General features: G+C 42.1%; 1 protein-coding gene across 1 annotated transcript; it reads right to left on the bottom strand.

Annotated features, from left to right (window-relative positions):
- Positions 1–24,014: 24,014 nt before the first annotated feature.
- On the bottom strand, positions 24,015–122,146 carry ZNF704 (zinc finger protein 704). The gene is made up of 9 exons (XM_030495266.1): positions 121,492–122,146; positions 104,864–105,111; positions 62,408–62,511; positions 57,914–58,146; positions 54,340–54,440; positions 52,040–52,301; positions 46,882–46,986; positions 41,668–41,762; positions 24,015–39,944 (listed from the first exon to the last, which is right to left on the bottom strand). Exons 1-9 carry the CDS (start codon positions 121,771–121,773, stop codon positions 39,833–39,835), a joined length of 1,542 nt encoding a protein of 513 aa, XP_030351126.1. The 5' UTR covers positions 121,774–122,146; the 3' UTR covers positions 24,015–39,832.
- Between the last annotated feature and the right edge of the window lie 397 nt (positions 122,147–122,543).

Genomic DNA, 122,543 nt, shown 5'->3' with positions numbered 1-122,543 from the left:
TTTTACATGGAGACACTTAATTTATTCCAGCTGCATAATTTCTCCTCTATTGCCACATCCTGTATTTTCCTAGTCAAACCACCTGTTGTTTCAGATAAACAACTAAAACTACTATCTGCCTGGTTTAAGTTTAGAATTCGAAGAGGATGTAATAACAAGACGGTCATTCAATCCGTATTCTCCAAACAGATAACTAAATTCAATATTCAAATGAAAGACAAATGTTCAGTTGGACAGAGAAGCAGCTGGAGCAGCTTGGTAGACTGCATTCCTAGTGGGAGGAAAGTCCTCTGCCTTTAAAATCTGGGCTGTTCTCACAGTTAGGAACACACCCTTAGGAAACAGCAAACAGATTCTCCAATACGGGGAACTGTGCACAGTTTCCAAATAAGGAATCCTCCATGGAGCCTTAAACAAAGGAAATCATCCTCTTTTCCTACTGTAAGTTAAATGAATCATTTTCCCCTAGAAAAGACTGAAGTATACTTTCCTAGATGAACACATTCCCTTCAGCATTTGGAAGTTCCTGTGCTTTCAGTTTTGTTTTTGCAAAGGATAGAGGAATGATGTCTCAAGTTCCAGAAGGCAGACTTGTTTCCCTAGCTTCTTTCTATTCTCTGCTCCAACTGAGCTGGGAGAGCCTGCCTGTCTGCAGAGACAAAATGAAAAGCATTTTTTTTAAACACAAACTATCTTTCTGAAGTCTGTAGAGAGTATGTTCATATGACAAATATTTGTTACTGCTCCCAGAACAAACGGACCAAGCCCAGATGTGTATAACTCATTTAGGAAAGGGGGAAAAAAAAAAGCCTCAACAACTGTGTAACCTGCTTTTGCTTCACTAGCCTTTTGCTGAGTGTCAGGCTGTAGGTACCTCTTGGAATCAAGGTCAAAGACTGCTACGCTCGCATGGATTTCAAACACCGCCTTTGAGCCTGTAGCTGACATGCCCTTGCCTTCCAGTTCCACCAAAGCCACCTCCACCTCTGTGTTACTTGTGAGCTCTTGGACAGATCTGACAATGTCAGTTACATGCAGACCTACAGCTCCTATCTGGATTTCAGATTTTTCTCCTATACTAGTGCTTTGTATCAAGTTCTTACTTGGAACTTTCTGAGAGCTGTTGTAGCCCACAGGCAGACCTCTCAATTACTGTTGCAAGATCTCCCAATAAAATCAGTACATAATTATTAGCAACTTTTTCCCTCCAAGAAGTTGGTAAGAAATCAGGTTTAGTGAGGGCATGGTCTCTGACCAGCCTACATCCTAAATATCTTCCTTATGCCCTTGTGGGCTGCTGGCTGCTCCAGCCAACTCAGTCCACAGAAGGTGTCAGCAGGCCTCCTAGTGATGCTGCCCCAGAGCTGGCTTCAAGAACAAATACAGCAGCGTTAGACCCTGTAAAGAAGGCAACGCTGCTGGAATTTCCATGCATGTCATCTAACACTCACTTTCCATCTCTAAGCTGAGGGCTCAGTTCACAACAACATTTTTCTGCTCCAGCAGAGACTGGAGTTCCTCAGCCTTCTTTGCTGGTAACAACAGTACAGTCAATAAACACTGTGAAAGGAATACTGGGAGGAGTGAAAAGGTTGCTTTGGCTTTAAGGAAATAATGCCCTCATTCCATAAAGTTTCCTTTTCTACTTAGAAAGAGAAGAAAGGTGGGGAGAAGAAAGAGAGGAGATTCACACATCTTCCATTTCACTTCTCTGCGACACAATGGAGGGAGTTGGTGTTCCACACGTGGCCTTAAGTTGAGCACCGGACAAACCTCACCCCAGGCACCGCTGCTCAGTTACCCTCTTTTCATCACTCAGCAGTGTTCCTCCCTGGGAAGGCTTGCTCCTGCCAGCCATGTTCTTGCCTCCTCCTTCCACCCACCCGAGTTTCCCTGGCAGCTGTGCCTTAGCCTTGCTCCAGCCCTTAGGATGTCTCCACCTACCACTTCCTGCTATGAAAACCCTTCAGATTTATACCACATCTGCTAACGTGGCTAATGAGGCACCGAGCGCTGAGCTGTATCACCTCTCAAAGGCACAGATGGAGGAAGGGATGCAGAAGTGACTTAACGTCACAAGAGCTCTTTTTCTGCTCAGATTCTAGGGGATCAGCACACTTCAAGAACTAAATCTACTTTAGCAGCCCTTGAGTTCCTTCAATCCATTCCAGCAGGCCCCATAGCAGAGTCACCACAGTGAACACTCCCTGTGCAGAAACTACCCTGTGGGAGTATTTATGGCTGTCCCATACAGCTCTCCAGATATGAGAGTTCTCCTGCTACAGTTGTGATCCTTCATGAACTCCTCAGCTGTAATAACCTGGCCTTGATGGAATCCCCAGTAACTGTTAGGGTCCTTATGCCATTCCTGTGAGTACAAATATGCAGCTCTAGTCTAGCCAGGTGTGGAAGTGTACAAAGGCTTTTAAGAGAGAAAGAAGTTGGGGGAAGGGCCAGGAAGGTGAGAGTTGTATAGCTGTGTGGAGATTGAGGACAGGAGCCGTGAAGAGCTAACGCTCCTTTGGGAGATATTCCACAGGAAGCTCAGAAAGGAAGAAGAGTGTGCTTCAGACTCCCTCTGACATCTTTTCTGTGAAAAAGGGAGTGAATCAGTTCAATGCATCATTATTCAAGAGACAGCTTGTTCTGTTTGCTCCATTGCAAGTTATCAAAAATCCAAAAAATGAAATCAATTTTCCATAATTTCACTCCATCAGTGACTTAAAAGAAACAAACATTTTAACATTTTATTTCTAGCACGTATGTCATTTAATGTTGCAAAACTGCAATGTGTGGGCTGTGAATGCTTCAGGGAACTTGAAAGAAAACTGTCCCCACTGAATCTTAAATCACAGCAACATTTCTATTACTAGGAATTTCTCCCACTTGTACAAAAATGAGCTTTGATGCTTTGAAATTTAGCTCTTCTTTATTTACCTCTTCACATTACAGCATGAAAGGGTTCATAAATATTGAGTATTATACCCCAAATAATGTCAAAACAATGAATGTCAAGATTCCTAAAACCTGTCATTTTACGACAGTAGGCAGCAGGGACAGAAGAGAGAGAGAGAGAGATAAAGAGAGCAGCTCATTTATTAAAAGCTGAACATTATAGAGAAGAAAATATGTGACTGTATTTCTGGTAACATAACTCTCAGAAAACGTATGCTATGAATCCTTCTGAACCCCTCCAGACTTGTGTGTGGAATGCAGTATGTGCTGGGGGCCCAAAACAAAGAACATACAAATCTTTCAAGGAATTAATTTAAAATACTATCTGATCCCTGCATGTAGTGTAAATTATTCTGATTGTAAGTTTAAGGCTCTTTATGCCTGAGAGGAATAAAAGCAAGTTTCTTCTATTCCCGGAATACAGGAATAGAACTGTAAAATGAGTGATGTCCATCAAAATAAGGGTCATGTGAGAATTTTGAGATTCAGCTCCACTACATGATAAATTAGGCCTTTCTCTCCTCACTTTTACTGGCTTTCTTATATTAGGAAAACCTCATTGCTGACCAAAAGCAAGTTGTTGTGGGGTTTTTTTTTCCCAAGAGACAAATGGTTATAACACTTCCTATCCACTCCACATTTCTATCTCATTTCCTGCAGACTATCAGGGTCCCCACCACGCCAGCCTAATTGCGATGTTAATAAAACTATGCCCTGCTTAGTTCCTGAAAGATAAAACAGGATCCAAATCCAGAAAAGGGTTCATGGCTGCAAATCAGTTAAGGAGACTTCCTCCAGTCCAGAGTTAGTCAAGTAAGATCCCAAGCCTCAAAGATTTAAATGTCTAACTTGTATGTAAAGGTACCTAACTACCTTTAAGAATCTGAGCCTAAGTCCCTTGGGGTTAACTTGTGGCTCCCTCCTTAGCATTTCCTACAGCTGTTTCAGAGAGAACCCTGTTCAGTTTGCTGACACTAGGCATCTCAGGAGGGAACTGGTCTCTCATTTCAAACCCGTGGATGCTATTAGGTATCAGGGCAGTTAAAAGCTAAGGCGCTTCAGAGGAACTGCTGGCACCTTTTAAATCCCCAGCGTGAATTTAGCTTCTTGTTCCCACTGACTTTGCACACACCCGAAACCCACCTACTGTCCCTTCTTCTTATGCTTTCCACCTTCTCTATGCTTAAAGACGGCAGCTTCTTCCACGAGCCCTACATAACAAGCTGCCTTCCTTTAAGAAGCAGCAGGCTTTTTCCTTCCTCTCCTGATTTGCAACATCCTTGCTTTGGAATCCATCCAGTAAGCTCCTTAAGCACACAGAGTCACAAGTACTTAGCACAGAAGGGTATTACATTAATAATAATAACAATAATTAATAGTCCATAAATGGAACCTTAAGGGGTTTCTAATCTTCACACGTGCTTGGAAAACAACTTTCTGAAACAATTTAATTTGGGTGAGAGTTCTTAGCAGCAACATAATAAGCAAAATATCAAACAAGTTTGTACAATTACACAGCCAAGTGGGCTCTAGCACAGGCAATATGTGTATATAGTTCAGCTGTGGCAGAACATTGCCCATCCCCAGATTCCTGAAGCTGATTTTTAAACAAAGTTTGCAGGGAATGTGTAGGATGTGTTACTCTTCTGCACTACTCACTTGAAACTGGGTGCCAGGTTGGACGAGTGGATCATTTTGGAAGCAGTGGGCTTCTTTACGTTTCCTGGAATAAGAAATGACATAATGTATGCAGTTACACACACTAGCATACACTGTTGATGCCTATTTTAAATGGTCTTGATTTTTTTAAGTTAAGTGATGTTATATATCATTTCAACAATGCTGGCGTTTGTGAGAACATTTTGTTCTGCATTTTCACGGAAGATTTCAGTATCAAAGTTGTGGGCACAATGCGCAGAATCAACTGTGCTGCTGGAGTTTCTGGTCTTATCTGTGACTGAAATGCTGCTTATGTATAAAAAAATAGAGATATGCTTGAATAATGATTTTTGCTTCAGACCAATTTGACTATGTTATCCCCCCACTGATCAGCAGTGGGACCTTTGAAGAGATACTAATAACTGAGTTTTCCATGAAAGACGTGTATTTTAGTAAAAACATGGATTGTTGGGAGTGGCGTACTGGCCTGTTCTCAGAGCTGTCCTGGAAACCTTAAATCCCAAAAGTGGCTAAGACACAGGGCACAAACCCTCTCGTTGACGCAGCAGTAGTTGGCTACCACTTTCCAGTTCCAGCACCTCACTCTGCAGCCAGTCCCGGGAATCTACCAGCATTTTTTCCACAGGGACATGGAAATCTGGGGAAAACCAGCTTCCCATTGAGAAAAACAAGCTATCATTTGTGAGGAATGGAGAAAACTGCTGGCTTGGAAACTGAGGCACTGAGGTAGCCCTTAGGGCTGCCCCCCTCTCACGGCCCATCCCCAGAGCTTGCGTGTGTTTAACAGAGGATCCTCTGCGGTGAAAAACAAAACATTTGCCCTTATCAGCCCTTCGTTTCCCTCACGTTTTCCCTCCTGGCTCCTCGGAAAGGCCTCTGGGAGGGATGACAGGGCCGGGCAGTCAGCGTTCCCCCCCTTCTCCAGCCCAGCGGCGGGAAGGAGGGCGGCCATTACCGCCATAGGAACGCCGTTCCCCTCAGCGGGACCGGGGGGCGGTGGGTGCGGCGGGGTCGGCGGCGGCGGCTTCGGCCGCCGCCGCCGACCCCGCCGCACCCACCGCCCCCTTCGTCCCGTCCCGCTGAGGGACTGAGAGAAGTCAGCCCAAAATGCACCGTCATGGGGTTCCATTCGCGCCGCCCTGCGCTGGTTGCGTGTGTGTGGACGGAAATTTGTCCAAATTTAGTCAGCGCACCACTAGTTGTATTTATTTCTTTTTAATAACCTAGGAAAGCGGCAGCGCGCCGAGCTGGTGGGGCGTTTTTCCTGGCTGAAAGAGGACGGATTGTACTTGAGAGAGGGAGAAGAGGCGCTGAGGGGAGGCTGGCGGGGCGGGAAGGCGGGCGGGAGCTGACGGGGATGGATGGAGGAGACGGTGGAACAGAAAAGAAGGAGAGGTCGGGCGGGATCTGGTGTGGATGGGGAAGCAGATAAAGAAGCCACAGCGTAAAACAAGCAAAGGCAAAGAGAAAGAAACACATTGGGTTGAAGCTGAGGAATGTGAGGTTTGCCCGGGAAGGGTAAAAGCAGCAAGGTTACTCTTGATCAGCTGCCATTCCCCTCGCAAACGTGCAGGAGGGCCCGTTGCCCCTCAGGGTGCCGGCAGCTGCACAGCCTTCCACCTCCACGTCGCTCCGCCTCTCCTCATCCCCTGCGCTGCCCTCTGCTCATCCTGCCCAAAACCAGAGCAAGGAAGCAGGATGGTGGAAGGGCTGGTCACTATGGCAGAGTTGAGGGGAATGGGATGTCCCCTGCTGATAGACCAGCTGGGCTGGAAATGCGGAGCTGTACCCACGATTTGGTGTTCCTCCGCTGTCAACAAATAACAGCAGGAAACCATCAAGTCCCTGCACCACTCATCTGTACACAAGATGGCAATTTGCCACTGGCAGAGGTTAATCCTCCAGCTCCAATGGCAGAAGGGCACATTGAAGAGTTACAGTGTTCACCAAGCCTGCTAATGGATTATGCAGTAACATACATGAATTCAGATGATGGGATGAGTGTCCTCTCTTTGCTTTTAATACAACCTGCAAAATTATGATGCTCAATTTAACCTCCTCACACATATATTCATCACACTGTAGGTTTAAATGGCATCATTGTGTGGGTTTTTTCCACAGGATGCCTTTTTTCCCCAGTGCGTGAGGTGGATGGTGCTCCAGGATGCATTGTAGCTGGGCACTTGAAAAGGGATGTTACCCAGCTGGCTCCTGTTTCAGTTTTTCAGAAACTGGAGCACATGCAGGGAGGGACATGAGGGAGGTCCAAGGGATGGTCTCGGGAGCAAGGTAATTAAACATCACTTAGCAGAACTGCAGTCTCTGCCTGCACAACAGAGCTACTACACAATGCTGGGCAGCAGCTTAAGCTCCAGCAGACTGGCTGCTGCAGACATGTGCTCCATTGCTCGGATATCCAATCTGCACTGCCACAGCTACAGCTGAGATCACCAGACTTCCAGTCCCATAAAGTGAGTGGAACAAAATGCTAAATACTCTGTAAAGGTAAGTGAAATGAAAGTTGGAGGTGCCCTGACTGAGAATTCAGAGTACCCTGTCCCTTGTTCATATTCTTTACCAGACTTAAGATTTATTTAGATGAACATTTTCTGTGATATCAAAGCTAGACTCTGTTTCCTCGTGTCACATCTGCTCATATGCTGCTCCCTGCCTCTGTGTGGCAGCTACCGGCTCCCCAAAGGCACTAATGAAACTGTTTGTGGGCCTGCAGTGCAGATGATGCACAGGCCAATCTCATAAACGATTGCATCTGCGCTGCTATGGAGGCAGTGAGCTGTGCTGCCAGAGTGGGACTGGGCAGCTGGAGATGGCATCGCTGGATTGTCTTCGGCTGCCTTTGCCATGGGAGGAAACTTTCCTATAACTACACTTTCAGTCCCTCATTGCTCGAGTAGTAATGATGGTGTGAAAACTTGCCCCTCACCTTCAAATGGCATGTAACAACATCAACATTAATGCTGGGGAGTAACTTTGCCATCTGAGCCCCTGAGCAACATCAATGAATAATTCTCTGCGCAGAGCAGAGTTGGGGCAACATCTGGTGTGTATGGATGCACAAGCACAGAGAAGAAATCAAATTATTGACCAGACTCTCACCAAGTGGTCACTGGTTGTTCTCCTTACCAAATGAAATGCCACCAAATGCCAGAATCCCATAGGAAAAAGTGCACCCTAGAACATCAGATGTAATTAAAGACTGCAGCCTCGCACAGTTGTGCAAGGGGCTAAGTGAAGGGCACAGCTCTTAATCCAGCATTTGACTAAAATGTTAATTTGTTTTGAAATACTCTTTTTATCCCAAAAATTACCTCTCTTCCCATTTAGATCTGTTCAGTACGGCTGTTTCTCCATTTGAACCTGCCTGTGATGCCTGGGAGGGTGCTGCAGGCTGCGAGCAGTATCCCGGTGCCCGAGGAGCAGTGATGAGCTGACAGGGGCCTGCTGCCGGGGCAGCCCAGTGTAGCCCTTGCCCAGACAGGGGCTGCTGCATTCATTTCCTCCCCCTGAAAGCAATGTGAGCCGAGAGCTGTGCGCGTGGAGAGAGGCAGCCCGAGTTCCTCAGGGAAAGGCAGGCTCTGTGGTACGTTACTGACTTGCTGGACGAGACTCTTGCCAGACGGCAGAGAGAACAGGGCAGCTGGGCCACGTGAGAGGATGGCTTGCCCCACCAGACATCAATACGCTTCAGCAAACTGAGGAGCCAGAAGTCAGAAGGGCAGAAGTTTCCTTTGTTCTGTTTGTCTTACAGGAAAAAGAGATGAGGAAATAGGTTTAAGGATTGTGGATATAGAGAAGGGAATAACCTCTTTATTTCCACAGTAGCGCAGCCCATTCGGCAGTGACAGTTTTTAAAGACGGTGTTAAGCTTGTCTGTAGCTGAGGAAACAGTGACTGGTAGGGGTGGGGAATCTAGAGAGTTTAGTGCATGTTTGTTGGGTTACTTTTGGTTTGAAATAAGGGCAGTTTCAAGGACAAGTGGCCAAGTTCCCAAGCCAGTATTTTGTGGTTTTACAATCACACTTTCAAAAATGTTTTCTCCTTCCTGTTGCTGTGCGGAAGATCCACCAAAATAGCCCTGCAGATTGCCAGCACACCAGGCAAAAGAAAAAAAGTATTTCTGATAGCATCTGTTTTGCAGTTTTGGTGACATACAACACCAGGAGACAAATAGGTTTGAAATGCAAGTGTGTTTTCTATTAGTTTTAATTTGACAGTGACTCTTTAAGAACATAACATTGCCTCCAGAGTTTATTTTGCAGTCCCCAGTAAGTAAGAGTTAGGCTGCCAGGCGTGGCTACTTCGGGGTTTTTTAAGTTGTTCCTAAAATCATGGTCTAAAAACTCCTAAAATGCAGATTGAGATGTTGCATGGTTTTGGAAGGACTTGTTAATTGTGTCCCCACAGCACTCCATACTCTGCTTTATGTAAGTCCGTACTCAAAGAAATCATTTTCATAACTTTATTCTCTTTAATTAGAAAATACGAAGAACACTTCCCTTTTTTTGGAAGAACTATGGTAGAAAAATAATGAGCTAAACAGGGCACAAGTGGTGACTGATGAGTGACTGTTCATGCTGATAGCATGCTGCTTGGGATGGCTTTGGTCCATGCAGCTGGTGCTCTTCAGGCAATGCCCAGGCACAAGCCAGAAACCGTTCCCAGTAGGGAGCATGGAGACTTGTTTCAGGAGAGAAGGAGAATGCTGCCACATGGATGCAAGCTGGGCAGCATCACTGGCCCTTGGAGTCAGAGGACAGGCGCTGAACCTGTTCAGGTTGCTAATATAGACATAACTGAATGATTTATGAAGGAGGCAATTCCCCATTTTCAAGTGGAAGGCTGAGGAGCAGTGAGGTGAAGCAGCTAGGGCAAGCAATAGGAGAGCTTGAGATGCAATACAAATCTTTTTATTAAGTTTCAGGGCCCTAAATTCACGATGTTGATGTTTCAGGTTTTGATAATCAGGTAACTAGTATGAAGCACTGCCACGAATCTCAGCTCCATTAAGTACTTAGCTGTCCTACACTTTTCCTGTGTGATGGTCCTGGTCCTCTGCACAATCCGTTAGGAGGGTCTCAAGCTGGTGGAACATGTGGGGTGCGTGGAGGTGCTTGCCTGATTTCTTTATAGAGTGGATTTAAGTAACAAAAAGCAGACTTCAGCTGCGCCAGATATATCTGAGTAGTGTTCTTTTTGTCAGGAAAATGCATGTTTCCTGTAGGATGTGAAATACGAACTAGAAGGTAAAGGGAGGAAGAAGCTGGATGAAATTTGTGTTTGCTTCTCCTTCTAGAAGTCTGTAACCTCTGGCAGTGAGTGTCGTGTCACCTGGGTGTGTTTATGTCTCGGACATTACTGCTAAGCATTTGTCTGTGAGAGACCAACATCAGTTTGAAGAAGAGAGATGTCAGGAACCTGTCTCCTTCAGCATGCTGCTTCAGCTCTTCAACCACTAAACTTAGGGATACAGCAGCAGTAAAACAACAAAATAAATTCCAGCTTTCCCTCTCCTCCCTCCCCAAACCCCCAGGGTTCTCCCTAAATGTCGTCTGTGGTCACCTATTTAGGTTACTTGCAAAGTTTCCACTTAACCACAGTAATTTTGTAGGAATGAGTGTGTTCCTTCAGTGCTAGAGAGTATGGCTTTGTGATAATAAGGGAAGAAATAGGGAATGGAAAAGAGACCAGAGGAAAGTAATGGCTTTGCCTGGTACTGCCCTTTTACCAAGCAGCCTGAGTAGGGAATCAGGGAAAGGCCACGCAGTACTTCATCCTGAGTTCTTGTGTCAGTGAAGACTGAAAGCAAGTTTTGACAGTTTCACGGGGTTAAGACCATGTTTTGGCTTGGATGATGTTTGTTCAGGCAGGAAGGCTGCCTATGCAGTTAACCCTAAGCGCTTTTATTTTGTCTGATTCACAGGTTGCCACGTCTGAAAAAAGGGAAGTCCAGTTAAGCTTGGAAACAGAACAAGGGGACCCATGTGCACCTTAAAACTGCCTTTGTTAAAAACAAGACAACTAATGTAAGTCCTCGCTTCTCAAGTAGCTCTGCTTTAAAATCCCTGAGGTTTTGCTCTTCTCTCCTCCTGTTACACTGTATAAATACACCTGAGGAGTTTAAGACACAGAGACTTTCACTAGAGTGCCTTGCTGACTTGGAGCTTCATCAGGGCAGTACCCGTATACCCCAAAACAGCAGTCTGTAGAAGAGCAAGTGGGCTATGCAGTTGATGAACCTTTAAAATCAAGTAACAAGCTCAAGACAGGACTTTTCAACACAGGAAAGATGCAGATGTTAAGGAAAAGGTTATGCACATGCATATGATAGAGGAGAGCTATTTCCAGCAGAAAGTTGGGTGTGTGTGGTATCAGGATGTGCTAATCAAGACTTGTGCAGGTAACATGCTGAATTCGTACACTCCTCTGGTTTATGAGTTTGAAATTCCCAAAGGTGCCTTTGGGATTTAGGCATTCAATTTTTAGTGGTACCAGGGTTCTTAAATGCAGTAATTGTAAGTACAGGCTTACTGTGAGGGCACAAAAAGAAGAGCAAAGTGACTGAGTAGTCAGTTTCTCACCAAACGCGATGCCAGTGTGTGCTCCCAGCTCCCATGAAGCAGCCATAGCTGTGCACCATTTCAGTGAGAGTGTCATCCTTGAACAACTCCAGCCATTCCACTTTTGTAAATTGGCTTCCAAAGGTTCTAGGTTTTCCTTATCAGTATGGAGGACAAGCCTCTTTTGCAATGCCTATTGATCCTACTCTTTACCTTACAGGAGGGGCATCCTGGCTTGACCCGAAGAAGTCTGCAGCGCTTCTGAAATGAGCTGTCACTGCTTTTGCATCACTCTTAAGTGGAAGGCTTTCTGTGCTTGATGTTGTAAGTGTTGAAAGTCTCTGACCTACACAGGTCTACAGCTACACAACTGTATATTTCCTTTTTTATTTCAGTCTTTCCCCAGAACTGTGGAGTACAGAAAAAAAGGTTACATTTCCCCAAACAATTTGACTAATTAAATAGGAGAACAGGAGAAAAGTCTGTATGTAAACTTAAATGAAATCTTACAGAAAATTCAAGTGGATTTTTGTATAGCATATTTTTAAAGCCAATAAGTAGCTAAAAATGCACTTCACCCTTGGAATTTCACATGAAAACCACTTCTAAAAGGAAACATCCCTGTTTCTCTTTTTTCTTAGTTCCTGGGGTACTTGCCACTGCTTGCATTTTGTGTGGTGAAATTAGTGTACTAGGCACTGAACTGGAAGAAGCGAAGTGATAGAACTTGTCCTTCATTTATCTTGTTTATTTGCTTGCTTCTTGCCTTCCAGGCCTGAGTTGATGCTTTCTGTCCTTTACAGAAATAGCACTCCTTTACATTGCATGCACATGCCACCAGCTCCTTGGAACAGACAGCACTTTAGACACTAGTAACCTCCCCCATCCCACTTTTAAAAGGCCGGTGAGCTGAACTTGTCAGACTCTTTCTGTGGACTTCTATGACATGTAAAGGGGAGAGGCAAGAAAAAGAGACATGAACATGGTAAAGGGATGAACTACAGTGCACAGCAGTGTAGCCAACAGGTAATAGGCAATGGCTAAGGGAGTACAGAAAGGCCGAAGAAGAGAAAAAAGAAGACACTTTTGGCAGAACACTTGTGTGTCTATTACGGTGCTGTGCTTTGTGGCAGTGCTTTACAGATTTACAAGCCAGACCTTTAAAAAGTCTTGGCCTGCACCCCACTCATTTGTTGCCAACTAAGCCAAACATTTCACTGGCTTTCCCTCCTTCCTGTCCCACTCCTTGGAAAGTTCCTCCTCTCCCTCCCTTTTCTCCACACAAAGTGCTCATTAGCTGTCCACTACTTTCTAGCCCTTTTCCCTTCCTTGCCACAGACTGTCTGATCATATCTCTCAGATAACTTTAAGGTACTTTAGAAAATAGCACATTAAAATTCCTCCAATTTTTAAACCTTTCTTGTTACAGTTCCCTCAACTGTATATTGGTAGATCAAAGAAGCAGAAATCATTGCCAGCTTGAGATAAAATCTCTCCACTCAGTGTAGACCCAGCTCTGTGGTGAACACAGACTGTCTTATGTCTTGTCTGCTCTTTTCTGGTGGCTGCTGTCCCTACAACCCCATTCTTCAATTTCCTACCTCAGCTTGTACCAAAAGTAGGATCCAGCTATCAAGGTATAATGAAGTGCACTAGAAGGGCTCAGAAGTTCATCCTTACAGCAGGCCAACAAGCACCAGCCTTTCAAAAAGTAGGATCAACAAAAGGGTGCCTCCTGTTTTACTTCCCTAAAGCAAACAGAGAATTGCACAAAGCTGTGAATTATACTCACATGGATGGCACAAGTAATGGAATAGAAGTGTTCTCAGGGTAATAACAACAAAGATAGGTACCTTGGACACCTAACCCAAATCCTCTTGATCTGGACCATCATTTGCACTTTAACAGCATACTTTGCCTTCCATGTAGATTTAATTAATCAATTTTTTTTTTTTGTAAGAACAAGTAGGGGAAGGATAAGGGGTAATGGCTTTAAAATGGTATATTTAGATTAGACATTAGGAAGTAATTCTTTACTGTGAGGGTGGTGAGGCACTGGCACAGGCTGCCCCATCCCTGGCAGTGTTCAAGGCCAGGTTGGATGGGGCTTTGAGCAACCTGGTCTAGTGGAAGGTATCCCTGCCCTTGGGAGAGGGGTTGGAACTAGATGAGCTTTAAGGTCCCTTCTAACCCAAACCATTCTAGTTATGTCCTGCACGTGGGTTGGGGCAATCCCAGGCACAGCTACAGCTTGGGTGGAGAAGAGATTCAGAGCAGCCCTGTGGAGAAGGACTTGGGGGGCTGGTCGATGAGAAACTAAACATGAGCCAGCAGTGTGCACTCACAGCCCAGAAAGCCAACCGCATCCTGGGCTGCATCAAAAGAAGCGTGACCAGCAGGTCAAAGGAGATGATCCTGCCCCCCTACTCTGCTCTCGTGAGACCTCACTTGGAGTATTGGGTACAGTTCTGGTGTCCTCAACATAAAAAGGACATGGAGCTGTTGGAGCGAGTCCAGAGGAGGGCCACGAGGATGATCAGGGGGCTCGAGCACCTCCTGTTTTTCTGGTATTTCAACACTATGTTTTTGTCTCAAGTTCAAGGTAAAGACTGAAAAATATGACCACCACCAGCCACTGAAATATTTAGAAATGTTCTCATGTGGAAAGTTTAAAACAATTTATTTTGGCTTTGTTTCAAATGGAGATGTACATTCACAGGTAGTTTCAGTGCATCTGCTTTAAAGGCCTCGGGATCTATATCCAGTTCAACAGAGTCACGGTTCCCCAAGGGCACTGTCCCATTCCAGCCAGAGAATAGAGCGTGTTAAGGGAAAAAGTTGTGATAAGGAGAACTATTCCACAGAGCAAAAAGGATTAAGTCTCTCGGATTACATCTCCCAGAAATGTCTTGTGTGGCTTAGGCACAAACAAATTCCAAGCAAACTGATTCAGTTTGTTGCCCGTGTGTTCCAGCAAGCTGTGTTTGAATTGGGATGATTGATTCACTGACCAATACTTTGTTTTCTAGGAAAAAAATTATTAAGTTCTTGATGGTTGCAATTTCATAGAAAAGTGTTTTAGAGCAAGTTTTAAAGCAACTGTAAAGCAATATATTTGACAATCATCCTCTTATTTACAGACCTCAATACAGACTGAGGGCACTAAGACTCAACTCTTCAAAGTTCTGGTCAGGAAAGAAAGTGTTCAAATGTTTACTGAACAGGACTACTATCAACTGGATTAATCTCTAACATAGTTTTCCTAGACAGAAATGTCTCTTCCAATTTGATTCCTCCCTGATGTTGATCTTCCCCTCCAGTAACCAACTTCTTGCTGTCTGCAGCACAACAGAAGGTCAGTTCTCTTGTGAAAGAAGGAAATCGGCGCGGCCACGAGCTCTGCATCAGCTCAGAATAAAGCTGAAGCCTCAGAAGAAATGCTGAGGTTGGGGAACACCGCTCAGCAGTTCCAAGAGGCCAGTTTAATTTGATGGCAAGGAAGCGTTACCATGAATTGAAGCAGAAGTCCTCAATACTGCAGCTTGCACAATATAAACTCGGTATTTTCATCTTCTGTCACAAGTCATTAGGAATGTCAGCTCCTGTTCAGACAGCCTCACTGTGGACTGTACCTCAGTTGGAGGTACTGCTTTTCTAATTTACTGTCTTTGTCTATGCCTTACGGCTGCTGCACTGAATTTCCTGGCGACACCTGCAGTTATGACCCCTGCAGTGAGAATTCAGTAATTCTTCCCGTCTGTGTGGATGAAGAGCTATGGCAGCCAAGTGTTTCCTCTGAACTCCGTGTGCATCCTTCTCCCCGATAGCCTTTGTATCTGTGCTCTTCTTTTTGAAGTCAGCAGGTGAACAATACACACTGCAGTCTCCTTTCTGAATTGAGGAATTGCAGTTGCCAGCACACTCCCCCCTTTCCCCAGAAGTAACATGGAGTAACAGGGAGGGGTCACAGCCCTATGCTCTGACCAGCTTCCACTTGGGATAATTACATCCTGCTTGTCTCTATCCCCTTTGCAGATTAAACGAGGCACAGGGCACAGTTCAATTCCCACCAGAGCTTGCCATGTGGTTTGCTGGGTGGGTAAGGTATAGTTCAGCAAGATGATGGTGGACAGCCTTTGTGTAACTGAAGTGTTCTGTAGTCATTCTAGATGAAATACAGGCTGTGGGCCTCTGACAGAAAACAGCATCTGAACAGACTGAGCATAGCCTCGAGTCTTTAAGCTAGGAAAAAAGAAAAGCCCTTACATATGCTGCTGAAACCTGATTCCTGATGAAACATGCATCACACAGACTCAATATCACACCTTAAGATCAGAAGAAAAAACATCAAAACCTGAAACAGACCTCAGTATCTAGTGATTCATTTCTCTCCCCTTATAATGGGGGACACCTCACACAGGGAATCAGACTCCAGCTTACTCTAGGAGACAGGCCACTGAAGGATTTCACTGCACACCACAACTCTGGGCTTCTGACAGCAGAAGGCTACCTACAGAGTTCTGACAGCCCAGGAAATCTGAGCTGCCAGAAGAGCCTGTAAGAACCCTTCTGCTTTGTACTGCTAAGACAGGAAAGGCTGAATGGAGAACCCAGAGCCCACATGTCATGAAAGCAACATCAAAAGTTACCCCTAGTGATGTAGCTCCCCTCTGTCAATGTCAGACACATCACCACACCAGACAAAGAGTACATTTACACACATATTTCATCAGTGATCTACATATTCTAGCTCCAGCCCCACAATTGTGTGTTGTGGACTAGCAGACGGACCAGCATCTTACCTCTTACCAGCCTACCAAGAGAACTGCTACCACTATTAAGTCAGCAGCAATATATACAAAATGTTATTTGTCTCCTAAAGCCTAGGAAATCAGAACACTGCAACCCAGCAAAACTAAACCAACAGACTCCAGTATTTGCTTATTTTCTTTCATCAAGTCCATCATAAGAAACTTGAATCACCAAGGCAAACAATCTTTGAAGTCTCTGAGCTGGGCATCCAGCCCTATGAGTCAATTCATGTCAGCTGTGCCCATCCACACTCCCTGGGGGGGCAGCTGCTCTTTGGAGGTCTTAAAGGGCCTCCACAGTCTTATATATCCCCTGTATGTAATGCTCTCCAACACTTAGTAGCTATTTGTTGGCTTGCTGATGGTAATGTTCTGTGAACTCTTATCAGATATATTTATTACCATGGTTGTTCATGTTCTGGGTAGGCACAGGCTGGCTTGTGTTCAAAGGGGGACCGCAAGAATGGAAAATAAGCCCTGAAGGTGCTTATTTCAGGAGCCTGACTAATGCACCTTACTAAAGAGAAGGTCGAAAAAGGCAACATGATGAGTGGGTGTTGATACTCGCAGCTGCAAAAGGTGTTTTAGCGCAGAGCTTTTCAGTTCTGCGAGTGAGATCCGGTTTCTTGCTCCTGAGCTATCAAGCGAAGTATTTTTCTTAGAGGGGAATGTAATTAATCACCAGGGCATGGGGCATGAATAAACTCACCATTGTTTGGGATTTTAAAAGGAGAGATAGAAGGCAGTACTGCATCATCTGAGGAGAGTAGGACATGTGAGGTAGCAAGATTTTGAGGACTCTTTTTTTAACTCAATAACATATGCAAATCCTTTGTGTTTCTGCAGTGTAGTCTGTGAAGGTGGCAGTGGAAAGATGCTCAAGGTCATGCTGTGGTCTGAGAATGCTAGAAAATGAGGTGCTGCATCTTGCATTATTACCAGTGAATTTATTTGAATGCAGAGCAGCATAAGAAACAGCCATGCTCCCATTTAATTCCGAGAGATAATCCTGCATGTGCAAGAGCTTAAAGCAAAAACATCTAAATACATTTTGCCGTTCTCATCTCTGCAGATCCTTTGTTCAGTGCTTGTCAGTACCAAACTCGTGTGGGAAAATGAAATGAAAGCACTTGTTGCCCTTAAAAAATCTCAGCTAGCTCTCATCTTCACAAGGAAGGTGACAGGGAAGACAGCATGGTGGTGGTGATGGATAGGAGGTTGTAACTATGGATGTGGAAGTCAACAAATGATGGAGAGTGAATCTGGAGGGGGAACTGATACTCTGGAGGACATGAAGAGCAGATCTTCTTTATAGCCAAGGAGAATAAAAGCTTGATTTTTCTGGAAGATGTGTTGCTTTGTGAAAAGATCTGTGTAGGCCAGGCTGAAAGTTACAGCTCAGGTGCTCTCCTGCCTCCTTTCTGTGGCTCTTTTCAGTGGCTCTTTTTTTTCTCTGAGCTATCAGGGTGCTTATTATAGCTGTTTGATGGAAATTCAGCCTGTGTGAGCAAGGTAAAGAAGAGATTTTCCATCGTGTTCTATGATTCTGTGTTCCTTGTAAAAGCATAAGGTTTAATTAACAATATTCATACTACAAACTGCTTAAATATTATGTGGGATTTGGTATTTTTTGGCATTCCTTATGGCATTCATAAATACAGTTGACTACTTCAGACCATCCAGACTCTTCCTTTGGTGTTCCCTTTGGAGAAGAATGAAGATGAGACTTTCTTGCCAGCCATGGTCAGTGTGTTTCATACACTCAAAAGGGTGGAGCATAGTTAAAAAGTTCGACGGCCCTAAAACCAGTGAGGAGGAGAGGAAACAGAATAGGGCTTTACCTGGTCTTGCCTTGTGTCAGCCCTGTGAGAGAGTGGCTGCCCCTGAGCGGGGAGCTGCCCTCCGCAGAGGGATGGATAGGGCCAGGCTGGACTAGGCAGCTCTGCTTTGACTCCTGTTTCCCACCAGAGAAGGAAGCACTGGCTTTTCCTTTGGAGAAGGAGTGTCTTCCCTATGGACTTTCTGCCAGACTCTGCCCTGTTCCTTATCATCTCAGGGCTCTTCTCTGGGCCCTCAGCTCCCAGCCTGCTTCAGCAGTATCATCAGCCCTGCCAGTCCTGGCATCAAGCCCAGTTTGCAGGGACACGGGACAGGGCAAGCTGTGGTCCCAGGGCAGGCGGGTAGGAGGGAGGGAGCAGCAGGAGAAGGCGCTTGTTTTGCGTGTTGGGTTTTTATTTTCAATAAATAGAAAAGAAGAGAAAGAATCAAGGGTCTGCCAGTAATAGGTTTGTCTCTTCCAATTGGACTCAGCTTAGCCTCTCAATGAAGGGCATAATTAGGTGTCCCTTTCTGTAGTTGTTGGTCTTTTATTGTATAAAATTATAACTGTAACTTAAGTGCAAAAATAAACCAAATATGTTAGAAGGAGCTTTTCATTTGTAACATTTTGATTGGGAGCTGAATCCACCCTAACTGAGGTAAGCAGAAAAGATTTTATGAAGGACACACAACTTTTCCTAGGTTATAGACTTAAACTGGAGACACAATGGGGAGATCAGATTGAAAAAAAGTATGTTTTTACATATATATGCAGCAGTCACACAATCAGTCATATGGCAGGGAGGCATGTACTGCACTGGATCAAAGGGGAAGAGTCTAGCATGAGATTAAAGGGGGGATAATTGCAAGCAACCAGAAAGTTTTATAATAGAGGTGATAATAATATACAGCAGAGGAAGGAAACTGCGAGGAACAGAAATGAAGATAATATGCAAATAAAAAGATCCTTTGATCCTTCTGGCTTTCTCTCTATATAACAGAATTATTTTATCACCCACTTACTTCATTTCCCTTCTACTTTCATCTTGCTTTCCTCTGATAGCTTTCTAGTTCCCCTGCCCTGACACTACAGTGGGTCTGCCTCCCTCCACATGTCGTGGAGCAGTGCAGGATACGTCTTTATCAAGTGCCGATTCTAAATATGAAACATCTTCAGTGAGAGACTGTACTTCTTGTTTTGCTGCTGACTCTGGGAAGCAGCAGAGCTGGCAGAGGGAGGAGCTCTGAGAACCACCCCCTGTAGTGAGCCACATGGTGCAAGTTCAGCCTGAAATGCCAGAACTCCTGAGCACCATTCTGGGAGGAAATGTAAACATTTAAAGGAAAGAGAACCCAGGGAAGAAGCAGCCTGGGAATGGGATTTTGCAGATGGTTTTGGAAATTCCTGATTTTTACAAAAGCTGAAGAAGTAAAAACCATTTTCCTTCCTCCTTCCTTCCTTCCCTTACTCTGTATCCTGTTTGGTTTTACAGGTCAAGAGGTCCGTGACCAGAAGGAAGGAACCAACCCTTTCTAAAGAGGACATTATGTGAGTCCCCTAACAGAAACCTCCACACCCCAGCACTTCAGAGAGCCTGGCCAGTCCTAGCTAAAAGCTCAGGCTAAACTTGGTTACGTGAGTCACCGCTTTACTAACTTCATACCTCAGGCATGATGGGAAGTAACAGTGGTCATCATACTAACATACACGAGAGCAAGGAACCTGCAAGGAACATAGAGGGAAAAATAGCCAGTTTCTGCTCTAAGATGGCTAGAAGGTGTGTTGATGGCCTAAAAAGGACTAAAAAGCATGTCTGATTTCTGGGGTGGCTGCTCTCGGCTCACTCTGAGGGGGTGAGACTATAAAGCCCAGGAGCTTCAGCTAGAAGGACTCTGGTGTTTGTGTTTGAGTAGCAGTTCCAGCTGTGTGGGAAGATGAAGGCAGCTTCCTCACTGCTCTCCCATTTCTGAGCGTGTACAAGGAAGGCCTGCTTTGTGAACAGTGCTTTTTCTGATGACACTAAAAGGGCAAGGCTGCAGGAACGGATTTGTTCCCTCTTCTGAGGTAGGACTCAAAGTGTCCTTTCTATTGAACACTTGTACACGAATGTTAGTGAAAGCTTTGCTGCTCTCAGGGTAGGGGATGCTCCGCATCGGCTGGAGAGTGGGCACCAGGTCTAATAGGACAGGTATAGGTGCAACAGTACGAAAGGGTGCCTCCTGCAGGCAGCTGGCCTTCGGAGTGGGGTCAAAAAGTGATTAATCCTGTCCTCATCACAGCCCTCAGGCTTTGACAGTTCACTCCTGGCAGAGCGGGTGGTGTCTGCTTCCTGTGGCCTTAAATGGGCTCACCGTTGTGGCATGTTGTTATTAAAAATATTCGGGTTTGCACTTCCTGACGTTTTCTGGTCCTCTAGAGCCTAAATAGAGTGGGTGAAGTGATTTGAGTGATAGGACAAGTGCTCAGGGGGTGAATAATGGAGATGTAGAGCATATAAGCCTCACTGCGACGGCTACATATATTGCGTTGTACCACGCTGATGGGAAACAGGGCAACAGGAATGGTATCAGCAGCGAGACATGGACTTCCACAGATTAATTAGTTGAGTTTGGATAACCACAAGTCATGAGAGAGGGATCTCCATGCCCTGTACACAATGAGATAATTCAGTATTGGTGGTAAAATGATACAAACACAGCTCTGATGTGCAAAGATCGATGCTGAGATTTCTGTTATTCTAGCACTTCCCAGGTAAAGCTGTTCCTAAAGCTTTGTGAAATATTTAGATAAATCCTTCTCAAATTTAAGAACTGCTTTTACCTTCTAGATTTGCAGTGTTTCAGTGTTGGGTAAGATGTAGAGGTTGTGCTCAAGAGTTAAAAGTGAAGATTTAAAGGGGGTGTGTGTGTGCTCTCTGGGGTGCGCTGTCTGTGTTCTCCGGGTTCCCAGCCTGGGTCTGGTGGGAATACCGATACCAGCTTATCGGTGTTTCTCCCACCTCGTCCTGGTGTTGACTTTCGCCAGCGATTTTTCGCCACTGCAGATTCACTGCGTGCCACAGGAGGTCAGCACTGGATAAGTTTGCACCCCAGTGAATGGTCTGAAGTTTTTTTTCAGATCCCGAGAATGTGCAGTTCCTGTTTCGGTGAGACTGGTGAGCACCGAGTTCCTTTCAGTAACAACACTTGTATGTAACACAGTTTTATTTTGCACCCCTTTTTTATCTCGTCTCCCCTAAAAAGGATGGTTTTCTAGTTATTTTCCTTTTGCTGCATGTTCTTATTTTGAAAATTAACTTTGTGAAAAGGGTCTCTGAACCATATGTGTACACACACACACATATTATTATACCAGTATTATATATGTTATAATATATATATGAAAAATGCTGCTTGTAGTATTATGAAGGAAAGCTAAAAAGCCTTGCAAGCTAACAGTGAACAAGCGTGGGCAGGAGGGGTGGGTCTGCTTCTAGCCAAAAGGAAATTTTCACATATTACTGAAAAATACTGAAGTTACTGTTTGGTGGGCTTAAACCACGATAACCAGTGACCTGAGGAGCCAGGTTAAGACACTTGGAGCTATGCCATAAGGTTGGGTAAAAACAAGCTTGCTTGTTTAAGCCAGTCCTTGGTAATGGTGCCTCCCTTTCTCCCCATCCTTAAGTTTTATTTTGTTTTTACAAGTTGGCAAAAAATCATAAGACTCATAGACTGGTTTGGGCTGGAAAGGACCTTAAGATCATCTCCTTCCAACTCCCCTGCCATGGGCAGGCACGCCTCACACTAGATCATGTCACCCAAGGCAATGAAGTCTTGTTTCAGAGCAAGCACTGTGCTAAGGTGACCACGAGGGAAAGCTGAGACAAAGAGTAAGGAGAAATTTGCTTGTTGTTTGCCTTGTATTGAAACAACAGTGTTTGAAAACTCTTCTCCCTCCCCCAGAATTGTAAAGAAAAAAATCCGGCATCTGTTCATGGTGGTATCATTTGGGGATAAAGCAGGAAAATATAATTCAGGAAGGTACAAGTTCTTTCTCTTCTCCAAAGCTAAATTTGGAACATAAATCTTAGTAAAATATTTGCTTTTTATTTTGTTTTAGCCAAAAAGAGAATTGTAGCACAGTCTTCAAACCAATGGGGCAATTTTTATAACCTAAGAATTTGTCTTGGCACAATAAAAAAGAGTGGGTGGGAGAGGGAGAAAAAAGTTGGCAGTTTGCGCAAATAAACTAGAAAATAATGTGTTCAATTAAAGACACCGACATAATGTTATTGTTCTCTAAGTGGTTTTTGCATTGCTAAAATATTGCTTTTGGTGCCACAGGTTTCTACTAGGCAGGACTTCGCAGAAGAAGTCAGATTGTAACATAATGATTCTTTAACCCCACACTTGGAGAACAGGTCTCAAAGGTGGTGGCATAAAACAAGACAATGGCAGCATCTGAAGTAAAAAATGCACAAGACATTTCAACAAAAACTCTTTTCTTGCAGCTAAGAGTATTTGAAGTCCAAATTTGAATTTAGTGAATTATTGTAGATAAATGAAATGAGGTAGAGGAAGTTATTGATGCAGGCAGACAAGGAATCATTCTGTCCCAACATTTTCTAAAGGAAGGACGTGAAGGTGTCAAATGTTTCTAAACCAAATGTGCCTGAGGTAGTCACTCTTCAAACTGTTTAGAACTGGCTCAGGAAGGCAAAGCCTGGAGAAGGGAGTGTAAGGGTTGAATGTTGGGCTAAAATGAAATCTCTTTTCTGTAACTTACAAAAGTAGAAAACATGTTTGCATAAAGGGAACTGTGGCAGCCCGTCTGCCTGTCTTCAGGAACATCAACTACAGCAGAGATTATCATCTCTTAAAGTGGCATTTCAGTAGTGGAGTTTAATCTGAAATACTGCAGAACACTTCCCTGCTAAATTATATGGCTTCAGATCCCTTCCTTTTCATATCTGGAGGAATTGGCCATAGGATTACCTAATCTAATGATACAAGTCATCAGCCATTGGAATAATGTCCCCAGGGAAGTGGTAGGTTCCCCAACACTGGACATTTTTGAGATTCGGCTGGACAGGGTGCTGGGACATCTAGTCTGGGTCATGCTTTGCCTAGAACGGTTGAACCACATGATTCTTGAGGTCCCCTTTTAACCCTGTATTCTATCACTCTATGAAGCCAGACAGCTTTGGGTACCTGCCTGGCAGGAGTGGGGCTATGAAGACAACAGATTCCTCTAAGAGAAGCTACAAGGAGTGTCGCTCACTCCAGCAGCACCTGGGATCTGCTGGATTCAGTGCATGTTCAGGAAGGGGCCATTTGGACAAGCCTGGCTGATGGTGACAATACATGTTGTGGGCAGCAGGGCAGGGTCTTTGCCTGAGCTGTTTTGCCTCTGGCTTAGAGAGCAGATTAGTTTAGAGATCTTCCTTACCGGAGATGGACGAGCGAGTATGCATGTGTGTGGTGAGGAGGTGTTGCTTGAAGGGAGGAAAATGCAAACGGCAGAGTGATTAAACCACTCATTAAATTTAATAGCCTTGCTATTTATATTGGAGTTGGCTTTGCAGCAGTGGGTAGGAACGCATTAGCCAAAGGAAAATCTAAATATGACCTAACAAAGCTAGCAGGGGAGTTGAGAACTTGGACAGAAATTATAGTAGTTTATACTTTTTATTCTTTTTTTAAGAAACTACTCCCTGTTTCAGGAATGTCTCTCCAACGTGCAAGTTTAAAGCAGTAGTTTCATTAGCTTTACCATGAGAAAGGTATATGCAGTTCAAATGAAGCTTTGCCTGTCAGGAGAGTTCCTTGTTGTGCACAAGAAGGCGGCTATTCCTCCACTGCCAGGCAGGAGCAGGACAGGAAAAGTGCTGCTAGCTTGATGCATCAGAAGATGCAGTTCTATAGCATGAACCTGGGAGTGGGAAACCACAGTCATGAGCTAAAGGCTGCACTTCAAATTCACAGGGCCAAAATTGAAAATCAAGGGCCACGTTCCTGGCTTGTGTGTCTCAGCTCATGTTATGGTGTCTAAATATCTGCCTTAGGAAAGGAGCTCAGTGCTGTTTGTAATGAAGACGATGCAAAGGCTAACACTGACTGGAGCTGGTCCTTGGTTGATGCGCTGACATTTGTGGTTGCAAAAGAACTAAGGTTCACATAAACAAGTAGAAAAAGTTATACACAAGGGTTTTATTACATGAATAATTTGACATACTCTGCGGTAGTCAGATACAAGTGCATTTAATTAATGTTTTGTGGACATCATAACAGTCGGAGTATTTCAGCTGAACAGTCAGTATTTGGCTGAATTCAAGCCAGTGCAATTTATGACATAACCATAAACAGGAAGTTACAGGTCTACAATGAGGTTAGACTAGATAGCAACAGCATATTTATTGTCACATCAAAGCATTACAAAGTATGAAAGCCCAATATTTCAACTATCTCTAAAATGGTATTCGTACAAACCTGTCGTAGATACCTAAATGTAAGGATTCATCGCATCAGTAATGGATCACGACTTTATTTTGGGGAGTTATTTCAATAACCAAAACTATTTGGGGCAACAAGAAGAAATGTAAACATCTGATGGTCCTTTGAAAGTCCCTTCTGAGAAAATACAATGCGTGCCACAGGAAAAGTGCATTCTAACTGGTGTGTCTGCTATGGCCAGTGTGACTCAAGTTCACATAGCACCAGGTATTTATCCATTTCTGCAGTAAAAAGTTAGAAAATCTTCGTATTAACTCAGAAAAAACAAAGTCAAAAGGTTTTTTTCTTCTTCTTCTTTCTTTAGAGGAACAAGAATTAAATTACACCCCCCCCCCCCCCCCAACATTTAAACAGTTACCTCTTATGTACAAAGGAACCAACAGCTAGCAAAGCGCATAGCCACTGAACAGTCTTTATTATCTTTTTTCTTCAGGTTCATGTACCTGCATATGAGAGTTTATTTACAGGTGGACAGGTATCCACAGAAGTAATAATCAGAATACTTCTATTTGGCTAAAAGTTGTATAAAAAAAGACAAAATGCTTTTTTCAAATACTTTCCAAATATATATATATATATTAAAAGTATTCAGTATTTCCATCAGTGCCAGAGTTGGAAGCTCTTTCTCAGTTTAGAAAGTTAACTTTGTGATAGGAAGGGACAGCAGAGGACTGACAGTTGCAGTCCAAGCTTTGATTTGAGGGACTGCAGCTGGAGCTACACCAGGCCCACGGGACAGTTGCAGGTTGCAGAGAAATGCAGAGCGTCTTTCTGTTGCTGTTATTTGTTCTGTTATTCGTTATATTGTTTCTGGTGCATCCCGGTACCAGAGATGTGCCAGCTCCAAGAGAGCCTCCCGGACCAGTCTGAGCATCCCTACAGCCACCTCTGCCCAACCCTCCTGGGCAGGTCCCCCCCTGACAGAAGTGGTCACTCCTATGGGAGATACAGCAGCTGACAACCCCAAAGACCTGCCCTCAAGCCTTGTTTTCAAGTCACTGGGTTCTTGGGTGGTGTGGTCAGGGCCCTGCAAGGAATATGTTTTTCTATTGAGCAACATACAAAAAGCACTGCATTTTTCAAAAAGGACAGTGTTTAAAAAAACCAACCCAAACCCCTCCGAAGTAGTGGAAATATTCTTTACACGAATGAACATCTAGCATGGGCAGGTAGCTCAATAAAGGGGAAAACATGATTTTCATACTAATTCCTGTAAAGAATATAAAATGGAAGGCCTTAGCCTATCAAATACAGATACATACTGCGAAAATAGTTTTCAATTAAACATAACCTAGAAGAGTGCACACCTCTGGATAGATAAGAATACTACTGCCTTCATACTGGTATCAAATGTTTAAATAGTTTGCATATAAACAGAATCTTTCTTTGTTGTTCACTCCAGGCTTGCTTTAATCTAAAGCAAGGATAGTCTTAATACTTCTATTTTTAATTTTCTTTTTTGCTGTAGGATAAACTGTAAGAAACACACTTCATCAGTTGACCAGGCTGGGCTGATGTACAGCAACAACCCAAAATTTAAGTAAGAATGTTGCATGCAATACCTTTTTCATTCATTTAATTGCACAGGCTACAAGAACAAGAAAGATACCCATTTTTCATCGTTCTTACTCCCTTCCAACAGATGTTACACTAAAACCAAGGTCTGATCCTTTGTCTCTTACACATCCCAGCCCTGGAGTCCGGTCAATGATTAGGATGAAGGATTGAGTGTTTTGAGCAATACATCATCTGAGGCAGCAGGTCTTGGCCATGAGACCACAATCCCTAAGGAGCCATCCATGCATCCTAAGTGGTGTGCTGGAGAGCACTGTGGAGAAGTGGTGGTAAGAACAAAAGTGGGCTGGTAGGGTGGCTGAAAAGGCTCTCCCGAGAGGGAGGATCATGGCTGCAAGCCCTGTTTGCAGTGGCCTCCTCCTTGGCATAGCTTGTCCTAGTATTGCTGCAGACTCCTACTGACCCTGTGTGAGAGAGCAGCTCCTGGTCCCACTCTGCTGCCTGAGCCTGAGAGATGCTGAGCAGAAGTGCAAGAGGTGCTGGGGCTGAATGAGCACAGGTACCCCATCCCTCTGCTTGGATATTCTGGGCCTGGGATTCCAAACTGGTCCCCCAGAGCATGTGAGACCCCTGTTTGGCCACAGGCCTTGGGCCACTCTGCTCCTGGTGAGCTGCAGCTCAGCACACCTCCATCCTGCACCTCGGGCTTTTGGAGAGCGGAAACAAGACAGGAGACAAACATTTGCTAAAAGAGATAGGAGCACCTTCAGCTCCCGAAGTTTGGGGGTTGCTAACCTAGGGGAAAAGGTTGGAGTTGAATTGGTTCAAGGTACAGTATGCAGCTGTATGGAAATGCATAGTTTGTATGTATACATTCATTTACAAAGATCAAAGGAAGGTTCTTTGCTTTATCAGCTATTGTTTTCAACAAAAATGCAACCTGAAAAAGCTACAGGAGACCAGTTAAGCACACAGCCGGGGAGTCAATGGTAGCTGAATGGCATTTCCCAAATAAAGCATTAGCTTCTTTTTCTTCTTGCCTTTTTTGAGATAATTTTAAGTAGTTTTTCCATTCAAAGACTGTTGTTTCTGTAATAATAATGTGTAATAGATTTGGGGATTTTGAGAGATTCCAATTTAACTGTGGTCATTTGTGTATTGGCATACCCTGTTCGGAGGTTTATTATCAAGAACAAGCCCTGTAAGACAAACAAGCAAACCAACAGGAATCTGCTTTTAACTATGGTGTGCGAGCTAGATTAAAGCACGATTCTTCTCAAATGCTGAATTGGAGTTTGGAGACAAGTAGTGCTTTTTGGCTTTTTTTTGGCAATCGCTGCGCTAGTATTTAGAAAATCCTACAAGTTTGCTCACTTTTGCTTTTATTTCAGTTAACACTTTGGAACCTAGCTGCTTCCCATGAGGAATGTCTATTGTCCTGAGCATCCCTGAATGTACAACAGTACCATACCAGGCAGGATGGGCTTAAAGTCAAGGAGAAAACCTAGGTTTAAATAATCTACCTTAATCTTGTTTTCCATTTGTGCTTTTTCTGAAGAAAAAAGCTTTCTGCTTTTTCACTTGCTATAATTACTAAAACACAGTGGTTTGCTCCTAAAGACAGCTCTCACACAGATCACTGGTTTTGTTAATCAGTATGTTCTATAAACATTTAATTCAGCAGTGAATTGACTTTGTTCATAATACTTCATGTTTCTTCATCTTCTTAACTTAGGAAAAAAAGTGGTTAAAACACTTACTAGATTACTTAGATTCTTCCTTGCAATTGTTATTCAACCATATCTGTGAAAATTGCACAAAGGCATTTTTGAAGCTAAAAAAATAATCAGATAATCAGGAAGTGCATGGAGGAGAGTACATTTATCAAAGCCTATTTTGCAATCTACATGAAGAAACATTGCCTGTAGCTAGTGACCTGATCATTCACTGGGAAATGAAACAGCAGAAAAGATTTTTTCCATACAAGCAATGAAGATTAGACGTGCAAGAGGATGAGATTTGCTCATTCTAAAACCCAGTGACCAGAAACAAACTATTCATTACCTGAGTGAATGAGCCTTGGGTGACATGGTCTAGTGTGAGGCGTCCCTGCCCGTGGCAGGGGGATTGGAACTAGGTGATCTTAAGGTCCTTTCCAACCCAAACCATTCTGTGATTCTATGAATTACTTGAATAACTCGAGGAAAAAAATACTCCTTCTCAGTTCTTATAAGAAGTAACTCTGACCAAAGCTGGTTTAGTGCATTAATCAAACTCAGGAGCAAGTGCTTAGCAAATTAGTAATTCAGTAGTCTTTCTTTAACGTCTCACGTGCAAGCACATTCTTCTTAGTATTTGCACTCAATTGGTTTCATAGACTTTTAGGCATTAACATTCACATTGCTCATTTTGCAAATGTTTTTAAGAAAAACATTCAGAATGTTTGGAGCATCATGACTTGTACTAAGAACGATTCCCTATGCGTCTGAAGTCTGTTGGAAGTGCTCTTGGTTCAGCAGGCAGAATCGACTCGGATGCAGACACAAAGATTTTAACATCATTTTCATAAAAAGGAACAGCAACAGGGAATTTTGGAGAGCCCAAGTCTGTATGTTCTTGATGTAGCACTAGAACATTTTCAGTAGCAATAGATTGCAGAGGCTTTTTGATGTGTTATGGCCCCGGTTCTCTGAATTCTGGAGTTCTCCCCAGCTGCTGGTGCTACAGGGAGACAGTGAGAGTTTAACAAAGGTCTGCAGAATGGCATTTTGCTGTGGTTTGTTATCTCAAGAAAAACAAAAGAAAAAGCACCTGCTTCTAAGAAGGTTTCTTCGCTATGTGCAAGTCACTGGCAGCAGAAGTACCTTATCTAAATCTGCTGTGCTGGCTCACAGACTGCCCCCAGAGGGCAGAATCAAATCAGATTGTGATCATCTACATGTAAAAGTCTTCTCTTTTAAGCTTTCCTTCAAACATACATGAAAACAGGGAAACTAGTTGGGCAAGAGATCTGTTATTTGTGCTGCCTGATGGGCTGCCACCTTGGAGTATGCCTGTCACTGCTCTTGCTCCTCTGCCAAACTCAAACTGAATTTTCAGAGACACTCCGTGCTTAGTGCAAAGCTTTCAAGCTTGATTTTTCCACAATTACAAGACCTGAGCAGTGTTGTGCAGCACCCAACTCTGTGGTAGGTTGGTATAGGTGACATTAATCTGTGATTTCTCTTCAGCACAGGTATCCCTGTGCCCACTAATGGCAAGCACAAAGCTTGCATGCCACTGGCGGCGCGCTTGCCATGCTCCAGAGCCTCCTGGTACTCCCTGTAAGGACACCACAGCTTTACAGCATGAAGAAATACCTGGATTTTGCCCATTTTTGTAGGCAAAACTGTAGCTTGATTAAACCCAGCAAGATGATCTACCTGCAGCTCAAGGTGAGACTGTAATCATGCTACTGGAGCTTTTAGTTTTACCTATGGATGTAGAAATGAAAAAGCAGAATGTCTGAAAGCCTCTTTAAAGGAACCAGGGGCTGTGGGATGTGGCTGACAAAACGCTTTTGAAGGGGTTTCACATCATGGTGTCGAGGACTTCAGAGCTGTTTGTGGTCTGTGCACACACACACACCAGCCTGGGAGAGGGGAGCCCAAGAAGAAAGTGAGAGTGTCACCATCTCTCTCTTTCTCCTCTTCACTGGCGTATGCTTTGTTTTCTGGTCACTGCAGACTTCCACTTCCCCAGGTATGATTTGGAATAAAGAGTTTGGACATAGTAAAAGTAAAAAAGGTCTTTATTTTTCAGTATACTCCACAAGATTTGAAGGGATTCTGTGCTGGGGTAGAGTAGCTGTTCTTTGTTTAAAGAGTTTTAACTGGCATCTAAAAATTCTTAAGCTAAACTGCATGCAGTTGTATTAGGGCTGTAAGTTTAACACCAAAACCAGAGGGAAGGTAAGTAAGCTCTTCATTAGCTCATTTAGGAACAAGAAGATTGTCTTTAGGACACTAGTTCCCATAATTAGAGGGGATGAAGGCAGGAAAGACCAAATGGAAATACTATTGTCACCCTGGAAGTGGGTCTGTAATCATAAGAGTTTGGGGAGCTACTGTTTATAGCAGGGAAATATATACTCGCGTACAACTTCGGGTAGTGTCCTGTACTCGTGTGAATTCAGCCTCTCCAGGGACAAGGGGCTTATCAGACTGCCCACTAAACAGCTCTGCATTAGCCTGGTGGAAAATACTATTTCTTCAGTAATTAGGTTAAACCAATTTCAACTTTTCTGTGACCTCTTTTCATTTGAACCTGGCTTATTAAATAGTTTTATATTTCTTTAACCTAGATTAGACTAATTTTGTTAAGACCCGTATCAATTAAACTAATGCAGGTTTTGCACATAAGCAGATCCAGTGTCTAGAACTTTGTCTCCTGCTTATTCATATTCTATTTTAAACCATGCTATCCATTAATGTATTAAATTTACCAAATGGTAAATAATTTCAGAAGCTATAGTATTTCAACATATCACTAAAAACATCTCTGACCTAAATAGTTCATTTGCTGTATTTTATGGGACTTGCATTTTTATAAAAAAATCTTAGTTTCATGGTTAATTTCTAGTTAAAACTAGATTAACAAAAGCCCAACAAGTGAAAAAAATACATAAAGTGCAATGCAGAGCAAATTAAATTCACTAATTTTACACAGAGTGAAAAAGGAAATGCTCTGCTTTGAAAAATAATAACTCAGAAAAAATGGTTTTTAAAAAAATACTTTGTATTCTCCAAACCCACATTTGATGGGAAACAAAGGAAGAACAATATATGTGGACAGTTATTTCCCTTTTGTGACTGAAGTGAGACAAAAGGGTGCATGGCTCCAAGTGCTGCAGTCTTATGCAAGCAGAGTGTATTAGAAATCCCGTATTCATAAAAACTGGGCAGTTTGGCTTTTGTTTTCCTGCAGCTGCTTAAGTGGTGCTAAATTCACCCCCTTCTGTGATGGAAATACTTTTCTTATATGAAATAATATGACTAGCAGAGGAGAAAAAAACATAATTACTTTTTTCGCAGAGTTTAACAAAACATAGTGCAACTGATGCTGGCAGTTACCTTCCTTCAATTAACTGAGGAACCTTTACCTTTTCCCAGCAGTCCCATCACCATTACAGTGATTCTGTAATAAAGAGAGGCTGAAAAACTGCACTAGCAAAGCAGCTGAGGATCTTTCCTACTTGCTGCCATGTCTGGGTAAGACGTACACCCTGATTTTCTGTGGCCCGGAGATCTCGCACAGCAACTTAATCTGCTGTGGAACTACAGTGTTAGGTGAAATGTAGAGATTAAATCTAAAACAATATGGCCCAAACCCCATGATTAACAAAGACGATGTCTGGTTCCTTGCAAATGCCGGGGTGGCTGGTGCTTCGTTAGCAATGCCATTGGAAAGTCCTGGGGCAATGCCCCCTTTATGCAAGTCTACTAATAAAACACACGCTTAGGAAGAGTTGGGAAAGAGCTGGAAATAGCCTCCTTTAGCTGGGGGTCAAACTCACACTGGCCTGGTGTGGGGCTCTTTGCTGGGTTCCAGCAAATCTTGGGGAAGAAGACTCAGCTACGGTTATGAGGCTCTGGAGAGCCCAGATGGGAGCGTGCTCCCACCGGCTGGTCCGGGAGCTGCAGCATGGCTCTGGAAGGAGGGAAACCACCACTTCTGGTTTCAGCTCTGGCAATACTGTAATTTATTCAGTGAAACTTCCATAACATAAAAGTTCTCCCAAAAGTTTTATTTTAAGCTCTGAAAGAAAGAGTATTCTTCAGAAGAGCATTCTGTACTGTGGGTCATGAATGAATGCAGGTAACCACTTCCCTCAGGCTGGACACAACACATGGAGCACTTGCTCCAGCTGACAACATGATGACCATGGTGGTGACACCCTTCACAACAGGTTTGCTATATTGGATCCCCTCCCAGGAATCCTCCCTCTCCCTGGGCCTGCTATCAGTAGGGTGGATTACAGGCTGAATACCATGGTACTTAACAGCTCTTAAATCTGTCACAAAGTGACACATCCAAAGTACTGCCACTTTGGTATTGCTAGAAACTGGGCCAGCATCTTCCAGCGGCCACGCCAATGTGCCTGGGTGCCTGTCCATCCCTCTCACAAAGCCTAACAGCAAAATCTGCTTCTCAAGCAATCACACTCCCAATTACAGCAGAAACAGTCACACGGAGGAAAACCCAAGTGCCTTTGTTCTACACCCCTTACCTGCTTGAGCAGCCCTAGTCAGTGCAGTTATTTATGGGAGTAATTGCAACTCTCCTGAGAAAATCCGTAATGCTTTGAGGGCCCATCTAGTTACAACACTATCTGCATTTTGCTCTTAACTGTGTAACAAGACTTCTTATCAGGCTTGTAATTTAAAAAAAAACCCAAAACAACAAGCCAAAAAACTTCTGTAATTGACTGCTTAAGACTAGTTTCCTCCTATTGGGATCTGATTCTGAGCAATTTTGTTTCAAGTCTTACCTGACTGGCTCAAGCCTCTTTCAACTAACGTCCCTGAATTTGAGCTTGTCCTTTGGCCCTTTCCTGTAAGTCAGTCAAACAGGGAAACAACCAAAGAGCTTTTGTGCAACAGATGGGATTATTCCTGTCTTTTAGTTAATTCTGGACTCTAAGACTGAACAGTAACAGCGATGGAAAAATGGCATGTCGTCACTGTAAGGTGTATGATAGCAAGACACACCATACTTGGCAACCTGTATTCTGTTGACCCCATGGTGCAGATGGAGAGAAAAAATATGTGAGTGGAGCTTTTAGTTTGATTGTTGAAACCCTTTTCATAACTGAACCACGAACCCTTAATGTAATCTTTTCCTATATAACCTCCTTGATGTTACATACCTCTGTGTAGGTATATAAGCTATATAAATTTGCATGAACTCTCCACATAAGATGGAGCAGGTCATGTTGTATGATCTCATTCAGACTGTACAGTGTGATGAAGGAATCTCTCTATTTTAAAAGTTATTTTCAAAAGAATACAATTTCAAGCCAAGCAATCCCAAATCCTGTTTCACGATGTACAAAATGGTTATAAAATTATACCAACATTATAATTTCAGAGAGGTAATAAGATCGCAGTGCTATAAAAGTCAGTTTTAACAGAGTGCACATTTCGCAGTGGTGTACAAACACACACCACTTGTTTCCATAATTTAGCCCTTTGTAAGTATTGCACTTTGTTAATAAGGCTACCATCTATTTCCTTTTAACACTACAAATTACACAGACAACATCATCTCTGGCTTAAAAGCACAGCATTCCTAAAGTTTTTAGGGAAACTTACTTGTATGTTTCCTTGCACACTAAGAGCTCCTATGCCTCCAGTTGCCTGGAGGAGTGTTGAGCGTACAGGGAATACAGATGGAACTACGTACATTTATATAACGTGACCTGCTTGTCATGTGTTGTTTTTCTGACGTGCTTCAATGAGTTCCTTTAAACTTGATGGCAAACGGACACCGTTTACAAACCTAGGCAATGCTTTCACGTGCTCAAGTGTATGGTTAAACCTGCCTTCTTTCTCACTTTCCCTCTGCGATGCAAAAAGTAATTAAAAAACTAAAATTCTCTTAAATTTGTCTGGTCTTCTAAACACAAGATAAGTTGCATAAAATCAGAGAAAGATAGATTGTCTTACAAAGTGCATATTTCAAACAAAGCTGTAAGAGTATGTGCTCTTGCCAAAGGCCTGGTTTCAGAAGAGCATACGAATGTGTGCCTAACTTTAGAAACACTGATAGTCTCATCAACAAACTCGCACACAAAGTTAAACCCCTACTTGAGTGCTCTGATCAATGTGAGCCTACGTTTTACTGCTGGAATACCAGCAGCTCTACCTCTGCACAGCCAAACCTGCTCATTTATAGGTTAGGTGCTCCCCTTCCCTGAAAGATTTGTTGGCTTCACTGCAAGAATTAATTACTACAGCTAAATACTGATACTGCAAATTCTGATGCCAGGTGCTATTTACACTTTTAGGTCCTAATATTGAAGAGCCTCATCTTCATTCGCTTCAGTATAAATATTTGGGAATTTGCAAAATGGAGTCCCTGGACACAGGAGAAAGAGTTGACAGGAAAAAATTATTATGGACCCAAAATAATTTCTTTGCATACAAATGAAGAAAAAAATTGAGAATTTGCATATTATTCCTTCAAAGTACCAATTAACAGGGCTCAATGAAATCTTGGGTTTCCTGAAGCTGATACCTTTGCAGATACAAAAAACCCCCTACCAAAACCATGGTCTCACAGTTTCTTTTAATTCCATGTAGAATTAGCGCTTTGCAAAGTGGGTACTCAGCACCTCCAGGATATCATGCTAAAATATTAGTTTTTTGCTTGCTGAAGTGATTTGGTAAGAAGTAATGCAATTATAGGCAAAGTATCCTTTGACCAAGCAGCTATATAAACAAGAAGCCTTCCTATTTACAGTAGATCTTAAAAGATTTATACAAATGTATAGATTTATACAATAATTAGGATATGGTTCAAGCTCATTTTCTGTATTTTCATATCATCTAACATGGTTTTTTTCCCTATTTGGAACGTCATAAGCTGTAGCGTTAAAACCTTGTTCAGTAATTAGTGCTTCCTTCCAATTTCAGTAATTCAAGTAGTGACATATTGCTCTTTAATTTTGCCTAGGAAAAAAAATATTTGTTAGCCATCATCCATTCAAATAAAGCTACACCCTGCCTTTACAGCCCTCTTACGTTCCCTGAGGAAATCTGCATGAACTCTGGTTTTCTTCCTGTCTTCCAAACACAGTTTTTACAAGCATTTCAGTAACATTTTTTATCCGAGCATTACACATCATACACTAAGTGCTGCACGGTATAACATACTGAGATAAGGACTCCAAAGTAAAACCTGATCTTTTAAAAAGGATTGGCAAATAGTAAACACTAACATTCAAACATTATAAAACATCTGAGTCCATCCTTAACACTGAACTACATCAAGAATTCAGATTTAATCTTGAAACCCATTAGTATAATACTGTGTAGATGCCCAAGTCATAGGAAAGCCAAAACAGAATTTGTATCACTGAATTAATTCCCCTCAAGGGTATACTGGAGATCTCACATTCGGATTCAAACACGGAAGGAAAATAATTCTTAGTGTTGTGTTAAGAAGCAGAACACTGGCTTGTTACTAAATTTATCTCTTCCCTTACGTGTCATCAGCTGGCTGGCCAAATGAATTCTTGCTGTGGGTATGAGCAGGCACAGGAGCAGCCCGTGTTTTATTTCACTTGGTGTCATCGGAAAGAGACTGATTTGTTTTCAGGGTTGTTCTGGCTTCTCCTCATAGATGCAGACGAGGGCTGCTCACATCTAGCAGATGCAGAATGTATTTAAACCCTCAGCCTGATTAATTTTTCTTGGGGATTACTTTCTAGCTATTTTGCTAAAGGTGCCATAAAACTCCCCTGAACTTAGACTAGAACAAAATCTACGCTATGATGCTTTGCAGCAGCCTGCAGTTATCATTGAGAAAACCCCTGATGAATGCAGATTAAATCCCCTACTCCACAGAGGTCTCAGTTCCAGTGCTACCTACCACCTTTCAAGAAGATTGAACAAAGTGTAAATATAAGACCAAGCTGAGACTTCACAAACGTTCCCTTATTGAAATATTTCTATGAAAAGGTGCAGCACAACTTTCTCCAACAGATGACCAGAGTTTGAACCAAGAGAAACAAGCCTCAGTGGTAACCTCTGAAGTCTCTGTCTATAGCTAGCAAGCTTCTGATTTCAGGTCCTATTTCTGAAATGGTGTTTCAACATATTTACAGGCAGGGGAAGAAAGAAACCACTTTGCATTGCCACACTTACAGTGATTGTCCTGAACTCTTGGCAGGGCCACTCTTGCTGGTCCCAGACCATAGCAAGAGAGAGGAAACCATCCTGACTCACCAGGTCAGAATGACTGAAAAATAAAAAGTGAGTGACAAGAACATCTGGGATATTGCATGGAGCTGGAATTGCTCTTACACGCAGGTTTTACAAGAACTTTTGGCCAAAGCTTTGACTCCTATTGTGTTGCCCACCTGGTCATTACCTTCAAAAAGGGAGAAGGAATGAACAAAGTGATGGTGGGGATAGCGAATGGGTGCGAGGAAACTGGGATCATTTGACAGCCGACGTTCATACCAGGCTAGTGATTTGGAAAAAGCAATTCAACAGACAGGCATTCTGCTCCACTTAATCACACTGGCAGGGCATACAGGTCTGGTTTACACAACAACAGATACCCACCAGCTGACAAGTGGCACTGGTTAAAAGTCAGTTAAACCTGCTAGTTGGAATGGAAGAGTTCTTGCTCCCTTTGCATCTTGTGTATCGTGTTACATTTGTGCAAGGCACTAGAGAATCAGGCACATTGTTTTGGGTGGAAATCGTTTTATGACGACGATGATTTGAGTTTGTAACGTCCAATAGCTTCATACAGGAGCAGTTGGAACACAGCGACATTTTAAAAACTGCCATTAAAATTTCTCACTTCTAAAATTATTTTTTCTAGATCTTTGGGGGGATGGGGTAAATGGGGAAGTGGGAAACAGCTTTGTTTAGCAAGACAGCTCCTGAAGAAAAATATTTGAGATCTATACAGTTGATCTCCACGGCAATTTCTGTTACAAGCATCAATACTAGTAAGTGGTTAAACCCAATAAAATAGATCCGTCCATTTTTGTATCTCAGGGGTAAGTTCTGGCTTTTGACATGAACAAACCCACATCCAAATCCCTGCAGCACACAGAGCCTGTGTGATGCATTCAGGTCACTCTTTCTGACTTCTCTGGGAGGTCAGAGACAATGACCTACCTCCTGCAGAGAAACCACAACAGGGGAAATTGCATGTACTGATGATGACAGATGCCCACAGCATACAGCTAGCCCTTCCTTGGGAAAACAGAGAAGCCTGACTCTTCCAAGAGGCCGGTGCAGAAGCGTGAGCTGAATGGACATGAGGAGGACAGCGACGCAGCTTAGAGCAACACAGAAGCAAGAGACTGAAAACCAGAAGAGGTTATTCCAGACGGTGCTGGTACTGCCAGCACATGAAAGGCTTTGCTGACGTTTCTGTTCGCTGCTGGGTGTGTCAGGAGGGCGAAGGGGATCTCGGTGGGAGCTGCAGTGCTCGTGCGACATGAAGTAATCTGAGTTCAAGGCATGAAGCGACTGGTGAGCGCTTCATGCGGGTCCGGGCGGCCGCGCTGCCTCGCTACCGCTATCCACGGCAACTGGAGAAGTGCCTGCTTTTGAATCAAAATGCCACAGCCATAAGATGCAAAACTGATTTAATATAAACTGCTGATTAAACGTTGTGTAAAAACACTGGTAACTGAGCTTTGTCCTGGCAGGATTTACCAAGTATCTTCTGTCCTCTGTTTTGTTAACGCCAACTTTCTATCCCGCTTTGACGATTTGTGGCTTTTGTGCCTCTGTGTAATCCGTATCAAATCTGTACCAGAGGGCAATCTGGTCTGGCAACAAAACCATTCTTCCATGCAGAAATTCATAAAGAATAATCTTATTACAATAATTCGTAAAGTGCCCTCAGGAAGGTGCTCATGATGCCATGACATTATAGAAACAATATACAATCTGATACATTAATTTCCAAAAAAATCTTCCAAAGCAAAAAGGGAAAAAATAAAAGGAGGGGAACAACAAATATAGAGGCAAATACTGTCAGTCTAACGATAGTCAAATTAATTATGGAACACTTCATAATTAGTCTCAGAGTGCTTGTAAAAATGGGGAGGGTGAAACTGGCAGGAGGATCTTGGAAAGATCCCACGTTTTCTAATTCTACCAAAGTAAATGCACCATCAGCAAGCTCCATGTTTGAAGATAAACGACTATGAATTACTATGAGGTATTTTACTAAGGGCATTGAAAAAAATACAACATCCAAAGAAATACCATGACCCACATTTTACTAAGAGGAAAGAAGATAATACAGTGGCTACGTATACCCACGGACCTTTAGTGTCTTGGGTTTTATATTTATAAAGAAAACAATCTTTCTCCTCCCTGCTGATCCCAGATTTTTTTTTTTATATATATATATATGTAACTACATAATATATAGTTTCATGTATATATAATCATACACACATATGTGTATATATTTCAGGGTCTTACTAGATTTCAGAGTCTTATTTTTCTTTTTTGCTTTCTTTAATGACTTAGAGAACACATAGGGCAAAAAATCAAGTAATTGGGTGCATGCAAGCGTGTCTTGCCACTTGTGCATGTAAATCACACCATTTGTAAACAACTGCAGCAATAGTGTGCTCAAATGAGGCATCTGATTGCCCAATTAACTTGTTCAAAGAAAATCAGATGATAACCTTCAGTAGCTCCTATTATAGATTTTACTTCTCAGTACTGCTTTACTGAATTCATAGTGTATATTCTAAATGACTGCATTGTTGGTTTGTGCTTTTACATAGGCATAAGCAGCAATGCACACTTCATAAAGCTATCACGTCAACTTTGGACCAGATTTGAGAGAGCATTTTAGATACTTTGAGTCCCCTTATTTTAGTGAGAACGAGCCACCTTAGACAATTGTCTATCCTCATGGACAGAGAAACTGAAGTACCCAAATCTATCCAAGTCCTGCAAGTAGAGAAACTTGTTAATTTGTGTATCAAAATGACTTAAGAAATGGACTTTTACCATAAATACGTTGCTCCTTTGTTGCTGAACTTCTTTTTCTGAGATGATGTTGTGGAAACAGGGTATTTTCTTTTCTCTACTAACTTTTTGCATCAAATAAATCTTAGCAACTATAATAAGGTGAAAAAAAAAAGCTGAGCAAACTTTATCTTAACAACATTCTCTCAAATAAGAGAAAAGGAAGCAAAGAGCAGAACTGCTGGGCTGGATCGTGTCCCTGAATAGGTATTACAGATAATCTTGGCTGCATTTACCAGTTCTTTATAGGCCTCCTGCAGCAACAGGCGCGCTGGTCCAACTCTTCATCCTCCCTCAGGAACAGGGGAGCAGCAAGACAAGCTACTGGCCCCCCATTATATTCTTACAGGTTTCAAGCAAGCATCCCTGGATTTCTTCTCTCAAGTTCTTGTTGTGACAGTATCTGCTGGTGACTTTCCATTGCTGCTTTTCTTCCTCTAGAGTATCAAAATCCAATTTGGTACTTAAATTACTTCGTTCCACTCCACTGGTCTGTGCCTGGTTTAAAAATCTTCCAGGAGCACTGCTTGTCCTTCTTGCGAATTCAGACTTTGCTTGGCTCCCATAAACAAACAAATGAAAATCCCAACTCCTCCCCACATACCCTTTCCAAAAATAGAATATAATCATGATCATTTGTATCAGGAGAATTATTTAGCAGTCTCCAGTCTTAGTACAGCTTTTGCTGAGAAAACTGTAGCTTATAGGACTCTGAAGTGTTTATTAGAAAGCTTTCAAAAAGAGATCTTTGTTTCATGAAAAGAAAAAGTGTTCAGTTTAGCAAATACAGACGTTCACAGCACAGAGACTGAAATGGTTAAAAATGATCCTAGAGAGCAAGCAGCTCACAGAGTTAGCAAAAAATTTAACTTTTTCCTTTCTTTTACAGAAAAACACTACTAGCTGCTCTGGTTTCCGTACTTAGTAAGACAGATTTCTGCTGTACGCTCTTGGTTTTGCTTGCCTTGGTTTTTTTTCTCTATTGCTCCACACAGGTTTTGATTAGTGCTTTTCCTTGGCTACAAGTGCTTCACTTTGAAATACAAAGCTCTTTTAAAAAAAAAAACCACCCCGAAAAAACAAAACCCGCAACACCACATCACTGGAGGGAAAATGGGAAGTGATACAGTGCAGCTGCAGCAATCTGGTTCTGCTGTTGTCCTCCCCCATCCCAAAATCCTCTGCATAATTTCAATCTTTAGTCGATGAACCTTTGGCAGGCCTTCTTCCATCGGCAGGCAGTACACCACATATCTCTGTTCTCCATCCCATAGACCTTCCGACACTTTTTCCCCTCCCCTCTAGGCTTCCTGTCAGAGAGAAAGGGAAGCTTGTTAACGAGATGCTTTTGTAGCTTTGCTTTATCACCCTAAGATCAGGACAACAATCTCAATGGAGCGCAGCAGGCAGAGAACCTCCCAGCTTCTCACAGGGATTTCGGTTTGAGTCAAGCGGGAGCTGACGAAGCAGACAGACATACAGCGGTGGCTCCTTCTGCTCACCTGGCTTCTACAGCCTCTGAGCCTGCTCCTCTGCTCCAGGGATGACCCCAGGAACATACAAGCCCTGACTTTAGCCAGAGACTAAACCCAGTCTGCACAAATGGTACTTTGGCCAGGGTAAGTGCCAAGCCATAATGTGCAGCCATAGCTATTCTACAGTACATCCTGGCCACGTCAGGCAGAAATCCCCTTCGCTGTAGAGCTGTGGTACCAGTACTCTGCTCAGCTCTGAGCAGCAGACCTTGGCTACCAGCAGGTAGCAGCTGTGCAGAAGAGGGGAAAAAGCTACCAGCTCCTGCGCTTGCCTGTCCTTCCTGCATGGTTTGCTCTGAGCTCACTGACCAAAAACCAACCAAGCGATCAAGAACTAGTTTTAACCCTTTCCCTCATTAGCAGCATATTCAGCAAGGCAAACAGAATGTGCTTTTTAAGCTGTAATGATTCTCCTGTTTTCCATCTTATAACTGCACTCAAAAATTGGTAAGTATAGAAAATCATCAAAGTAACTGTTAAAATGGAACTTTTTTTTACTCAATACTTAGCAAACCAGCAAACCTGAGGAGTGATGCTACATACAGCAAGTAACCCACCACTCACTACAGCAGTGCCATTGGTCCTGATGTCTTTAGATCAAGTGACTGTGCAGACAGAATTGTTTTACACCCGTACCACATGCTGCATGGCACACACAGGAATTGCCTGGTGATTCCTCTCTTGCATACCTACACATTTTTTGACTACTGAACATTCATTTAATAGGCACAATCCATGAATTGAGCAGATCCTAAGTTCGGTTTGTACCATATGCAATGATCTGAGTCACAAAGAAAATGAAAAGCATGAAGTCTTCCTTTTGTTTTAGAGTACAGTCACCTTCGAGACTGTGAGAAATAGTTTCTTTACTGTAAGAAATTTAGTGTCACAGCTTGATTTCTTAACATAACTTTTTGAATGCTTTTAAAGCAGACTCCGCTCATACATCAGTTAGCTTTAATAGAAGTGAATATAGCTTATGTCCAGGAAGACAAGGTCTAAGAAGCTTTGCTTTGATCTAATTTACTATAAGATATGGTTTCTTATCATTCAACTGAAGCCAAATACCAGACTGACTGAATGGTGATGAATACATATGACAGCCCAGCCTTTCAGGGGAAAAAAGCAAAGCCATGTAAGGCAGCCCAGGATGCTTCAGTTGGAGCAGTGAATCTGGGCAGCACTGCTTTGCAGAGCAATTTAGATCTGCAACTGCACTGCAGACATGCTGGCATAAAGGCCTGCAGTTGCGCTCCACAGTCTGCCTTTTTCATTTCACAACAACTCACTTTTCCCCTGAACTTTACCTTTGATGGTAATGAAAAGCAAAACAGCTCCAGAACGCTTCACTCTGACGCGTTCTAGTAAAAAACTGCCCCAACTGCAATCACAGTTGGTGGTGAGGTTTTTCTTTCTTTGACCATTGACATCTTATTTACTAAATGCCCTTTGGGTTCTGAGGCTGCTGGTCTGTCAGCAGGAGCTAATGGTCCCATACCTCAAGCCAAATGCTACTCTAGGCGGTGATGAAAGAACTGTGTGGGACTGTTTCTGCTCTCCACTCCCTGCAGGACGATTATGAGTTGGTGAGACCTGTCAATACAGACAAAAAAGCTGCTTATGAAGAACATACACATATGAATGCAGTATCAACACTTTTCCCAGAAAAGGCAATTCACGATGCATGGTGGCAAGGATACCCAGGAGAGGTCATTATAGAACATACACACATAACTTCTTGTTGTAGGTCTATTTAGAAAGATGTTCATTTAGCATTAGGTACATTACATTAGCTCCATTTTGTTTTCCTGTTCTACCAGTCATCCTAGCAGAGCAAACCAGAATACAGATCAGCACCACTGCAGGTTTTGGCAATAGGGAAAATAATATATTAATTCTTACTTAAGAACACTGAATAGCTCTTATGAAAACTTGCTCCCATTCAAGCAGAGAAAATAAATGGAAAAATAAACTCCGTCCTGTGCTGAGATCAATACCAGTAACCCCCTGTGACATAAAGGGATTTCACGTGTTGCTCCCGTCTGTGAGCTGGCACTCTTTGCGGAGACAGCCTTGGGGAGGGGGGTTTGCGGCAGGGCAGTTATGATGTGGCCCTCAAGGTTTTAATAGGAGCACAAGGCAGCCCTTCTGATCAAGGCTGCTGCTAGCAACACGTACTGCATTATTTCCTTTATTCTGCACTGTGAACCACCTCAGCAGGTGTCTGCCCTCCTTTGTCAGTGCTCCTGAGTGAAGGGCGTAGCTTGGTCCTCCGAGACTTTCCAAATAAGCCTCCTACATGAGCCTGGGGGTTGGCAGCATTATTTGGGTAATCACATGGCATAAAGCTTGGCCTTAAATAATTCCTAAATTATTTACTGCCAGGCCCTTATTTTGCTCCTGGGTAAAGGCCACATCTAAAGCACCAGAAAAAATTTATGAACACTCATTTTTTGTTGTGTACAGAACAAAAAGCTTCACTTGGGCATCTGGTGCGTGGAGTCACTGCCTCCTGCAGCCACAACTGCAGGTACTGTCAGAGCTCCCTGCGTTGCTGTGACTTCACTCCTGCCCTTTTGAAGTCTCACAGTACCTGGAAGAATGGGAACTGACCTGACTTGAAGAGAGTTACTGAATGTACTTTGATTCTTGATATAAAGCCTATTTTATAGCTACTCCACTGTAGCAAAAAGCTAGTACTTGTAAGGGAGTGCGGACACTCTTTCAACTTTTACTCTTGGCTGGTTAACTACGGAAATTTCTGCTGTAACTTCATGTGCAGCTCACACTGAACAAGTTTAGACCATTACTGATATATGAAATATATCTCCAAAATTTGAAAGAAATTTACTCTCTGCCTCTGCCTGCTTACCAAAAGTCATGTTTTGTACATGCAGAGACCACACCAGCTCCTTCTATCCTATCACTCCAGAATGTTGAGGGGACCTTGTTGTCAACTGCTTTTTTCCCTATCTGTTATCAACCACTTCTCTTGTTTTACTGAAGAATGATTGAAAGACTGAAGATAATATGCAAAGCAGTTACACTTTTCTAATCTTTGGCATTTACCACACATTGCACAGTTTTCCAGTCATTACCAGCAACCGGAGACCTCCAGTCAATTCTTCCAGGGTTCTTAAACATTTTAAACCCCAGGATTCTTTTATATCTACCACTACTAACTGATACCCAATGTATTCCTTGGTAATCATTGAACAAAACGTACTCTGATGGCCTCCTATGTTATAACCAATTACCCTGAAAGCTTCCAAACACAGAACAGGACTGAGCAGTAACTGCAGCGTGCAGACTGTGCCTCCTTTCTCATTCTCCAGAGAGGGTCTCTGCACAATGGTTTGCAGACTGGCACGCCAAGGCAGCTAAACTGCACTGAGGCTGAGCTGTAGTGTATTCTGATACGCTCTGCAGCAGGTCTAAACAATACCAGGTAGTTGTACTCCTTTGTAGGCGACAGCAACAGCAGATTAAGAGGAGGGTGTGAGAAGGCAATCTTTGCCCTCGGAGGCTTTTCACGTTTGAAGTGTTGTCTAGCACAGGGAATTAATGTGGAAAGAAAGTGTCTGTTTGAAGCGAGGACCTGGAGTTTCCAGTTACATCTCCTGGGGGAAACTCTGCTTACAGAGAAGCTTTGTGATCTGTAAACATCAGATTATCAAACTTAAAGGTCTTCTCTCCTGTTCAACCTTTTTGGGTCTTAGGAGCAGGCAGGTAAAACAGTATCACAGAGCAGAGATCACGCTGGCATTCAAGACAACTTTTATCCTACATGACATAAAAGTGGAACTATATGGTCGTTATGTTAACTCCTCCAGTACCAAGACATAGACTCCACCGCTGCTTATCCCACTCACACCATTTAATTCACCCTCCTTGTGCATCTCCATGCTGTGCTGTACTCTAGTTCGGTCTCAAGTGGTACAGCAAACACGAACTTGTCCTTACCGCTTCATGCAGAGAATTGCACCTAGCAACGACTCATAGATGTGCCAACATTCAACCTTCTCTTGCACTTGCAAAGTTGTCTTGGGAAAATGGTAGGAAAAAGTGTATTTCCCATTTGCCTTGGGAATCTAACACGCATGATTCAGAGCACAAAGCCTAAGGACTTTGGAGGTTCCCCTAAGACTCCTCATTTATGACTATAAGACTTCTAGATAAATGTTTACGGTTGGAGTGGTCAGTGTCATCGAAATGAATGGGAAGACACCTACAGTAGGTGTCAAAAAACCCCAAACCACAAAAGAAGACTGTTGAAATTTGTCTCTCTTGTGGACTCAGCTGCTGACATAGCAGCACAGGTCTAGAAAGAAGCCTGTTCAAAACCAGAATGCAACAGCCCTTTCAGGGGTCAAGGACAGAATGGCGCCATTCCCACATCACCAGTAACGTCAGGAAATGTACAGACCTCTGCACTTTTGCAAATCTGTGACTAATCCTTTAATCCTCAGTGGTTTGTCCAGGCCAAGAAAGTGTCCCAAAGCCACTGTAGGAAACTGCTTGAATAAATATTAAGGGTCAGGCAAAAAGTAATGGTTTGGACTTACTCTCTGAATTCCTTTGGGTGCTACAGACATGCATCTAATCTCAGGGACGTATGTACGTACATAACTGCATGAGTTTATAGTATGCTGGCTCTGTCACGTGGTCTGGGCTTAAATGAACCTTGTAAGAGAAGGAAAAAGTCCCCTGAACTATAGCTTTCCTAAAGCAGTTACATTCAGTGTAAGGGTGGGAATTGACAGAGCCCTTCTTTATAAAGCAATATCAAATTTACTCTGAAATAGGAAAAACGAAACTTTCATTTAATATACAGTCATTTAACATTACTTTGTATCTGCACCCTCACATACTGCATATAATTTTCCACTGCAGGCAAGCCTTAGTAATTCATAAATGATCTCACTGATGACAGAACAGTCAATGTGTGCAAACCTGGAAGGTTTTCTTCTTCTTCCCTTTTCTTTGCTAAACAGCCTCATAAATGTTGTTAGACAGAGATGTAAAGGCAGTTCATAGGTTCCTTGAGTGGTTTATAATACTGCCATCATCACTGCTTCCCCAGGCTTTTGTATTGAGATTATTTTGAAACTGTACTTAAATCATTGGCATCTCCACACAGTTCTCAGAGAGTGATTGGCATTTCTTAAATTCTTTTGAGAACTCTCAAGTCTACAGCCACAGATCAACATTGTTGCTGGAACAAGTAAACTCAACGCATACGTGTCTAATCCTGTCCTCTTAAGTGTCTGATTTACAATGTGGCTAATTGCGTTTTTAGATTCCCAACACTCCTGGTACCAATTTCTGCTACTCCGCAGGAGGAGCCAGTTTCATAATTGCTCTGTATCAACCCCATTGTTAGGAAATCAAATTCTCGAGGAACTTTACGGATAGCACGCTCTGTCAAGGCACCCTTGCTGAAATTGCTGCCAGCGTGATGTCTTTCACTGTTAGTTGCTCCTTGATGGAATTTAATAAATATTCATTGGCAGAGCGCAATGTAATTGATTCAGCCACTTTCATTTTTTATCAGCCCTGCAGGATGCCACAGCGTCTGTAGAAAATCTCCGAGGTTTGCCAAAAGTTGACAGTAAGAAGCTTTGGAGATTTACTTGGTGAAGAGAAGGGAGGGAAATAGTATCTCTTATCGCCACGTCTAATAGTCACTGTCAGGAGAAAAAAAAGCTATATGGTTCTCTGGATGAGCAATGTGCTTTATATATCACACTTTAAAAATTCATACATTCATGAAGTGTAATATTAAACGAGATGTTATGATAGCAAAAAGGTTTTTGATCACAGAGTATCAATTTATACTGAAAAATGCTTTCCAATAAGAATTAGGATACATTACATTAATATTTATTTCTACTCATTATACAGAAGATCTTCCACTACTCATAGTGATTTACATTTACTTTCAGCATTCCCCATGCTAGGCACTAGAAGGCCAATCCCTTTGAACTCTTCATAAAGGTTTCTAACTCCCCCTACAGTACCCACACTTATATTGCGTCACATTTGGGACTACTGAAATCAGTGTTTAAGCAAACATCTTATTTCTGCAGTCCTGGTTATGAAATGAGGCTTTGTACACCAACTTTTTTGAAGAAAAAAAATGGGTCAGAGCTGACTTTACCTCTAATACATACATCTAATACATCTTCATTAAAAAGTTGTCAAACTGCAATACATATTAATATAAAAATGCAGTATGTATTGAAGCTATTTTCTGTATAAAACAATAATTTTCTGCTATCAATAGGGGCTATATATATGTAGCCTCCTAGAATCAGACTTTGCATTTCATCTTACTGTTTCTTTCAGTTGCCTTTCAAATATGCTTCATCTTCAGAGTTCATTGAGATAACAGCTCTACTGCTTGAATCCAGTTAGCCTGTTAACATAACCATCACCTCGCTGATTTTTCGTCTAGTTTTGTAAGGAATCTTAGTGGCACAAAAAGGAACATATAGTGCCAGGCTCTGCACCTACCAGAATGTTTTTTTGTCAGCATATTGTTAAAAGAATATATACTATATATCCAATTCTCTGCTTGTAGACACCCAAACATATTTAATTGGTATCTGCTATGTCAAATTTACTTTCATCATGAGGCACTGTGAAACAAACCAAAAAGTTCTAAAAACTTATTATTTTTTCTTTCTTTCTTTTTCTGTCATTCACTTACTGGAATGCCGGTGAAGGTAACTGGAGGCGACTGCCAGGAGATGCTAAAGCTACTGCCATTGGGAGTGAATTTTGCTGACCCTGGAATGTTCACTGGAGGAGTGGCCTGTGTGGAAAGAAATATTATTCCAGTAAGAAGCAGCATTCCTCTCCCAAAGGATTTCAAGGGGTCTTTCACTCCTTGAAACTGTAAATCTACAAGAGACTTTCCAAGGTGGAAAAAACCTGCAAGGCGACAAGTATTCTACCCTTACGAGAGGGGAAAATCATGGATGAGCCAGTAAGGAAAGGACAAATTAGATCTTAAAACCTTGTTTAGAGAAAGGCAACAGCTCTCAGAAGAATCCATTCAAAACACTCAAAAGCTAGATCTGATGAAAACCCACTCAAAAATCAAACTTCATATACAAATACCTTAAAATAATGCCAGGTAGCAGCAAAAATACTATAAAGGATCACCTGTTCCACAGCAATAAACAAGGCAGTGTTTAAACTGATGGCAGCTGGTTTAAAAACCAGAAGACTGGATAGCAAGGCTTCCTGGACAACGAATGGGGTAATGATCAGCAGTAAGGGCTTGTTTATCAGATAAATGCTGTTAAGAATCATCTCAATTAAAACAGTCTTTCCTATTAAAAACAAGGAGCTGAAAATCATCCTTGGGATTCAGAAAACAGCTCTTACAAGACTAAGCTAAAGTAAATACTTGAAAGACCCCCGGGCCCCTTGAACTCTATTGCATCCCCACCTGGGATGCAATATCTGAATCTGCGCTCAGACTGCTGAGCATCTTTCATCTTGGGCCTTCCCCCAGGTTTTCTCACTGGGCTATGAGCCCTCAGGAATTCTTCCCTGACTATTTTTGAATCCCATTTAATCTACAGGGTCAGAAAATTCATACCTTTGCAGTTACCCTGGCTAGCAGTAGCATGAGCAGCCACCATGAACACAGCCTCCCTTTGACTCTTGAATTTCAAGTTGTCACCACAAAGGCGGCTCCTTGGTTTAAACTTACAAAGAACCTGCTATTAAAAATGAGTTTTACTTCTGCCTTTAAGTTGCCTGTGCTTGACAATAACGCAATACACTTAAGTAGTGTTTGTGTTTGCGGCTGCTGAAGCTCTCTCACCACTTCAGGGAAGAGTGCTTCCCTGAGCCACCACCAGGCAGAGAGGACTGATGACAAGCTACAAGCTCATAGTCCCCATTAAAGATAAGCTTCAGAGTAAACAAGTGCTGATGCAATCCCTGGAGTCTCTGCAAGGAAGAGAAACCAAGACCACTGGATGCCTCCATCTATGGCAGCAATGCTCTGCAGGCCAAGCCTGCTGACAGCTCCCAGAGAATCCACACAGACATTTGGAGCAAATGTCCACTGAGCTCCATAAAACATAAAAACCTTGCTGAAAGGCACCAAGAAAAATCTGGCAACTCCAGATGGTACCAGTAGTGCTTCATCACAACCCTGGTCAAACAGGAAGGTGTGAATGACCACAGTGCTCCTGCCAGAAAAAAACAGAGGCTGCTTGGTGGACAGTGAGGTGGCATTGCCTCCACTCAGCATCCCATGGGATATCAGCTCAAAGGTGGGATCAGCCGCGTGACTTTCTCTGCTATTCAAACAAGACCTACAAGGGAAATCCTAGATGCTGGAAGAGCCCAGCTGTAGCTCTTCTATAGCAAAATTTAACAGGTACAGGCACTAGTTTCATAATGACAAGTCAAGAAGTTTAAAACTGCTCTAATTTGTTTCCTAAAATACCATGGTACTCAAACCTTTTTCTCTGTGCCTAAAAATCTACCTCAGACATGACTGGATTTAGACAGTCAACCCTGTTCATTTGTTTCCTAAACATTCACCTTTGGTCACCAAGCAGAGTCATGTTTTTAAGGCTAAGATCTTTAACAGTCTCTTTTAAAAGGTAAGCAACCATACCATTACAATGAACTGAAGAGTTTCTACATCCTGATCTCTCTTTGCTTAGAGACCTCCATTTAATTTCCAATCAAAATATATTCATGGATAATTTATAATTATTTATTTGTGCCAACACTGCCCTTGTATCTGAAATAGCACGTGCTCCTCCTCTTCTCCTCTCATGTTTAACCTCCCACTTTCTTCCCAGGCAGCAATCCCATCCTGTCCTTCCCCCATTCTGTGCCTGAATTGTCAGCCCCGGGGCTAGAGAGGTCCTCCATGTCCTCCCTGACCTCATCTTCAGTCTGATCATCTTCTTTCTACCTCTTCTAATAGGAGTCTATCACCTTTCAGCTTGGTTGACCAGCACCCTACTCAGGATCTCAGCTGAAGTTATCTCAGGCGTCCTGTACAATGACATTAAACATCCTTGTTTCTCCCAGGTATTTCTGACCCAAGAAAGCTGACAACATTTTTTCCCCTGTCACAGCTCTATTGTTGTTGGCTCATGGTCATTCTGTGCTTGATTAATGAACATCAGTTTCCTCCTCACGTAATTTTCTAACCACCCCAGGTTATAGCAGAAAAATCTCATTATCAAAGAATCACAGAACAGTTTGGGTTGGAAGGGACCTTAAAGCTCATCTACTTCCAAACCCCCCTGCCATGGGGAGGGACGCCTTCCACCAGACCAGGTTGCTCAAAGCTTCATCCAACATGGCCAACAACTTCCAGAAATGGGGCATCCACAACCCCAGTGCCTCACCACCCTCAGAGTGAAGAATTTCTTCCTTGTATCTAATCTAGATCTACATTCCTCCAGTTTAAAGCCATTCCCCCTTGTCCTATCACTACATGCCCTTGTAAAAAGTCCCTCTCCAGATTTCTTGTAGACCCCATTCAGGTACTGGAAGGCTGCTATAAGGTCTCCCCGGAGCCTTTTCTTCTCCAGGCTGAACAAGCCCAACTCTCTCAGCCTGTCTCCAGAGCAGAGGTGCTCCAGCTCTCTGATCATCTTTGTGGCCTCCTCTGGACCCTCTCCAGCAGGTCCATATCCTTCTTATATTGGGGGCCCCACAGCTGAATGCAGTACTCCGGGTGGGGTTTCATGTTCTGCCATTAAATTGCATCAAAACCCTATTATTAAAATCACCCAGTCATGTAAGTATGATATATAAATCTTTGTACTGTTGACGTCTACCAGGTTTATTTTATACTATTTGTGTAGTACCCAAATGACTTTATGAAAATGAGATCAGGCCCCAAAACAGCTTTTCATTCAGCTCCACTAATAACATTCAATAGCCCCTTCAAAATAACTCACTGCTGTTCTCCCTGACTCCCCAGCTCTCTCCCCTACACTACATTTAATCTCTACCCTAAAAAATACTGCCTAGATGTTGTAAGATAAAACGCTCTCCTCAAATCCACAGGGATTTGTTCTTTTGTACTGCCTCTTTGTTGTTTACAAAGTTACCTCATCCAAGGAAGATGTTAAGACTGTTCTAGCATAATCTTTCTTTGGGGTTCCTCCATTGCAGTTCACCTCATTTGCTGTACTTTCCACATTTTCTTCATTTATTCTAAATCTTTCCTCCTCCTTAGGACTGGGTCAGAGAAGAGAGTCAGGATGTGCCTGCTCACTTCCCCTTTATACCTTTTCTTACTACAGGTATTACATTTGCCATTCTCATGTCATACAGGAAATGGCACTTAACAGATCTGGTTTGGATTCTTGTGACCCAGCTTTGGATTCTGCATTTTTTCCCCTTTTTTAACAGGAATACTGGCATTCCTGTTACCATTATTCAGCCTCCTTTACCTGAGTTCCTTGAGCTGTGAATTTTGCCGTTTCCCTCCTGATGAAGTCATTTCCACTTTCATGCTCTCATTCACATGAGATATTACCTTCATCACTACGTTCCCATTCAATATTTTCAGTTTTGATATGGATAACACAAGAAGTGAAAAAAAAGTTTTGAACTTCTGCACCCCAGCAAGCAAACTGCAGGAAACGTGGTGGTATGAAAGATGCTGTCGTCACCTTCTCTTCTATTCCATGAAGTTCTATTTGAACTACAATTTCCTTAGGCAAGTGCTTTACTCAAAGGCTGCTTATAAAAAAGGACTGAGTGAGCCTCCAAGTTGCAGGGGAGACTGTCACCACTGCAAATCCCAAATGAAGTAAGACTCTTCTCAGCAGCCTAGACTTGCAGGGCTTAAGCTAGACTTAAATCGAAGTCTTTCTCCTAGCTGGCTTGATCAGTCCCCACGTTGGTGTGCTACCTGATGTGGCTCCCACCTGAGATGCCAAGCTTCCACCCATGCTTTCCGCCATGCAAGAGAGCCTAAAACAACCCTGTGAGTTCTGTGTGGTTCCCTCTCTGTGGTGCCCTTTTTAGTGGGTCTGCTCCAGACACCCAACAAAAAGGTTTAATCTGTACAATGCTGTATATAAAAAGTTATTGCTTCTGATAAATTCAACAGAGTCCAGTTCTCCAGTGCATACACAGGTCACGGACCATACTACTTCAAAGCCTTTATTCTTCTTTTCTCATATGGTATCCAGACCAAACCATGTCAAATTTTAAGATTAATGTTTTCTGTCCAGACTTGGAAGTTTTGGGAACACAGGTTTTAGATCTGATCGGATTTTTGCCATTTGCAAAGCATTACCTCTAAGAGTACGAGGATACCATACATGCCTTTTCATTCTTCCTGCCCTGCTTCACATATGCAAACTGATGTCTCACACTGTACAAATAAAGGAAACGAATTGGTCCTGGCGTCCCTTGGGTACTTGCCAACAGTACAAGCAGAGCTGAAATGAAGACTCTGGGAGGGATTCAGCTGACTGAATGAGAGTTTTTACAATGCAGGAGACTGCATCTGAGCACATCACCTTGGGTTCTCCTTATGGTCAGTGAAGGATTAACTGATGTAGACAGTGGCATACACAGAGCAGCTCTTCCCAACTTCAAGTACGCCTCTAAGTGTGGCTGGATAAATAGCACCCCAATACCCACTGGCTATGGTGGGAGCACAACCAACTAGCTCAGAAGCAGACATCTAAATTTAAATGAGACAAACCCCTTGAGCTGCCCTGAAAACTTTTCAACCTTTCAACTTTTCGACCTAAAACTAGACTTGGCTTTTTAAATTCCAAACACTGTGATCTGACATTTCTTTATGCATTAATGACATTGGTGTAATTGGTGGAGTTCGCTCTCACTGGCGTTACCTGGTAAGCATGGTCCGTGTGTACGAGGTAGAGGTTGGTAGGAGCTGAGCGGCTCAGAGGTGTCATCAATTTAGTCTCGGTTTTGGCACAGGAAGTTTCAGGACGGATTGCATCTTGGGTGGGAAAGGCAGGAGGAGATGCTAAAGATGGAGAGACTGGGGAAAGACTGCTTAAGCCATCAGCTACTGAGTCCGTATTGAGCCTGATTTCTGTGTAGTAAAAATCCTCCTCTCCATCACTGTAGTCAGACTCTCCTACACGTCTGTATCAAGACAAAGAATGAAAGACTGATTAAATGAAAGCAAGAACCCCAAGGTAAATTTTAAAATCTAGATACATGAGGAAATATATTCATACTGTCAATAAATTACTATTCCCAGTTTCAACCCTACCTACTTTATCAGCAATCTGGCTGCAGGGAAGGGGAAAAGGAAGAGAAAATCATCTAGTCTGAAGGGAAGAGTTAGATTTTTTTTCTCTCTGTGTTCTTCTTGACTAATTCTTTGGCCTTGGAGTAGATGTTTAACTTCGATCAGCTTCTCATTCCTAACTATTGGAAGTTAACAAGAATCTCAATGCACTTTGACCTCAAAAATGACAGAGCAGTCACAGAAAGACGGGAAAAGATAAAAAACATCAGCAAGATATACTTCACTAATGTTACAGCAAACAGTAAGTAATCTTATCATAGGTTACTTAATTAAAACAAATATAGTCACAGCTGTGGTTGACTGTAACCTTCTTTGGCGTAAGAGAAGAACCTGCTAGCAGTCTCACCATGCAACTCATTCAGACCCAGGTAGAGAAGGGACATATACGGGCTGGCTTGCCACTGCAAGGCTTTCTGGTCCTGCTCTCTAGAAGCAGACTTACTGAAGGAGGAGATGTAAAAGGTTTAATTGTCCCTGCATCCCTGGCACTATCTGCTGCATGTTTGAGCACAAGCGGTAGGAGCAAAGCAGCCCAGTCAAGCAGTAGTTCCCAATAGGCCACATGTCATCTTGAAGTCCAAACCAAACCACTTTTAGCACATTAATAATCCACATGCTATACGGACATAACTCACAGCTCATACATTCGTATCTTCTCCTGAATCTTCCATATGGGAAATTTGAGAGCCCTAAACATCTTCCCGGCTGCATGTCCATATCAGGGCTGACTACTGGGCCTCTCCTTTTCCAGGCATGCACCCCAAAACCAACACCTGGCCAGTTCTTCAGCCTGCTTGCTTGGATACCTCTATCTGTGGTCCTCTCACCACCTTACCCAGTAGAACTTGTTGAGAGAGCATGTGTTCAACCGTTTGAAAGGCTCTAGCAGAAGTACCATACATCAAACTGCAGCCACACTCACCAGAACTCCTCTCTTAGGCAAAGTTACAAACTCCAAATTCCAGGGAAGTTCTGCTGCTTACTTCTCCCTCTACCTGTGCCCCAAAAATTATCTCCCCATAATACACAGGACAAAGCAACATTCATAACTGCATTTTGAGAGACATTTTCTCTGTTACTGATTGCTTCACTCTTCAGAGCCTAAGCCCAACAGCAATTACTATGCCCTTTGCAAGACCTTCCTGAGTTCCACACCAGACTACATCCTCACGGTCACTTTAATTTTTAAGCACTGGGTAACAGTGATGTATTTCCACATACCTAGCAGCTGAAGACCACGAGTCCCCACTGTAATTATATATGAGACACCTAGGTCACTCAGCAAATTGCACTGGAGATTTCAGTTGCAAACTAAAGCTCTGAAACAAGCTCGTGTCACGCAAGATTCATCTGCTTTTTGCTTCTAGTCCAAGTAAGATACACATGGAATTGCAGCTCAGTTTCTTTTTCTTGTGTTTCTTAGGTGGCTTGTTTGGAGGTTTTTCGGTGTTAATTTGACTCAGAACTAGCACAAGCACCTGATTTGATGTGAAGTAAGGCTGGAAAGTATTTGTGCAAGACCCTGAAACTTGCTGTCTTTCACACCATGTCAGCCTGGACGTGACGTGCAGAGAGCTGCACCTGATACGCTGTAAATGCCACTGAGTTGTGCAGCCATTATTAGGGCAGTGCAGTGACCTACGGCTGTATTTGATCTTCCAGCAAAGGTCACAAAAGTTCAGGAAAGAAAGTGCCTCACTGCTGGAGTAAGTTCTCATTCCCCTTGATGCACTACTCCAGAATTTCCTCGGGAACCTAGGGATCTGAGACAGAAAAGCCAAGGACAACCCAGATCATCTCCCCAGCCAAGCGCGACTGCTCCCCTTCTATACCAAATCCTTTGGACTTCTGAAGAGACTGCGTTCTTACCCAAGGTGAATGGTCCGTATGTGTTTCTGAATCCCCGCAGCTGTGCTCAGTACCTTCCCGCAGTTTTTCCACAGGCATTTGAACATCACCTTCATGGAGTTCTGAAAATTGTAAGTAAAGCAACATTAGTGGTATGGAAGATAGAAAAACCAAAACCAGCCCGAACAGATACACAGGTACAAAACACTGTGAAGGTTCAGAGCCCCTAACTCCAAATGCGTAATGATGTGATAGTCTCTGCCAACAGGGTCATCCCACTGAACTCAGCAGAATCCCAATGAAAAGCTGCAGGAGCAGCTTGTGACAAAACTTCACCTCTCTCCACTCTTTGGCACAGCTTTTCATTTGGAAGTTCCATTTTCTGTCTCCCCATTAAAGGAGGCAGATGATATAAAAACTTCCTACACTTCTTTGGAGCCTTTCAAAGAAGAACTGGTGAGGACTTCTCACTTCATGCAAGGCATCTTCTTAAACTAAGATCTTCCTAAAGCAAGCTCTTATGAATATTTCTGCTTGTGAATTCTGCAACACATAAAAAATACTGTGCTAGAAAACTGTAGCTTCTGCTATGACAATATTCACCCATGAGCTGGCAAAACCTGCTTTTATTTCATTCAGAAGCTGCTATGACCCTCACTTGGACAAGTGAAGGAGAAGCCATCTGGCGGTGTTCAACATTTTAAAAAGAATATGTATATAATATAGTTTTAATATTTTTCTTATATTATTTAATATAACTTCATTGGCCTAAACCGAGTTATCACTGATTTAGAGCACAGCCAACAAGGCTGTAAGCAGCCCAATCCTCAATATTTTGAGGATTCTGGAGAAAACCAGTCTTAATTTAAAGCCCAGTAGGTGGTTACAAACAACACAGATATGGCAGAACTGTACAGATTTTTTTAAAAGCTAATTTTACCACAAAATGAAACCTACTTTATGAATTTTAAGAAAATATATAATTTTTACTTCTCAAAAATCATTTTCTCTATTATTACAGAACACATTATTAAAGAAAACATGAGGAAGAGCTTTAAAATACTGTATTACTATCTTATAATTTTAGTTACATGTAAGATTAAGTAAGCATTTTCATATAAAGCTCAATTGAGAAAAACAAGGAGGGAACAAGCACATCCTTAAGAGTTAAACACATGCTTCACTGTGTCTTGAACACAAGTTTTTCAGTTTGGACCCTTTGGCCCTTTGGAACTGCAAGGCAGTAGATGGTAAGTTTCAGCATTTGCTAGAAAGACGATGATTAGAATACGATTTTAAAAAACCTCAGCTGATGGACTTTCAAAAATATAAGTTGATTGTAGCAGCATGTTCTCACAGTTCTTGGCAGTCTAACATCTGTTTGAAAGTATGGATGCTAAGGGCTGTAAGATTTGAGGCACCTGATCATAGTGCTTGTACGAAAACCTTCTACTTTGGAATAAGTTGCACATAAATTCCCTTTGTAATTTTTTAATCTAATAATACAAAAGTATGATTCAAATAGATACAGAACTCTTTTTTTCCTGAAATTAAATATAATCTATCTAGCAATCCTGATAGATACATTTCTTACTTTTATAATATAATTCTAAATACTATCTTCATCTCAAAACCTCACAACCAACCACCAGCCATAGTGACAAGAGGAAGACTATGCTTATCATTTACATCTTGGGAATTCCCATATCACTTTGTGAACACCATATGCATCTTTATGAACACAGAATGGTTTAACATCATCTCCGGTTTGAAGGCAAAACCTATCTTCCCAGCTCTACTGTGTTTCTGGTTTTATTGTCAGTGCTAAGAGTCTGCAAAACCCCATGCATTTTAAAGTAACCAAATAAAATCTTACTCCGTAGAAATACAGAACATAAACCATGCTTCCATTTCTGACTAGTCCAAAAATTGCCTAATAGGGCTTAACGTTTTGTTTCAGAAAATAATGGAACACAAATGTTTTGGTGAGGAACAACTACGTTAGTGGAAACTTCTAAGCAAACAAATTTCCTCAAGGGAAGTGCTTGCTAACATGACATTTTCCAAACATGAAATGGAAGAAACTTTAATGAGGAAAAGTGAGGTTATCAATCACTCTATTTCCAGCTTTATTCCTGATGATTTCTGCAGCCCTGAAGAAGAAATAACCTGAACATTTTTATTTCAACTTCTAAAGGTGCGAAGCTGTACTCGGATAAAGTACCATGCTGGGGCCAGAATAAAAAAACCTGCAGGAAACACACTTGATTTATAAAACAATGTTTGGCAGGTAAATGTTATTATTTATCTAATTCAAACACTTGCCATACAGAGCAAAATCCCTGCCAACCACAACAGATAGTGTAATAGATCTGTGGTGGGTACATAAATAGAAATATTATAAGACAACTTAGAAAACAATGAAGATGGCAGCTGCAAACCCATCTGTCTCATCACAGCCGAGCAGTAAGTGATGCTAGTAAGCTGAACTTTAACTGAGAAGTATAAGGCAAACTGGCACGCTTCTGCATTCCTACTCCTCCTGTCTCACACCCCCCAAAATCATCTCTTTAGTTTAACAATCCGCTCTTAACTTCTAATTTACTATAACAAAGTGTCCTCCAAAATAGTATTTTTTTTTTTCCTTTTTAGCCAGAAGCACAAACATTTCCCACCCCTCTCCCACAGACAAGGGCAGAACACCGTGGGTCAGCAAATAAGCAACTTCTGGGGCAGAAGGATAAATCTGAACAGGTTTAAACAATCATTAAAACTTCTTCCTGCTGGTGATGAAGCAATTAACTGTCTCAGACTGAGGCAGACACAAAGTCACTAAGGAGAATAAATTCTCTGCTTTTTCTCCTTACAAAAAGCCCTTTTTCATCTTGCTATGTAAAATCTGTCCTGTTGTGTTGGGAGGGAAGGAAACTTGGACTAGTGCCATCTCTTTGTTTTCTTTTTCTTTGAGAGGAGCTTGCTTGCTAGCAGAACAGTTCTTTTGGGGGGTTAGTTTTGGACTTTTTTTACACTATGTTTTATTTAGTCTGCTTTTGCACTCCTACTGAGGATAAATTTGACCACTGCTAATACAGTATGAAAAGCCATCAGGTTTGATCTCTCTCCTTTTTTCACTCCATATGTTTGTGCAGAGAAAGCTTCACAGTATTAAGGTATCTGACATGCTGTCAGACAAACAGCACTTCCAGGGAACAAGAAATATTAAGGCCATATCCAGTTTTTGTGATGACATGTTGCTGCCTGTTGCTTCCTGCAAAGGATTTGCCAAAGCAGGACAGAAATCCCTTGGACGGCCAAAGGCAACACCTTCTGGAAATCACTCTAGTGTTTTCTGAGCAGGAGGCTCTGTACAACCTCACCATCTGCCAGCAAATATGTGGTGCTTATGGCAGCATGTGTGTGCAGAAGGTGACAAGGTTGAACAAGACAGAGTGACTAGACTAAGTACCTACACTAACTGGATGCCATGAGGGACGCAAATACACAGCTGTTTGGGTGACTGGTTCCTTTCTCACAGCAAAGTAAGTCTACCAACATCCTATCTGCCCATGGGTATGGAATTTAACATGAGGCTGACCTTCCTCTTCCTAGGAATGGGTTCATCAAAGAGAAGGTTGCTTGTTTCGGCTTCGTCAATACCATCATCTGTCTGAGAAGGTGTCCGAAAAGCTTTGAAGCTATCAGCTGACAGAGGTGGAGATGGGGTGGACGGGTTGGACTGGTCACTGGGAGCATTCCAGCTCCAGTATCCACTGCTGCTGGTACTAGAAGGCACAAATCCTCCTTCTTTCCAAGATCCATTTAGGGATTCTGTCAAGGACAACAACAGCCATCATTACAACATTATCATGTGTTAGGGCTAAGGAACTCTTTTAACTAAGGCTTAGATGCCATATTGATAATTAACTGTATGTTCAATAAAGGAAAACAAAAATGTTGGAAGCAGAGAGGACAACCACATCTGTCCTACTGCATATAAATTATATATTCCACTTGATCTTTCATAAAAAACAAAACAACAAAACCAAAACCAAGCAACATTTTCCCAAAAAGAAATGCTATGTTTGGAAAAATAACCTATTCTGGAGCATAAACTGCAATAAGCAGTCAGATACAGCATGCACCATCAAGAGAAAACATTCAGATACATTCTCAACTTTCAACAGGAACACACGACTGTAGTGAGGCATCAGAGCAAGCTCTAAGCCACTTCATGGCCAACAGGAGATCCCCTGGGAAGGGGATATACACTCTGAGCCCCAAGGCACTAGGTAGATCTGCAAAAACATGATACAACACCCCAGTAGGCACCAAAGAAAACCATAATTAACACTCTGCTACCTCATAATCCCCCAGTGCACACACCTCTGCATAATTTGAACATCTAAATGAGGTGGAAAGTATCCTTGGAAGGATATCCCTTTGTCTTCATACAGATGTATCATTAAGCATCTGGTTTCAGAAGTAGGAGGCACAGATGATGGATCACCTCCACACCTACTTGCTGGAGGAAGCCCCTCCTCCCTGCAGCAGTTCCCGTGACATTAGCTGGTAAGCAGACACTCCAACTAACATGTTACTCTACAACATGGTGGGTGACAGTAACAGCACTGTTTTTGCAGTCTAAGGCACGGCTTGAGCTATGCTTCATGTGCTGAGATTCGCAGGTGGCAAGACATTTGCATGTCACTCTTCCCAATCCCTAAAGGGCTTTGGGCAGGAGAGGAGTATGTAGGTCATCAGCTCAGCAAACGCATGGCTCGAGTGTGTCCAGAGGTGCAACCATGGGTGGCTCTGCCTGAAGCTTCAGGTTCTTACAGGGCTCGGGCACATGTGCAGGGCTGGTTTAGGTGCAGCTTCTCCCTAACTCAGGCATTTGGAAACTTTTCCCAATGACACCATATTGTGCAATACCCGACTTTGGAGTTGGCAAGCAAATAACATCTTATCTGTTCGTGAAACATTATTTAAGTGTGAGACAGGAGTCTTTTCAAGCCAGCGCCTGCCTTGAAGAGTTCTGCAGAAGTCACTCCTGCATTCCTTCTCAGTTTTTACAGATAAATTTAACTCATGACATCAGCAAGAAAATAATTTCTACCACCTGCTACCAAAAGCTTAACCCAAAACCAATGTTTTTTTTTTTCTTTCTCCTAATTCAGTTGATTTTGGATGAAACCCTTAATCATTAACATCAGCAGCTCACAAAACAGAACGCAGTGCTCCAACATCTAAACACATGCATAAAAATGTCCCTGTACTTACTGATCAGGGCCGCAGACCATAAATAGGATCTCCCCCCACCCTCCCAAATTCCACTTTGGAAAAGGACATAAATATTTCTGGTACCTACTGAGTTAACACATGAAAATGTCATGTTTTGTTTCATGATTACAGACTTCATGTGACTGTAATGGAGGTGGTTTTTGTTTCTTGTAAGTATTTGTACTTGAGTCTTGTGCCAAAGCCAAGTAGTACATCTGGTATCAACTTGTGACCTTAGCATAGCTTAAAACGTCCATTTCTTCAGAAAAACAAAGGAAACAGCGCTCCTTCAACTACTACTTTCTGACACATTTACGGTGGTATTTCATATTCTCAGGGTTTACAGCTTCTCCTCACCTTGCTGAGAAAGAGATGTAAATCAAGAACATTTTTAAAGTAGTATGGAAAAGACTGAATGAGTTTGACAACAGGAAAAAACAAACACTGGTTCTCATTAATACTAAGAAATCTGTCAATGTAAATAAATTTAAAATATAAATAAATGCAACTTACTCTTATTTTGTGGCTCTTTTCACATTGCTGGAGTTGCGTGAAAGAGAACCAGACCAAATATTACTCAGCTGCAGGGATACAAGGGCCAAACTCTGATCCAGTTTACATGGGTGATCATCCCCAGTCATTCCAGCACAGATCAGCCTTTAATATTATATGCTAATGTTATTTCTTTATACTTTTAGGCAAAATTCCATTTGTTTAAACAAATGTTCCCTTAACTTCACTGCTACTTGCTGCCCCTTTTTAGAAAAGGATGTAGAGAGAATTAATCATTAGTACCTCTGTAGCTCATATTACTAAGATCAGAGCATAGCCCTGCAACACCACATGAGCTTTAAATTATCAAATCTTTACACTTTAAGTCTTTAGTATGTCTTCACTCAGGCAAAACTAGGATATTCAGGGAGAAGGTGCCCAACAACAGCTTCAAAATCTTGCCTGTGACTACTGAAAACATGTGTATTACTTTTCCAGACTAGTCTTCCCAGATTTGGGGAAACAAGCAGACAAGCTATGCAAAGAAATATCAAAGAGCACTCAGACTGCATGAAGAAATATCAAAGGCAGTTAACAGCTACCATTTACCTATTAGCAATTCAAAAGGGCTTGTTTGGAACATCTTTCCAACCGACAGCTGCTAGCTAATGTGCACTGCTGCTCCTGACAAGTGTCGTCTGCTCAAACTGTCTACTGCCCCACAGCGGAGCAGCTCTCTCTGAAGAGGGATGCCACATGGGACATGTGCGTGCCTCAGCCACTCCAAATCCCTGCCTGGCACATTAGCACAGATCCATCTTTGTCTGTGGTTCTGGCTGGGAGCTGAACAGCTGGAGAACGGGTTTGTTCTACCCTTCCACTGGCCTTCCCTGGGGGCTGGCAACGTCCAGCCCTGAGGCAGGCCGGTCACTGGGGATGTCACTGCTGGAAGGTTCCCAGGGCTCCTCTGAGCAGTGGTACTCCTTAAATACTTCTTGTTTTCAACACTGGAAAGCATGCAAACAGGAGCCATGGTGTTCATAGCTAGAATTCCAACTAAATGTTTTCTGGAAAGAAATGGAAAAACCACACAATTTGTTCAAAAACCTTTCAAACTGGGACATTTGATATGAATTTCTTTCAAAAACACCACTCGCTGGATTGCCCTTGCTTCCATGAAGAACTGTAACGACTACTTCCCTATTAATTTGCATCTGTAAGTATTCCTCAAAGTCCTCTGATTATTTACAGTTGGAAGGCATATAGCATCTATTTAACAGTTACAAGTGAGTAAGAAAAGCCAGAATCACACAAACAATGCTGAGGCATCCTAACAAGGGTGTCCTAATTTAAACTATTCCTTAAAATATAACACCTTTAAAAATTTCTTGTAACTCCAGCCAGGCTTGCATAGATTCATTATATTTAATTACATTATTACCACTAACTTTTTAGATTTATTTTTATTTGTGTGTCTTCTGCTATACCATGAGTGGAGTAGTCTTAAGAGATTACGGATTTGATGGTAGACCATCTGAGAGTTACAAAGGGCACAGGAATTGAGAGTCTAATCCTGCATCAGCAGAAACAGATCTATGGCTGTGCAGACCACGGGTGCACAGCTTCTCAGCTGAGGGCTGTGACCTGGAAGTGCTTTGCCTCATTGCAGTGTTGAGTAAAATCTCATCTGATTTCCATGGGGTGAGGCCAAGAATAACTCCTGTCATGTTTACTGCATATTAAATTAGACATTAGGAAGAAATTCTTTACTGTGAGGGTGGTGAGGCACTGGCACAGGTTGCCCAGAGAAGTTGTGGCTGCCCCATCCCTGGCAGTGTTCAAGGCCAGGCTGGACGGGGCTTTGAGCAACCTGGTCTAGCGGAAGGTGTCCCTGCCCACGGCAGGAGGTTGGAACTAGATGATCTTTATGGTCGCTTCCAATCCAAACCATTCTATGCTTCTATGATTTCCTATGTGCAACTGCGAATAAACTGTTTGGAAAATTAGCATTTCAGTGAGGTCAGAAGACCTTCTGCAGCACTCATCTCCCATGTATGAAATGGGGCATCTCCCATTTCATAAACTGGAGCCACTCTACAGTTACAGAAAAGGTTTCTTCCTATTTCTGCCCATGCCGCACCAAAGACCTTCCTAGGTTGGAGCACAGCTCAGTATGACCCCCCAGCATGCACAGGCATTGCCAGAAGACAGCCACTCACCCTTTGTCCTCCACCACGGCCACAACTGCTGGGAACAAACCCCCCCACACAGAGCCCTGGCACCCCCCCTGCAGCCCTGCCCAGCTCTGCAGGCTTACCGTTGGGTCGGACAGGAGGGCTGCGGACCAAGGGGCTGGTGGATAAACTGGTGAGTACCATGGCTGCTGTTACTTTATCCATGTCCAGTTCTTCTGAAGATTTTCTGAAACACAGTGAATGGGGGGCAGGAAACACATCAGCAAATATTTAACTTTTTTTTAGAGGTGATTTTTGTTTTTTCTTTTTAATATCAGCCCAAACCCTAAGCCAGAACAGTACAATAACGAAAGCAAGCCACCAAGCAGAGTTCTCAAAGCTTTTGTCTTCTGGCAACCCGAGCATAGCAGGTGGCTACGTTAAGCAAACCAGCTCAGTGTAAATAGGAAAAGCAGTGGCTAAAGAGAATACGTCTTCCCATAAGTTCAACTCTGTTCCCCCCCCTTTTTTTTTACTTCAGAATTCCAGCTATTCACATCCTTAGAGCTAAGTGTGTACTTAAGAGTTGGATTTTTTTTTCTTGGATGAAGACATAAAGATGCGAAATCAGGTAAGATTACTAGTAACGTTAACAACATACATTACTCTCTGTATGGTGAGGAAGAACTATGAACTGGAGCTAAGGGATGCATTTATTCTTTGTTGCTTCTGCTTAACACTAATAACCTTCCTGTACTCTCTGAAAAACTGATCCTAATTTTCCCTGGCCAGATTATAAACCAATTATTTAAAATAATTATCAAACTGGCAGAAAACCTGTGCAGGGGAATTAAAAGAAACAGAGACAGAGAGAAGGGTATTTTGCAGGTGTAATGGGCACCTAAGCCAGGAGGATGGTGGGAAGAGAGGGACCCATTGCTTCCTTAGCTTGGTCTCGTTGAGAACCAGCTCTAAGTCACAGCAGAAGGCATAGGGAATGTACAATTTCTGAAGAGGGAACATACCAAAGTAAAATTACTAAATCCACTAGTTTCAGCAAACTTTTGCTCTCCATCCTTGCAGGACACTGGAATCAAAGCAGACAGCTTCTTACAAACGTTTGCTTTCAAACATATGACTGATCATCCAAGATCATCTTCTCATTTACTAGAGATCGAGTTAAATTTGTTCTTACAAAAGGACATTCCCCCCCCCTTCTATTCTGCATTGAGGGGTTTCTAGAATTTCCTCTGTGGCTTGCCAGGAGCTCTACTTAACTGATCAGGTTCAGTCTTTACTTAAAGCCCAATATGAGAAGTGTTCAGCTACCTGATGTCTTCTATCAGCTATGAATGGGTAAGTCACCAAGAGGAATAAGATGTGCTGGTTGCAGTCCCCTTTCTAGAATCCCGTTTCACCCATCTGATGGAAGGCTCATTAACTGGAAACTTCAACATTGATATTTTACTTCAACTCTTGATATATTAGCAAGCAAATGTCAAACTTGTTCACGAAATGGTTCACAGCTGCCTTCTGGCTGCTTCAAGGACCCAGGCAGATGCCGGTGAATACTCCATGCTGCACAACAGCTTAGGTCTCATGACTGTCTTTTGCAACACATCAGTGCCTGGAACAGAAACACTGATGTTGGTTCCTGCGGCATTCTAATTATATCCATAGAAACCCTCCTTTCCTTCAGCCAAGTGTTTTGCAAAGAGCACAGCAGCCATATGGTCATCATCAAGTACTGGAAAGGTCTTGGATATCTGCTGTAATCAGCTAATACTTGAATGCATCACCTATCGGGTCCTCTCGCCTACAGGGTATTTCTCTCAGAATGCTAAATTCTTTTGGGCTCAGAAGACCTTTCCTCAGGGGTGACACAGAGATGCTACATTTCTTGGAGATCAATGCTGCCAGATGATTTTCCAATTACCTAATATCCCAGTATGAAAATCCACTCTGAGAAGGATTCAGCTGCTCTGTAGCGCAGTCCTGCAAGACTACACCAACTCTCTCTTCTCCTTTATCCAGCTGTGGATGAACCACTAATATTTGCACTTCTGCAACATATGAGGACAAAATGACCACAGGTTCCTGATGTGCTGGAGAAGCTGATTCCTAGTGTTTGCAATCATCTTTCCAAGACAGCTTTTACGTGTATGTGGCAACAGAACTAACACCCTCCCGGCCAGGGCTCTGCAGATTTGCAAGATTACACTACAGCAGTTGTTGCAAGCATTTGCCAAGTTAGTGTCAAGATGTCAGAGTACAGACCTAGAGCTAATTCCAAAGCTCCTCCAAAGAGTTTATAATTTTAACGTCTTCTAGCTCTTCTGTATTGATGTTGTTTTTCCCCCTCTACCATGACTCAGACTGCTGCTCTGAAGAATTAACTTTGGCTCCAAATAATTTTGTCAATAATGCCCCAAAATTGCCAGCACTGGCATCCGTGCCTAAGATGAAACTTTTCACAAGTAGGCAAAGGACAGGAACAGTCATGAAAATCCCTGCCATGCTAAACCACACTCTTGCAATTACTGGAACGCTTTTTTCTACTTGATCCAACTTCACAGATTTTCAATATGGAAAGCTCAATTAAATAAAACTTTGGACTTTTTCTCTGCCCATTTTGAATCACAGTAATTTTTACTACTTGCTGCTCCTCAGCTGCATCCAGCAAATAACGAATGCTCTGCTTGTACTTCCTAGCCACAAGAATTTCAGCAGCTACAAGAGCTGGCTTATGTGACTCTGCTCCCAAACACATTTTTACAGTTTGGCTCATAAATGTAAACATACATATTTCATATGTCACTCAGCCAGCACCGCTGCAGCAGCAGCAGCCTTCAAGACAGAGGCAAAGCATAAAACTGAAGACGGGAACCACTTAAGCCATCTGAATTTAGTCAGCATCATATGGAAGTCAATGCCTTAAGACTGCTTCAGTCTTTTCCAGCTTTCTTTGTGGGAAAGCTGAACCTGCACACAGCTGTTCAACAGTACTTGCACTCAGAGGGGAGAACTTGTTTGTTACACATCCTGGAAGTGTTCACAAACCATGTACATGAGGCCCTTAGTGACACGGTTTAGTGGTGGACTTGGCAGTCCTGGGGTTACGGTTGGACTTGATCTTAAAGGTCTCTTCCAACCTAGTTGATTCTATGATTTTATGACTATTCACAAACCACAGCTATTCCATAAAACCATATTTACCATAAAACCAGCCAAACCATATTTATTCCACCATAGCTAAGGTGACTTTCTACACACTGAAGTTATAATCCCTGATGTTGCTTATACTGTTATTAGGTGTAATGAAATTTAAATCAGTTCTAAGATCATCTACTACATCAGCTATGAAGATTCTTCTCTCCTCTCTTCCATATCCCAGGCTCAAAGTGCCATCTCTCAACTCCGGGACAGATATATTTGTGTCAGCCCAGTCTTCATTTGAAACCAAGCAGTTCTGGATCCTTTATTTCCAAGCCTTTGTAAATCCAAACCCAAGCCAATACCTGAATTGTAATGAACTGGCTGATACATAAGCAGCAGAAGTTAGGGGACCTTGGGGACACATCTTTTACCACCACCCCATGTCTCTCAACTTCATGTCTCCCTGCTTTCTTAGCAGGGAGAGTGGTTTCACTTGATTCCTGCAACACCTAACCTAGCTAGCCTGGTATTTAAAATTGTCATTTTCTTTAATAGCCAAGCTCTAATTAAACTTGGTTACTACCCTCACTCCGGCTCAATCCTTTTCTTGGTTTGCTTGATGAATTTACTGCTTTTTTGATAATCATTTAAGAAACTACCAAATCTTCCTCAATCAGAGCTCTCTGTGAAGAAAAGCTGGGTTTACACTCCACAAGATGAGCAGAAGAATGTCCAAGATGACTCCAAGGCCATGCAACTCCAAACCAACATAACGACCAATCTCCTATTGTCCTCTTTCCTCAGCGAGCAGCGTACTCACCCTAGAACCTGTGTTTCCTTATGGGACTGACCATGGTTAAAGCTCTCGATACAATTCCTCCCTCCTAGCAACTTCCTGCGAGTAACTGTCTTCCTGTCCTCCCTTTGGGAAAGATGCACAGGTCCTCTCCTGGCCATTGTCACCTTCACACTCCCTTCTAAATGTTATTCTCACCTGGACACACCTATACCACACTTCAGGTTTTAGTTCTATCAGCCACACTATCATCTATAGTTGGAAATTTTTTTCAACTGTTTCTCAAAAAATCCTTAGAAGTATGTATTTTTTTTTTCTAGTTTTGAAGTCTTTAGTCTATTTTTTATTATTTGCCTGGCTTAGATCAAAAAGCCTGCAGTTCTTCCTCTTGGAAAGACTCTTAGGTCAGCACCTTACTGAAGCATATTTTAAGGCTTCTGGAGAATATTCTTAGTGCAGACACACTCATGGTGGTAGCAGGTGTTTTTGATAAAACTGACCTTATTCAAAAGGACAACTAAATCCATTTTAAGCAAATTAAAAACCAGACAAATTTATTTTCCCTGCCAGCAACTCAAAAGCTTTCAGTTAATTCCCTGACCAGCAGCCTCAAACTCCAGTGCAGCAATTCTCAAAGCACTGAGCCAGGAGTTCACCCTATAGGAAGTGCTCTCCTATGCTCCCGAGATGCCCTGACACAGCGTGAGTGTGGACCAGGCAGAACAGAGCTGCTCCAAATGGTATTGAGGAAAGCATCATTATTTACACATCTAGAAAGAGAACTGAGCTATAATAATACGATGCACTAACTAACTAGAAGCTAGGGATTTCTGCCTTTGCTCATTGTGGCCAAACAGAAAATTAATGTTTTCCACTCTTTGTGATATTTGCAGACTAATTCATATACAGAACAACTGACCTTTCTTTATTGGTCTCTGCTGTCCTTGTTATACACAAGCAATTTTTTTTGATACTGACAGTTGCTAAGAATTAATTACGATCAAAATCTTTATTATACAGATATAGGAAATTTTCTTCTAAAAAACACATATACCTGAACTTCTAATGTAAAAAGGAAAAACGCATCAAAGACCACCTCAAAGCTCTCCACCTCCTCCTGGCCAAGCTGACAGATTTTGCAATTCAGTTATTCAAAGGACCTTTGGAAGTCTGGCTGGTGCATCAGAGCCCAAGGAGAGTCAATAGAGCCATCAGTGACGCAGATACTGACTTTAGATCTGGACCATAATGGTTTAAAGACAATAAAAAAACCTCTGCAAATTAGTCATATCAGATGAGATGATGGGAGACATTCACAGAGTGGTTCTCAGCATCCTGGAGCAGAAAATACTTTTAACAGAACTGAAGAGAAAGGGATGTGTAATGCAGGTGTGATTCTCAAAGTCTTTTCTTTTAATTTGCATCAGACCATGCATCACTTTTCACTGCTCCACAAAAAGAGGACTCTGTAAAAACAGATATTTCTCCAGCCCTTATCGCTAAAAGCACTAGAAGTTGATGGATAATAATAAATACATTTTTACAACCATTTTATAGATTTAGAAAACCAAGAAAACACAGTACTTAGGTTCTAAAGGCTGGCTGACGCACTGTCCCATACAGGGTCTTGCCTGTCTCTCCCTCTGCCACCCCTGCCTCCTCCTCAAACCCCCAGATGGCATATGGCTTCCCAAGCCAGGCATGTCCCCAGGAGCACCCCTTCCCAGTGCTCCTCTCCTCCCTATGGGCTACAACCCAGTGATGCTACCCTGGCTGCTCTGTAGTGTGCTACCACTACCACACCAGACCTCCTCTTCAGGGAGTGTTGGCAGAGCCACGCCAGCAACAAAGAGCATGTCAAATTACTGTGATTTCTGTGGTCTGGTGTAAACATAACTCATGGACATGCTCTGCTGCTGCTGTCCCCTCTACAGCCCAGTGGCAGGAATAGCTGCTTTGCCCTCCAAGACTCCCCAGAAGAGTCTGCTTAAGGCAAAGCCTGCAAAACAGATGGAAAACGCCTTTTTCATAGCAGCCTTTTTATCACTGCTTCTTAAGCAACTCATCTGACTTCCTTAAAGGCAACTGAAATTTCAAACCTATCCAAATGGGAACAGGATTGAACTCTAGGTCTTGCTCTCTGATTTAAAACCAGAGGATATAGGATATAGCATGCGGGGGATGAGCAGGGAGAGGATGGGTAAGTAAAACACTGCTCTCATTACTGGCCGGTGATATGATCTACAGTTTTCAAATGCTCTGCACAAAATGGGAACAGTTAAGCGAGCCAAATTCAACACTGGGAGATAAGCTGCAGTGTACAGCAACAATTTATTCTATATATTGAAAAAGTTGATCCAATGAATAATTTTTACTTTTCAAACAGCTGCGACGGACATATCAGGAGAACTGATCTGCAAAGAGCCCTCGGGGCAACCACAGAAGCTGAAGCAGGATATGACATAGAAATCATCTGCTTCAAAACACAGCAATCAAATAAATGGTAATCACTTGATAGATTCTGAGTGCAAAGCAAAAACTAAGTTCAGAAAGGAATAACAGAACCTTGCAGAGAATGGTTATCCCTTACAGTCACCCACAAACCTTGAAGGCTTTCTGGGAATATTTTCTGTTCCATCTCCTCTACTTTAAAGGCCACTTGCTGATGAAATAAATAATTCAGTCTCTTCAAAGCAAGTCTCAATAGCACCCTAAAGCAACAGACCAATTATTCCAAACATTATCCAAAAATACTACTGTTCATCCCTTTCTTGCTTTGCCTGATGCTATTGTTCTAGCTTGTTCACAGGCATATCCCCTCTCATAAACGGGATTGCATTGATGGCATACTGTCCAGAGGAAGAAAATTTCACACTTCCAATGCTTTCCTCAGGGAAAAGGGCTAGACCACTCGCTGCAATGCCCGAGAGGTACTGTGCTGCCCAATGCAATACAAGTTGTCATGCTGAAAATGGCTAAACGTGGAAAAGTAAAAAAAAACCCAACAAACTAAACCCAAAGGTCCAAGCTCATCAAATATAATAAGAAGCTCTGTGATGTAGTAAGAGGACAGCTGACACCTCCTGATGCCACCTTGCCTCCAGGTAGCTGGCGTTCCCACTACAAAGCCTGCTGCTGAAGAGCAGTACTGTCACCCTCACCCGACCCGCAGTCAGAGCCACCCAAACACTTCTATGTCTTGATGTCTCTTTTTCAGAATGCTCTCATTGAGCCTTCTGCAAAACTGTTTTTTCTGTAAATCTTCCTTAACTTCTGAGAAGAATTATTTTACCAGTGATTAGCTGAAAATATCGTTGTAGCAAATGTCTTTTTCCCAAAGTAAAATACTAAATACAAGGCCAGGAATGTTTCGCTCTTCCTTCTTCTTCCCCCTTATCTATTGCAAACAGTGTGATTCCCACCTTGTATGAATTTAATTCTAACATACCCCAAATATGTTTTAGAATATCAATACCTATATACAGTCCTAACACATGTACATGGATACTTTTAGCACAATTTATCTCCAAAAAGCTGCTGTAAGTCAATTTCAAAATAGTAACTGCATTTATATTTATATTAAAATATATTTTTATCTAATAAAGTATACATTGATGAACCTCTTGAAAAACCCTGCAAGTTTTCCTCTCACCAAATCAAAGAGCCACAAGCATGCTGTCCTGTTGCTATGTACAACTACTAATGTGAACAAAATGGTGAGCACTTTGCTGAAATCAAATCAGTCTCAAAAATGACCCACAGGGTCAGTTTCCGTTTAATGTTAATATTTACATGTCAGTCTTTTTGAGCTTTCCAGTTCCTTATTTTTTTTCAAGCTAGAAGCAAACAATTGAAAAGAAAAAAGCCACATTCCAGATTCCGGACAAGGCTGTCCACCGGCTGCCAGTACTGCTGAAAGAGATCTGGAGACTAGAGGCAGAAACACCTCTGAGATGACCCTCTCCTTCCTGCCAAGGTGAAATACTTTATCCCAAAAAGTGGAATTTTAAAAAATTTCCAACCGTTGTTGCTACGGCATACATAGGCAATAGGTGACAGCACTGTAAAACATCTTCCATGTTACTCTTGCTATTGCAGCAAACCAGGAGACATGCACCGTGGTTCACCTCACAACCTGTTGGGTTTTTGTCCTTCTCAACCCGTTAGAAACCTGCTTCAGAAAAAGGAAGACCCAGAGCTAGCCCACCTTGTTCTCTCCACTCCCACCTCCCCTTCACCTTCATGTTCTCGGACTAGTTCTGCAGGGTTACATTCACAACAGCACCTGTGACAGCTAGTTCACAGCTATTCTGTCTATTCACACATGTTCCACGGAAAGCATCCAAGTATACCTCTTCAAATGGGTTCTTTTTGCATTTCCCTCATCATCCTGCAAATCTGTGTTCATCTCTTGTGGCTGTTATTGATATTGTCTTGCCAACATCTGTAAGGACAGTGTTATTTTCCTGTCCCTGCTGAAACCTCTATGATTTGGCTCACAAGAATAGCTCAGTCACCTGTAACGAACAATATAAGCCCAATGCCATTCTCTTCATCACTTGTTTACAGCTAATAAAAATGGACTAGGAAGTCCTATGAAACTTCTTTGGTTTTTGATAGACCACTGTGAACATACAAGATGGTCAATTTAGATGGATTAAAACTGAAGGGAGGTATCAGGAATATTTAAAAGTAGTCCTGATCAAAATGTTTTTCCAAGATGCTTTTAACATTAAACATTCATTATGCTCTATAGTAAGCTTGCTCTGTGAGTCCAGGGGTGGTTTTTCATTCGTTTTTAATTACTTGAATGTTTCCATTTAAAAGAATGAAGCCACTGATGTGTTTTTCTGCTACCACATATTACATCTGGCTTAAACCTACTGTCGTCTTTAGTGTTCTTGTCTTAAATTCAACCTTTCTTTTTCATTACAAGATACAACCTGAACTGTGGCCTGCAGGTATCAACGGGAAACTGAGAATACACTGCCCAGCATCTGGCTAGTACTAGGTCCATCTCGTTCCCCAGTTTGTTCTGTTCTTGGTAATACATATATTTATGTTAGTTATCTTAGTCCCTCTGCCTTGCGATGCTCTGCCCCAGTTTTCCTATACTCCGTTTTCTTCTTGATGCTGGACTTCCCCTAGCATACCTGCCTTTTCCTACAGCCATCAAAGAATTTCTGGGAGAAAAAACCAAAACTGCTACAATTTAATGAGAACTCAGAGGTTAAGGTAAATGAAGCCATTAATAAATAAACAAAACATTTAAGAAAACAGAGGAAAAAGAGTAGCTTCATCCTGTGAGACGCTGGCAGCGTTCAGTACCTGCTTAACATCCGCTTCCACCCAGTCCTCCCTGCAGTGACGGACAACCACAGCCTCCTTCTTGCTGCTCTCCTGGGAGGCCCCGAGTATGTTAGCTACTTCAGACAAAAGAGATGTGGCTTTCATGGAGAATGAGTTACTTCTCCATGAATCTCTGCCTGAAAGCAGCATTCACCTGGCAGCAGCTTTTAACATGATACAAACATGACCACTTCCAGAGGCAGATTACATTACTAACCTGTAGATACACTACGTTTTGTGCAACTTCGAGCACTGCAACTGAACACTATCTTTGTAGAACATTACTGGGTTTTGGAAATTTACCATTTTTATTTAAGGAATAAGCTTTATCCATAATTCCTGATTTTTTTTCTTTTCCCCCCAGAAAAAGTAAGAAGACTGAATTTGTTCTTTCTCCTTAGCACATCTCAGTACAAACATAAAAAACTGCAATACAGCTGCAAGTCCCCAGTGGAGCTGAGAGCACAGCCTAACTGCAGCCTCTTCTCTTTTGGCCTTTCAGAATAGATAGATTGTATTACGTCTCTCATTTCCCATCCACAATCTCTTCTTGCACCCACACAACATTGACTCTCTTCCCCTCCTAAGCACAACTCGGCAGGTCACCAATTTCCCTGGCTTGCTTAGGGTAATCTTTGCCTTATTTCACCTCCAGTGCAAGCCTGTATATAACTGGACATTAAGGAAAAGATGTAGGTAGGCAAGTTTTCCTGGATGCACCACCCATCCCATCTCCCCCTACCTTTAAAAGTCCCCTTTCTGCCTCCCAACCCCCAATCCCACCAGTATGGTCTAGCTAACACAAGTGACTACAGAAGTGCATCTGAAAACTTGCCCAGCAAACAGTTCCGCTGGGCAGTGGGAACTGCTCTCTATCCTCTGCATGGCAGGTTTTTGCTGTTTGCAGAGCAGATCTTAGCAGATGAGCAAATCTAGGCCAGCACCTTTCTTTACAGCATGCTGTGAGTAAAGAAGCACAAGTTTATGTTAGCAGGGTGTGCCATCTTCAAATTTGTGAAGTTCTTCCTTTTGCTAATGTCAAAGCACTTGGCTCAAACCTTTGAGTCAGGTTCTTGTCCTGGCAGAAGCAAGCTCTGGTAGGTAACCATGTGAGCTGAAGCCCATTACAGCAGTAGTATAACGACAGCTTGCTGATGAAAAGCATGAGCCCAGACCGCTGCAGTCTACTGTCCTGTTGATGATGACCAAAATTTTGTAAATTACCCAAACCTCTCCCTTTTTTTTCAGGGAAAGAAGATTACAATCTTACAGCCTGGACCGTTGCAGCTGCAATAGTAGGTTCAACTCACCCCTTCGTTTGCATTATCAGAAAGTTACTGATCACTGACAACACAGACAGACTTCCCGAAAAAGTATCGGTGTGCTTCAGGCACTACTCCATAGGGAAGGGAAAGAAAGGGGGGAAAAAAGGACCCTGAACTGTTTGACTTGGGACTTTGAGAACTGTGAAACTCAAAACTTGGCCAATTGAATAGATTAAACTAACATTCATGACAAACAGTTTGGAGAGGAAAGTGGAACTTCTGTGCTTCAGGGATAACTGCTAATGGTGAAGAAATACAGGACAAAGCCTGTCACAGAACCTGCATTAACTGCGATGCCTGGAAATTTTATTCACGTTTTGATAATGTGCACAAATTGGGGTAAATGGGGAGGGAGAGAAAGACCATGTGTGCATGCACACAGATGAGAAAAGCATCACTTTACCATTCAAAATGACTTTTGTTTTTGTGCTACATCTTGTCTTTCACCGTCCTGTGTAGGACCTTATAGTTAAAGAACCATACACCAGATGCATATTTGTCCAACACTTTAAAGGACTATCTTAGAAAGTGAATCGTTAACTTATAAAAAAAAAAAAATCACAAGTCATGCACTTGTGTACAAGATCCAAAAATGGGACTTGCTAACAAAAGGTATTCAGCTATAAACAGCAATACGCAGAGCATGATAAAACACTTTGAAACAAGCACCTGTAGTGTCACAGCCTCCAAAAAACATTTCACAAGCAAAATAATATTAAAACACATGCTTTAGGAGGGATTTTTTTGTGTCAGTTTGCAACCAGGGACATGTTTAGAAGACTTGAAAATAAACTGAAGGGCAGATTCGGACTGACGGTTTCCGTACGCCCGCTCTCCCCCCTGCCCTGCCTGCTCTGTGTCGCGCTGAAGGGATGCTCTGTCACAAGAGATGCATCAACCCCGACCAGCAAGGCTGTTATACAACGTGTCCATCTGTGGCTCCTCCGCCAGCTTTAACTGCCTGCCTTAGGAGAGCCAAGCGTGTCGGCACCGTCGCTTTGTATTTAAAAGGCTCTCCTTGTTCTTTAAATAACTCTTAAGGATGACTTTTTTGTTTGTGTGACTCCTCACTGCTGTACCTGGCTCATGAAGAGCAGCACATGGAGTGCTGGCAGTACAACACTGGCCTCTGGGACTGCAACACCAAGAACTGGCAAAATCCCACCTTTCCATAGCAGACATCCAGCAAAAAAAATCCCCAACCCAACAAAACAGAACGGGAGGTGAAAAAGCAATGGCTTCATTCTCAACCATTTTATTTTGCCTAATTCTCCATTCAGACTCAAATCTGATGACCAAGCATGTTTGTGGTTGAGCTGCAAGCAGAGACCCCAGCCCAGGAGGGGAAAGGAAAAGCTGCTCTGTCCTGCTCCCACTAGCCCATCAGCACCCTGAGTGCCTCGGTACTGGGATGTACAAGTCTCCCACTGGCTTGAACTGGTCTGGTTTCTGTGCTTCTGCCAGGATAATGATACTGTTGGTAACTGCAAAGGTTTGGCCCCAATTTAATGGCATTTAGATAAACACACATCTAAGTAACCTTAGCCAAAAAAGAGTAATTAGAAAACACGGATGTTCAATTGGATAGTGCTGGGTGCAAGCACACAGTCAAATATACTGGGGGAAGGTAGGGGGAAAGAAGGAAAGAGAAAAGCTCTGGCCAACTTCTGTAACTCACACCTTTCTTCAGCATACCTCACTCCCAAGCAACGTATCTGAGTCAAATTTAAACATTTATCTACTGATCTGAGAACAGACAATTGTATCTACAGACAATAGGGCTACATGTGTAAAGGCTGTTTAAACACATTCATGTGCTGTCAACTCCAGCAGACACATTATTTGGTATCCAGACTCAGAGGAGCACATCTGAGCCACCTTAATCACTTAATGTTGGAACACCTGTCAAAAGTATCATCTTCCCAAAACATTTCATGAAAATCTAAACCAAAATAAAACCGTGTTGTTGCATGTGTGTTCAGGTCATGCTTTTTCTGGAATAACCAGTAATTGAGGGCATGCTACCTGGCAACTGGTAAGGGCCAGTTTTTCAGAAAGTGTTAAGGCGGCAACTTTCCAAAAAGAAAAAGAAGTAAAAAAAGAAGTTGCTGTAATCAGTTGTTGCAATCAGACAACGCGATCAATCCAGCCTCATGCACCACTCTTGAATCAGAGATGTGTAGAAGTAAAACTGATTTCACATTTTAGCCTAGAGGGCAGCTGAGTTATACAGGGAAGCCCCGATGTCTAGTGCAACTTCGCTGCGGTATTACTGCTGTGGTGAACTGTCAGGATTTTGGATAATCAAAAAAGTAACTGCAGCCTTCATTTTTTGATTCATCTTTTCATTTTTTTTATTCCTCAAGAATAAGAAGTTTCTTTCTCGGTTGATTTTTTAAACTACCATTACTGAAAAAATCACAGCAGACTCACCAGAGTCAGAGAAATAAGCGATGTTTTAAAAGTTGCTTCACGAAAATTTTCACAAGTAACTCCAGTTAGAATATAATCCAGCAAGCCAGGGCCATATTCTCAACCAAATACAACATGCAACAGTATTTCTATAGTATATGTAATATGTCCGCTCACACTGCAGAATGTCTGCAATAGTAATAATCCAGTTTTTCTGAGCTGTTAGGACTGGGATGGGGGTTATTACAATGTCAGTTCTGAAAAGTGGTATTTGCTTCAAAAACTGTGAGAAGAGAGACAGCTATGAGAAAGACTAATGAATTCTGGCAGTGACCTGACTAAGGCCGGTTACCAAAACTAAATGACAGGAACAAAACCTGTGGGGTCAATATTTATCTTTGTTAACTTAAGCCTCACTTCAGCTTCAACTTCTATGAACAGAAGTCTGTAAAACCCAAACATTTAGAGAAGCTTTTCTGCAGCCAGAATTTTAACTATACTTTTAATTCAAGCTTTAAAGTATCTATTTTCCACTACTTTTCCAATTTTACTACCTTATCAGATGAAAATCATGCATCTTCAAACCATGCCTTTTAACATGACATAGCAAAGCTGAGTATGTATAGACTAGAGGATCTCAGCACACTTACAGACTGCATTTTCCCAATGTCAGATTGCTGGGAGAACTCATTAGCTGAAACTGTTTCAGTAGCCCACAGTCCTCTGTACTAACCAAAAAGCAGACATGATAAAAGGGGTACCCTTTTGCCCCCCTATATTTTCACTCCAGAAATATTTCATGAAGTTATATGCTGCCTTTTTCTTCTCTTAGTTATGATGTAATTTGATGAGGGAAGTTTAACAGGTTGAACCACAGCTTGTTAACGTGCAATAGCAATTGATCATGTAACGCTTTTAAAAAATCATCTATGGCAGTGACAAGAATATAGTTATTGGTGGAAAGAGAAAGTAAATACCTGCTCTGCTCAGGAATCAGCTGACAGCCCTGGTGAGTTGCTACTTGATTTAATTTCCATTAATTTTCCACTGGAGAAACTCTCAGCAGGGAACAAACACAAAAGACTCAACAAGAAGTTTCTGCAAACACTTGGCGCCTTCAGCCAAGTGATCCTTTTCCCTGTGCTGTTTTTAAGCTGAATGTGCTAAAATCAATGTTTTTGTGCATGAATGGCTATTCCAAGCCTTGTGGAAACAACCAGAAAGCAGAGGACCACCAGTGCACTGCATGAAATGCTTAGAGAAGTTCTCAGATTAGAAAAATCAAACGGGGAACTAATGAAAGCTACATATTTTTTCCAAATATTTTACTTTTTATTATATTTGCCGTAAATATCAAGGGTCTAATCTTGTAAAATTCAGTTCATGCCTAGAATCTTACCAAACCTCACAGTTGTTCAGTTGCTTTGTTTTGTTTTTCTCCCTAGAACAGAACCTCCATCCACCCAGAAAATGCCTGTTTGGCATTTATTACAGGATTAAAATGCATCTGTATTATGACTTTAGCCCTGTAAAAGGGAGTGTGATGAATTACTTCAGTTTTATTTATTTATTTAGGAAAATGAAATGCAGGATTAAGCAGTAGCTAAGTGGATAAATTGCTTTACGCTTCCAAACCAAGCAAAACATTTCCAAAACAGGAAAAACCATTCATTTAAAACTCAGTTCTGGAAACTGCATACTAGAAAAGGCCACATGAAGATGTATGTGTCAGATCACTTGTAAATAACCATTTTCAAAATGAGAGCTCCTGAAATACTCAGTAACTAAACAGGAGCACAAGTTAAAATACATCTGTAGAAGAAGGTTATATGACATATAATATATATGCATTTATATTCTATGTATATAAATGTGTGCATATATATAAACACATATAAAATATGTTTATATATAGAAAATATAAATATAAATATAAATATAAATATACACATACAATGGCACTGCTGCTCATTGTTAGTGTAACAGCTCGGGATTAGGTCCAGGGAATGCACGACCAGGCACGATGCCAGCTAAGGAAGTTCAAACCTGCATCCCCCCCATCTCCCAGGCAAAGCTCTTACATCTGCAGGAACCTGGAAATCTCAGCTGCACCTCAGGAAATCAAAAACCAGCCCTGAATTTAAAAACCACGTTCTATCGAGTTTGCTAATGTATGAAACCAAGAGGTGCTTTCCCTCCTTCCACCCTCAGACCTATCTTCTCCCACCACACCTATAGTCAGCAGTATCTTAAACAATACAGCAAAGAGCAAAAAAATATTCAGAAGGCTTTGGTAAAAAATCTAGGACACCCATGCCTTTATTTAAGTTTTTAAATGTAGTAAAATATTGCCTCCAGCTACATTAATTCAGTTTCCTGGGAACAAAAAGGGTATAGCTGATAGCACTGATTATTCTCACTCTCCCACAAGCCATTTGCAATGTGCTTCCATAACTACCATAACAGAGGGATACTTTTTGGTTGCAGCTCTGAAACCATTTTGTACCCTTACCAGGGCTAGCAGGAAAGCAGCACTACATCTCCCTACAAGTCCCCCTGCTCAAAAACCTACATAACCTCCATGCCTAGAACTGCGTATTCACGGGTGCAACACCCAGTGCTGCTCCACCTGCAGGATCTGCAAAGGGAAGTACAGGTTCCTGTCAAGAAGCACTTCTCTCACAGAAGCCTTTTGCATTTTAAAACAAATCGACTTTAAAGCACCAGTAAGTTTTACAAATCACTGTCATAAGCAAGAAATGTGTTTTTAAAACACTCCTTTTGAGGATTTTTAAAACAAAAATTTGGGATACCCAACACCGAGCTTCAGTTAAAGAACATGTCAGAAATATATGCAAAGCTGGCTGACACGGGGTGGGATTTACCTCCAGTTCAGGACATCTATACTTACATGTATAAGCGGACTACATGTCCACGCTCCCACCACTGTAAACAGAAACCTGGTCCACAGAACAATAATTAGCTGAACACAGAGAATAGCCATTACCGGCAGGATTAAAGTTGGGCTTGCCAAAATTTAGGCATCCATCATCTTTGAGATGCCCTAGCGTGTACCACTGGCTGTTAGCTGCTGCTCATAGAGCAAGGTCTCAGGCACCTCCCAGTCACATCCAGACCTCACAGGACATGTAACATGGCACTGGATGCTTATGTCTAGCCAACTTCATCTCCCACTCGGTGCTCCCATTGGGGTAAGACAAACTGATCTCTAAGTCAACTGGCCTCTGTATTGAGGAGATATCCTGACCACAATGACACACCTACATTCCACCATCTCAAATTACTCATTGTGAAATTCCACAATCAGAAATTCCCATTCATGGGAAAATCCCATTCTTACTAAATAAGAATAAGAAATCTCCTGTATTTAATCAACAACTTCTACCAAGCAAGGTATTTGATGTTGACTGACAAGCTTAATCATAACTACATTCCTAAAATTAAGATATACCCTACTACCCTGCAATATTTAGCTCTTTACAGGAAACCCCTAGAAGTACAATAAAATAGTCCCAATTTTACATATGGAAAGGCCAAAGAGCAAAGGGGTTTGCCCAGCATCAAATACACCATCACTATCAGCTAGTGCTACCAATTTAGCAGTGAAACACAGAGCAGACCCCCTCCCCCCATCATTACTCCTGGAACCAGCAGCATCCCCAGGAACATTTCAAGGCAACTTTCCAAAACAACCAATTAAGTGTTATTTCAACAAAACCGAGGTGTGGGTTTGCCTCAAGACTTCTAAATTTCAGTAGCAGGCTTATTTTTGCTTTTGTCTCTGCAAAACTGCTTGCCGTCTTGAAGATTAAGTTCATCCTTGGGCACAGCTGTACTTAAAGTGCTATAAAAGACTGGAAACTAAATGATGTTTATTTGACATCATGTGTTTTGTTCAGTGGGACACACTGTGTTGTTAATGCTGAAGGTATTTTGAGTTCACCTCTGAATAAGCGTATTTTGGCACCGCTCCCATTCACGGTGTGAAATTAAAAGATTACTATTTTGAAACTAGCATGGTATGCAATTTGTCTGTTGCAGGTAAAGCTGATTATACAGAGGTGGCGTTTAAACCGCGAGTCTATGTGCTTTACTCCACACTTTCCTAATGCTCTGGGAGAAGGACAGGGAGCATTAGCAGGCTCCCAGCTGAAACATTTCATAGGCACTGAAGAGCTGTTACCTGCTTCCCATGCTTCTAGAATATTTTAATGAAGATAAACCCCTATTTCTTCACCTGTTTGAGTTATAGAGACTACAAGAATTACACAAAGTCCTTCTACACCTTCAGTAACAGTATTAAAAACCTACCTGCAGTACTATATACAAGTACTTCTTTTTTTTTTCCCCTCAGAGGACAGTTAGTGCAGAATTTCCATCCTCTAACTGGCTGCAGTGATTTTTAGACAGTGATGATTTTCTTATTGGGCCACTTTTTGGTGAACTTACTGATTAAACCAGCTTGGCCTTTGGGTTGAGTCACTTCTGCCAGCAACAAGCTTTTTTAATTTTACTCCCCAGCAAAATATTCAGCTATTTGTTCACTTTTGGGGTATTCACCCAAAATCTCCCCCAAACCCAAATCTGAAAGGGGGACACAGTGATAGTAGAATAACCAGGTGTCATAACTCAAACTCCACCTCTACTTAATTTCAGATTTCCCTTTATTTGTATCTCTTGCTGTACAGATGCATCTAAAGGAAGCAGTTAAAGTACCTTACATGAGGAGTGAACAACCCTATTAAGCTGTTACAGATGGTAGCAATAATTAGGGCTTTAGAAACTGAGAAGTTCGCCTTATTCTCATCTGAGGAGGCAGGGGATGCACTGAAGGGGAAGATACCACTTACCTATGAGAAACCAAAATAATGCTGAACATTCATCCTGTGTTATGCTTCTTAAAGAGGTCCCAAAATATTTTCCAGAGGCTAGGCACAATTCTGCTCTCATGATTTCCACCCAACATTTCAACTTAGTATCTTAATCTTTGGAAAAATCTGTCAAATGCATTTCTGAGCAGAATTTCACTGAATGTAAGTATACAAATCCACTAACACCTCCAGCCTGTGGCAATGCAGGAGGCAGAGTGCAGCAGCAGCCGTTCCCAGGTACTTTATCTGATTTTCAAAGGGCTGTTCTGACCTGCTTCCAAAATGGCATGGTTTCTGTGAAGAAAACTACCAACCAAAAAAACCCAAAACCACAAAGCAAACTAAAACCCCAGAATGGATCTTTGGCTGTTTTAGGAGGCCAGAATGGAAGCAGAATGGAAGCAGAATTTTAAAATTCTTTGTAAAATTTGTGCAGGGAAAATCCTAACTATCTTACATTTAATGCAGTCAAATCCTTGAAAACCATGAAAGGAAAACCTATTTAGTACTCAGATATTTTCTCATGGATTTTCTAAAAAAAATTAGTAATGAGTCTAAATGTGGCCTCTAGAAATACAAAAATTTGCTAGGTTTTTTCCTAACAGTCCAAGTTTCATATTTAAATTCCTATTAGAAATGAAAACCCAGTTTTAGAATGGGATAGTACAGCCTTGTCAATGCTACACTGTTACCTAAACAACAAACATATATAAATACAGATATTAGGTGTACATACCCACCTTCCACAAAAAGGCAACTCAGATTGTAGTTGAAAACAGCATAAAAATGGAAAAGGAGCAGGAATGGGGGGAGAAAAAAACCCCAAACCTGCCTATTCTTTTGGGGATGGCAGACATGCCATTTTCTAACATTGCGGAAGCAAACTAGACAGCACACTCTTTTCTGTTTTACACTGATGCTTGCTTTTATTTAGAAGAAGCTCTCACAGGTCTTTAAATAATTCATAATGCAGCGCCTGTTGTTTAGTTCAAGGAGGGAGCTGGGAGAATGTTAATCAAACCAGAGATGAATTGGCACAGCTGTAAATGTGCAAGACCCCTCCCGGATGAGCTCATCCCCTAGCAGTGCAGATTAGAATGACATCATGCTTGCCAAGCTGCGCGCTCACACTTACTCCCCGCCTCCTCCTCCCCACACAGGGTTTCTGCTACTTTTTTACATAGCTTTTTTCCAAAAAATATTGTTATATACAGGTACACCTGGGTAGAAGGAACGGAAGCTGGAGGACCTGCCACTAAAGCCATGGGGTTTGCCCTGTTAGATCTGTCACAGCTCTGGCATGCACACAAAAGACACAGCTTTCTATTTGGAAAAGAATGAAACTGCATTATCAGTCCAGCTCAAAAAAACACTTTAAAAAGCATTAGAGATATGTTTTTGAGTAAGATCCACAAGTACTTTTCAAAGGGCTGCTCAATGCTTTTACTTGATTTTCACCAAGCATGCAGCTTCACAATCTTTAGCTCGCAAAACCAGGTCTCAAACAGATGTATTTGTAAAAGAAAATCTTCAGATAGCCATGCTGTTGAAACCTTTAATTTCTCTACAGCTGTTTCAGTTAGCCATCAGACACTTAAGGCACAGATACAAAAATATGCAACAGTCAGAAGTTATTAATAATGGGTAACTTAACAGACAAACTAAACAGGTCATAAAAAGCCACAGACAGCAATAATTATGGGAGTGAAATGCTCAGAGAAGAATTCCGATACTAACCTGGAGAAATCCAAGGTGTTTTCCTAATTGTCCATGAACAGAAAGGGCAGCTGCATCTGTTTACTGTTATGAATATGCTCGCTCAGGTCCATAACAAGCTCAGAAACTTCAGCAAGTACAGTAAGTATTAACAAGCTCATATAGGTCTATTTCATACTCTGCAGTAATTAAAGTTATCATTTTACTGGAGAAGTTCATAAAATTCCTGATTGCAGTAGAAAGCAGAGCTCAGTTGTCCAATGCAGTCAGCATACCACTCAACCAAACGAAATTGGAAACACCTCTCAGCCTCATAGCATCTACTGGTCTGGTAAACAGCCCACACAAAGATTAGGTTTCCTTCTTCGTACTGAATAAGGGCATACTATATAAACCCTCATATGAGAATGTAACAGGGAAGAAAAATAATCTAAGAAAAGTTTTAAATTGTATCACTTTGTATTCCTCATAAAACAAAATAAATGCTTTCTGCAACTTTGAAATTTTAGGTACTTTTTTTTCCTGTCCACTTGTAAAAGCCTTTGTATATAAACAACCTATGTTAACATACCCAAATGTAAGTAATGTAGTTTTAATGCGCATTAAATGGGCACCACTTACTTTGTGGTCCACATCAAAACCAAGGGACCAGGTTTCTAGTCCAGGTGAAAGTGGCAGAATACAGCTGCAGATGTTTACAGAGTTGCCAGTCATAATTCCAAACTGCTGTATTCCAAATTGCCTAGCTTCATGTTGCCTGTTGAACTATGCTATCTAAAATGTACAGTTTGGAGCAAAAAAAGGCACACAGTGGGTTCTTGGTAGTGGCTGAAGACCTCTGCAGACAGCAACATACAGGCCTCTGAAGAAAATTATTATAGCTTTTTAGATGTACAGGAAAAACAGAAACTCAGAAGAAACCAAACAGAGACAAGACACAGAGGCAGTGCCCTTGACAGTGATGAAGGATGTTGGACAGCAGGATGCATTCAGAAGTCAGTACCACGTGGCCTAAGCCAAGATGTAATAAGATATAACCCCACAGCAAGAGGGGTTTTACAGCTGCCAAGGAGGCATGGCTGCTCACCTCAGAGGGGAACACAACCAGGGTGGTTTGAAAGGGTTAGAAATGTCTGGGGAGCACTTGGAAACACCACAAAAAGAAAGGAATTGGTAGGAGAACACAAGGAGAGGGGTTGCAGAGGGGCAAAGGACCACTAGAGCCTGACAGGACCTGCCCAGTGCAGCAGCAGAGGAAAAAGCCATACTCTTAGGTTAAAGGATCTTTTTAGGTTTGAGGACTTTAGGAATATGACTTTGCATAGCATTTAGTGTCTACTGGTGTCATTCCTTGACTAGGACCTTTTTCAGATACTAACATAAATTGCCCACTGAACCATGGAGTAATTTTTCCATGAACAAGCATGAAGCCTCATTATTTCAAACTAATACAAGTCCCAAATACATATTCAGGTATGAGATTTAAAAAAATAAAAATACATATTCCCAGAAAAGAATAAATGTATCAACAAAACCACACTTTAGCCATAGCATTGTACAAGCAAAGGCTACTACAAAACACCAAGTCCCAAGCAAAGGACTGCAGGATTCTATGACTCTATGATACCCCATTGGGGTGGAACAGTTCAAAGTCATTTCGGTGAGCGGCAAGTGCAACAGCAGAGGCTCCTGTCACAGAAGGGCACAGTAAGGCAAGGCCTGAGCCCCTCAGAGGGGGAATTTCTGTGGCACTTTGGGACATGTGCGAACACAGAATGCAGTAAAGCAATGCCTGCACAAATGCTCTGGCTCTTCCTTGAATCTCCTCCCACTCTGAGGAATCCTGCCTAGCCTTCCTATGTAAACGACTGCACATTGATATCCTCAAGATTTCAGAAAATAAGACTGCAGCAGAGGAAAACAAGCAAAAACATCCCTTCTGATCCAAGTGCAGATTTTGAATCTTGTAAACAGACTTTGTGTTACGAAGAATTGTTTGGAAATCTCCCATCTTAGCTTCAAAGTGTTTGGCAATTGCCCCCAGATCCAAAATTCCATAGCTTCATTCTACCAGTTTGAGGATACACACCTACCCTTCCAATATTTACTCTTCTTCTAATGTCAAACAGCTTGAACCTCTCCCTTCTCCCACCCAAAATGAAATGCTTTGAATTAATCTGGACAAAGGCTAAGCAAAAAGAGAAAGTTCAGATGAAACAACAGATTGTTTCATCTCTCTACGCTATTACTGTGCCCCAGAAGATGCTAACAAAACACGTCAGTAATGCTTCTGCTTAAAAAAAAGTAATTTTAGATTAGTAATTTAGAAAAATTACTTTTTACCTAAGCTCTTCCCCATCTTCTTTCCATCCGCACACAGCAGCAGAAAGATTTAATGTAATTTAGTCACTAATGGCATGCAATCTTAGTCTTTAGTGCTTGATAAGCCTCTCCAAGCAGAAAATATGTAAATGGAAATAATGGAAAAACACTATTGACATAGAAGACTTGAATTTCTGCTGCTTTGAATAGATGTACAGAATGATTCCCACTTGGATAGTCAAAGTGTTAGGCTCACTTTGATTACTTATTATTAATGTTCTTTTTAAACAATCTAATTCTGTAAAAGTTATTCTGATAATCTATGGAATATAAACCATGAATTTTCTGGAGATCATTTCAATGATACTACTACTATACATACAGATATAAACAGCAAGCATAACTTATTTTCAACTTTTTGAAGGATAGTTTAAAAAAACTCACAGAAGTACCATAATTGCATGCAAGAACTGCTTATGTGGCTTTTTCATAATGGTATGTATTAATTTACATTTATTTGATCTGCACAATAGAAGATTAGTCCCAAGGACCTCTGCCAGTTTCTTGCAGGCAGGGATCTAAACCATGGGCACCATCTCCAGCTGCAAAAGAAGGTGGATGCCCCACAACGGACAGAGGTAGTCAATCTGCTGTGTAACACTGGGAAGAAGGGGCACTTTAAGGTATATTTAAAGACCTGCGGAGTAAATCAGGTTGTGCAAGCCACAGGAAACACACAGCTGGGCACAATGAAAGGATATGGAGAATAAGCAATAAAGGGACTTCTGGATGAAATAACTAGAAAGGCTTCAAAAGCTAAGATGGTCAGAAGTAAAAGGAGTTGGACAATGCAGAAGGGTAACTGGCAAAGAGAGAAGTATGTACCAGGTGAGAGGTAGAAGTAAAATCACAGCAGAGAACAGAGCCTTCACCACTGACATAGGTCCCAGTGGACCAGAAAACACACCCAGAGGTGAAAATGGGAGGGAACAGATCCCAAGGGAACAAAACAGGCAACCTGTTGGACAAAGCTCAGTGATGTGGAGGCACCAGCAGAGGTGCTGAAATGACAGTGGGCAGAGTGGAAAGGCTCCCTGTTAGCGCAGGATTTTGGAAACCAGCAGAGGAGACAAAATCACTCTGCCTCAGCATCTACTTCATTTCTCCACTCCTATGGGGTCTCTTCAATGTGCCAGTGAGGTATTATAAAATAATGCTAATACAAGAGGAGAGAGAAAATCTGCTCAGGTCCTGTGCTGGCCTGGTTAAACAGGGAAAACCATCAATTCACCAAAGCACAGCTCTAGTCAATACTTAAAAAAAAAAAAAAAAAGATTTTAAAATCAAGTCAAATCAAGTCACTCTCTCTTCTAAAAATGCTTATTCTCCAGTTAAAGATAAATAGCACTGGCATGATCAGGAGAATGCTAACTCTGTTCTTAAAAGCTCTGCCTGTCCCTAACATCTGCTGTAAAAAGAGGTTTACTTTGGTTCAATACAGCTTTTCCAGTTTCAACAAGATAAGGCAACACTGTATTTTGGGGAGCTTCATTACTCCAAACTTCATCTAATATGACGCAACAAGAACTGCAGGACACCGATGTACTACTTCAGATCCTCACATCAGTCATTAAACACGACGTTTTCTTCAGCTGAACCATGCACTTAAAGAAGCATTTATTTAGCTCTGCTTCCCTCAGCTAACAGCAGACTGTCACATTTCAAATACGATTTTGTTTCTTTGGACTCAGAGGTTTCCACTGTGTGGGACAAGTAAAAGGACTTTATCAGAATGAGATTAGTCTTCTAAGCATTTCTGCACTGTTCAATCCTTGTGATGGGGTGCTTAATTTGGAGAGTCTTGCTGAACAAAAGTGAAGCACTGCAAGAGACTGGCAACGTAATGTGTAGGAACCCTGACACTGAACAAAGACACTTTACTACTGTGACTGATTGATATGTATTATCTGTAGTATTATTTATTTATATGTACTTATAAAATATGTACACATACTTTATAGCCCATTTTAAGTCTCCCAGAAGCTATTTGCCAGCAAAATAACCTAAAAAACCAAATTCTCTACCAAAATATTCTTGTTGGTGCTTCTTTGGTGGACATTTAAAGCATGACCAAATTTGCAGCTGTATCACAACTGGAGGAAGGAAGATCTGAATAAGCTGAAAGTAAGATGGGAAATTTTGAACAAGAATTGAATATTACACAGCTGAGAAATGGCCTGCTCTGCAAAAATTCACATTGCCGATATAGCTTTGAGAAGAACTTCTTCACCTTCTCTCTTACATATCCAGCCTGAAGATAAGTGTGCACAGTAAGAGAAAAAAAATACATGTGATGCAGTGGATCTCAATTATTGAGCCTTTCATTTAGCTTCACCTATGCAACCTTGGGCCTCCACTACACTCATGCACCTCACACTGGGGCTGGCAGGGCAGAGACACCTGCACGGAGCTGCACAGCAAGTCCTTGCAACCGCCTTCCAAGAGCACTTCCAAATCAATTTCTGCTTTCGAACCGGTTACGCTGATTTTTAAATACGATCTGGAGGCGGGGGTGTGTTTGTGTTAGTAACTCCACACCTTTTGGCCTTTTGTCCAGCTGGACATTAGCGGCTGCATGACTAATGACTAAACCAGACCACTCACTGCAGGCACTGCCTCCTCCTGTTTCCCCCCGCGTATCACCCATCCGTCAGTGACAATACTCCTAGAACCACAAATTACTTAATAGATGATTAGTAACAATTATTTGTGAATCACAAACTCATCTCAAAGTTTAAAAGGTCCTCCGCCTTTTTAAACTCCTCTTAAAAACCCCTCTCAAATTCACTGCATCCCTAACATAGAATCACAGAATGGTTTGGGTTGGAAGGGACCTTGAAGATCACCTAGTTCCAACCCCCCTTCTACTAGACCAGGTTGCTAAAGGCCCATCCAACCTAACCTTGAACACTGCCTCTTCAATGTTTGTATTTGAATCAGAGGGACGTGCAGGTTATTTATCTGGAGTTTTTTAGCTAAATCTGTTCAGCAGTTTGAGCTCTACAGCTATAAAAACAAACCATTTTTTGCCATATGTTATACTAAAAAATTTTACATGCATGTAAAATCCGCAATGAGTAAATGTAACTTACTCTGCCTTAAAGATCTTATTGAGAATAAACGTGTTTGAAAGAAACTTGTAAGATCTGAGCTCCCACCTTCCTCCTATGAGCACGCAAGAAGGATTTTCAAAGGCTAAGGAGTGTCCGCTGTAGGAAGTGGCCAGCCCCTCGTGCTCCTCAGAGGTGACCCTCTGCATGTTCCCCCAGCAGGACTGCCTGCACCTCACTTCTGTAACATGTTTCAGTCACAATATGCAGTGCTAACATAGCTGAAATAGGCTCTGACAGCTGTAACCTCTTCAACAAACACCTTCAGACTTCAAAGGTTATCAATGGCCACAGGTGTTTCCTTTCTCATTTTTTATGTAATTGAAAGCAACGAAACTTGATGTAATTAATCATTGCAGCTAACAGATTATGTGGAGTCTGCTCCCTTGCGGTTTTCCTCAGGAGCTGGAGCGACTTGGGAGCCTAAATCCCATTTTTAGTAATTCTTCATGAAACTGAGGCTGATAAGGATGCAACTGCTGAAAACACAGTACAGGTGCTTTGAACCCCCAGCATCTAGTGCCAGAGGAGTCATCCAGCTCACTCCTGTGGCCTGAGCTGTAGAGAACATCAAACATATGAATGTGTTTTCTTATCCCCAAAATGTACCCTTCTTCTGCTATTCACTTTCGTATTAGGGGTAAGCGAGGTGTTTTGAATTAAGGTTAGTTAGCTGAACTCCTTTAGCTGAGTTCTTGTGACTGGGTGGTCTTGCTTAGCATGAGTAGTCTCTTAGCATGGGAAGCTGAAGGTGCTGGAGCCTTAGGCCTCAAGCAGCTAACTACCACCTAGATAAAGCTGACTTTAATTTACAACCTGTGCTTAGTTATGTAAGTGAAGGCCTTGAGACCAATGCAAATTGAAAGATAAGGGAGTTGCATCCCTTAACAAGGAGTAACATCTGGAGGGATAAGAAATTTACAGTCCCAAGGAAAGAACCCAATGATTGATAAGGAGACCCTAGACCAAAATTCATCATTGGATCAAGAGGCATGTGCAAGGTTCATGAACAGTGCTGTTTAAACACTCTGATCTGGACTGATCAGAGACTGGCAATGAACTAAAACTGCTACGTGCAGCAGGACAGATAGTTAGAATCCACTACCAAGACTAACAACTCCATTGTGACCATCTAGAAAATTCACTTACTCCAACATTTTGAGAAAGCAAATGATTCCCAGTTTGACAAACTCATGCCCCGGTCTCACCACAAACCATCCTGGACAACTGCAAGTCTGGGTACTCAGCACCTTTAAAAGCCATGCTTTACATGAGTTAATCACCCAAAGATAAAAGGTTTTAAATAAATAAAAAAATGACATTTTAAGAATGTATACTTTTGAGCATCCTTTGAATCCAAATATGAGAATAGAAAAAGCATTTTAACATCTAAGAGAAACCATGCCTTTTTTTTGGTTTAGGTCATTAGGCATACAAGGCAGGAATGAGAGATTTTTTTTTTTGTAAGAGTGGTGTAAGCTTTTATATGGAATGGAAGGAATTTTGTTTTGTGTTTGGATCAGAGGTTTCTCCCTATTTTTCGACTCAACTTTGAGGTGTGATTTTGAATGAGGGACCTCAGATGGCAAGTATAAAAGTGGCATGAAAGTTAGAAACAGGACTGGCTGTTGGGAGTCAGACGAAGGAAGGCAGGGCTGGCAGGAAGTCTCCACTTCTAATCCTGGTACAGCTCCTGCCTTGCTGGGAGGCCACTTCCTCCTGCTCAATCATTTCTTGAACATCTTTAAAGTGGTTTTGCTTACTGCTCTCTCTTATTTTAGAACATTAGTGCCTGTACAGCACTGAATCGTAAAAATGCTATACTAAGCATTATTATTTTTATTGTCAGCACAGTTGCTATCCTGCACAGATTGAGGCAGACTTGATAATTTTTGAAGTTACATCACCATTTGAGTTCTTTTTTTTCCCCAAAAAATAAATTGTCATCTTCCTGTGCATGCATGAAGTTCAGTTAAAAGCAGAAAGCATCTCTTCTACATTATACAGCACACTAATAAGATGTGCTGCAGTACCTCAGTACGTAACAGTGCACACACATGGACGAGGGAAACCATTCGTATCAAACGCAGTTGGCAAAGCAGCTATTCTCAGAGTGATTAAGTTTTGGATGCCATGCATTTCAACTGGATGATGTACCTGAAAATACTCAGTAGGAAACGGTCCTTCACTTTAAACAGAAGGTCATCTGTTCAACTATTCTCAGGTCTAACTTCAACCCAATTCCCACAGAAAACAAAGTACACTTCGGAAAGGAAAGGAAAATAGAAATGACCGCTGAGACTCATCTAAACCACAGACTTTCAGAATTCATGTTCACAAGACTCTACAGATATGCATACATAGTTTATATATACTATATGTATATATACACACTTACACAAAATAAATGCTTCATCACCACTGTTTTGCAATCTGGAGTTTGTCAAAACCTATCTAGTGCATCACTATTCAAATGAATAGTGATCGAGTTTCAGAGCCGCACAGATGGATGGTTGCCAACCCTCCCCCTTCTTCAGAGCATAAAACGATGCATCTGCTTTATACCTGCTGTAAACAAGCCACGTTTGAAGCACTGAATTCTCAAACCAAGCCTCCCTACCTCCAGCGGCACTCTGCTGTGGGGAGCCTACGTATATTTTGCGGGGCACAGAAGGAAGGAGACGTGGGCAGAAAGAGCAACTGAAGTATACTAAGCATTATAAAAAAGAGACGTCTCAGTTTAAATTGCAGAGCTAACAGCAGCGATAAGACTATTGCTTTTACAAGTGAACAACAGACATGCCTTCACTAAACTAGTTTTAGTGCCATCCTTCAGTGGACAAAAGTGGCATTTCTGGGCTTCCAGCCATGCATGAGCTACAGCAGATTGGGTCAGGTCCAACACTGAGCCCATACAATGCATTAATGCAGAAAATGTTATGCTCCCTTTCCCAGAAAACAAATTCTGGATTCGGTTTTCAGAACCTGTTACTGCTATTACCATGTGAAAATGCCAGCAGTCTCACCCAGTTAGTCTGCTCACTAAGTTCACAGAGGTAACTCAACTTGACCAGCTGTGGAGCTCCTCTCATCTTCCTCACCACTAGTTTACCTTCTATGCTAAAATTAGAGAACAGAGGCAGAAGGGGAAAAACAAATAATAAAGCCACAGAAAATGCTGATGCTTAAAGGGCATGACCACAAATTCCTTATGAGCAACACAGAAGCCACAGGCATCTTTGGTTCCTGCTTGTGATGTGCTCAACAGTTTCTGCCACTGTGCGTCTCTGCTGGCTTGCCTGAGTCCTGTCCCCTTCTCTTTCCTTCTCCAACCTGACTCCCCCGTTCTGGAGGGTGCCTCAATCCCTTGCCCTTGGCGAAAGGCCACAGCCTCAACATCTGTGCCACCATAAAATGGGATATTCGCCCATAGGATGTTAATTTTCAACTTGATTCATGCAACCTGTATTAAACAGCAAGTGGATAAAAGGAGTCGCTTCTGTTCACCAAAAAGAGACTAGTTTCCAGTATGTAAAATGATGGGGGGGGAGAAATTAAAAAAAAAAGAAGGGGCTATATTGCTCTCTGTGCCCACTAGGGATGGGGAAGAAGTAATGGATGTAAAAATTAGTGGGGAAGGGTTTAGCTGCAATTGGAAAAAAATCTAGCAGTAAAAATATTTAAGCCCTGGAACCAACTGATGACATTCTGAACGATGACCTGTCAATAGGTATCGACTGTTAAGAACAGATGAGACAAACAGTTATAAAAAGTGGTACACACAACTGATCTTGCTGGAGGCAAGTGAAGAACTCTATGACCCGTGGAGGACCTTCTACCTGTATTTTTGCTGTTCAAATGCTATAAATCAAACTATGTCAATATCTATCATATCTTCTAAACACATCTCAACAGTATTTAGGCTACCAGTATAATAAGTGAGCAATTATTTGGCATAGATAATATGGGAAATCTGGCAATACACCAGAAATAAAACATGCAGTCATACATCTCCTAAAAGATAGAGTTTGGGAAAGTATTCAGCATATTTTTTAAACAGAACACTGTATGAGTTTAAGGTTGTTAAAATCTGCTCAAATATTTTCCATTAAAACTGCAGCAATTCTATCAACAAGACAAGGCCCTGAGGTAATGACATTATATCCAGTTTTTCCATTAAGAAAATCTCTAACATAAAATAAGAATTTACTCTATGTACATACACAGACAGATGTTTCAAGGAAATAAATAAATCTTTACCAATCACAGTGTAGCTTTCTGTAATGTTTTTTATAAATCCCACAAGTTTTTCTATGCATGTTGGGTACTGCAGATGACGGTAAGACCTTGTTTTCATTGAAATCAATTAGAGAAGATGTACGGTAGCAGAGCCAATTTGCTTCAGTGGAGCTACACTAATTGCATGAGCAGCCCACTGCATGAGCAGCTTGGCACTGCTCAATCCATCTCCAGTTCTTGTCCTCTAGAGGTAGCTGCCCCACTGAGTAACGAACAAAGCTTTCTGACCACCTAAAAAGGGCCTAGCTTTGTATGCAAGGAGGAACCAAGGTACGCTAAAACCCCATAAAACATGATTTCCATAACAGGTACTCACTGTAAAGAACTGGCAGAATGGGGTTCCCATACTGCCATGAAAGAGCTCCTATAACGGTCTAGGGATAACTATGCACATTTTGGGCTTAAGCATAGTGCAAACAGAAAACTACTCATTAAACTTAGTAATATAGTGACAAAACTGGTTTAGGAACAGAGGAAATCAGCCATCTGCTTGTAATGGTTGTTCTCCTGGCTTTTTGTTGTCTACCTTTCAATTGGCTTGTGGGTTTTTGGTTTGGTTGGGTTGGTTTGTTGGTTTTTAGGGTTTTTTTCCTGTTCTGTTTGTTTGTTACTGCTCTTTAAACTAGAAAGAGAAGCTTATTCAAGGTCTAGTGTTTTCTTTAGGTTGTATTGTTTACAGAAATTGGTAACAATTTGTCTGTCACTGCTTATATAAAGGAAATAATATGCATGTTGTTTGTGGTCTCACCACAGGCATTACTCGGCAAATTTTAATTATCCTGTTGGTGATTTAATGTTGTAGAGAAACATATCCTAGCATGTATACACATCTGCCGGTGCTTATGAAAGTTTGTTACTGTTGGCTGGATCACAGAAATGAAGATACTTGCCACTAAGTAAAGCAGATTTGAACTTCAGACTTGTTCACTGCTCCCCCCCAAACAAAAATTGGGTATAATCAGATATAATTGGATATAAACGCTGATAACTTCACAAAAATAGTAGCAAAAAAAAGACAACTGGGTTCACGTATTTAATTAGCCAGATTTGCTTTCTCCCAGCTACTTCCTTCTCTCCACGAGCTTGCACTGGTCTCAGGAGCCTTTCTTCCCAATGCAGTAGGGCAGGCAGAGGTTATCTGGATATTTTCCAGGCACACAAATACACTCAGTGCATAATATGAAAACAGGAGCTTTTAACCATGTAATTCCTTAATTCTGCGCAATACAATTTATCCCAAACATTATTCATGAAGTACATCATAGAAGCATGAAGAGAGAGTCATTTCGGAGTATTTGGAAGTATATCTTTTGGAGAAGAAGAAAAAAATATTCCTCATTGGAACTGAAGGGAAGGTTTCAGTAGTCCAACTGTGAAAAATGGGAAGTATTTGAAAGAAGGTGAGGTTTGGAGAGTTGCTGGTGATTTTCTCACAGAAGGAACAGCATGGGGAGAACAAGTGGGAGGAAGAGAATACGCAGCAATAGGTGGGAGGCTGTATTGCTGAGTGAGTCAACAGGAGATTTTACAATGCAGGAGGGCAATCTAGGCCAGATGCTTTGTAAGTTCCCATGGCATCAAGGGATACATGTATCTCAGACAAGGCTTAATTTAAAAAAGTAGGTAAGGAAGGCAGAAACACATAGAGTGGTTGAATATTTGCTCCTCAATGTAGCGATGGACGGACAGGTTGTTTTGAAATCTGACTAGAGATTTTATCTTCCGTATTTCTTGTTTCTGATATAGTTGATAGCAGGTAAATAAGCCATACTTTTGGGATCACAGAGAGGCAAATAATGATAGAGCCAAAAGTACTTTAAAAGACACAGATGGCACTGAAGGACTGTGATGAATCTGAGCTCCTTTACAAGGGCTGTATTTTACCAGATACATACAATAAAAACTCCCTGGGAGCCAGGGTCTCCTCAGCGGTACCCAAGCGATCCCCCCCATCTCAGGGGGATTTCATGGGTGAAAAGAGGACAGCATCGACTGCTGTGGAGGCTCAGTTGCAACCACCACGCTGAGGGGCAACAGTTCTGCTGAGACCTCAATCCTTGTCTCACACAAGGAAGCCTCAGCCATGCTGGGCAGCGCTGGCACCTACTGACCGACCTCTCATGGTTTCCTTCACAGCAACTACATTTTTCTCTGGCTTGTAAATCCAACTCCCTACTGCAGATATGCTGCCTCTCAAATTCCTCTGCCATAATAATGACAGGCAAACTCAATTAATACTGTGAACAGTTTGGATGTCTGCACAACAGGTTGCCAGGAAAAAAAAAATCCCAAGAAAAAAGAAAAAAAAAACCCCCAAAGATAACTAAGAACATTTGCTGCATAATGAAATTCAAAGCTTCTATCTGTAGGATCAATACAAGCCCTGTTTATTAATGTTGCACATTATGTCTTAAGATGTGAAAGCTAGGTTTTGCACTGTTTTAATGTTAATGATTTATTACAAGTGTAGCATATTCCAATTTATTTGGTAAGACCTGTATTATACATTCAATGTAGTCTCTCCAAGCTTCTTTATCAGATCAAAATGTAATGACAAAATTGCTGCATTCCCCTGCACATATTTACTTCAGAGATTAGCAAGAGATGGTAATGCATCTTCCTCTGTAATACTTTGAATTTCTGTCAACATAATCAGAAAACATATACCACAAAATACAAATAAGTGTAACCACAAGCCTTTTAATGTGACATATTTTAAAGGGCTTTCAACATCAATTAGATCTTTACTATTGCTATTGTTATTCCTGTGATATAAAAGTACTCTAGGTGGGTACTAGAAGTAGAAATACTAGTTTAGAAAGGTTAAATATCAGCAAGATATTTCTCAGGATATTAGAGGAGGGCACAAGTATGTCACACAAACACACGCTTACCCTCTGATTATATATACATGTATATATAGATAAAATTTAATATTTAATAGTTACTCTGTGCTTACTATGGGAATTACACGCCTGTATTCTTGGTGTCAAGGGCCCAGTGAACCCTATAAAAGCAACCAGCATTATGTAAAATAAACTAAGCAACACTGAGAAGCAAGAGATAGCATAAGCATGCCCCATATTAATAGCCCTGCTATCGCAAATTAAGGAACAAGAGGGAAGAGAGAAGGCAAGTCATTTCATCCAAGAGGACATTAATGAAACAAAGGTCCATGACTTCAGGATACAGTTCTCAAGAGTTAACAAGTGCTGAAAAAGCAGCCAAAACACTCTGTCTAAATCATCAGCACAGACTTATCAGGAAGTGGCATCAAATCTTTCTTCACAGGCATTTTTCATTAGAAGGAAATATCGAAATAGGCCCAGCACATCCTTTTCATCTTTTCTCTCCTCACCCAGCCAGGTGAGGAATCTCCTCACACCAAGCCACCAAACACACAGTGCTTCCTGCTCCATGCTGCCACATGTGGCATTGTGTGTGTGTACGGGAAAGTCCTAAATGCCTTTTTTTTTAAACCTTCCTTCACTGCCTGCTTCAGCTTCCCGGGAGGAACTGACAGGACATTCACAGTGAAAACAGAAGAGATGATCCAAGTTAAGGAGAAAAGCAGACAGCAGGGAGCTCAAGTTTGGGAGCACAGTACAGGATGAAGGGCGCAGCAGCCTCTAATGCAGTATGCCAATGTTGATGCTGCAGAGGACAGCTGTTTCCATAGAACACAGCTGGAGTGTCCAGCCACATGTGGGCTTCTGGTATGCTCCTGGAGAGAAGGAAGCATAACTCTCAGATACCTAGAATTTAGTACAATGTATAATTAAAGAAAAGAAACACTCTGCTACTCTATTCTGGCAATGTTATTCTATACTTCTTCCCTCAGTTCTCCAAGGAGGCTATTTTGAAGATGTGGTTATCCAACAAACCATTTCACATACACAGCCACTAACAGTGAATGTTTTATCCCAAATTGAGAACAAAGTTGTTTCTAAACGTTGGTTCTATACAAAGTGTAAACATGCATTTGCTTAGGAATTTTAAACAGTTTTAGCAAAATGTCTCATTTCATCCTTACTCTATGGATGGAAGAGCAAAGTACTTTGGGATGTACTTTCTCTGCTAGGACCACTAATAGCAGAAGTTCCTACTTCATGCACAGCTTCCTCGTGGTCCACTGAAGATGCTACTACCACTGTCCTGTCCACTGGGTACCAAGTACAGATGGCCCAAGGCCACTTGTCAGACACAGTATCAGATCACCTGCAGGAATTCCTGTGGCAGAATTTAAAATACAGACCAGAGCAAAATCACAAAACTCCTTATGTAGTGAGCTTGACCAGCATACTTGGAGAACAAAACCTATTTCTTATTGCTGGCTCAAGAAAACTGTGAACTAGTCATTCAGTATGTGTTAAAAATACATTGAACACAACAGCTTAACTCTTAGAAGCTTCCAAAAAGCATCCCTTCAGGTATGGAACCAGGCTTTCCACAGGGAACAGAAGCCACACTGCAGGTCATGTGCAGCACATGTCCAATGCAACACACTGCCATCAAGTGCTGCTCCAGTGAAAAAGTCAAAGGATATTTTATTTGGAAAGATCAGCCACTTACAAAAAATTGTAGTTGGTTCCTGCAGACCTTGTATATATAGCAACACTTATGTTCCACCATTTTCCCAAAATTATCAGGGAGTAAAAAGGGAAGACTTGGAACTTATATTAAAGCATGCAGATTACTAAAACCACAAGAAGATGCAGTTCTGCTTCAAATAAAAATAACTCGTTAGAAAAACCTAATTTACATACATATCCTAATCTAGACATTGATATTTCAAAGTGATGAAGTCTGCCATCCTTTGACAATTCTCCCCTTGTCACAAAAACTGAAGCAGTAATAGGTAAAGCAGGTATTTCATGCATAGAAACCATCATATAGCAGAAATCAAAAAATCTTTCTTACAGAAATTAATAAAAAAAAATAGCCTTTCATCTATACAAACCAATTATACACTTTACATACCACATAAAAATATAGGGTTAGCTGATTTTCATTGTAGTGTAGTTGTCTTAGGGATACAAACAAAACACTGAAAAACTCTTGTACATATAACGCAAGCATATTACTATAAATGGAGAAAAGTCACACTTTCTACCTCCCCTTTTTTAAATGTGTAAAATGAAAGTTTTCATGGAGATGATACTTAAAGAGTTAAGATGGAAATGTCTAAAATATTTTACAAATAACAATCAATGATGCAATTTCTCTCAGAAAGGCAGGCTTCATGTCTTTGCTGACATCAACGATGCAATGTTGAATACCACTGCATCAACTAGAATATTTTCATTTCATAGCATCTAAATAAAATAGCTATGTTGTATGTAATCTATGTAACCATACACACAGTAGCCCATGCTTGCACATTTCAGATACGCAAGTTATAAACCATGTACCCATTGACTTTTTTCTTTTCTCAGCACAGATGGCATTTCAAGAGGAATTTTTTTTGTGCCACAGCTAACACAAACCACAAAGAAATTACTCTTATTGAATATTGCCTGCTGTTGAAGAGTGTTTTGAAATTACACTCCATTTTTTAAGGGAACTGAAGAGCTGAGAACAAGCCATGCATTCACATCAATGGCTAACAGATAAAACAGCAATGCTGACTGAATGCAGCTCTTCAAGAACCAGCGCCTAATGGTCGCTGCAGATTAAGGACACATTTTTCCTCTGTGCCACATTGGAGGAATTCATTGAAATTTGCTTGGAAATGAGATCACTGTCCATTGGCAACTTCCACCACACAGATAAAATAATTTAGCCTTTTCTCTTGGCTACCAGTGGAAGATTTTAAAGAGGAACATCTTCTATAGATGAAGACAAATACTTCTCAGCAGTGCTTTGAATATGAGCTTTTCTAAAGAAATGATAAACTTATTTCTATGTACATACATACATATGTTTGTGCAAACATATGTATACATGCACAAGCAAAATCTTCTTTTGAAAATAATAATAACCTAAATAATACAGACTGCAATGTCAGGCAGTAGGACAACTACCACAATTAATTACACAATTAAATTTTTATGCTTTGTTTTCACTGGAATTTCATTCCCTGAAAATGCCATTGCAAGTCCATAGTTAAAAAACTGGACAAAAATAGTGGCCAAAATCCAGATGGCTGAAGTCACTAGCTGGTGTTAGAAGTTCACTCTCCTAATATTAATCACAGAATCAACGAGGTTGGAAAAGACCTTTAAGATCATCAAGTCCAACCGTTACTCCTGGACTGCCAATCTGTCACTAAGGGCCTCATCTGCATGGTTTGTAAACGCTTCCAGGGATGGTGATTCCACTTCCCTGAGCAGCCTGTTCCAATGCTTGCTAAGCCTTTTGTGATGAAATTTTTCCTAATACCCAGTCTAAACCCACCCTGGTGCAGCTTGAGGCCGTTACCTCTTGTCCTATCACTCGTTACTTGGGAGAAGAGATCAGCCACCTCCATCAGTAATACTACTGCACACATCAGAAGACAAAAGTCCACTGAAAAATAAAGATACATTCTGCACACTTTCAGAGTAAATTTTTCTACAGCTGGGTATGTTACACCTTTCCCAACAAATGATCCTATCCAACATATCACTGTGCCTCTCTGGCAGTGGGGACTTCTGAATGCTAATGCCTGAGTCTGTAGCACCCAGCCATGAAATCCAATCTTATTTATAGCAAGATGAGCCATCCCTATGGTCAGAACGCTTTGAATGGGACAATCCTACTGACTGTCGTCTGTTCCCCAGAACTCTTGAGACTTGATCCATCTCACCACTTGAAAAGTGAGTTTCCAACAGTTTGCAAGCTGTCATGAACACTGTCATCTGCCTCAGCACCATGAGAAGCTGGTTCAGCTATCATGGCAGCAACCACTACGCACACCCATGCAAGTAATCTGGAAGATGCCATTCCAGTTAAATGAACAAGGTGACTTTTGGAGTTCTAGTTTGGCTCTGCTGTAGCTACCTGCAAGTTTTTAATCTGCAATTTAATCTACATTTTTCAAAGAAGCTTCTGCTACAGCACTTTTGCATGCTGCAGGCAGATCAAAGGCATCTCAAGCTTAAAGCACACATATGGTCCTTCTAGATCACAAAGAAAATTTAGTATTAGAAAACAGAATCAAGAAATATATAGTTTTTTACTTCAAAATGTGCTAACACACAGATTCCCTCACTGCTCTTTTGGGAAGTCTCTGTTTCCCGTGAACAGTCAGATCCTAGAAGGCACCACACCTTTTTGCAGCAGGCCATGATGAGCAACATGAAACATAATCAAGCTGTAATGACTGCTTGGATGAAATCCAATCAAGCTGCACACATATTTAGCTAAAGTTTAGCAAAACAAAGCAACAATTTACTACTTCAATAATTAGCTGGTGTGGGTATTTGGAGAAGCTGCTTTTAAATGCATGATATTGCCAACTATCAACATTTTTACAGAAGCCCTGAAACATAGGAATGACTCTGGGAGTAATTCTCATTACATGAAAAACATCAGTTTCAAAGTTTCTAACTATCTTGGACACACAGAAAATGAAATTTAAGAAACAGGAGCACTCAGCCTATAGGATGGTGAAAAAATGTGGAGAAAACGTCACACCTCAATTAAGTGCTTTTGGACTAGAAGGAAAGCTGGAGAGCTCAGAAGCTTGAAGAGCTACAGTCATTAAATGTGAAGCACAGCCTCGTTTCTCAGCATTTTGTTTTCATCCAGTTTTACTGAAAAGCCTCAGCAGCAAACAAATAGTTGATGCCCTCTAAAGTTGCCCTATCAATCCCCTCTGCCAAAATAGTGGGAGAGATAGGAAAGGAGCTCTCCCAAGGAGAACTGAGGCGCCTTCTAAAACAGATGGAGAAGAATAACAGAATACAATCTCTGAATAAACACCACCTCTGGATAAACAGAAATGCACAACTTGATCATCAGGTTCTTCCCTCTGCAAGCAGATAGGGAAGTCTTAGAGAGGGTATCATAGTTAAGCAGATACTGCTTCTGATCTTGGAGTCAGGCTCCTGGAGACGTTTGCCTATGAAAATATGCAAATGTTTCCACTGAAATGCACAGTGCATAATCAATCATGCCCAGCAGGCCTTACAGATCAACAAACAACTCTAATCAGAAGGCTGCCCAGAGCTGCGTTCCTGGAGAGACCAGGCAAGAAAATCATTCAGGGCTGAAAATGGAGCACTGCCTAGACTGTTTCTTTCTAATGATGGTCAGAAAACACGGCTGAAATTAATTTTGCCCCAGTTTTCCGTAGCTGTTCTAGAAGGACCTAAAGAGGCAACGGGGGAGAAAATTCCTAGAGATGTTTCATTTACTTTATTTCAATTATTTCACACATTCTTCCATTAAATTATAAACTAATTAATAGATAAAGTATAGGTAAATGAATAAAAATTAATTTCACCATAAAAAGCAACTTCTTATATATACAAAAGAAACAGAAGATAGCAATATCCAATATATTACTGCCATGGTAAATGTCACTGCTTAATAGCAGTGAACCAGAAGAGCACAGGAACTAGGAGGTTTTATTGCATAATAGCTGCTTTCACCCTATAGGAAGTGCTTAAGCAGCTCAGGTTTACCTTTGGCTTGTCCTTTAAGAACAAAAACTTAATGTAGAAAAAGTTAGGCAGTTGGAAGGTTTGCATTTCTTTTTCAGAGGAGATTTTTTCAGAGGAGATAGGGCACAGGAGGACTGGGGAAAAGGAAAATGATGTGGCAAGGGGATAATAAAAAATTCACGATATTTTGAGGTCATTTAGCAAAAACTTAATAAAAGCACAACTATACAAATACTTCCACCCATCAGAGGGGTAGGAGTGATGCCTGACTAGCTCCTTCTTTAATTCTCATAACCCTTTGGATGTTTCCAGTCCCAGAAAGGACACCACATTGGACACTAATGCATAAAAGTTTTGAAGAGTTTCAGCTACCACTGGTCGAAACACTTCTTTCTAAAAGGACCTTTAATCCCGTCACCATTTCCTGACAATTATTCTCACATTTTACTCAAAAAAAAAAAAAAAAAGGAAATTTCATCGCTTGCTTTCCATCTCCCACCCTTCCACCCTCATCCTCCAAGAGGCAGAAGCCATTCCCTGCATGCCTGGCCTGCGCTGGGTAACTACACGTCTCACACCGTCACACTCACCACATCTGCAGCCCAGGCTTTTCCCCAGTTTCTTACTGACTTAGGAGTAAGTGTGCATTATGGTAAGTAACTGATGAAAATACAAATGAGCAAATAGCTCTGTGAACTCCATACCATGGCCTACTGGGAACATCATCTTTGGTTACATCTGACCTCTACAGATGTAGCTGCCCAGAACACTGGTAGACCTGTGCTTGCTTTTGCCCACAAGACAAGGCGATTATTCCCTCAGGGACACCACTCTCTTTTTAGAAAATGACCTTTCACTACTCAGATCCTAGGGATCTGAGCTGTGTTTGATTGCTCATGTTTGAACTGGAGGTCAATCAAAAGCGTATTCTCCTCTGCTGTGCAGATAACATCTTAACTCTCAGAGACGATTGCAGTTTATAGTCAAGTGGTCAGATGCCCTTCTCCAACACAGCAGTCCTTCATGCACCAAAACTACCAATAGATTTAAACTTTACAAGGCAAGTAAAGAATTCAAATTTCCTTATTATATTAAATAATTCGTCTACTCAAGCTGAACAGTTTCATTTATGCTTATCTGAGTTTCAGAAGTAGGAAAGTTATTGAACTCATACAAATTTTGTTCAAAATGCCCAAATGAAGAAATCTGAAAAGGGAAAGACTTAATGCTGTTAACCTCTCATTTCATTTTTGCATTCCAAAACATAAAAATCAGTAAAAAAAAAAAGTCACGGTCTCTTATTTTACTCCAAAAGACACTTCCAGTACAGCACACAATGCAGAGAGAAAGGTCTGCAATATTTTTTCAAGATTAAATAGAAAATGAAAACAATGAACTTTAAAAAGCAATTTAATTTCAATGTTAAAATTCTCCTGCATGCCATAAAATATTTATTTCAGGTCTGCCACATTTAGCCTGACACTATTACTTTAAAGATGCCCTGTGAAGCACCTTGAATATGTCACGACTTTGACGGTTAAGATACTGCCTTTGCACACCAGAGCCCCCTGTTCAGATCCTTGCTCCAAATGCAACAACAGAAGAACCTGAACGCACACCACACTCCAGGCAAGCGTGTAACTGCTGGGCTATTACTGAGCATGGACCCACCCCTTCTCTCCAGATATCACTGAAAAGCAAAATTTTAAAGTCTCCATGTTCCCGTTAGCGTCCTGTTCTCCTGCATGCACAACGTGAGAGGGCCACCAGCCTGTCCCTGCTCTACAGTTCCACCTACTGTAACTTCAGCACACTTGAACCAATCACCCAAAACACCAGGTACTTGGTTATGGTATTTTCACATTTCTAAAATTTCGGAACCTGCAAGCAATAACAAAAGCCCTGTGGCCGAATGCCTCAGAAGCATCATTTATTATGTCAGTGTTTTCTGAACTGTTAGTTATTTTGTATACAGTGCCTCACAAAGATTTTCATTCTTATTCATTGAGATCCTTAAAAACAGATAAGGTATGATGGGCTTTGTCCCATTTTGTGGTCAGTGAAGTATACTCATCCATGCTACCAGGTCTTTTGCAGCCAGTTTTTCAGAGCTTTTAAGGACATAGTCATACGCCCTTGCTAATAAGGATTCTGCAGTATGACAACCTTCTGTCTCAAAATCACATATTGTCCTGGGTTTAGTAGAATACTGCAGAATTTAATGTTACCCTTTACTTCGGCATCTGAAGAGAAGTGGGTAACCTCAGCTCCACTAAGGATTTAAAACAAAATAAATAACAAGCTTCATTTCCATAACATTTTTCTACTTCAAAACAATAGCTGAGAGTATTTTGTAAAAAGGGTGAATGCAGCAATAAGAAACTGAAGGTCATATTAAACCCCTTATTTCTTCCATGCTTTTGTAAACATCATCTAATTAATTCAAGATGACCTTCCACAACTGGATATGACAAATCTGAGAAGGCAGATGGATGTTCTCATCAGAGCAGAGGACAGCCAACCTAACAAGTCCTGCCAGGAGGCGAAAAGAGAAGGAATTCATCTCTGGGGAACACACAACTCCATCAGCACAGTCCTAGACAGAAGACTAGAAGGGGCTTCTAAGGAGGCAGGAGAATGTCAGATGTGTTGAACTCTCACTGCTCAGAAAATGTGACTTGGAGATCAAACTGTGAAGAGGAAGAGAAACTGAGTATTCCCCTCATTACAACTACAAATATTTAGGAAGATTGCCAAGCACAGGTTTTGGTGTTCTTCCTGTCCATTGTGGACAAGTGGCCCAATAAGTCACCTCAGATTAAAAGTGAAACTTAAACTTGTCTGGAAAACTGTAGCAAGAGTGACAGATGTTTATCATACTATTCAATCTAGACTCCAGGTTTGTTTTCTACTTCATTCGCTAATTCTGCTAATGCAGCAGCTCAACCTGTATGTCTGAAAATATGCAACAACATAATATGTTCATTTTTCTGTTCCAAACAAAATATGGCAACAAAGAACAATTTTAGAAGACAACTTTACATGTGAAATTAAGTTATTTCCTATCATCTTAAGCATCCTGTGCTCACAACTGGTGCCACAATTCGTCTTAAGGCATTAAAGATGTTTATTCATCCTATTTTCACCTTGTTTGGGAGAAAATATCCATCCCTCCAGGGAAGGATGGTCTTGCAGTTACAGGTAAGGGGAGATCAACCACTTCTTGAAGTGGATTATCTGCATGAAGTGACACTTAAATCCCATAAAGGCAAATAAATCCCATACTTCAGCCACCTGAATTGTAAAATGGAAATGCTAACATATGGTTTGAGCAGGAAGTTGGATTAGGTGACTCCCTGAGGTCCCTGCTAACCTGAATTTTCTGATATTCCTACTTGCTTAGAGACACATAAGTATGAATGTGAAAAGCACTCAGCCATTACAGGGTTAATTACTGGTGAAAATCTCAAGGAAGTCCCCTAACATTTTCAAGTTTTTAATGCATAGCTTTTCAATAAATATATATGGGGGAAAAAATTGTGTCAAAATGCTCATGAACTTTGTGGTTTTCACAAGTGTCATCTATGAGAGCAAGAGAAAAATGACAGTCATCCTGTTCTGGGTGATGTGGCAGAACCTGCTGGTTTATGTTGGTTTTTAGATAGCAAGCAAATCAAAAAACAACAAAGCACCCAGTTTGATTATGTATTTTTTGAAGTGGCAATATAAACTCAGAAGGTGTTTCACTGAATACTATGTGCAAGTGAATTTACCAGGCAGGTTAAGGAAAAAAAATCTTTGCAGATAGACTGATGTCCACACCAAATCATGAACCACAAAAAGAAACAGCACGTCATCTTGCAACATAGAAATTTGTTGTCAGCTTTCCCATCGTGCACAGAAGTGAGTCTGTCTAGCATTACTGGATATGGGGTTTTTTTTACACCAGTGTTCAGCATTTCCTAGAGGAGTCATTCCTCTTCTCTCTCAAGGCAGTGAAGTCCTTCCCAAAGTGCAAGATTCTGAAGATTATCGAGATTCTCAAGATTATGACCCACCTGTATACCTACACCAGGATATACTGGAACTTAAGATACTACATTCCCACTATGAAGTGTAAGTCACGCCCATGAGTAAAAAGTGGTTGCAGGTATGATAGTAAAAAATAATAACTAAAAAAAATGGAATCAGGAAAGATGATTCTGTGTCTAATTTAGAAGATTACTTCTCGGGGTGAAGCTGGGTCAACAATCTCTTGCTGTTAAGACATGTCCTCTTCTGAGAGTACCTCAGCTGCAGCACATTGTACTGGCAAAAACATTGCAAAAGCAATACAAAATCCTAGACTGCAGGTGGTTTCAGTTTCTGCTACTACTGCTTGCAGTTTTCTAGGAGATGGTTCAAATAGTGAAGTTGTGATTGACTTTGGACTGCTTGGACACAAATACTAGTCTTATCAGTTCACATTACTGCTTACCAAACTTACCTCTAACATCCCATTAAACATAAAACATAAAAAAGGCAAGAAGCAAAAAAGATTAAACAAAACACAGAAAAACTCCAACTCTCCTTACCTTGCTGGAGGCACATCAATATTTGAAGAAACAACCTTGCGCTTCTGTTCCAGAAGACAAACAGAACGAGTGTTTTCCTTCTCATACTCATGAGCTCTGCTTGGTTTTTTGGTCTCTGCTGTTTTTAAATCTTCCTCCTTTGCGGTGAACAGGAGAAACTGTTGGTCTGGTAGTTTTTGACTGATGTCACATTTTACATCCTCCTGTTGAAATGCAGGGAAGGTCATTTCACGCTTGATGCTGGCTGCCTGTAAAATTGAAAACAATTATTAAAATTTCCTCTAATTCTTCTAAAATGTAGGGGGGGACACAACCCAATACCCACAGGCATTTACTTCTAATTAGTTTTTTGAATCAGAGAATACCATTTCCTTGCCCTTCATAAATTCTAAAACTACCATTAATTTCTCAACAGTTTGAAGACTACCCAGAAAAATCAGCAATTCTTTTCCATTTGATAAAGCAATCAGTTACCTCTTAATGTTAAATCAAAAAGGTATGTGAATTGGAATATCAAAAACCACAGAATATATACATTAAATGCATACACATCTGTGCTGCATAACTGCACAGAAGAAATGCTAGCTGCCCTCCTCCTAGAATTCCAGGAAAAAAGTCAGAATGCAGATAAAAGGCAATAAAGAAAGTAAAGAGCTTCTGCCAGTCACTTACTGGATTCTTTAACAGCTGTATTTGTAACTGAGGGTTTCTCCAGGAGCAGAAAAATTATTCACTATGACCCAACTCAGGTGCCAGAAGGCAAAGGGGAAGAAGTGATGCCGGCAGGATCTCTGTGAGGAGCCCGTCCAGCAATGAGGAGCACAGACACACATATAGGAGCAGTGTCAGGTTGCCTCTTTGACTGCCAGCACTTCCTAGATCTTCAGATCTGCTGCCTTCCATAAGCGAAGACTTCCTAAGCAAATAGGTATCTTCACAAATACACTACCTCTCTGGAATACAATGCACTGGTGTTTATAAAGCAAACTATTTGCAAGGTTGCAGTGAAGAGCATGGAAAACCAACAGAACCAAGCCACTCCGTCTTCCCAGCAAGCAAAAGAAAGCCCAGGACCTAGACTTTCCTCTGGAATGCCATTCCCCGGGCAGCTATGCTTCCTCAGCTTCACAGGGGCAGACCTATCTCGCAGACTGTCATTAGCCTCTCATCCTGCTATACATCGGCCGAACTCCTCCAGACCCTCAGCCTGCTAGCATCTTCATGTCCCTGCCTACCAGAAACATCTGCTAACAGAGTTATTTCTAGATATCTGTGCTTTTAAGATAAGGAGCTTTAACTGCCAACTTGCTGTAAGTCCAAGAGATGTACCAGGGAGGCAACCCAAACAGCCACACAAAATACAACCCAACAAAATAGATGCTTGTCCCATCATGAGCAGAGGTACTTGCATGACACATGCACCACCTTGGAGAAGTCCAGACACCTTCTAGGACTTGCAAACTGGATTTGCCTGTAAATTATTGCTCATCTTTACAGTGGAGAGATCGAGGACGTGTTGCCCTCAGAAAGTACCACCATCAGTAAGCTGAAATTCCCTATGTAAACTGCTCCCCCATACTCCTTTTCATCATCCAAAATATTAATCAATATATATGAGTATATGTTTATGCATAAAAATATATAAAAATATATTCCTCTCTCCACATGTCTCCCTGTTTATAGCTTTCAGACCTTGGCAGGTATAAAAACGGCACAAGCAATTTTAAGTTCACAGGAAAGACAACCTTGCCAAGGTAATTTTGTTTTGTTCAGTAAAGTATGTAACATCGCTAACGTATAAATACTTCTTCAGACCAATTAATTGTCTTATTCTGGTGTTTCCACAGAAGGGCTTTTACCCATTGCTTAAAGAACAAAATTAGAATTGTTCCTTTAAGAATGTAAATAGTAGAAAGAATTAGTCATTTTACACGTCTTCACACACAAATAGATGACACATTACCAAGAAAATCTGCCTGGAAGACAAAACAATCAGCATGTGATCACACAGAATTAGGAGAAGACGTATAAACAACATAAATTTAAGTCTGACTGAATGATTATTTTTTAAAAAACTTCTTAAGTTTACAGTAAGCCCTTTTTTGAGGGTCTGAGGAGCTTAGCAGATGCTGAGTTCCCTTCAGTTTTCAAAAGAATTGACTTAGAAGTGATGCACTAAAGCAAACCCCCCCAAAAAACCTGAAAATAGCCACATTCCAATATCAAGCCCCTAGAAATTATATAATGCCAAACAATGGTACATACGAGACTTGAATTCCATCCCCTCCATTGCCGTATGGTCTTGCATTGCACAACCACGCATCACTTCCTCCCTCCCTGGGATTTCCGCCTTATCTGGTGCAGAGGATGGTGCTGAGCAAGACACAAGCAGCCACACGTGCTGTGCATGGCAGGGTGCTGATGTGCACACGTATGAGGCAGGACCCAGCAGTTTCCTCCTTGGTCTGCACAGCCCTTAGTGGAGAAAGCCCTGAGAGCACAAGAGAGGGGCAGCCTCTCTGATTCCCTATTCTCTAATGCCAGATTGAACACAGTGTTCACCAGGATGATTTTTTTTTTTTTTAACCCAATAAATCCATGATTTTACCAAAGGCAAAAAAAAAAAAAAAAAGGGAAAAAAAATCCTCAGTTTATGGAACCATAATATTTTATTCAGCTTCAGCAAACATACTGTGCCATACATTATTAAGTTTTCTTTACAGACCTAAACAGTGATGACAAAAGGCTGCAGACTCAGACTACAGCTGTACAAATTAAACCGAACCGTAAAGAGCAGAATACTTGTACTGTGATACCAGATAATCGATTCATATATATCAAAACTATTCACATCCAGTTCAAATATAGTCAAATAACGGCTTCGTTTTCATATGTCAATGTGCCATAATTAATAGCCAGCCCCATGCAAGCAGATGGAAGTGAGGAATGACTAAAACCACAGAAGCAAGTACTTAGGTTGCCAAGCAGTCCCAAGTCCACTGGCTAAAATGGACAGAAACAGCAAAAGACCAAATCCAATGCTTAGACTAACTCTATTTCACTCCTTCAGTTTTCAACAGATGTTTGGAAATATTAACTTATTTCTAAACTTTCCCTTGAAAGCAACTGCAGATAAAGAATCTTTTCTGCTTCAAAAGCAGGTGATCACGAGAGAAAGCCAAGAGTTTCCCTTGGGAGCTACTCTCCTGTAGCTTTCTCCTGCTCCACAGACAGTTTTTCTATTTTAATTCATCTGTGTCTACAGAAGCCATTTCCACTTGAAACACCTGCCCTGTTTGGAAGGGTACAGGGTCTTTTGCTGGAAACCCAATCACCTACACAAGCAGACACTGATGTGCAGAGTGCTGAGGGCCACAGTCTGATCACTTCTTGGCAAACACATTGATTAACCATCAGGACCCCGCTGCTTTCAAGCTCTGCTTCAACATCACTCACAGTTCAGAGATAACATGGACAATTTCCAGTATATTTTTCCAGATAAGTTAACTGTTCTGCAATATCCAATCAGGAATATTTATTTTTCCCCCGACAGATCCTTCGTATTCTTTCAACCACTTTGAGGCTTGTGGTGGTCCTTTAAGTCCATAGCATGTTTCATCAAAAATTTTGTGGAAGGTCTAGTCCAAAGAGAAGCAGCCTGTCTTGCAGACAGCCAGATGTTAACACTGTAACTTCAATTTATTTCAGCTTACTTCAAATACTTCACATTTCTCTCTCCTTTGTTGTTCTCAAACTCCATTATTATGCTGTTTCTTACTGGTTTGGCTTTTCTTACATCTCTGTATTTGCCACCTCATTGCCTCCAGCATCAACTGCTGATAAAAACATACCCAGTTTTTTCCATACACTTAGGTTGTCACTCATATAAACCATTTTGTGACAGGCTAACAATTTTTCTATGCAATTCATTGCATATTTTCACCCTTAAGCCATTAGCAACCTTCAACTTACTTGCAACTGAGTCCTTTGCAACCTGGCCTCAGGCAACCAACATCACTTGGAAAGTCAGTCACAGAAACAGGAGTTACAAACCATGTGCAAATTTTAAAAACTAGCTTTGTTTCTGTCTGCAGTTACCCTCACTTGCCTTTGACAATCTCCCTCCATAACCATTTGGGCAAGGGAAACTTTTGATATGTTGCTACTTGGAAATAACAGCTCAGTATTACCTGCACCTTTCCTGCTGGAACTCTGCTCTGGCACTGCTCCACGCTTGGGGTCTGATCTGGCTTTACTTGTTCCACTGCTTTCTCAGCAAGCACTGGCCTTCCACCCACTCTCCTCTGGCTTTTCAACACCTAATAGTGCAAACATGTCAAAAGCTTCTTCAAAGGCACAAGCCGGGTCACAGAGTGGAGGGCCACGAAGACTATGAGAGGGCTGGAGCACCTCTCCTGTGAAGACAGGCTGAGAGAGTTGGGCTTGTTCAGCCTGCAGAAAGGAAGTCTCCAGGGAGACCTTATAGCAGCCTTCCAGTACCTAAAGAGGCCTACAAGAAACCTGGAGAGGGGCTTTTTACAAGAGCATGTAGTGATAGGACGAGGGGGAATGCTTTAAACTGACAAAGGGGAGATTTAGATTAGACATTAGGAAGAAATTCTTTACTGTGAAGGTGGTGAGGCGCTGAAACAGGTTGCCCAGAGAAGTTATGGATGCTCCATTCCTGGAAGTGTTTAAGGCCCAGGCTGGACAGGGTCTTGAGCAACCTGGTCTAGTGGAAGATGTCCCTGTCCATGGCAAGGGGGTCAGAACTAGATGATCTTAAGGTCCCTTCCAGCCCAAACCATTCTATGATTCTATGAATTGTGAGTCCTCGGCCTATGTACAATATTAACACCACGTAACTGTTAAAGAGAACACAGTTCAGGATGAGGATTTATAACTTCCATCGGATTTACTATGTAACCAGTTGGTCTAATTCTATCCAGAAAACTCTTCTGATTAAACACCAATTACAAAAACACCAATAGCTACAAGCCAGTTTAGCACCAGCCAACCTGCTGTGTTAACTGTTGGTTTGTATAAACAATTTTTTTATTCTGACTTTGTGACCAACTCTTTCCGTTTTCTGAAATAGATGTAAGCATGCTAAATGTTAGGGACTGCCAATAAAACTTCCATCTGTTAAGAAAACAAAAGCCACAGGATTTTATTTTTTTCTTTTTAAACAAGGCTTTTGCAACATTTTTATCCACTACAGAACAAATATACAGCTCAATTGGAGAAGTAAAAGAAAGAATCAGTATATTCCAGCCTAGTGTATTAATGTAAAACAATAATTAAATGTGTATATTTAACATGATACACATTTTAAATGTTCAGCCAAAACAAGAGCTTAATAACTGCAAGGCTCTTTCCAGGCCAGCCTGAACAGCTAGGCTATGCTCTAGGGACAGGGATAAGCCACGTTTCTGAACAAGAAAGAAATCAGGAGTAAAGTTCACAGCAAAAAACGACAAGCAGCAATGAGAAAGACTGAACTTATTACCAAGATAATATCATGCAAGTAAAAAATACTTAAATAAAATCCACAGATGGACAAATGTTTTTGTTTATTCTTACTACTTTGTACAGTATTTCCAGTTCAAGTTCCCATAACAGAGTTTTTTTTATGCAAAAAGGCTCTAATTTTTGCCATCCCAAAACAGCGTCCTCACTGGAAGAAAGGAATGCATTGAATTTCCATTTTGCCAGAAATCTCTATTCATACTGGAATACAAAGAGATAAGACAGATTCTCATAATGATGCTTGGAAATAATCTGCCCTGAATTTCAATGTATTATTACATTTTCTAGTATACTTTGCATTTAATTACTCGCTTCACCGGCAGTTGCTCATTACACATAAACCATGTCAATCTAATCACTCTAAGCATTTGTAAACTGCTGCTCTCTAACAACACAGAAGATAATGCATTTTAAGGTCACTGTAAGACTTCTTTACAATGTACAGTGCGCACTAATGTACAGTAATGTAGTATTCATTTTCAACCAGGCTAGGACAAGTCCCTATCTTCACCATTTGACTGAATATACAAAACCATCCATAGAATATATTTTCTAGTTATTAAAATACAAATTTAAACATTCTTGTTGCTGGATCCACAATACGGTGTAATGCAGCAAGAACTGGAGTCAGCAAGAAGCTTCTACCCTTTTCATCATCAGGTGTATGTCAGCATTTATACAGCTAAATACAACTCATCTACAACCACCGTGTGCCCCAGTACCAGCCTAAGGTGTTACTGGATTATACAGCATCTATCCAGACAAATGACAGAAACTTTCAGTCCCACAGGTGAAATTCAGTACCCATAGAGCTACCTGTTGTATGCCAAATAAAACAACGACCAACTTGTGACATCTGAAATTCTGCACTAACTGGCACAAGAAGCATAGGCATTATTAAAACTGGACAGAGAGGTGTTACTGAGATTACAGGGGGAGACAGTGCGGAACACTGGGAAGCCACGGTCCTTCCCACACGCTGTTGTCAGGTCTAAACAAAAATGATTCGGAGATATTTGAGCCTTTCTTTCTCCATGACATGAACAAAGGGATGAAGATATGAAAGTATGGCAGCTTCTTTTGCCATCCCATATGCAGCCATAGCAAATTTCCTCACAGAAAAGTACATGACATGACTTCTAAGATAATCAGACACCAATTAGTAGCAATTAAAAATACTACTACTACTTATTGAATGTGTGCATCTTCAAAACTTGCTTGCAATGTTTAAGTCTCACAGAAATAACTCCGTGCTCTGTGTTCTGTATATGCTGCACATGCAAGTGGATGACTTGCAGTCACAGCTCTGCGAACCCACCTGGCTGGGTTTAACTGGACGACAGCCCCCAGTCATGGCATCTCTGGAAGAATCTCAGCAGAGGTCCTTCAGCCCCGTTTTCCTTTTCTTAAATAAAACAAGCTCCTGAGAAACACACTACCTAGAAACATCTAAAAATTAAGAACCTGTCTTGGAAAGCGTTAAACAGGAGAAAAGTGGAGGACCACAGCTGCAAAAAACCAGGTTCATTTTTCATTTAGCAATCCTGTTGCTGCACTTCAATGTTTTCTAAACATGCTCACCATCAAGAACTCAGGTACTCCACCAGGCTAAAAAGGGCTTGGCTGGCCAGGAACGGGCACCCATAATTGCCTTCCCAATTACTGGTTTCACAAACAGTGAGTTCAGAATGAACTAAACCAATTACCACATTTCTTGCAGTGACCTATGTGCCTGGCTGCGCAAGTGGGAAGGCAACTGCCAGGCAGTCAGCTCCCCTCACTTCTCCTGCAGCAAAAGCAGTGTGAGCAGTGCCCAGTGCCACTGAAACTAGCTGAGGCCATGCATAGGACAGGAGAGGGACTGGAAACGTGTGCCCTGGCCTGGACAAGGAGCACTGAAGGACAGAAGAGGAAGATACACCTGGAGTTTGCTGGCCACCTCTGGGAAAACTTAGAAAATCTGGAAATGAAGATAAAAACAAGCATGCAAATGTGGGGTAGCAGGGAAGTTCAAACTTATTTGTTCTTATTTCTATTACTTTACTGGTTTTAATTACAAGCTGTAATTAGTAAGTGCCATCAAATCAGGTGTTCTTACTGCACTGTCCTTGTGTATGGACTGTCTCATGGACATATCAATCAAACAGAAATATCAATCTAGTTTTTATTTCCCAAATTTCATGTGCAAATAAAATATCTTTCATTTCAACTATTTTGAGTTCATTGCTGAAGATCTACAAGAAGCTCTACTTGTTTCTCTTTTCATTTGCTTAGGGGGTTGGGAACAGTAAGGATGGCAGCGGTTCAAAGCAGAACGGAGAAATACCATCACATCTATCATCTTATTCAGGATCACGCAAGCAGAGCTCCCAAAAAAATCAGACCATGCAAGAGGCAGTGGGGAACTCCCCATGCTCTGTAGAAGATTTTGGAAATGCTGCCTCACTGTTCCTCAGTAAGAAACACTTGATCAGTTCATCTGCATTTGAAAGCCCTCCTCCTCTGCCTAGATAGAGATATATAGTGGAGTATGTCTAGTGAAAAGAAAAACAAATTAGCTTTATTTTCAAGACTTCTTGCAAATAAGGTACAGATGGGTGTGAGATTTCTAAGGTCAGAAGCAACTGTCTGACTTTGGAAGCAGACAGCTGAGATGAGATGCTGCATATCCTACATCTCTTAAAAGGTTATTGAAGTGTAATACACTTGCCTTAACATCCTGGGAATAAAGAGACTTTGCTCTTTTTCATTTGTTTTTGTTTTCTTTTTCATGATGGGATTTCAGTGAAATTATACCAAGGTAGTTCACAGATGTATCCAACTGTTGTAACTTTGGAATTAAATAGGCATTGTGAATGACAGCTTCAAGGGGCAGTGCTGATCCCTGAAGCTGAGAGCCTGGAGGAACTATTACAAGATCAGAATTAAGCATACATCCTTATCTCTGCTAATTGATCCCAAGCCTGGAAGTAGAAAGCACGGTCCTTCAGAGGAGATGAATAAGCCAGGAGCATTGCCCCCAGACAAGAGATTTGCCCAAATCTATGTTTGGCTCCAGACAAAAACATTTAGCAGTTTTCCTGTTCAGAGTGGGAGAGGTGCCAAAAAAAGAGTTTATTTTGGGATCTGACTATGCAGAGTAATATCATAGTTTCATCTCCTTACCCCTGGAAGCAATGGAGTAACACTAGCAGAAACCTGCAGAGGCCAAACATGACCTTCTCCTCCTCAGCCACTCCAGCAAACAGCCCTCTGTTAAACTACTATAGGGATGCAACCATGTTGCATGGCAGAAGGGCCTTCACAAAGAACCCGAAGAACAATCAAGCCCAAAGCCAAGCACAGCCCCACCAGTCAAATGGCTGCTGTCCTCCAAAGGAGGAAGCCTTGCTCCTTTTCTTGACTTCCTTTTCCTCTCTATGCATGCCTTAGCTGTGAAATCCCATCTTTTCCTCTGCACTACTAAGATGCTTGACAAGCCCTTCCTTGAGCCACCTTAACTTATGGAAGTTACAGGTTCTGCAGACTCTTTGCTGCATGTGTTTCCCGCTGTTTCTCATTTTTCAGCTTTTTCTATACAGCTCTGCAAGCCAGAGGAGCACTACTTTCCATGGCCTTATGAACTATGAGCTACAGAGGAATCACCATTAACCTAGACGTAAGAGCAGCAAGAGCAGCATCCCAGTGTTCTCTTTAGAAGTATTTTAAAGTAGAAAAAAACAGATTTGTTTTCCTTTGTCAGTACTTACATTTGTCACAATTACCTTAAAGAAAGAGACTTGTTGAGAAATATGAGGTCAAAAGCATTTTTGATCCAAATTGCCATTTCAAAGGGATATACATGTATACGTTAGATTAGGTTGGCTCAAATGTTCAGACTGCCATGCTTATAAAGTCCAGTTTATAGAAGTTAATTGTACAATTTGTTCTCTATATCAGTATGATGCAGACATTAGCCACTTTATCTGCTGAAGCAGAAAAAAGAAATAATATTAAGTAACTATCCAGTCTGTGACTGCCTGTCATAACTGCGCTGCCCATCTGAAGCTCAAGTAATCTTTTATCCACTATGTTAAAAAAACCACACTGAAGATAGTAAAATGATGACTTACATAATTTCACACTTCCGTATCTCATCATTGAGGCATTTTACCTTCCCTCTGATTTATGTCCAGTCTTCGTAATGGTCTACTATAGTCTGAAGCAATATTTCAAAATTATTAGGACCACTGTGGAAAGGTTCTAGGAGACTAACGGATTCAGCCTTGTAGTTATATAATTGGACTGAAATCCCCAATCTGCTTAAACTAGCAGGACTTTTCCATCAACTTCAGCCGGGTCACGATTTCATGGAAATCTGATTCTCTATGTTTTGCAAAAGCACCAATAAAAAGATCTGTATTTTTATCTGAAGTTTAGGCAACAGAAGTTGTTCAGTTTCCTGTCTTCATTAGTTTTGTTGTCAAACAACAAATACCACCCACACATGTACTTTTTAATACAATGAGACAAATGTCAATGCAATCATCATTTTGGAAAGTTTGGCAAGGTGCCAGAGCAGTGAAAGTGATCCCATCACAGACTGTTCAGCAACAGCGATAACATTAAATTCCTATGTGCTCTGCATGTGCAACATACTACAGGGAAAAATAGCAACACAAGTTCATGAAATTGAAGCTGGTCACCACAGGAGCTCTTTTTACTCACTCTATATTTCCTGTTAAATTTCAGCAAATAAACAAAAACACTAACAAGGGTTTCTCTCTTAACCTACCACCCTTCTGTACTCTTTGTGCTGGCCTCAAGCAGCAGGAGTGGTCAAGCTGCTCATCATTTTTAGAAATAAGCAATTCAGTAAGTCACTTGGAAGTATTATAAAGCCAATTATAAACCACTCTTATTCTGAGGGAAAAATAAATAATATAAAAAAGCATCATTGCTGGTAGACACCAAGTTGAACTTGAGCCAGCAATATGCACTTGTAGCAAAAAGGTGAATGGTGACCTGGGCTGCGCTAGACAAAACTACTGACAAGAGGTGAAGGGAGGTGATTCTGCTCAGCACTAGTGAGGCCACACCTGAAGTGCTGTATCCAGTAGTGGGATCCCAGCACAGCAGAGACAGGGACATACGGGAGCGAGGCCAGTAAAGGGCCACCAAGATGATGAAGGGGCAGAAACATCAACCCTTTGAAGAGAGGCTGAGGGAGCTGGGACTGTTCAGCCTGGAGAAAAGAAGGCTCAGGGGGATCTTACAAACACCTATAAATACCTGAAGGGAGGGTACAAAGAAGACACAGCTGGGCTCTTCTCAGTGGTGCCCAGTGACAGGGCCAGCGGCAATAGGCACACACTGAAACACGGGAGGTTCCCTACTGAGCAGCACATCTCTACCCACCAGTACAGGCTGCACACCTGAAGGCAGCCAACTCATCATTCTCTCCTGAACTCATTCTAGACTGAAAACTATCTAGCAAATAAGGATCAAAACTGCTCGTGGCTACACTGCACCTCTTTATTCTCACATAGTTACAATTTTGTAATACAATTCCTTTTAAGGGAAAAGTGGTTATGCTTGATCTGTGTCTAACAAACAACAACAACAAATTACATCAAAGATCCTCAGCAAATTACTCCCGTTCATTCTTTATTATGGGAGAGTTAAGAAAAAATACCATCTTGCAATCCCGCCACCCCCAGCTCTGCCCCCACTAATCCACACTACATATCAACTTTTTTAATTTTTATTAAGGAAAAAAAAAAAAAATCCCAAGTCTAGTTGCGCAGTTTCCACACCAACTTCACCACCCAGATTTTCAGTCAAGGACTATAAGGAACAAAATTAAGTTTGAAATTTAAAAACTAATTCAGTTTATCTACTTACAAAAATATGGCTAAGCTGCTGGTATTCATCTACTTCTCTTGTCTCCCCCTTCAGTTGTTCCCCCGAGTCCACCAGTATCCATTCATTATCTCTTGTGTTACTCTTCAACTTCACAGAAGAGGGTAGAGCAAGATCATGTTTGTCCTGAGTTTGTACACAGCCTAGACTAACAGGATTCAAGATCAGAACATGAGTTCTGGTGTTCTAATAACTAGCAGTATTTATAAAAATATACCATTATTAGTCTGAGAGGGAACATTTCAGTTTACTCTTAGGTTAGCATGCAAGTTCCCTATGTGCCTTAGAGATTTCTCCACCAAGTGAATTCGGTATTTGAAGTTTGTGTTTTGCAAGTTGCCCGTTAAAATGTATTTGCACACACACACAAAAGCTAAATTAAGTGGCACTTTGCTAACGAAGCAAAACCCAAAAAGTTTGTTTCGCCCAAGACGAGCCTACAGCCCATTCAAACAGTAAAGCTGAAGCTGAAAGTCTGATTTAAAGGACAACAGCTTTAGAAACAATGGAGAGAAAAAGAGCAAAGGAGTAGAGAGTGAATTCAACCCAGCCAAGCAACTCATGTAAGTAATAGCCAACTGATTTCTACCAGACAAACTCTGAAGATTCTTCTACATCCTATGAATTACACAGATGTTTCTACCTAAAAAAAAAAAGGGGGCAAAAGAAAAAAATCCAACCCAAAACAAACCAAATCACAAAAATGTCCAAAAGCATATTTTTTCCTGAATCAGCCTAGACTCCTACCAGTATCTGCCATCCCCCTTCTGAAGCCTCTGGCACAGACTTGCATGTGCTCTGTACTTTGTAGTTGTTCCAAATTCCTCTTCACAAGGTGGGCAAAACTGAGCCCAATGTGCATGAAGTTGACATCTTGCTTACGCATCTTGGGCTTTCTTATTCCTTCTGTGTCGCAGCACAGCTCTCTGGGTCTTTAGTTTTCAGACTCTTCATCTGCTAATTGCCCGTGATTTTGGGAGCTGCGTATCTGCAGGAATAAATCCATTTGCAGGAAATTCATCCTTGTGAACTACCAAGAAGTGCTCACACACAAGCCAATATCTGGAATGGGTAATTTCATGGGCGCATATGGTAAGCTAAGAGCAGAGACCATGGCAACATAATGCTAGAGGCACAGGAGCAGTCCCCATAGTCAGCTAGGTTAGAAACATCCTGCATCCGTACTCTGAACCTGCAGACAGCAATTTGGCTGGACATAAAGTGGCAGCTCAACTGGGCTAAACAGAAGAAGGCACTAACCCCTTTACTATTTATAATGGTAGAGAAAACATTGCGACATGCTGGCAAGTTATCACAAGCCCGTGTCATTACTAGCCCAAATCCTCAATCACAGCGCTCCAGTGGTTTACAGGCAAATTAGCATAGCTCTGCTACTTGCACTGGGGTTTGCTTGTAAGTACCAGACAAACTCAGCGTCGCAGACCACTGATGGACCCTACTTCAAAACCTTCTCTCCAGATCACCAAACCCAGCAGTTTCCATGGAGTGAATTAACCCCAGCACGGTACTAATGTGGCTGCTTGTGGTATCTAAATCAAGCTCCACACAAAAGATGAAATAAATAGGGCCGCAAATTAATCCAAATTTCAAGACTAAGTACTGGTAATTAGGCTATTTACTCTTTTTCATATAATTTCAAATGGCTGGAAATCTAGCTGTAGCTAAAGCAGCAATATGGGTTGCACAGAGAGAGTTTCACGTGCAAAATGAGTCTGTATAATCAGCACGTTAGTGTTATTTGTTTCCCTATGCAGATGAATGAACTAGTATCTGACGGAGTAAGAAATCCCAGCACATCTCAACAAGGCTTTACAGGCTCTGAAAGACTCTCTGGCTATGCTGCCACTGCCCACCAGCTACGCACAGCATGCTCATTGTTTCTTCCAGCATCATGTTAGAATAGCAGCGGGAAGGAGAGCAATAAAAGTTTTCTCCAGTGTCCTCCAGCGGGACATCTGTGCGTTTACAGCAATATAAAGAAGCAACTTTTGTATCTTTTCCATGACCAGCAGTCTCTCTCACCCTCTTTTATGTCATATCTGTTCTCTCCTTCCAAGACTTTAGAAATTGGAGAAATAAGATTTGTCTTTATAAAGTACTTCTTCCTCTCTAGCCCCATGCTTAAGAGTGAGGGTCAAAACCAGGCTACCAGTGGTGCAACCACACCACGGATTTCTTTCTGGTGGAGACAAGACAGCTGTGACCTGATGGTGCTGTTACTTTCTTCAGCTTAACTATTCTCAAGTACTTTAAAAAAATATTAATTCCCTTGCAGACCCTATGATGCATTCATCCACGTATCATTGGTGCTCCATGGAAGTGACTCTGTGAGGAGCCCATGAAACCTCTAGCTCTAAAACTGTATTCCACCCACGGGCACAGACATTGAGTATACATGTGCATCATCTGTATCTATACCACACCCCAAAACACTGCGCGCTGGTTTTTAATTGCATTATCTGGATAGCATATACTGCAAAACCAGCACCCAGACCATACTGCTTTCAAGTGTGATTAAATTCTGAAGCTCTTCAGGACGCGTCTTGTTCTGAAGGGTACTGAACACTGCAACCATTTATGCCCCCTCTCAGCAGTGGACACCCTGTCATTTCGCTTTGCTCCCAGACCCCAACTTGGAAGGCCAGGCACAGGAGTCAAACACTGCTGACCCCATGCCAGTTTCCATTTGGCAGGAATCCTATTTGACAAACCACAGCCAGATCATGCCAGTCCTATTACTCTCCTGCAGCTCTGCAGGTGGACCTCTGCATTCATTTTATGCCCACTTCAATCAAGCTTAATCTGCTGCTTTAAAATTACTTGGAAGAACCCTTAGATTAAGCTTTATGTACTTCTACACTAACAATCACTAGAGAAACATACAGAAACCAAAGACAATTTCTTTAAAATATTAAATTTTAACAGTTTTTTTATTTTATAGTACTCAAAAGTATAAACAGTGAAAACAAAACCCAAGCAGCTCATGATGATTAGAAATATTCTCCTAAAGAGGGTAAATACCTGCACCTGTTAACCAAAGGTGACTTGAGAGTTTATTAGGCACACAAAAAGTATCCTAACATACATTACTCATCTATGAGGCAGATTCACTGTCCAGGGAAGTAAATACATGCAAGCACAATGTTCTTATATGCACATGTAGTCTTAATTGCAAAGCAGAAATACCAGCAACCTTTACTTATATTAACAGACCCACTCTTCAAAAGCATGTTGAGGGCTGACAAAGAGAACAGTACACTCCAATAACCCGTGTTATATGCAGATTATACCAATGTAATCCAGTTGATACTTCGGATTATTGAGCTCCATTTGATAGTTTCATATTTCTTATTAGGTACACAACAGAAGTTTCCCTAGGCCTCCTCTACCACCAAGAGTTTCAATGCAATGGGAAGACTGATGGAACTAGAAGCTCATTATGGTGCCTTTCATCCTTAGGCTACCAGTCAAGTGTCAAAAGATTTTGTAGCAACAGTTGTCCCAGCCTGTGAGGCCTCAGGAGCACAGATGGTTTGACACAGGCAGACCATAACCACATCTCATGGTCTTTGACAGACTCACTGAAGAGCTACACACACAGGGTACAACAACCCAACTGGGGCAGATTTATCCTGCCACCGCTATAACAAGTTTGCTCTGAAGCAACATGGGGATAACTTGTGCTTCTGCTGCTGCCTTCCTTCGGGGATCTTTCTGTTGGTTGTTTGGTTTCAGTTTTGTTCAGTTTTTTGGGGTTTTTTCCCTTATGAGATTACAGGGAAGACCACAACGGGAACATGGCACTACTACTAGGCCAACCCTGATCTCTTCACAGAACCAAGGAATCATAGTATACCAGGTTGAAAGGGACCACAAGGATCATCTGGTCCAACCTTTCTAAGCAAAGCATGATCCAGACTAGACGTCCCAGTTCCCTATCCAGCCAAATCCTAAAAGTGTCTGGTGTTGGGGAATCCACCATGTCCCTGGGGAGATGATTCCAATGGCTGGTTGTTCTCATTGTGAAAAATTTTTCTCCTGTCCCCAGCCAGAATCTTCGCAGGAGTAACTTGTGCCCATTACCCCTCATCTTTTCTATGTGACTCCTTACAAAAAGGAGTCTCCATCTTCTTTGTAGCCACCCTTTAAAAACTGGAACATGGTGATAAGGTCTCCCCTGAGCCTTCTTTTCTCAAGGCTGAACAAACCCAATTCTTGTTAAGTAAGAATCATTATCTACCTTAAACAAAAAAATAAAAATAAATCAATCCACATGGACACCCTTTAAACTTTTACGCACATTTATATTCTATAACCACTGCACAAGTATCACATAAATCCTCCACAGACCTACCTACACACAAATTTAACCCTACTATGCAGGTTATCCCAAGAGAAAATTAATTACAGAAAACGCACCATAATAAAACAAGCCCACGTCTGCAGGATCTCAGAGACTGTGTTCAGCAGGTTGCTCCAAAACGCACCAAACTCAGAGGACAGCCCGAGCACACTCCCATGGGATTTTAATCGGGCCTCTGCATAGTGCTGCTGCATTACAAACTTCTCACCCGCCGCCCATGCAGGTCTCCTCACCACGGCCGCCCTCCCCGCACACCCCACCAGACACTCGGTGGGCACGACTCGACTCTTGAAAACCTCCGCCATGGCAAACGGCCAGGCTGCACATCCTCCACCGCCCCAGCAGCCCCGCTGCCGCGCACTTTGCCCAGGAAAGTCTTTATTCCCGGTACTCAAACTACTCCAGACACCGTGACTCCCCACCCACGCCGCCTCTGAGCCGCGCAGCTGCCCGCACCGCCCCCCCGGGCTCCGGAGCCCCCGGGCCGGCCCGCCGCGGCTTCCCGCGGGCCGCACCGCACACCCGCTTCCCCTGAAACTTGTTGAGCGCGGGCCCGTCCGCACCGGACCCCCAGAGCACCCAGCCGCGCCGGGGCCGACCCGCCGACAGCCCGCTCCCAGCCCCCGCTGACAGCCGCAGGCCGCCCGGCCGGGGCGGGACACAGAGGCCGCCCCCCTGCCCGGCTCAGGGCACCGGCCTGCCCCGCCCCGCCGGCCCGGCACCCCTGCCCGGGCCCCTCTACCGGCACCGAGCCGGGCCGGGCCGGGCGGCTGCCGACACCGCCCCGCTCCCGCCTCGCCCCCCCGGGACGCACCTTGAGGGTCCCGCGGGGGGGTCCCTTGCCGTGTCCGGTCAGCGTTGGAGGGGGACTCCCCAGGCCGCCCTCTTCTTCCTCCTCCTCCTCCTCTACCTCCACCACCACGTCCTCGTCTTCGTCCTCCTCCTCCAGCGCCGCAGCGGAGCCCTCCCGCCGGGGCGGCCTCCAGGCGCTCTCGGGCTTGGGGGGCCGGACCGCGTCCGCCTGCGCGGCGACCGGCCCCGCGCTCAGCCGCCGGCTGCCCATGCTGGAGCGCTTGGCCAAGCGCCGCGCCTGCATGGTGCCTCCTCCTCCGCCCGGCCCGGCCCGGCCCGCCTCCCGCCGCTCTCAGCCCCGGCCGCGGGTAGCGGCCCCGCCGCGGGCGCGCAGCGGCAGCGCCGAGCCCCAGGGGCGGCGGCGGCGCTCACCGGGGGGCGGCGGTGGGTGTGTGCGGCGGGCGCGCTGCGGCCATGGGGGCCCGCGGGCGCGGCGAGGCGGGCCCAGTGCCGGCGCGGCCGCCCCGCCGCTCGCCCACCTGCTCCCGCCGCCCTCCTCCTCCTCTGCCGGCCTGCCCTCCCGGCCCGGCCCGGCCCGGCCCGGCCCGGCCCGGCTGTCGGGCGCGGCACGGGGTCTGCTCCCGCTCGCCCTTCCTCGCCGCCGCCGGTCCCCGGCACCAAAACCCGGACTGGATTCCCGCCGGCCGCGGCTCCGCCAGGCGCTGCGCGGGGCGCCGGGGCTGCACTGCCTCCGCCCGCAGCCGCGGGCCGGTTTCCCTGCGGAGCGCTGCCGGCTCCGCCGACCGCCGGCTTCGGCCCAGGTGGACCCGAGGCGCGGGTCCGTACTCGCCGGCGCGTCCCCTCCTGCACCCCGCCGCGTTTAGTCTGCGCGAACGGCAGGAGGGCCGGGGAGCGGGACAGGCGGGCAGGTGTCGCGGGCCTGGGTGGCCTGGGAGGCTTTCCCCTCTCCCCAGAAAACATGAATGGGAGAAATAGAACTTTTGGGGGAAAAAGCTGATAACAAACTGGGGGAGGAGGGAGGGGAAAGGGAGGTTCAATATGAAAAAGCAGAGC

Source organism: Strigops habroptila, chromosome 1 (assembly GCF_004027225.2).
Source record: "Strigops habroptila isolate Jane chromosome 1, bStrHab1.2.pri, whole genome shotgun sequence".
Lineage (NCBI taxonomy): Eukaryota > Metazoa > Chordata > Aves > Psittaciformes > Psittacidae > Strigops > Strigops habroptila.
The sequence above is the reverse complement of the archived record's forward strand: the minus strand, read 5'-3'. Positions and strand labels throughout refer to the sequence as shown.

Bases quoted from the DNA above. Each gene is read 5' to 3' on its own strand.
- ZNF704 (XM_030495266.1), bottom strand. From the start codon at position 121,773: ATGCAGGCGCGGCGCTTGGCCAAGCGCTCCAGCATGGGCAGCCGGCGG. The intron at 54,441-57,913 runs GTCAGCCTCATG...TACAATTTTCAG, and splicing joins CCATTCCTAGGAAGAGGAAG to AACTCCATGAAGGTGATGTT. The intron at 41,763-46,881 runs GTAAGTGAATGA...CTGTATTGACAG, and splicing joins TTACCTTCACCGGCATTCCA to GTCTCACCAACTCATAATCG.